The following is a 136,762-nucleotide window of genomic DNA, read 5'->3' as shown; positions in this document are numbered from 1 at the left end:
TGGTTTGCTCTTATTTGCCCAAGACTAAGGAAGCATGACTATAATGTGTGTGTTAACCATTTGTTTTGTGGGTGAAGAGGGAAAGGGTGAGGAAAGAAAGTGGATTCGGATTCAAACATGAAGTTCAAGCTGGTCAAAGTTCAGTGTAACCTCCAGAAAGAGGTGCCAAAGTTTGGAAATTCAGATCTGGAGGTGATCCAACTTCGGCTGGAGCAGGAGGAGAGAACGGATTTAACAGAATTCGTTTGGTTCCCTCGTCTCTCACCTGTTCACTCGTGGTTTTTTGAGGAGAAAGGAGGTCACTGTGAACACACATGCCAGGATGTAAACAGCTAGATGTTCTTGCCTACCAGCTTTATACCCAGGCACAACCCCGGGGCAGAAGATGCTTTCATGCCGGTTTCCAGTGTGGCTTCTAGGTTCTCTGTCCCGAGGGCAGCTCTCTCAGGAACTGGGAAATAAGCGTCCTGATTTATGCTCTGTAGTCCCTCACACCTTAAAAGGAGCTCCAAATCGTATCTGAAGGTGGCTTAGCAGGTTGCAACGACAATTTGTTTGAACTTCCCACTGGTTTACTTTTTCAGCCTTATGAAAGATTTCAGAGAACAACGCGACCTCTCTCAGAGTAACTTCGAGACGTTTCCTGCCTTTGCAACGAACACTTTTACGCAAGACTACGTGCTGCAAACCGAGCTACGCTGCCCTGCGCGGGCCTGACAGCCGAAGGCTGCGATGAGGGGCTGTCAGGCAGCAACACGAGGAAGCGGAGGGAGGAAGGGAGAGCTGCTTTCGCGACGTGGAAGAGCCAGGGCCGTTTCTGAAGGCCGCTGCAGCCCCTCAGCCGGGGCGCAGCCGAGGGCTGGGTGTCCCGGGCCTGCGAGGAGAGGGCCCCGGAGCAGGAGAGGCGGCGGGGCCCGGCGTGCGGGGCGAGGGGAGGCCGGCGGGAGGGGGACACGGAGCGCCGGGGAGTGCCTCGCACCTGTCCCGAGACAAATACACGCAGGGGGAACGCTGTCACACGAGTCCGGGGGCGCGCGGGAGGCCGTGACAGCCCCGCAACCACCGCCAAGGAGGGATGAGGGGGGCAAAACGGAGTTAAAAAAAGCCCTTCGCGGTGGGGGTGCTGCCCGGGGGGAGGGAGGTGCCGCCCCTCGAGCGGCCCGGCGAGGGGTGGGGAGAGCCGGGGGAGGGCGGGCGAGGTGCCGCCGGCTCTGAGTCAGCCCGGCCCGCGCGATGCGCGCCCGGGGCAGTGCCGGGCACGGCGCCGCCGAGGAGCCGCTGCCCTGCCCGTCCCTTCCCCACCGCCCTCCCGCGCCTCCCGGGGCCCGGGGATCCCCCTCCCGCCGCGTCGGGGGGCGGCTGCGCTCCGGACTCGGGCAGGGCTGCTCCGCCCTCCTCCTCCTCCTGCTGCTCCCGCGGTCCCGGGGCGGCCGGCGGGCCGGGGGGTGGCCGCGCTGCCAGCCCGGGGCCGGCTCCATCATGTGAGGCGGCGGCTCTGCCCCCCCCCCCCGTCCCAAGCCGCCCTCTCCCGCACCATGAGGGAAGGGGATGCGGGGCGGCACCCACGCCGGAGACAGGTAGAGCCCGGACGGCTCCTCCGCCTCCTCTCCTGCGCGATCCTGCTCTGCGGCGCCGAGGTCGCGGCGCTCGCCGACTTCTCAGGTACGGGGCGGCGGGAGGGCCGGGGCCGACTGAGGGTCACCCGGGACGCGGGGCCGAGGGGGGGGCTCGGCGGCGGACCCCGGCACCCCCGGGCAGGCGCGGGCGGGAGGTAGCGGGGAGCGCCGGAGGCGGGCAGCCCCGGCGCGGTGGCGGACCCCGCCCGCAGCAGCTCGGGAAGCTCCGTGTTGACCGGCGAGCTGCGGGCGACGTCGCGTCCCGGGGCCAGGCGGGCGGTTCGGATGTGCCGTAGCTGCGGCGCCGTGTGCGGGAGGGGAGGAAGGAGGAGAGAGGGGGGAGAGGTCGGCGGGGCTTGGGCTGTCGGTTTCTCCTCGGCTGGAAGGAAAAAAACGGCCGGGGCCTGACCCGAAGTGCGTGGAAGTCCCTGGAAGGATTCCCACGTTCTCCTGGAGGCTTGGAGTCGGGCCCGGAGCGAGCCCTCCTCAGCGCCGGCAGCGAACAGGCGCTGCCCAGAGGCCGCCCAGAGGCTGCCCGGAGGCTGCCCGGAGGCTGCCCAGGCTCCTCCGTGCCGGGGGAGCGTTTGGCCTCGCAGCGCCGGGACGGGGAGAGCCGCTCCGAAGCGGGCAGAGGCACCCGCCGCCCCCCAGCAACCACATGCGCGGTCACCAGCGCGAAGTGACACGGCTGTGGGAGCTGGAAGGGTGTCCCCGTTTCCACCAGAACGAAGAAGCAGTCTGTCTCTCCCGTCGGAGGGAACTGCGCGGTTGCAGCTTCCCTGGTGCTCCAGGACATCTCGCCGCCGTTAGAACGCGATTGAGACCCGCGGTCTCTCTCCTTGCTGCCCTTCGCAGTAAGCGCAGCGTATTCCTGGCGGCTGCGAGCTTAAGGAACCGCCTCCAGGGCAAAAAGCAAACCTTATTCCCGTAATGAGCAGAGCAGAACTTTCGGAAGCCACTCGAGTGCACCGGAACAAAGTTAGTATGTAATTAATAGCCCAAATGTGGAGTTACGCATATTGATATAGCTCGTGTTAATACAGTTCAAAATGCTGGGGATGGTTCTGCAGAGACTGTTTTCTCAGCAATAGGAAAATATAGGTTGTGATTTTACTGTTGTGCCCGGCTCCGTAAGCCTGAACGTTTCTAAGCAAGCAACCACCAAATATAAAGACCAGAACTGTATACTTGGATGAACTACGTTTCTCCTGTTAGATTTTTTTTTTTCCCACATGTAAAAAGCTTGCTGTCTCATTCTTTGGTGTTTTTTTGGCTTAACTCCTGGCTTGTAGATGTTAGTTTTGGAATCGCGTGGTAGTTCTCCACAAGAAAATAAAGAGATGTTCAAATTTTCCCTTTCAAACAGCCGCTGAGTTAAAAAATATCCCTCCAGTTTATCTAGGAAAGTTCTTCTCACAAAAGTCCATTCACATTTCAAATGAAGTTATTTAGATAAGGTTATCCAAGATACATTTCAGAAGTGCAGCTGTATTCAGTATTTCATTGTGTACTGAACTTTCCAAATGGGTAGAATGACCAAAGAAAAATCTCTGTCTCACCCCAGAGATCAGCATTAAAATGTCATGCAGACGATTCAGTAAATAAGAAGCAGAAAAGAAAATCAGATTCCAAAATTCTTGCCAGACTGGGAAGTTTCCAGGCCTGAGCAAATTCTGCTCACATTTTCTTTTTACTTTTTAACATGGAGATGTAATCCAGAATGAAAGAGAAGACAAAAATGTGACTGGAGCCTTTTTTTTTTTATTTAAAAAAAAAAAAGTATCCAGAGCACACAGGGAAGTTTTTGGCTACGTCAGAGGTAGGTGCTGTGGGCCAGGAACTGTCAGACATGAGATGATGCCCTGCAGTGCCACCCCCAGTTTGTTTAATACCTGTTGAAGAACTACAGCAAGCTCCGTAGCAGCAGCTTCCAGCTGAGCTTCTGAAGTTGCTGAATTTCCTTATTTGCTCCCTCCCTCAGCAGGAACAGCGACTGGATTTTCATAAGCTCTGTTGAATTTACATGAAAACAGGTCTGCCCCGTTTAAAGGGGCAGCTCCCTGCAGCTGCCAAGGTGCCGGCAGCTCCTGGGGGATTATCCTGAGGGATGGGGAGCGAGGAGCTGTCTCCCCCTGCTTCACCCACTGCCTGCACTTTCACTCTTTTGCAGAGGGTCAGGTCCCTTCTGCCCTTCCAAGGGTAAAGCTTCCAGGCAGCAGGTTATATAGGTTTCCACGCGCAGCCCATGTCATAGCAAAAGGAACTGAGATCTGCACCTTCAGCATGTCCTGCACGATTTGACCTGGCACTGGGAGTCGAGTAGTTACTTAAACTTTTCCTCCTTTTCACGGATTTCAGGTTTTTATACCCAGATTATCAGGTGTGTGCTTTTTTTGGGTCATTGCCTTTTCCGCTCTGTGTGTTTCCAGCAGCCCAAACTCTGCTCTTCTCGTCCCTCCCCCATCCTGGCAGCTTTCTATGATCACTTCCCAGACTGCTGTCAGACTGCAATAACTGCACGTGTAATGTTTGTTATTCTCTATAGGTATGTATTAAATTGTGCTAGCAATTCTAAGCTGCCCAGGGTCCATTTGTTAATCACGAGACCTAGCTGCTTGCTTGTGACAACACAAAGGTGACCCCTCTTGGGATTTGTTTGGTGTTTGGGAAAGGGGAGCGGGGAACGATGCATGTGGATAGTGAAGGGTTATTCTCTCTTTTTTTTTTTTTATGTTTGACTTGCATTTATTTCCCCATTTAGAAAACTGTGGTCATTTTTCATGGATCACTTCACAGAACAGCAGCAGTGAAACTAGTACAGTGTTTATCCCTCCCTTTTCATAAGAGAGGTTGGCAGCTCTGGCAGCAAGTAGAATCTCTTTGTTTGTTTGTTGCAGGTCAGCTGCCGTTGTGGTCTTGTTACTACTCTTGTCCTTACAGGATGTAGATCTGCAGGTTCTTGTTCTCATATGTTTCTCAGTCCAGCTTTTAACTATGAAAAAATAATTTTATTTGTGGTTTGGTTTTTTTTTTTTGAGTGAATTTGTTCACTGTGCAATAACATTTTATGGGTTGGTATGTGAATTGATATTTTCTAGGGAGAAAAATGTTCTGAAACAGGACTCCAGCAGCAGAGTTCTAAATCAAGTTCTGTGTGGAGGACTCAGTGTCAGTAAGCAAAATACATCTTTTAATAGCAGGAGATATTTGAGGTAAAGGAGTGTTGATACACATAATACTTAAAGATCTGCATAATCTATTCTCTAGCAGTTTGGTGGCAACAGAGAACATATTTATTAAGTGCATTGGTTTATTTATTAAGTGCATTGGTTTATTTATTAAGTGCATTGGTTATTGGAAGTGGAGGTTTGCAGTCCTCAATGAGATTAATTTTTTTAAGTGGAATCCAAGCACGTATGCCCAAATTTGAAACTGAAAGCTGAAGGTTTGGAAGAAGAGATCGGACTTAATCCACAGTTTTTTCCTTAGATCTTCATGCATATTGGTTTGATCCTACGACTGGAGAATTTTCTTCCCCTCATGCCCACTCTTCAAAAGGCATCTAAAATCCTTTTTCATCAAAATACTTTATCGTGTCCACAGTTTCATTCCTACTTGACAAAGCTCTGTCCTTATGTATTTTTTTCTGAGTGATCACTTGCAGCTTTCACATTTCAGATCAGGTCCCAGTTCAGGAGCCTGAAGACTGCTGTGAATTTTGCTAGTTCTCCAGTCTCTGGAAGCCAAAATCCCAAATACTCAGGGCTCCCAGGAGACTGTTAGAAGTGAAGAAGGACACATTTTTTAATGAAATCAAGGCCACATGACAGCCATTTCCTCACAGCTCCTCTCTGTTCAAGGGCTGGTTCCCAAAGCAGGCAAAATAAGGAGCTGGCAAACCCAGCAAACTTATATACTATACTTAACTTGTATACTATGCTTAACTTATATACCTATACTGGTGCTATGGAAAGCCTGACTGTTTGCTGCCACTGCTGCTGAGGGAGGGTTGGTCTTGCTGGGGATGGTGGCAGTTGCTCAGGAGCGTGTAGCTTCCCAGCAGCAGGAGTCACTGTTCCCGCAGCTCAACCCCCCCGCCCTCCTCGCTGGCGACCGGTAAAGTGCTGGGCTCTCCCCTTTGCTCTCTGTGCTGGCCCTGCTCCTTCTCCCACCTTTTCCCCGTCTGTGGCAGGAGTGAACTGTCCTTTTATCCTGCTGGAAACAAATTCCTTTTCACATGTTACTCTGAGGAACATCCATTAATCTTTTTTTGTATTTACTTGTGGGTATTTTGCATTCTTTCTTTGACTGCTTCCTCTTTTTTCAATGATACTTGGAGCTTAGGGCTTCTGCTTGAACTGGCTTCCTTTGCTCATTTCATCATTCAGTCTCCATTTCTTTACCTTAGTCCCAGCCAGGTTTTCTGGGCAGCTTTCAAGAAACGTGGCTGTAACCGAAGATCAAAAATGAAGTAGCTGTGCGATTGCATAACTGGGCTGAAGAATGACTTTCTGGATGTGAACAGAAAAAGCAGCCACTGCTTAGGTAGAACCTTTTAATCTTTGTCCGCTGGTGCCAACTTTTCTTTCTTTTTTCAGAACAGTTCAGACAGAACTAGGCATTGCTTTAACTCCATAGACTTGATCTTCAGACCCAACAATAGAAAACAAATGACTCTAATGAAAAAGCAAACCAGTTCATCCAAGAAATATAATCTGATTTTATGGCCTTTCTGCATTAAAAGTTTCTGTTGAGCTCTGTGGCATTCACTCATCCCAGATTCCCCCGGGCAAAAGGAAAGCAAACAAATGCTTCAAGCAAATGCTTTGTTGATAATAACGTGGCAGGATCAGTCCTGACCAACCACAGTGATGCGGAGGTTTTTTTGTTGGTTTTGTGTTGATCAGATAAAGTCCGTATAAATTTTCTTCAGTCGGTTCTGTTGACTCACTGTGGCAAGAGGAGCTTGTCCTACGACCAGGATATTTAAAGAGGTGCTAAAAGGAGTGATGTCAATGATGCAACTTCTTGATACTGCCTTGTAAATGTCAGATGCAAATTTTAGTTGCTTTGTTTAAAGAAAAACGTTTCATTTTAGAAACACGTTTCATTTCAGTAATATGGGAGTTAAACCTCAAAGTCTGGTTTAAAGTTTCTCAAAGTGGAGTGGCTTTGGAACTGGGATTTGTTCTGTGGAACAAAGAGGTGTGTGTCAGAAGTGAGATTTTAGTTTAGACCATGGTGCTGAGATCCAAGGTTTTGTTTCAGGCTTGTCTCTGCAGTTCTCGCTGCTTTCCTGAGGAAATGTAGCTTATGAAATCCTGTTTTAGATGTGGATTTTGCCTAATACTTTTTGTTAAGTTCACCGATCAGATTTAATCATCCTTGTTAGAGAAGTAAAAGCTTTGGTCCTGTTAAGTTGCTACACATTCTGTGAGCATAAGCAGCTAGGCCCTACTGGCATGCCCAAGAAAGGATGCTGCTCAAAAATCTTTCTTGAAGCATGTTGAAGTGTAGCGTGATGCTCCTACCCCTACAACAGATGTTGGGAAATTCAGGCATGAGGCACAAACCTATAGGAAACCTGACTTCCTGAGCTTCCCTGCTCGAGACCAACATGTTTGAGTCTGTCTTTCAGATTCTTGCACCTTTGGGGCAGGAACTGTCTTTGTTCTCGCGGTGCAGATTGCTGGCACCTGACACGTCGTATGTTATTTTTATTCAAAATAAATAACAGAAATTGGCTCACCCCTGCCTTCCTATTCCATCTGTTGCTGATACCCTTCTTAGTAAGAGAGAGCTTCCAGACAGTCTCGGCTTTATTAGAGAAAGGGGTTACAGACCTCTTCCAAATAAATACTCATATTTTGATGGAAGTGTCCGCAGACAGAGAGAGCACTGTCTGACCAGTCACCAGTTATCAGAATTCTGTCATCTGCCAACCATAATCTACAATTAAAATTGAAGTATTTTGATATATTACCAAACACAGAGAAAATAGTGTCTTAAAGGGCGCTGAAGAGCAGAAGGAGGCGTGGTTGCACCTTATTTGTTCAGCATTGGTGAGTCATTTCATCTGAATTTCTACGCGTTTTAAGAGTTTTGTTTCAAAGGTCTATTGTGTGGCTTCTGGCAACAAATTAAATACCAGTGATGTTTGGCTCTTAATTTAGAATTAATTTTAAAACATCACTCATAAGACCCAGTTGAAAGCCTGTGGAGGTCACTGGAAGGATTCCCCAGGATTTCACTGGGCTTTGGATGAGGGTCTCGACCCACAAACATCTGGTTTTTTTTCTTCATTGTATTTATTCTTGATGGGAAGACAAGCATTAATTTTTCAGAATGATTTTGCAGTTTTGGAATTTTCATTTCTTGAGGCTAAAACTCAGTTGGGGATGGTGAAATATTGTTGTAAAGAAAATCATCAGGCTATGAGGGTAAGGTGTTTTTTGTTTGGTTTTTTTTTGCTTTTCTGGCTTGGGCTCACAAGACTATAAGCCATCATAACACTGCAGATCTGTGAGCTGCCAGAGCATGGACTTAGTGATTCAATGGGCAAATTCCCTGCTCTCTAGCGTATCTGATTTTTTGAGTGTCAAGCATAAACAGGAATACAAAAAATACCGAGTTTGAGCAGGAGTTCTTTTTGCAAAATGGTATCTGTGTTTTGTTTCCTGAGGAGCTGGCAATGAACACCCCCTCCCCCTCGAGACTGCATGGAGATTCACATTCATAAATCCAAATTTTCAAAGAAATACTTTCCTCTGGTCCCTGGGGTTCTCCTACTTGCAGTCTTTGGGAGGATCACAACTTTGCTGTCTCTTGGGCATAACGATTCACTCATTCTGTCTCCAGAAGCAGTTGCCGCCTGCTGAGCTTTTCTCTTGTTTTTTTCTTTTTAATGGCACTAGAAGAGGCTACACTGTCTCCAATCAAAAGAAGGATTTTTGGCAAGGGCAGAGAAGAGCTTAACAGTCTTGTACTTCTTGTCAGCATCTTAGCATAGGAGAGAGAAAATCTTCCTTTTCTACTGTAGTAGTTCCATATTAAGTCCCAGGACAAGTGTTTGCCCCTATGGCTTCATGGAATAGCTGAGAGAAGTATAACTGACCATAGCACAAAGTTCATTACAGACCAAAACCTTTGGGGATCAGTAGTAGTTTACCTCTTGCTAACACAAGAAAGGAAGAAGGCATAGAAAAAAAAGTGAGAAAAGGGAAGTTCATAGAGATCTCTCAGATTTCCTCGGAAAGCCATTGGGATACAATGAAAATAAGCATCACTCCTAGAAGACAACACAAGGGAATACGGAACTGTAGATCTGAAGGAAGCAGAGAACAGCTGTGGGAGGATATGAGACAGCAAATAGGCATCTGGTCTGTGAGTGCAGGACTCATGGATTTTCCCTCTCTGTAAAAACTGGATACATGTAACTGCAAGTCTGAGCTGAGTGGCATGGGTATGAAGAGGTTATGTGGTTCCTGGAGAAACAATGCTCATTTAATGTAACCAAAAAGGAGGTCTATACTTTCTTCATGATGTCTTGGTTTTGTGTTTCTAAAAAGAGGTCATGGCTTGGCTTCTTGCATGTGCTGCGACTCACTGAATAAACTCTGTTCACATACTAGAGTTTGAATGTGTTTTTACACTGAATTATATGCTGGTTACCTGGGTCCTTTCTCTGGACTAAGTGGAACCAAGCTCTTGCTCAATTTGACCCTCAGATTTAGCAGACAGTGAGAGTTAGGTTCAATAAGACGGTTGTGATCCAAGTTATGAGATATGACTATGAGGGAAATATTTAAACAAGACAATTCCTTAGGAAAGCACAGATGTTGATAAAGCAGTTAATGGAAAACCTGACTGAGGTCTTCATCACTGATGCCTGCTTTGATTGCCATGCTATCCCAAAAACATTTTCACTTTTAACTTAAGCATTTTCTTACTGAAGGCTTAATCCTTCATATGTTGTTAAGGCCAAAGAAAACAAATTGCTCCATTAGCAGCAGGCTGATTAGCTCTCCAGTATAGGTATGCTGTCTCTTCAGCAGCCAGTTTACTTTTAGCGTTAGTAAGGGATGGAGTTGGAAGTGACGGTTCTTATTTTGACCTGTCAACTCAGGGTTCAATTTTCATGAAACTTCTAGAACTTTTATTTCTTTGAATACTGTACCCCTTAGGTTTGAAACTAGACATTGAGCTTAAAAGTTGTTGAGTTGAGTAAGGGAATGGCAGATGGACAGAGATCATGATCTCACAAACGTCCTCTCCTGTAGAAATGGTCAACTGAAAATTCTCAAGGTTTGGTTCTAAGAAAAGCAACAGCTTTGAATGCTCCAAAACCAAACTAGTCATTTGGAAATTTGAGGAACTACATTTCTGGACATTTGAGGAACTACTGGAAGGAGTCCAGCGGAGGACTACAAGGATGATGAGGGGACCGGAGCATCTCTCCTACGAGGAGAGGCTGAGGAAGCTGGACTTGTTTAGCTTGGAGAAGAGAAGGCTGAGAGGGATCTTATAAATGCTTATAAATATCTTAAGGGTGGGTGTCAGGAGAATGGGGCCAGATTCTTTTCAGTGGTGCCCGGTGACAGGACAAAGGGCAATGGGCACAAACTGAAGCACAGGAAGTTCCGTCTGAACATGAGGATGAACTTCTTCCCTCTGAGGGTGACGGAGCACTGAAACAGGCTGCCCAGAGAGGTTGTGGAGTCTCCTTCTCTGGAGATATTCAAGACCCGCCTGGACAAAGTCCTGTGCAGCCTGCTGTAGGTGACCCTGCTTCGGCAGGGGGATTGGGCTAGGTGATCCCCAGAGGTCCCTTCCAACCCTGACCATTTTGTGATTTGGTGAAAAAAGCATATATTAAGCAAGTATGGATTTTTAGGTGTATCTGCTGAGTGAAGCTCTTATGCTCATTTCTGAACAGCAAGTAGAATAAACAGTGCTTCTGCCTAAGAGTGTCTTTTATTGAGAAAAGACTGTAAGACTGAGTCTCGTTAAAATGACTCAAACAGTATGCTTACAAGGCACTTGGATGAAAAAGAATAAAATGATGGGGTGAGAAACATAGTGTTGTGAATTTTAGAAATGGTGTCTTTACTTGGATAACGTTTTGCCCTCTGTCACGATTACTAATTCTGAAAAAGAGCTGCCACAGAAGGAACTTGCAGACGGCTGAGGTAAGAGACTGACGAGAATTACAAGAGGCAGATTCTGGCTTCTGTGAACAGAGCCAAATAAGCACACACGCAGCCCGGCTCTGAAAGCAGTGCTTATGCAGTAGCCCTGAACAGCATAGTCTGTGGCGTAGCTGCCTCTAGAGACCAGTGGAGGGGATGGCAGAGGGGATGGAGGAAGAAACTTGGGGGGGTTAATTTCTCTTCAATGCTTCCATCACAAACCAAGGGAGAAAATACTGCTGGAGAAGGACTGCAGCTGGATCCCAAATGTCAATAAATATCAGATTGATGCTGCTAAAGGTGTTTGTAGTAGAGTTTATCAACAATTCTGTTATCACCGCATGAGATCTCTTCCTTCAGACTTGCCAGTCTTGCTTGTGTATTTTTAATGCCTGTTGGCACAATTTCTTCAGAAGACTGTGGGAGCTGATGTAGATTTACCGAATGTATTATCCTTCTGGGACTCCCACAACAGTAAGTGTGCTATCTCAATCTATGTTGATCTAAAATTTATTTGTATGTTTTTAAAACAAGCTAGCTAATTGCTGTGCTAATTAAGCTAGATTGAATGATGCACAGGAAATAATACTACTAAATCCATATATGAAGGCCCGACTCTCAGAATCCTCGTAGGCTGCGTGCTACTCGGCTTCAGGCTCTAAAAATATTGCATTGCAAAGCTGCTCTCTTGCCAAAAAGACGTTACATCAGTCAGTGCTGAGATTGCATTTAATAGGTGTTAGGCATTAGACTCACAGCTTGAAATGCTGTTCTTCTTGCTGCTTCCATATGGTGAGGTTTATGCCAGTGTAGTGAGGCTGGACAGAATATACACATTTCTGCAGTCTGATGCTGACAACTGAAAAAGGACCTTATGGCCTTGTGCTCGCGTTCTCCACCATGAGGGATGAATCCAGCGAATTTGAATACCCGCCGCTGTCTTGTGCCATATGTGGGTGACATAACACGTCTCTTCGCTGACCACTTCCAGGTTTTTGGCAGTCATACCTTTTTAAACTGAAACTTCCTACGTTCTCAAGTTTTCAATGTTTTTGAAAGAAAAAAAAAAATTTCTGTCTGGGTTTTCATACCTTTAGGTTCGTAACAATTACAATGCTAGGAACAGATGCTGAGTATATGAACTAGAGCATTTTAAGAGCTCTCTTTCAGACAAAGAGGCATCTATTTACAACCTTTACTCTCTTAAGCCAGTTATTTTTGTCTGTCATTGTTATTACAGTTTATTGGTCCTCCTTTGCAACAAGAAGTGATCAGTAAGGCTTAAAGCTTTGTTCAGCTGCTCAGCCTCAGTGTTTTGTGTATTCTTCTGGTGCTGTGTTTTTTTAGCTGAAGCTCTTTCTCTACTCAGTGGATGCTGTGACTAATTTGGCTAATTCTGGAAGAAAGGATTACGCTTGGATTCTGCATTGCTGTTTTGAGTCTCAGCAAAAAAATTACAATGAGTGAGTAGTCTGGGTTATGCAGACAGTTGGGTGGGATGATACCTTCTGGCCTTCAAATCAATGGGATCTATTTATTGCCGGACGATTCAGGCTTAACTTCTGAGCCAGTCTGTAACGTCTTGTAGATGATTTTGTATGCAGGGCACCCCATACATTGCTTATGGATGTGTGTCTTGGATAAATGGGAAAGCTCCTAGTGAGGCTTTCACACAGAGGCATGGAGATATTATCGGGACACTTGGCAGTATGGCCAAGTTTTTCTGATTTAGACCGTTCTCCCAATAGTTGACTTTTTTTTAAAAAGTTTTGTATTGTTCTAAAGAAGATTCACATTTATTAATTTGGGGAAAGAGGAAATCCGTAGTCCTCCTCAGTGCAGAGTAACAGTTGAAAAAGTGATTGCAATAGCTAAACATCAACCCCTTTCCATCACCAAACAGCCCAGAAAACAAAGAGGAAAAAAACAACATTAGCTTGAAAACCTTTAAAACCTTGAAGACCTTAAAGGTCTTTTTTAGGGTCTGCTTAAGATTCTGTATGCTCAGGGTACAAAACCCCGTAACTCACCAGTCTTTTGGTTTCTCAGTCCAGGCGCACGCACAGCCGTGACCTGACTCCATCCACGCTAGGGCAAGCCATGGCTATGCTCCAGCCCTCCCTGTGCCCTGCTTCCAGGGGGAGGGAATCTCCTCATGTGCTGGCCCCAGAGGAGCTAGCAAGTACCTCCCTAGCAAGCAGGGGACCAGGACTAAGAGGTGTGCTGTAGTCCAGGCACAGCCTCTAGCTCCCATATTAGATATTAAAAAAAAAAAAAATTCTCAGATTTCGCAACTAACATACTGGTTAATTAAACAAACACAAGCCAAGAGGTTCTGAACAACAAATAGTGCCCTGAAGTGCCTGTAGCCCAGGCGATGTGCTGGGCCGGTGCCTGCAAGTGACACAGTCCTGCTGTCTGACTTGGACGGTGACACAACCCCGCTGTCTATTTTGGATGACCTGATTTAATTGCGCCAGTCGAGAGAAATGCAGAAAAGGAAGCGTGCCTCAGAAAGAGTGACAGACCCATTCAACCGTTACAATGCCCTCTCTCCTGGTAATCACGGCTGTTATTAATCGTAGAGATAAGAACATATTTTTGCCCTAACCTTACATTGTTGTTCAGCGAAATTTACTGCCTCGAGGGAAGTGCGTTTCTGTACAGAATTGGGTAAACAATGTGGGGATACTCATGGTCTCAAGAAGATGAAGCTTTCTACCAGAGTGACTGCAAGGCCACGCTGCCCAGGAAAGGTGGGAAAGCAACGGGAAGCTGCTCCCTCCTGCGCAAGCACCGCTCCCGGACCGACGCGAGAGGCGGCAGCCGCTGGGGAAACTTTATTGCCTTGCCGAGCGCAGGGCAGGCAGCGGGTCTGTGCGTGAGGAGGGCCATCACGAGGAGAGGAAAGACGCTGGAGTTTTTCAGGGAAGAAGCAAGAGGAAATTGTGACTTTTGGCATGGGAATCCCTTTTTGGCGTGGGCTCTGAGCTGGCCGGCTGGCACCTGCTCTCCGCAAAGGGCTGACCGCTCCACCTGTGTCTGCGCAGTCTGTGTGTGGTAACAAAAAATGCAGGTTGACGTGGCCTGCCGCGTGAGATGAGCGATTCAGAAGTGGTACGTCACCACTTCTCTTACCGGGGAACATTAGGTTTCAGCCAGTTTCCATTACTATTTTTATCTTTCATTGCATGCAAATACACAGGGATTTCAATAACAGCAGAGTCACTTTAAATGCTGCTTGGAAGCCAGGAAAGCACAATGTCTTATTTCACCAGTCCATCTAACACCATTTTTACAAGTGAACCATATTGCTTGTACAGAATCGGAGCAAGTTTTTTATAAAGGCATTTTTTTAAAGGATTGAATAGTTGCAGTTGTTGGAGGAAGGTGCTTAGATACTGGACTAGGAATTTTCAGGATCAAAGTAGCAGTTAAGATGCCAGGGAACTCATCCAAATCACAACATAGCTGATATTCTTTAGGGAATACTGGGCTGTTTTGTATACAGCTCTCTTGGCTGCAAGTAATTTAAAACCTGAAGAACTGAAATGATTACAAATATCGGGCTAAATCTTTCAAGGTGTTGAGTGCCCACAACTCACGTCGGGCTGAGCACTCTTTATACACTGTGGCCCTTTATGCAGTGATGGCAATGTCAAAGGCATTCAGCGGCAGTAAATGCTGCTGGAGGCCCCTGCACAGCGTCGGACCGTAGCAGAGTCGCTTGGGCACAGTTGGGCATTCGGCCCATTTTCCTGGCAATATTCAGCACCTTTCAGGAGCACGCTGACAGAGGAGTGGCTCTGGCAGGAAAGCTCAGTTATTTGTGATCTCAATTACACAGAAAATGTAGAGGATGGATTTGTTGTTGTTGTTTGTTTGTTTGTTTGTTTTTAACCTGTGAGAATTCGCAGGGATTTCTGCTGGGCTGGTCTCCTTCAGGTCTAGACTGCAAATACAGGGCAAGAAATTCTCTCCATCTTGGCGTTAGTGCCAGTGCTTAGACAGAGTTTAATGGAATGAGGAACTCACCTACATGTTTGCTACACTGGAAGGGGCATGTAGCTGACCCCTGTCCTCTCTTGGGCGGTAGATGAGGAACAGCAAAGACAGTAGTGGAGCAGGCTTCTCCTTTCTCCAGACTTAGTAACTGGCAAGGGAGCTGATTTTTCCTATCTAGTTGCGCAACTGGAGCTGGAAAAGATGTCAGAGAACTGAAATATTTTGTTTTCATATCATTTACTTGGAATACTTAAATTTCTATTTTAAAACATTTTTAATTGCTTGTCTTTGGTTAAAGTTTTAAAAAAGACAAAAAGCGTGAAAATTAAATGACATGAGCAAACTCTCAATATTTTCTTTGACAAAACTAATTTTTGTTTTAATTTTACAAAAAAATTGTCATTCTAGTTCTGATTCAGCCACCAAAGCACAAAAATGTGGTTTTGTTTGGGGTTTTTTTCCCCCATAATACTTAACAGAGATAATGTTGCTGTCACCGCAGTGGGGTGAGCAAGACTTCTGAGAAGAAGATACTAGCTTTTGTCTTTAATTAGACAAATTATATGTTTGGAAAAGAGGCGAAGATAGGAAAATTATAATTTTGGAAATTAGAAAGATTCATGTGCAATCATAGTGTCAGTTTTAAAACTTCTAAAAATCTTCTCTCAAATCAGTGGAAGCTTTTAGTTCTTTCTCATTACTTAATATGTTGAATTTGGAGAATTCTGTTGGGGTTTTTTTACTGAAATGTGGATGAACTTGGTGTTCTAGAAGTTGACATTTGATTTTAGAGAGAATTACACAGAATGTAATGCCGGTATAAGAATAAGGAAACTATTCAAATATGGTTATTGTATCCACATTAATAAAAAGGTTGGCTCATTGTGGAAGAACTAAGAAACAGATTTGCTTTGACTGTAGTATGTCGGGTTGTCATAAAACTCATGGGAGGAAAAAAAGTGGGTTTGGGTCTAATTTCCATCTGATTATGGATGAGGGATGAGGAAGGATATTGCTTCATCTGTAGACTGGTATTTTGTATCCTTTATCTCTCCTGTCCCTCACACCTCTTCTTCCCCTTCACCCACAAACCTTCTCTGCTTAAAGGTAGATTTCAATCAAGTGTGACGGAGTGGTAGAGATACCAAAGATGCATAAGTATAGGTGAGGGAAGTCTTTGAATTAAATTACCCCTAATAGTTTCCCATCACAATGGCTGATGTGCAGTGGTCAAAGGTAGCAGCCTGCATGTTTCTATTAAAGTATTCTGCAGAACAGAGGGGAGGACAGTAGGAGATTAAATTTATAAATATTTGTGATGATAACAAAAATCTTGGCTAAAGAGGCAACACATGGTGAAATACAAATCAGAAACCCAGCTGTCATTAGCTCTGCTATTCATGGACTTAGTAGAAGATGCAAACGGGTGGTACAGGCGGACAGCTGCATACAGATCCTACCTCTCGCTCTCCTGGTAATACCGACAAACTCTGTAGCAAATACAAAATTCTATGTATCTTACTTCTGGGTTCCTGACCAGCACCTACAGTGTCCAGCACTTATGGACGACCTTTCCTCTGCTATCCTAGCATCTGATTCAGTGATACAGAGTGAATCACTTTTATTATCACTTGGGGGAAACACAACTGCCTAGGAGCCCAGAAGTGCAAAGCATCAGTTTAAGACGAGGTGTAAGGAGTACTTTAGCCAGCTGGAATGCAAGAGTCTAGACCAAAAACCCAAGTAATAGCCCTTGCGACTTCTGCAAACACACCCTGGGGTTCTTAACCGCCACGACTGGCAAGGGCCTGAGGACATTTATTGTCTGTGAAATGACATCTCCAACACAGTGCCGCTGCTGGAGTGCTGGTAGGGCTCTGACTCACTGCCACGCGACCTCTTGTTTTCCAGACCTGAGTGTTACTAGCACATAAAGGTTGACCCATTCACAGAACCATGTGGTATGGCAGCGGGCCATACATATAACCTTGACTGCAGTGCCCTTTCCAGAGACTGGTTGTGTTTTTTTTCTTATTATCTAACAAGCTTGTAATTTCCTGTGCTAGTTGTAACAGAGCTGAATATTTTCTAGGTTACCTAACCAAACTTCTGCAAAATCATACTGCCTATGCCTGCGATGGGGAACATTTGAGTCTGCACTGTCCTCGGCATTCAACAATAAGTGTTCAGTCAGCATTTTATGGGCAAGACTACCACATGTGTAGTACTCGGGAGCCTGAAACCGGGATGAGAGAACCCATAAACTGTGTGGCACCCACCTCTTTGCAGGTATCGCACGTTATAAAGGTACTTACACACAGAATGTTTTTGACCATTTCCATGTGGTGAGCTATGCTGTGTGAAAATGGCAAGTGTTGACAATGTTGAATGAAATGACGTCGTGTCCATGTCAGTTTACCATGAAAAGTAATACAACTGAAAGAATTTGTCTGGCCAACAGGATATTGCTGTAGCATTGTGAAAGCTTTGTAGATTGCCTTCTAGTTTGTTAAGCCTTGCTTTGGAAACTCCATTCTCAAAGCTCCCTGAAATAATCAATTGTCTTCTAATCAAGGGCTGGTCATGACTGAGCAGACCAGTCTTAATCCATCACACAGGCCCTCCTTGTCCACAGGAGAGGATACAAACATTTGACAGAGCTGGGTTACAAATCCACTGAATAAGATGTCATTCTGGTTGGTGTTTGGCTTGTTCTATGCCTGTCTTCGCTCACTGAACAGGCACCATGACAGCTAAACAGCAGATCCTAAGCGCTTCTGCAGATACCTGCATTTCCATGAATACGTGAGTTGTATCAGTAATATCCTATGGTTTGTTTGCTGGGCCTGCTTAGGTGTAGCTTAAAATGATCTATACTTCATAAATTATTACTTTCTGCTGTGGAGACTTTTGTAACACGGCTTAGAAGGTCTGACTTATGCTGCTGTCAAAGGCTTGTTTCGTCATAGTGAAGATGCCCAGTGTTGTACCAAATTCAGTAAATCATTGCAAAAATGAGTAGTCAGTGGAATCTGAACATGTTATGTTGGTGAAGATGTTGTAAATGCTCTATAGAAGCTTTGATGAAGCTTGGAACATTTGTGCTTGCAGCTGACACATTGCATCTTGACAACAGGGAATGTCTGTTCCCACTGCGAACGACTTGAAGAGTTTTACAGAGTGGTTTGGCGGTAATATCCTCACTTCAGAAACAAGATGAGGGCAGTTTTATAACTGTGGCTTGCCCATGCTGTACTGCAACTTCTAAAGACGTTCCAGACATGACCTATGGGCCATGTGAAAGTACAGCTCTCCACCAAAAACAGTAATCCAGATGCATCCTTGATGTCATTTTACTGACTGCAGCAAAGTGACACCAAGGATTATTTTGGGCTTGTGAGTGCCTTTGTGAGGTCTCCATGGGCAGTTTTTTCCCTTGAATGTAATAAGCACAGCATGGGATAACTGTTGTATAAACTATCATCATCATTCAGGCACTGTCACTGATCAAAGGCATGAAAGCATTTTGACGAGGCCACGAACAAGAGATACAAATGCTCTGCATCTCAGGGAATTCCGGTTCTGTCAAGGAGAAGAGACACATCCTGTAAACTGATTTCTTAGAAAAGAGCACCAGTGACCTCATCCCTCCTCCCCTTCTCTTTGGAACTGCATCTGCAGTCTGCATAATCGGGCGTGATGCTACCCTGCAGTCGGGAGGAAGCATAAGAGGCAATTTTTACAGTGCCCTCCTATTAAAAAGATCACTGCAAAGTTTGATCTGTCTCGAGATGTTAACAGCACAGTGCTATCTCATTACGAGTATCGTTGTTTGCTTTTGTGGTTGTGTGTTTTTGCACAGCAGCATGATAGAAAATGCGACTGCCGTTTGCATTAAGTAGGAGAAAATACAAATAGATGCACAGAAGATGATGCAGCTCAGGTGCAAACAGAAGGTGACTCAGCAGGGTACAGCTATCTCCACTTGCTAAAGATGTAACTCTCTTTCACTGGCCTGTTCCAGAACACTCCCAATTAAGAAGGAGTTATTTGTTTGACTTCTAACTCTGTAGAAGAAGAATTGACGGATAAAATTAAGTCTGCTGTGCTTTTCCTTCCCTTTTAAATTCTTTCGAGTGCACTTAATGCTTGAAAAGTGTTGGATACAAGTCCTCTTCTACCAATGCGAACAAAAAGGCAAGAGTGTTACAGGATCACTGCAGTGTGCTGCCAGTGTGTATCATTTCTGCTTGGGAGGGACGGCTTCCAGGGATGGCAGGAGAGATTCAGCTGCTGCCAGCTCTCTCAGCCTGGAAGCAAGAGTGCAGCTTGTGCTATTACAGTGCTAAATTTCTGATTTGGCCTCTGGGTATGACTGAGACCCCTTCTGATGAGAAACAAGGCAAAAATTCCCATAGATTTTACGGGAACACCTAAAACTATCAGAAAATGGTATCTTACAGTTACTCCTGTTAAGAACGGGGTGACCCAGAGATAACACCCTCCTTATCACGGTCTGCTGTGATTTTGAACATCAAGAATCCTCAGCACAATAACACAGACTTTCCAAAAATAGTGTATAGAAAGCCTTCTCTGAACTGGGCTTTGAAGGTGAATAGGAATTTCGTAAGTATACTGCTGCATTTAAACTGGGGGTTTTTTTTAGGTGCTTTGGCTCATGACTGTGTTAAAAACTGGACTCAAACGCATCTTGGGCAATGTCTTTTATTTTCTATAGCCACAGCTCCAAAACCACTGATGAAGTGGGAACACTAATGTGAGCACTAGGAGTGCTCAGTCTTTTCACTGGACTTGGAGAGGGCCCACGTGACCCTTTATGTATAACACTGCCCACCTTTGTATTGTCCTCTGTTGCGACTCCCAGTGAAGCAGCACAGTAAGAACCGTGGTGTATTTCTGGGCTGGAGTAGATATGGCCTTAGAACAGTAGTTAAAAAAAAAAAAAAGGACAAGCAGGCTTAGGATAGACAGGCACATCTGTGCTATCCGATCAAACCAATTCTGCAGTTTGTTCAAGTGGGGAGTCAAGTAAATATCTGATAACTACAAGCAAGAAGGAAGTGCGCCTTAAGCAGGAGGTCCTACATATGTCTTAAAGCTGGGGTTGTGTTGAAGCATCACTAAGAACACCAAGTCATTAGTTAGAACTCTTTCAGGTGAAGGTATTACAGAGCATGATCAGGTAAACTTAAGTAGGTCAAGATGAAATGGTTAAAAAGACATCTTTTTGAGTTACCACGCTTCACCTGGCCATGGCACTCCCATAAATGCTATCAGGAGCGTGTGAGTGCCTCAGGCACATCAGTGAAGAGGCTGGAGGCTGAGCGCATTCTCACTTGCTGTGGGCCCTTCGGGGAGTCCCAGGCACCACCAGATCTGGCCCACCCACTGGGGACAGAGGGAAAAGTGACAAACAGCAGCAAATTGGTAACATCCTAATTTGCCACGGGCATCGCTGAGATGAATGTGTTCCCATAAACTTGGCTGCGACTCAAAGTCCAGTAGAGATGTGGCTTAAGTTCAGTGATACAGATGTTTCTTACATGTTTATAGAAAAAAAGTTGTGAAGGAATGATTTCTCTCCTGTATAGAATGAAGTACAACTAAGTGTTCTTGTTGCTGTATAGCTTCATACCTTGTTTTCAAGCCTATCCTTTTTGCCCGTTGTTCTAGAAAGTACTGGATGAATGCCAGAACCTGAGATCCTGCCAACTCCTTGTCAATAGTCGGGTTTTTGGACCTGATCTGTGTCCAGGGACCACTAAATTCCTCCTTGTCTCCTTTAAATGCAAACCTAGTAAGTAATCCACATCAGGCAAATGTGTTTTTGTGTGTGTTTTCTTGTTTGTTTTGGTTAAAATGCCACTGCACAAGGCTTTGCATAAATCCATGTGAAGTTTTGAGACTCTTAGATTAATAGCAAATTGTTTTTTTCTGCTTTACCTTAGCTCTCCATTGTGTTTGCAACTTCATTGTGCTTGCTGCCAGTTTAATGACCAGTGTAGTTTGGCAGTCAGATGTCAGGCATCAGACTAGAAAGGAAAAATGTTTTGGAAATTATTTTCAAAGAGGTGGCAATGATAATGTCATATTAGAAAGATAGAGCTGAACAGCAAAAACAGATGCTTGGGCTAAGGATCCAAATGATGAAGAAGATATCATAATGAGGAACACTCTGTTACAACCTCCCATTTAGAGAATAATGGTCAGAGAATACACGTGCGTGGCTAACTTTTATTACAGAATTTCATTGCAGAATCGCCTGTATTCTTTGCAGGTAATTGATGTTGATATGTAAAGAGACAAATCCTGCCTCAAAGAGAATGCACTTTCTAAACATGAGAAAAGTGTAAGAAAGATTAAGACAATCATCATGAGGTTTCATTTACTGTTGTTTCTTAATTGTTTTTCTTGTATATGAGAACAAGCCTCAGTAGCCCGGGGCCTCAGCTTTTTCTGGCAGCTGATCCCCAGTGTGGCTGAAATAGGTCCCAAAGAAAATAGTTGAATGATGATTTATGGGTAGGTTCAGCAGCCAACTCGGGAATACCATCCCACAACTAAAGGAGAAGGCACAAAAGAGATTTTCTTTAATTGGAGCATTAAGATAAATATCACTGGTGGAATAGGAACAGGGGGGGCAAGCAAACTGAAGGGCCAGTTTATGCAGAGTATTGAAGTCAGAGATGCGGGAATGGAGTAGGCAGGTGTTACCTTTGGCAAAGCACCGAAACAAGAACTCCCAGGGAGAATTAATGGGCCAGTCATCAGGGGAAAAAGATGTCTGAAATTTAACATTTTAATAATCTGTTTTATTATATTTTAAAGATTTTTTTTTACATATTACAATTATTGCATTATTAATAGTAGATACATTTGAATACCATAGCTGTGTCTGTGTCATTTGAAGTCTCTTTTTACTAATCAAAAACGGATTGGGATCCTGTTTATTACTTTTATAAGCTGCCTAATATTTTTATTTATAAACTACTTCGAATATATAGTATTCTCTGTAATCTGGATTTTACAAAAGCTAGTGAAAACTGTATTTAATAGCAAGTGCTGCCTTCAGAACTGAGTTTCAGTGCAAATTACGTGATTTCATGTAACAGAAAAATAGATTTGTAGGTAAGATACCAATATTGTTAGGGCTGGCTGTGGAAAACAGCCGTATTCAGGAAATCACTTGAGTATAAATTTTAAGTATATTTTACGATCTCCTTGCCTTTAAGTGGCCTCTTAAGCAGTTGCCTGAATCCCTTAGTTTTTCGTCTATTTAGAAATATTGTATTTTCCTGTATTGCTGCAGAGGTCTCTGTTGTATTCTTACCTTTGTCTTGGACCACTTGCATGTCTTTTTCTGTTGTCTGTACTTCCATAGCCTCTCCAGCAACCATGGAGCACAGCCAGACACAGAGCCCCGATTTAGGCTGTCAGCCCTTGGGTCAGAGCTGCTGTTTTCTTGGCCTGATCCTCATGGGCGTATGGTGTGGTGGGTGCTTCTGCAGAAGTAACAATCTGCAGCAGGTCAAGTATTTTTTAAAATCATTCTTTTTAGACTTCAACTTCTGACTGCTGATGAGCTCAGATGGAAGAAACTGGACTATTACTAAGATCATTAAGTCATTTTTTAATCCGTTCTATTCTAAATTAAACAATAATGTTTTCTTTATTGAATAGATGGGGGGTTCTCTCTTCAGTTCCCCTAGCACCAACACCCACACTCCACTCGCAGGGATACTACTCAGTAACAATAAGGTTTCCCTTTTCTCCTGCTCAGCTCAGGAACCTCCTTTTCCTGTTTTCACATTTTTGAAGGACAAAAAATTGGAGCAGAATAAACTCTTCTCCCTGGCCTTATCTGCAGTAAAAGCTTTGCCACCGTACCTAGACCAGGAAGACTTAGGTGGTAAAATGCTGCAAGCGGAGTGGCTGCTTAGGCCAACAAGAGACCTCCTTGGCCTGATGGCAGATTTTAACCAGTTCCCTGGCAGGGTCAGACCGTGCTGTCTGGAAGACAGTCTCACTGGCTTCCCCACCTCCGTTCTGAGCGCCCTGCCAGTGTGCCTGTGCCAACTGAGAAAGGGAAGGGGTGTATTTTTCTCAGGCTCCTGATTCACGTTGCTGTGTCAGCAAAACTTTCGAATGAGCCCTTGCTGGATAGTCACGCCCCGGGAAACCCGCTGACCTAGGTGGAGCCGTGCAAATATAGCTGAGTGCGCTGTCTGGCTCCTGGTACACAGCCTGTCCCCGTGCCTTTGTGCCTCCCATTCTTCGGCGCTCGCTCAGTGCTGTACGCAGTGGCACTGGGTGATGCCAGCCGTCCCCATGATTGATGAGTGGTTGGAGGCTCTCAGCGCTCAGGCGGGCATCTGAAGTAGGCGTAGAATGCAACATTGTCCCAGCAGAGACAAAAGGAAAGGATGAGGCTTCTCCTACTGAGCGGCGGTGGAAAGCAGGCCAGGAAATCGGGCGGGCAGGGGGGATGCTGTTCCACTGGGAGAGGAGATTGGCAAAAGTTAACTTTGTAATTCTTTTCAAAAAGGAGCTGGAGGCTTTAGATAGTCATACGGGAACAATTCAGTTGGAGGAGACACTCCACTTTGCTGTTGGCTTTGTCTCTGGTTGTAGTAGTGCCACATATCACTCGCAACAGAACATGCAGAAGAGCTGTTTTCTGTCATGCTGCTATTTGCTATTAAGAGTCCAGCTGAGTAAATTGCCTCATCCTACCATATTGTTGTTTGCTTCTGTTTTAGCTGAATACAAAACCAAATCAGCATGTGAAAACCAGGAACTGAAACTCCACTGTCAGGAGTCCAAGTTCCTGATCATCTACTCTGCCACCTATGGCAGATGGGCACACGAAGAGAATGTCTGCTCGACAGAAGTGGAGCACGTCCCCCCCTTTGGTATGTTTTTATGCTGTTGGTAGACCTTCTCCAAGTGGGTGGACAGAGAAGGGGGGAAGCGGATGGGAAGAAAACTTCAGGTGCAGGGGCAATGGCACTTTCGAAGCACCAGCGGATGAAACGTAAGAGAGATTATTTCTGAAGCTCAAACAAATTGCCCAGAACAAGGGAGAAACGTAGAGTAAGAAATGCAGCAGCGTAATAAACCTTGATGTAGTTAATCAGTCCTTAGTATGGTTAACATAAAAAAATCTAGTTCTGTTGGCTGTCTTGAACTTAGGTGGTGTATACCAAATATCAGCTGTTTGCCTCTCTTCTTCCTCCAACTTCTGACAATGATTAGGCAATGCAAGTGTCATGACACCTTGTCTTACCTTCTAGTCTGACCTCTGTTTCTGCTGGCTCTTCCTTGCCTGAAATGCAGACTGTAAAGATAAGGTCCATAGGTCAGGGGCCATTGCTTCAGGTGCTGTTGTATGACCAGACTCCAAGACTATAGTAGTGTATTAGTAAACCAGATGTATCTGGGACTTCTCTGTGGCACAGATTCCAGCAGGCAGGAACAGCCTATGTATGTAGTACTCAACGCTTACCCTCCAAAGCAGGATGACTGCATGCAGACTGCTTCTTGGGGCTGTGCCCTGGCCTACACGAGCTCCTCAGCTGTGATGGGGAGTTGTTGGGAGGATGCTGTTGGCATCAGAAGAGTGCAAGGACTGTACTTACCAGAGTGGAGCACTGTTGCAGTGTCAGAAACATCCCGTCTCACTGCTCATTTATTAATACAGGTGCATCCCAATATGTATATCAATATATAATATTAATGTCACTATATTAGTAATTAATATGTAATCAATATATTAACGTTGATATAATATTAACGTTACTTTGATCACAGACTGTGAACATTTCCACACACAGGCCGTTCCCTTTCGAATAGGAAAAAGAACCCAAAACATCGTAAGTAGTTGTATGGTCTGCATCAATAACCAGTCATTGACTTCAACGTATAGTCTGAGCTGGTGATAATGGTGATAATGACTGACTGACGACTCCCTTGTTGCTGCTATAAATTTAGACATTTCGCAATGTGTGCTTGTGAGGGTGCTTGGTGCTTGTATGAATAATATGATCAGTGGTTGACATTGAAGGCATGAAAGTTAATTCCCATGACGTGGAGAAGGTCAGCACAAGATAGATGTGCTGTCCACATCCCTTAATACCACCCAGGGAAGGCCTTGTTTGACTGATGCCAGCCCTCTGCAAAGGCTGAGCTTTACTCCTAAGAAACACGGTACAAGTGAAATCTATAAGAAGCATCTCTGCACATCAAGAAGAGATCAATAATTAGTCTTAAAAGCCATTTGTCTGCAAGCCAGTGTTTCTATTTAGTTGCATAGATATTAAAAATATATTGGCTGAAAATTTTAATGTGTCCTTAGACAAGAATCTCTTTAAAATTGCCAGGTCTATGTTTCGCACTGGCTGTCTTGTGTGGTCCTTCACACAGACTTTAGCTATGCACATCTGTTCTGTAGAGGAAACATTTTAGCAGGATTCTGACAGACCCGTACATCTTTCATGATGATGGCCTTGGTGTGTGACTCAAAGCAGAGCAATGATAGCTCAGATGATTGAGAAGGGCTGCCACCATACTTATTTCTTGCACTTCATTCACCTCTGGAAGTCGCTTGCTTGCCTATAATATCAGTACTTACAGTTCACAGATCAAAATACTGCAAACCCTTCTCACTGGATAAAGTTTCCCAGTATAAATAGAGAAAGAGTTTGCAACAGCAACCAACTCTCTGCTGTGGACCCCTGCATAGGAGCAGCTCTTGAGCCACACCCTGGCTGTTGCTGCTCTTGTGTTCTGTAAAGCAACCTAAAACTGTGGTAATAGGAGTGGGCACAAAACCTGAGACAAACACAGGGTAGATCCATAGAGGGTAGATCCTCATATAGATTTCCCATTACTTAATGAAAGTGCATGGCCTCTTCCTCCATGGTGCCAGTAACCCTCTGCAGTGAGTATAATTTTCAAAAGCACCTGTGTGGCTTGGGAATACACATTCAGTTATCACAAAAGACTTAGCACTTAGGAGCCAAATCCAGCTGACTCTAGATCTATCCATCTCAAGCTTGAATCTTATTTATATGGTTATTTAAGCACAGACAGATGTGGGTGGGTGCATGATTAGACTTTTTAAATGCCTGTGTACCTTTCTCTCAGAGAAGGCATCAGTAATTTGAATGTCAACGTTATTTTAATGATTTGAGGCAATTTAGGAAACTTACTCCAGCTGCTATGCATTCCTGAATCAGAGTCCAGATACGTGTATATATTTGCACCAAAAGCTAAGTCTGCTCCAGCACACATCTGGTTGTTGTTTCTACCCACATTTGTGCCTCTCAGCCGAAAGTCAGTGCTTGAGCCTTTCCGTTGCTTTCACTGCATCACAGGGAAACTGTGAGGTGTTTCTTAGTACTATGCAGAAGCGAAGTCATCTGTAGGTCCTAATGGTATGTGTAGGAAGTCTCTGTTGAGCTAAAGAGTTTTACATCTATCCATACTGGATATGGCCCTGCTGGGAGTACTGGGTTTTGAATTAATTACATACTTCTCTAGTTTTTGGTGACCTCGTGTTACATGTAATATAGCTGACCAGCACTTAATGACAAACAGCACCTCTGGACTGAGACAGATGTGTTCTGAATTACTGCTTTTCTGTGAACAGTCTATCAGATCAGCTGACAGATTTTCAGAGCTTTGCTGCAAAGGGAACACGGGAAGACATAGAATTTCTGTAGCGTAAAGGCACTTCTCCACATAGGAAATAGAGTATATAAATCCATCTCTGGTATTGGTGATATCTGTGTGGCCTTGGAGCACTTGCAGAAACCTGAGCCTCAGCTCAACATTTAGCATGACTAATTCCTGTTGGAACTAGTTTTCTGAGCCAGTTTAATAAAGTAACTTAAGTAACTTAGGTGCCATTTTCAATAAGAGGAGGCAGAAGAGCAATGGCATCATGGTGTCGTCCCTGCTAGATAAAGCCTTTACAGTAGAGTTGTCCTCTGGTCTAGTGAAGTCTTGCTTACACTAGGTGGTGGAACAACTTTAGCATGAGACAATGCCAACCAAAAAGCCCACGCAGGACGGGTTATGGGAAACATATGTTCAAGTCCCTGCTCCGATTTGGATAAAGAGAAGATTTGAATCTGGGTAAGGGTTTGAACTACTGAATATAAGAAACTCTTTACTGTGGTACACAGTTGATAGGACAGCACTGCTTCATTCCCAAGACTGATACATAATTATATGTGTAATGTGCATCCTTCATTCCCAAAGCTCTCGCTTTTGTTAAAAATGACCAGAAATAAAAAGCTGCACTTAGAACAACTTATCTTGTTCAGTGCATTTTGGGGCAGGGGGAGGATTTGTCAGTGAATGTGAAATTTCCTATAAAACATTTTTCCAGTTTTTTATCACTTTCACCATTAAACTGAAATACGGTATTTTTACATGTCTCTGATCTTGCTCTCTGACTTGTTGTCAGGGCCATTTGTTCCAATGAGCGGCCACCATTGCACACTTTAAAGGACAGTGCATAAAATTTGTCTCCAAGCATTTTAAGAAATTTTTGCCTTCAGGAAAAACTTTATTCTGCAAAGTAAGCTCCTACTATGAGTAGCAGGGTTCATTGAAGCACAGGGGAATTATTTCTGTTGTAAGATTTCTGGATCTTTGCAGGAAAATAAAAAATGCCAAGCAGTGTCCTGCTTCTGCAGCTGTTCAAATGACTGGCACTGTTGAGACTGTACAGAATTTACAGAAAGTAATTTCCCTATTTTACTGAGATTATCAAAATCGTCACAAGAACATGAAAAAATTTTTGGGTGCAGTTTTGTAGCAGATGGTTCTGCTTAGAGGAATCTATTGTGCCCAGCACCAAAGCAGGAAACCGCAGCAGTTTGTTCTCGTATGAGTTGTTGCCTTTTCTGACATATTATCTCTTTTATATTTGTACTAACATGTGCATGAGGAAAGAGAAAATTTATTGGCCGAAGTAAGCTGAAGAGTTGTGCCAGAACAGGTAACCATAGAGAGTACAAGGAAGATTCGGGTCAACAAACACTTCTCAAATCATAAATTACTCTTGTTAATACATGAAAGTACTTGGTAGTGGGTCGGCTCTAGCTGCAGCTTGCAAGCTAGAACGCTAAAATGTCCTCCCCAGAACTTTCACCTGGATGTGCACTGGCTGGCCAGATGTGAGCTTCCTCGAGCAGTAATGATGGGCAGAGCCCTGAAGTGCATATCTTCGTTGCTGGAAGGCAGGGCCCTTTCCAGCGCAGCCCTCTCTTTACCTGTTCCCACTTTTGGGGAGGTGGAGAATTCAGGCTCATTCTCATCACAGTTTGCACAGCAGCGTGATGTACCCTGGGGCTGGGTTTTGTCCTAATCCCCTCTTCCCGGTGAAGTGGCATTCAGCTAAGAAGGGGTGTTAGCAAGGCAAGAAGGAGAGATTTCCAAAATCCCATGGGTTCCTTCCAGCCCAAGAAGGCGTCATGATTTTGTTATACAACAGTATTTTGTGAGACTGTGATTCCTTTTGTTTCTTTTTTCTTTTTTTTTTTTTTAACAGTATTGTGGACAATTCAAAGGGCCCACAGCTCTTATTTGCTAACAGTGATTGAAAAGCTTTTGGTTTCTTCCTCTTACTAAGAGATACATACTCCTCCTAGGGTGAGCCGGTCCTTTGTATAAGACTCTTGAGAGCAGATGTGAATGAAGTCAAGGTACAAACAGCTCTAGGCAGATCCAGAAATGCTTATACACTTGAAGTTATTAGGGTCATGCTAGCTATAGGCTTCTAGGTGCCATAAAACACAAGCCATCTAAGCTGGCCAAAACTTAGGAAGTGCTGAATATTGAAGTACACTTCAAAGAGCACTTAGTCAATTCACAGAAACGCTGAGCCCAGTCCTCTGCTGGGGGAAGGGGCAAGAACTTGTAGCTCAGAGCTGCTAAAGAGAAGGTGACAAAGTCCTTTCTAGACTGCAAGTATCGCTAGTTCAAGGCCTGGGTATGCCATTCTGTTCCTGAGCGTGATCTGCTTAGCATGTATTTACTAGCTAACTGTGGAACCAATCTCAAACACAAGCCCTGTGGGCAGTTGTGCAAATGGCAGGCTCCTGAATGGAAGAAGCCTGAGGCTGTGGAGCAGTTATTTCAGTAACACAGCGTAGAACCTCTTACTGGGATACCATGAAAGAGCAGGTGTGCTCCAGCTGTGAAGGCAGAGGGATGGTGTGAGTGGGGTGGATGCAGAGGTGCTGCTCTGTAGCAGGACCAGGGCTTAGGAATGTGGGGTACGTTCACATCTCCCTGTGCAGCTTCTGCCACTAGTGCCTTGCCACTGTGGGTGTGGGGGGCAACATTCAACTGAATTTTGTGGGTGCAAAAGTAAGGATAAAATTGTTCAATTTTGCTTCTAACACAAAAATCCTTAATTCAGCTCATTCTGTGTGCAAACATCAGATACAAAAAGCTCCTTGTCCATGTCAGCCTGAGCAAACTGGGAAGCTTAGGAGGTGTTTTGGTCCCCCAGAGGTGCCAGTAGGAGCCATTGCACCCCTTGGCCCCAAACACTCTTGTCAAGACAAAGGTCCCCAAAGAGAGACGGTGTTCAAAGCAGTGGCAGGATGAGAAGCGATTGCTTGAAGGGAAGAAGAGAGCAGTAACCATTTTTAGAGTCCGGTTAACTTTCTGCTGAGATGAACAGGGAAGGTCATGTTTTGCTGAGCAGCTGTTTGAAGTTGCTTGAAGCATGCTCAAACACTCATCACTTCATCCATTAATGTTTTCTTTACCAGCAATTCAGGGGTTTTCTTGTGTATAGTTTAAACTTTCTAGTTTAGATTTTTGAACTGTTTGGGAAAGTACAGTTGGCACTTGAGTCTAAACTAACCCAGGGAACTCCTGCCTGTGTACATGCAGACCCCAATGGTGCGAAACAACTCGACGAGCGTTTGAGCAGAGGAAGTCTGGTTCCTGCTGCCACCAGTGAGCGTGGGGCTCCGCTTGTCTCTTGCCCTCAGTGTTTGTCCCGGCAGATGGATCCCCCTCTCTGTGTATATGCATGTGCAAGAAGGAGAGAAAGACCAGTTGTGGTTCTTTTTTCCTGCAAAATACTTACAGACTGAATTCTGAACTCAGAGCCGCTTGTAAGTAACACCAAGCAATGGGCTAATCTCATGCAGGCTTACAAGGGCCTCACGACAGGCACTGCAGTGAGAGGGAGAGAGAGGGTGCAGCTTTTCAGAAAGCCTCGGTGCTGTACTCGCTTCTAAGGAACGGCCTGTGCTGGCAGTGAGTAGTGTTTTTAGTGTATCGTACTTTCTTATTTACTGACAGTACTTGGACCTGGAATCTAAAGGTGTCAGCAACACTTTTCCTCAGTGCTGTTGATGATATTGTGTAGTTTTGCTAGAATCAGTGGTGCAGATGGTCCTTTTCTGATGCATAGGCAGGACCCTGTGTGCCATGCTCTTGCATAAATTACCATATTATTATGGTAACTTTCTTTACGAGTCTGCAGCCATAGCTTGCTCCAAACTCCATAGTTTCCCCTTGTCATTTCGCATCCCCAGAACTGATACTTGGGCTCCACAAAGCACAAGCCACCTCAATTTGGTAGTGTGAAATCTTTGCTTTCAGTTGATTTTAAAAGCGAGCTCCTTATTCTTCTGCGGGTGGGCACAGCCCAGAAAGCACAAAGCACCGCAAGCCAGCAGTTTGGGATGAAAGCAAGAAGCGGCTGCGCCCCAGTGACAAACTGTGGAGGGATTCCTCTTTTGAGTGCCCTGGTCCTTCACCAGTACATTGCTTTTCGTGCCATGTGGATCTACGTTTGAGGCACATCTCCTACCCACCACGTCTTGAGGCTCACCCTGTGCATAATGATGTGGGAGAAGACAGCAATTAGTAATGTTTGGACAGGGTATGACAGGACTCTGTTGCCAGAGCTTGGCACAAGATGCTCAGGCCAGCTCTGGCGGCTCCATCACCTGCAGGTCTTGTGTGGCAGGGTGGAAAGAAAGGGAGAAGTCTGCATTGAGAGAAGCCTTAAGAAATCAGAAGACAAATTGCTTCTCATTAAAGCTTGCATGATTTATGGTGTGTCATTTGCATGCCAAAACTTTCCTAAACAAAGCTAATGAGGGAGCTGAAAGAGCCTTTCGTCCAGAAACAAGGCTTTCTACTCTAACTGTTAAATAGCTGCAGTCAGATTTGATAGTTTGTTACTGCGTTAAGAACCTCTTCTTGACACCCGTATCTCCATACCATCCATACAAGTGTCTGCGTTCAAAAGATCCACCAACAGTCTTGGTGTGCAGCAGGCAACTTTGGGAGAAAAGTGTGAAGAACGGAGTGTTTTCTCAGCCACACATTGCTGCCTTTTCTGCCACTGCTGGTGGACGCCACCAGCCTTCTAGCACGCTGGGAAAGTGCCTTTCAAGAGGCAGTTTATTTTAAACATACAGTGCCAAATTAGCAAGCCCCATAAACATATGTGTAGCTCACTTAGATATTCAGAAAAAAGATACGTTGCATTTTTATGTTCATCTCCTGATTTGTGATTTCTTCATGACCGCTCAGTGGGGCCATTCACTCATTTACTCAAAGCACAGCACTGACTGAATCCTCTCATTCAGACACCGCAATAAGGTGCTTGACGAGGAGGAAGGACAAGTTCTTCCTAGCATGAGCTCTGTGTTGCTGCAGCTGGATTGCTGTGAGACCCCAAGCAAGTGTGGCTGAAACTAGCTTGGACGTCCCTTCAGCACACACTGATTCCTCTGACTTCGGCACAGATGCACTTCTCTAATGTCTGCTTGTGGGAGATTGTACAGATGAAGCTGCAAGATGTTGAAAAAGTGGCCTTCGGTACTGAGTACACAGAATTCCTCCGAGCTGAACTCATTGCTCAGCTAGCATCGTAGCTGCCGGGAGAGCTAGTGGGGAGATAGGAAGGACACACATAAACCAGAGAGAAAAAAATTGAGCACTTTTTGACTGAATCAATAAAAGCCAAATCTTGGTAGACCATAGGAAGCTGTTAAATAAGGACTTTTTTGTTATAGATCTTTCCTGTTAACTTCTGTGCTGTCCTGCAGAAGCAAGCCAGCCTTGCATTTACTCACCTGTGACACCAGGCAAGCCTTGGGAAGATATCCAAAAACTGGCCTGCCAAGAGCCTGCAGGCATATGACGACTGGGTCCTCAGGTAGGGGAGCCAAATCCAACATGAATATAGATGATAAGGAGCTATTAACTCCGACAGAAACATGAGGAAACATCTACCAAAGGCAGAATGAAACAGGTTACTCACTGTATCACTGAATTTGTAGAAAACCATCAGCACAACAGCCTCCTGTTTTTTAAGACACTGTGAGTTGCTCCCAGGGCAGGAAATTTTGTGGAAAACATGATTCAGTTTGCCAGATTGCTGCTGTGCTCCCAAGCCATTCGTTTATGAATCATCAGATAATTCCTCCTGATATTCTTCAGTTGTTTTCATACTTGCCAAAATAAGCTACTTGGCTGCCTAAAATGTCCACCCAAATATATCCTTACTCCTCTAAAATCGCCAGGGAGTAAACTAAAACAGCTAAGTTACTTAATCAGAACTACTGAATATTTTAGGTCAGCCTTCCCTGCCTGCCCAGCAGCCTCCCAGGACACACGGACATTAGGATTTCAGGTCTCTGAAAAGACAAAGGAAGAGTTGCTCTCCCAAAAATCCGTGTCCAAAGGTAACCTGCAAACCCTTTGCCAAAGAAACAGATCAGCCCAGTATCTCCTGATGGCTCCGCTCCAGTATGTGACTGACTTCATGCTGGTGTCAGGAAATTGGCTCTAAGAAACACAAATCTGCCCCATTTTCACATATTGAATGCCACTTGTCTTTGTCAACAACTCTAGTCTCAAACCTCCTCTTTCTTTTCAAACCAGACTGATTTGGGGAACCTTTGGAGTGTCTTTGCAAACACTGTTTCTCCTTCCCCTAAAGAGGCACAAAGGAGCTTCAGCAGTTGGAAGGTGACAAGATGCCATCCTTGTCTGAGTTTTATTATCGGAAGAAGGACTGTTTTAGTGCCCAGAGGAACATGTTCGTAGTCCTTGAGAGTGTCCTTGCCTCAGAAGACTAGAGTGAGAAATGTCCATCATCCACAGAAAGTCACCAAATGTGTGAGGTAACACTGACTGGAAGCAGACGGCTTCAGAAGAGTAGAACTTACCCCAGACTTGTCATTTCTGCATACGTTGTTTAGAAACCAAAACTAAGCAGTGTTTTTGCTTTGTGGTTTGGAGTTTAGCACATGTGGATACTGGGAATTTAATCACAGAGACATTCTTTCTTTTTTTAAAGCAGATTTTTTAAGGTTTGTCTGACGCACACACTTTCCCACGCTCAGAATTTCAGCTTCAGTGCAAAATCCTACTAACCAAGTTTTATTCTTTTATAAATTGTGGTAGAAGGCCTAAGTCTTGAATAAAGAAGTCCGAACTCCAAGTGCAGATGTTAGCAAGCCAGGTTTTCACACACGGCAGATGCGTTTTGCTCAGTCCGCAGGGAGAGGTTCAGCGATCTGGACTCTCTTGGTCCGCACAAAGTCAGGGGTAGTTTAGGCTGCTTTGAAAATGGTGTGGGTTACCTCATGTAATTAGGGCATGAAGGCAGTGCAGTGTTGATGCCGTTGAGGTTGCTTTAGGCATGCAAACTTGGCCCTTGGTGGCAGCCTTACTAGAACAGCCTGGAATTTGCTGTGGGAGGAAGAAGCCAGATGTTTCCGTGGTTAAATATTGAGCCCATTTTGACCTCTTTGCCACTGCAGAACGGCTCCTACCAGCGCCAGTCATAATAAATCAAAAGCTACCTTTAATACACCGAGCTTCACTGTAGCCCTGGCTGTTGCAACACACAAAAATTGATCTCACCTGACTTGAACTGAAATGAGGCATCCAGTCAAATCAGTAACCCAGGGACCAAGACAAAGACCTGCAAACAGTGTTGCACCTCCCTTGATTTGCACACTCATCTTGAGATGGAATAGATGGAGAGCTATTTGGATGTGCTTATTTTTTCCAAGTCATCATGAAGGGAACATAGAGATCTTATACTGGGCATCTCGTTTGGAGCTTGGCATGAATTTACTGCAACTGTAGTACGCACCTGGAAGTCAGCATGAGGTAGCTAGCTTGCTGCAAGTTCACGTTTTCATTGCAGCTGACTTCCTTGCACTGACAAATCTTAATATTTAATTCTGAAATCCTGCTTAGGCAAACGTGTGCCTGAAATCAATAGCAGATTTGTATCTCTAGTCACGCATGTAGCAGCTATCACTTCTGATAACACCAGTGTTGTGTATTTATTGTATGTATTTTTCTTTCAGACTGTTTGTCTTACTCTGCGCTGGAAGTTTTATCAAAAAGGTGTTATGGGAAACAGAGATGCAAAATCGTTGTCACTAGCCGGGATTTTGGAAGTCCGTGCCTACCTGGAGTGACAAAATACCTTAACGTCAGCTATGCATGTGGTAAGAGCAAATGCATCATCATTTTAAAGCCCCCGTTCTGCTTGCGAAGCAAAACAATGCCACGTGGTGCACGCATATGGACACACACACACGTGCACGCAGAGGCTTCCTAAATCTCCCTTTCCATTTAACATAGGAAGTTTGTGACATAGCCATACAAGAACAACCAAAATGTGTAAACAACACCATGGGCAGAGCTGCACCTAATGTAAACTGTGGCGTTAAGAGGTTTTTTTTTTTTCCCATAAAAATGCAATTAACAATAAAATACTAAGTATGTGTTTTAGTATTTTGAGAAATACTATGAAAATAAGAGTCTGTTCCACAGAACAGACCTGCAACAAAGCTAGGAAAACCTGGCATTGCCTGCCATCAGTGCAGGTAAAGCAGTCCAGCATAATTGAAGCACTGTTTACAAGCCCAGTCCTGAAATCTGATTCACGTGAGCACACCTACAGCCTTCAGCCTTGCACAGGGATTTCCTTTCTCATGGGCAAAGTCTCACTAAAAGTAAAGGTTTGAGTTTACACGTCCCTTGCAGGACCGAAGCCTGCTTCAGCTCATTCCTCAGGCAAGAGGAAACAGTTTTCCATGTTCTTTACCAGAGAGTAATATGTTTACATCAGGGGAAAGCAGAATTCCCTACGATCCTTTTTCTCAAAAGGCAAGGCTGTGGGACAGCAAGGTGTAATATCAATAAACGTGAGAGAAAAGTGGTTGCCAAACTTCAGTGTAGCTCCTTATTTTGGTATTGCACATTTTTAGAATGGCTGCACGTTCGTTAAGCCTCGCACAGGCTCTGCTTTGTGCTGCTGGCTAGCTGAGGGGTAGAAGTGTGAGGGTCGGGCGTGACTGTCTCTCACAAGCCTCTGCTTCAACCAGAGGATGCGTAAAAGCTTTTTCGCCAAGTTACCGCTCTGCTTACTGTGCACCGCTTGGAAAGCTGCCAGCCCTGCTCCTTTCTGGCTCTTCCTGGTCTGCGGGAGGTCGCAGCAGTGGCTCCGCGGGGGCACGTCACAGAGTCCTTTCGCTGCAGCTCTAGTGAGCAGTGGCCAAAGGGCACAGGTTATCCGAGACGTGCTTTTGGGAACAGCAGTGTAGGATTGATTACCAGATCACCGTGTACCTGAAGATCAGAGGAAAATGAGCCCTGGCTGCTTCCTTGCTGGCATGAGAGATTTTCTTTTTGACTCTTCCCGTGAGTTTGTTGTCAGGTGAGAGGCATTGCAGTAATTCAGCTTCGTGTTGTTGAAGAGAGCTGGAGATCTGCCTTTGCACTAAGACGTTGTATTATTGTGCAGTTGCCTTCTTGTTGTAGTAACTTTCTGAATGAGTTAATGGAATTCTCTTTAATTAGAGTAAGGATAATTAGATTGTTGTTTCTTGCACATCTGCGTACTGGAAAACCAGTGTATGTTTGTTTGCAGTGAGGTTATGCATTCTGTTACTTAGTGAAGTGGTTTTGCAAAAACACGTGGGTAATAAATAGTGTTCTTGTGCGTTGCTGGCACATATTGAAGACTTTTTCTTCTGCCAAATCCTACTGAGCTTGCAATCTGAAGCATTAGCCAATGATTTGCAGGTCCAATTATTTTACAGATCATCTAGTGAACATGGGAAGAGTTTGGGCATCTTCCAGAATGACATTTTGCTTTCTTCCCCCTCCCTTCTAACCTGATGCTTCCCAAGCTGAGGTAAACAGGCCTCCCCCTGAAGCGACAGGAGCATGAAAGAGCAGACCATGTTCTCCGAGGGCTGTGCCACACTTGAAAGTATTTCCATCATGGTCAGGAACGTGCAAAAAAATCATACTCCCCACCTCAGTAGTCAGCAACCATTTAGGGCTAGTGTGTCTGGCTGTGATTTTATTTTTGCAGTTAATTCCTGCTAGTAAAAACTTAGCAGGAGCCAGGAGGTGCTGGTGTCACGCAGTCTCAGTGTCCCCGATGACCTGCCCAGCATCATCTCGTGTCTGCACGGGGTGACGCCTCGCAGTTCTTGCTGAGGCTGGACTGCAGGAGCCTCCCTGAGGAAACACAGCTCCCGACACCCCGGGTTGTATCTGCACTCCCTGGATGCCATTCAAAATCTATCTGTGGGCTGCCTTTGGCAGCTTGTGGTAGGTGACTGACTCCAACTCTACTTGACAAAGTAGCGCTGGCACAAGTTGTAGTATAGATGTGATTATCTTGATAAAAATTCCTCGTGCTAGTACCAGTTACTCCGTTCAGCGACCTGATGCAGCCTATCCTACTTAAAGTCCTCGTGTCTGAAGTGAAGCCATAACAAAAATTAACAATGCAAGCAGTCAGGAGCCTTTTTTGTCCCTGCCATTTTGAATCAAGCATCCCTCTACAACAGATATTTGAAAGGCATATTAAATAGCTATTCAAACGCGATGGGAAGCCATGGGGAAAGGATTCGGTCCTGTAGCAAGCAAAGCCCTGGGAGGGGAGCCGGAGGAGCATCTGCGCAGGTGAAGGAGGCCCTGCCTGAGCACCAGGCTGTGCGATAGGAGCTTCAGGTCACCCGAAGGCGCTGGGGACGGTGCGTCCTCCCAGGACGTCGGTCATAACACGCACGCATTGTTCGTAACAGCCAGGTCTACAAGTTCGGAGTGCAGTCAGAACAAACCAACCTGTTCGCTGCCTGCCTCATGCACCAACAAAAGTATTCTGCCGCTGGAAAACAGTTCAGAATTACGATGAGGTATAAACCAAAATAGAAATGAGCTCATTCTCCCCTATCTCTGTTGGCCTTCTATTGCAAACAGGAGCTCAGAGTCCCAAAAAATTCCTTCATCGGGAATGGAAACAGCTATGACTTTGAGCCCACACACAAAGACAAGTTCTGCTCAGAAAGAAGTGCTATTTTTAGTTGTTTTTCAAATGAAAACTATGCTAAGCCCCAAACCTCAGTCTCCTCTGTTCCATTTAACTTTCCTTAATGCTATTTACTGGCAAATGTATTCTATGGGGCATAGAGGTGAGCTTCATACTTGAAATTTCTTCCTCTTTCCCCTCCTTCACATCAGTCTGAAGATCAGTCAGTCTGCCGTCACACAGTGGAGGGAGCGGGTGCCAAGATCTGGGTATCTGAAGGGCCCATTCATCTGATACAGAGTATGTGAGCTCTCAGTGTCAGCATGACGCACCTGCTTTTAGCTCTTTGAGTTATTTTAAGAAGAGTGTGAAAATTTATCAAGGGAAAAAAATAATTAAATGAGCAGTGGCCCACTCCTGTCCCGTGCGCCTCTTCCTATCCTCAGAACCTCCCTCCTTGGCAACCATTTGTCTCAGAGGCTTTGCAGAGGATGGCACACAAGACTATAAACATTTCCCTGGGAATTACAGTGAATTATCCTCACTGAAAAACAGTATCTAGATGCAGTTTAGCACCCTTCTGTAGCCCAGTCCAGAATTTGCAGGCCAAATTTGTCTCTTACCCACTGGCTGGCACACGCCTTGCGGGCTAGAAGACAAGGGGACAGGTCCCCGCACTGTGTGCAGCTGCACTCATGTTCCTCGAGCTCCACGTGGGCTGGCCTGTGGATCCAGTCACAGGGCCAGAGCTGCTCTAACTCATCCCTTGTCAGAAACCACAGGGTTGTCTGTCCCCTTTGGTGCTTCGCTGATCCTTAGGTGAAAATCATCAGCTCTCTACCTGTGCATCCCAGCCCTCAGGCTCGCTCTGCCTGCTGCGCTTGCCCTTTCACTAGGTTAGCAGAAGTCCAGGCAAGGCAGCGGCAGCAGCCCCGGCCAGGGGTGGTACGGTGGGGATAAGCAGCGCAGCTCTGCCTGGGGCTGCACCCCTGCCAGCGCTCCCGGCCTTTGGGTGCGAGCGAGCATCTCTGGGCCACTGAGGAAGCGCAGGCTGGCTGCAGCGCCGGGGACCGGCTTGCACACCAGCAGGGCTGGCACTCGCCTGCGCTGGCTCCAGACACGGCCGCCTGCTCCGATCCCTTCGGTACCACCCTCGGAAACCCAGTTAATAAGGCCAGGCTTAGCAGTGGGATTGGTAATTACCTGGGGGTCTGGTTCCTAAAACTAACAGGACACAATTTGTCTTTCGTCTTTTCAGTTCCTAAATTTATCCTCACAGCTGTCAACCCCCTGGTAACCAACAGCAAGTCTTCCGTCAAACAGAACGACAGTACGTACCATCAAAAAAAGACGGTTTGCTGCTCTCCTTCGTCTTTGGTTGAAACAGGACGTTTCCCCACTGCAGAGCTTGGTCTGAGGGAGGTGGGACGAGGTAATGGGAACCCTGCGGAAGCAGCTGCTCTGTGCCTCGGAGAGCAGCGTGGCGGGCTGGGAGCTGGACGGGACCTGCGCGAGCACGGTCCTGCTCTCACAGCGCTGCTGCGGAACGAGTGACCCGTCCAGACCTGCCCAGAACCAGCGTGCTGTCTTCTATCTTTGAATCGTGGGAAGAGTAAACGTGAAACTGTGGTTGTTTCAGGGTGAACAGTCTCTTAGGAGTTGTGCCAACACCCGCTCTTCTTAGAAGCGACTCGAGCGATGTGGCTAACACACAGTTGCTGCCACCAGTAACGGGAGTGTACTGCGGTGGCTGGGCTGGGAGGTCCACTTGAGAGCTGCGAAGCTTAATGGAAATAAACTATTTCAGAAGGCTTAATGGGAATAGGCAAGGGATTTCAGTTGGTAATAGATTCTTTTAAATAATTTTGCCATTTTTGAGATAATCAATATTTTCAATACTTTGTTATTTATACTTTTGTTTTTTTCTAATTTATCAAACATTCTTTGGTCCAACGTTCTGCAAGTTTCCTACAGCACGGCGCTGGCCTGCCTGTGTTTTAGACAGACTTGTTAGTTCAGAAGTTACTGGATGAGTATCAGCTTAGTAGCTTCATCGTCTGTGATATGATTGAATTTGCTTTCCCTCCTCATGTCGCAGGTGTCGACCTTGACCCAAAGGAATCAAGACTTCCAAAGAAAGATGGCATTATTGTTAGCAACTCCTTGGCTACATTTGCATACATCAGAGGTAGGAAAATGAGGCTGAGATTGTTTGCTTCATTGATGGTGGCATTTCAGGAAAAGGGATGATCGCCTCAGAAGGTCACAACTGGTAATCCCGTGTTTATAGTAACAGTATTATTACAATATAATCACAGCCCTCTGGATGGCACGATTGCAGCAGAATTGATATTTATAGAATATTTTCCATCTTCAAGGATCCAAACTCTTTCAGAGACTGCAGCCAAGATATTTTTTTAATGAATATTTTCAGTGGGGACGGTCGGATACTCAGTATTTTTGAAAACCTGGTCCTGATCTGGGAGCAGCGCCGGAGACCTCCATTTTTGGAAATGCTGGTTTGAACACATATAAGGATCGTCGAGGAGCAGTGAAAAAAAACCAACCACCCAAACACAGCCATCTCTGGTGTGGGACGTTGCAGGTTTTGTGACTTAGCAACAGTAAGGCAAATTTTGTTTAGGCAAATAAATTTGTGATCACCAGATCTGTAATGCCACAGGAAAAGTCATGAATTTCAAAAGCGAGCAAAGGTTGATGTCGAGAAGCAGTTCTGGAGCAAAGATTGCTGCTCTTCTAGAAAATGGCAAGAACCACGTAGCTGTTGAGCATCGTCCCATGGCCTTTGCAAGGGCTTCCCCGCCAGCACGAAGGGCGGCCGCAGCCTGCCGGCATGGCGAGACAGACTGTCCCTGCCGCGAAACCCAGCTGCCCCTGGCAGCTCTCCCCACACCCCCAGAGCCCAGCACCCTCCCAGCAACATCCCAAGCAGCCAGGGTTGGGTTTCACAGCCCCGAGAGAAAGGGCATTTCCACACTGTCTCGCTCGTCGCCGTACTGAGAAGTGATCTCAGGCTGCATCAAGGAAGAAAAACGCTCCCTGCCCAGCCTGGCCTGGAGATGCTGCTGTGGCTCCATGGAGCCCAGCACTGCTCTTCGCGTGCCCCCTCTTCACGAGGGTAAGGCCCGTTTTGGCAGGATGGCTGGGGGAAAAAAAAAAGGGTATACTTCTGGTAGCTGGTTGAGAATCCTAGTACACTGCTAATAAAAAGACGGGATAATGTTGATATTTTGTAATGTTATTAAGAGGCTGGGGTTTTTGCACAGCAGTTTGAAGAGGCAGAGACAGCAGCGTTCAGACTGCAAGTGCAGAGTGGTTTTGGTCCATGGCAGAAAAAGCCTCCCCACGCCCCCAAGCACCCTCACCGTCACGGCTACGTAATGGCAGCTGATTTTTTTTGTGGCTAGGCTTTACCAGAGTTTGTGAAGTGTTTAAGCACTGGCTTTCTGATTTCAGATCACCCTGAAAGAGCCGCTCTCCTATTTATGTCCAGTGTTTGTGTGGGATTAATCTTCACGCTGTGTGCTTTGGTGATCCGCGTGTCATGCTCGAATGACTTCCAGAAATTGCACAGAAAGAAGGATCACTTGGTGCCAGAAAGTGCCAGAGTGTACGAGAACAGTGAAAGTGAGGAGGAGGAGGAGGAAGAGGAGGAGGAGGACTCCTCGGATTCGGATGCCCAGGATGAGATAGCAGGACTTTACAGACCTTCTTACTCAGGTTATAATTCAGCAGAGGCGGCGGAACTGGCGGAAAGGATAGAGCGCAGGGAGCAGATCATACAAGAAATTTGGATGAACAGTGGTTTGGACATGACACTTCCTAGAAATATGAATACATTTTATATTAACGAACAATAAATTACTTATTTTGGATGATGCCCTAGCCCTTTTTTTTAAAAAAAGAAATGTACCTTCTGTGAAGGAACATTTGTATCAGTGCGTATAATTATTTGTAAAGTAAAAAGAAATATATGCAATAAAAGGAGAGTTTCAAACCCTTGACTGAGTATAAATCATTCTGTGAAAAACACTTTTTCAAGCTTTCATAGTTTTAAGTTATGTTATGGATTACTTCTCACTGTAATTTGGGATCAACTGCCATATGCTGGTTAAGGAATATTAAAAAAGGAGAAAGCTATTTAAGCAGCACAACGTGGAGAAACACCTTCTGTGTGAGGATGCGGCACTTGCAGCCAGTTTGTTGCAGCTCATAAATTACATGGGAACGTGCCCTGTTGATGAGAAATAAGAGTATTATTAATAGCATGAGCAGGGCAAAGCAAAATTAAACGCAGGTTCTTGAAGCTTTTCTGCAGTTTCCTTAACCCAACCTTTCCCTAATAAATCCTGTTCCTCCAGTAACAGCGATCCTGGTCATAAGGGGGTTAAGTTCTGCTCGCTTGAGTCCACTCGATGCAATGACTTGGAAGAGAAACGTAAAGAAGGGCCTCTCTCTCTCTGGGCTGGGAGGTCTGGAGACCAACCTGCAAAGGAGCGCCCGGTACTTTGGTGAAAATTTTCATGGTTTGAGAACTGGATTTCCTGAGTAGCAGTCCTCTTGATTGTGATGCAACAGCACCTGAAGGCAGGCGTGCTTCGGCGCGGAGAGTCTTCACAGCGCCTCTCCAAGTCTACCCCTTCTTTTTCAAAGCAGTAGGCCCCCAGATAAGGCTGGGCCTAGGGAGAAAAGCGCTGCTGGAGCATGATGTAAGGGCAAAAATCAATCTGCGTTCAAGACCTTCAGTGCCCTGTTGTTAAGGACACAGTCGCCATTCAACCAGCAGAAGATACCTGCCCGAGATGTAATTCTGCTGCTACCCATGCTGCCAAATTCATGAAGCCCGAGCTTGAAGATGGCTGCTTTCATAAAAGACTCTCAAAGCTGACACATGCTAAGAACACTTACTGCCAAAGTGAAATGCTGTGTTAATTTTTCTGATATTAAAGCATGGTTTAGAGCCAGCACTTGTTTGAAGGCTGTATTCTGAGACTTTTTTTAGAAGTTCACAATCTTCACTTGAAAATTGTCCCAACTAGTCAGATTTGGTTTCAGTCAGACAGAAAAGTAAATCAGAAATGTATCTAAGTTGAAAACACAACCTTCCTGTCTTTAAATAAAATGTCTCCAATATTTTAACTGCAGTCCGTAGGGAATTTACTGAACAAAAGGAGGAAAAATGTCACTTCCTATTGGTAATACTTCATGAGTTCATTGTGCTTTCCCGCTCAGCCGCTGTGCCTCTAGGTAGAGTGAAGTAGCATGGAACACTTGGAAAGAAAAAAAGTGACATGACTTGTCATTTCCTACTGACACAAAGTCAAACTAAGCATGGGAAAACTTTAAAGGGAGGAAGGGGGCTTGCTCAAATGACTAAGGTGCAACCCTGTGCTCAGCTGGAAACATCTCAGCAGCGATCAGCGTCCTGTCAGCGGAAGGGAGAGAGGCTGAAGGGACGGAGGGAGGGCTGAGGTCACCCGTGGCACCGGGAAATGGCACAGACCGCTCGGTGCAGCCCAGGAGCCTGGCCCGCTCCCGCTTTCCGACAGAAAGTCATCGTAGCCTGTGCCACTGCAGGGTACTGATTGAGTAGGTTTTGGTCTGGAAAACCCCCGTGGCTTTGTCCTGAGGGTGGAAGAAGGCAGGTTTTCCTTTCGCCAGCCCTGCGGGAAGGCGTGGGACAGCTCTGGTCAGGAGCTGGCTCCTTCCTCCTGACTCACTTCAGAAAGAAAGGGGGCTGATCTCCGTCCCAACAATTCCCCGCGCTGACAGACCGCACTGGTAAAACAAAGGATCCTCTTCCTCTTACTGACCCTCCGAAGAGACCGTCGTTCGACTGCAGAGCAGGCTGGGCTCCAGCGCGTGGTGGCTGAGGGCAGGGGCTCCCAGGGGCTGTCCCTGCCCCAGCCATCACCCTAAAACACTGAGCCCCAGTGGGGCTCCCTCCTGAAGAGCCTGGGGCCCACAGGCCAGCTGATAGCCAGCTGAGCCATTTTGGGAAGTTTTCTGTCTGGCAGTTAATGTTTATACTCACTATAATTTCTGTATTTTCTTTCCTCATTCTTTATCTGTAAGCCCCTGTGAAGTTTTAGTCCTGAAGGTGACATCATAACAAAACCCAGGAGTTAGCCTCTCCACCAGATTTTCACTTTTCTCAAGCCTAGGTACAATTGGCACGTCTTAGGGCTGGCCACAGAATCGCAGGAGGGTGAAGGTTGACAGACATCTCTGGAGGTCATCTGGTCCAACCGCCTGCTCAAGCAGGGCCACCCAGAGCCACGTGCCCAGCACTGTGTCCAGATGGTTTTTGAGTGTCCCCAAGGATGGAGACTCCACAGCCTCTCTGGGCAACCTGTGCTCAGTTACCCTCACAATAAAACAGTGTTCCTGATGTTCAGGGAGAACCTCCTGTGTTTCAGTCTGTGCCCATTGCCTCTGGTCCTGCCACTGGGCACCACAGGTCTTCTCCCTGTTGTTTTGTTCACTTCATCCATGCACATCTTCCTTTTGATGGTCCTGCTTCGGGGTTCCCAGCCAAAGACAGGGGTGTTCATTCCAGGTGATGAAGCAACCAAAGCGGCAGCAGACCAGCAGAAAGCAGTTTGTAACTTAGAGGTTAGTCCCTTCCTTGGAGCAAAACTGCAAAACACTCCACTTTTCCCAACTTCTACAACCCTGGAGGAAAAAAATTCTTTGTATTCAAGTGAAGATTAGCAACCTTAACAGAGCTGATTCCCTCCCTGCCTGCCACCACAGGCTCAGGCGGGTAGCGAAAGATTTCCATGGGTGCCAGAGAAGTATGGAGCATTTCACAGCCTCTGGCAACATATTTTGAGAAAAAAAAATGTGCTTAATAACGCATGCCTGTTTAAATGTATCCTCAGACACGGTGGCAAAGCCACATGGTGAGCCCCATCACCAGGAGTAACTCAGCAGAGCAGGGGAAGCAGCTTTTGCTCCAGACCAGGAGGCTGAGCTTCACTCAGGAGCTGTTCCCCTGACTGAGTTGTTTATTTTATTCCTTTTGTATAAACTGTCCTAGTCTAACTGGGGAAAGCTATCAATTAGTGGTTCACCTCATTGCCAAATGTTCGCCGTTCACAGTGGTCTGAAAGTTGGAGTGAAAGCAAGCAGAAACCTAAGAAACAGACACTGAATTATTTTGATCTTTCTGAAATGACACCCTCTGCAGAAAAAGTATCCAGCATAGAAAACAGCAAATAATAGGGAACACAATTACCTGACCCAAGGCCACACAAACCACAGTTTAACGGGAAAATGCAGCGGCTGCCCATTAAACTGGGGGTGCGGTGAGCCAGGCTCGTTCCATTCGCAGGTCTGCTTTCCTGGAACAGGAGCAACGGCAAGAAGCAACTGGATTGGGCTGGTTATTAGTGGGATGTGTAGACTGAAAAAACAAGCAGCAGAAACACCATAGCCAGTATCTACTCCATTTCCAGGCTGAGGGCAGAAACAGCATCGAAGAGGGTGCCACAGGGCGGCACCAATGCTACAGGGAGGGCATTTTGGGGTGAGCAGCAGGATGAAGTTTCAGCAGTAAAATCCCTGCGACTGCCCAGCAGAGCAGCCCAAGAAGAAAATGTTACAAAGGAGAGCTTACAAGTTGTTTGGCCGTAATGATTAGGTTCGTGCTACGCGCACAGCCAGGGCAGTGACGTGCATCCGAAAAATGATGTGACCCAGCATTAACACCTAAACCTGCTGGAAGGCAACGTGCAATGCCAGTGCGGCTGTTGCAACTCCCCGCTCCTGCCTTTAACACAGCCCGGGGTTTACCGCCAGGAATCCCGGGGTGAGGGTGCAGGAAGCAGTAAATAAATCCTTCCGAAACTCGCACCTTTTATCGGCAGCCGCTCAGGCGTGGCGTGCCGAATGCTTCTGTGATGCCACGGCCAAAAACGCCCGGCGTCACCCCAGCGATTTTGCGGGAGGCCCCTGTGATCGGCGAGGCGGCGCGCTGTGGAGGGACGGGGTGCAGGGCTGGGGGCCAGCTGGGACCGGGGCAGAACCTGGGGCAACCTGGGAAAGGAAAACCTGGGAAAGGAAAGCAAAACAGTACGCATGTGAGCAAGGAGCAAAGGACCAAAAGCAGGCGTGGAAACCATCCAGGTGACTTAATATGCATGCTGGGAAGCCTGAAGGATAAATCATAGAATCATTAAGGTTGGAAAAGATCTCTAAGATCATCAAGTCCAACCGTCAACCCAACACCACCATGCCTGCTAAACCATGTCCCAAAGTGCCACATCTACATGTTTTTTGAACACCTCCACGGATGGTGACTCCACCACGTCCCTGGGCAGCCTGTTCCAGTGCCTGACAGCTCTTTCAGTAAAGAAATTTTTCCTAATATCCAAACTGAACCTCCCCTGGCGCAACTTGAGGCCACAAATAAATGACCACAAACATACTTTTTTGCAAGGTGCATGGCTGAGCAATGAAGAATTCAAGTGTGGACCAGGGCAGGGCATTTCATGTGGTCTGCGGTGGGTTTTTCAGGCTCCCAGAGCCCACCCAGACCCTGTGAAGCAAACGGGGGTCACTCTCCGGTGAGCTTTGGAGCGAGCCCTGCAAAGCACCACCGAGGTGGCAGCCCTGTTGTCCTCAGAGCAGACGTGGGTTCAGGCGCCAGAGAGCCGCATTCCAGCTCAGCAGCATGAAAGCAAGAGGAGAGACCCTGCCAAGGAGCCCTGCGACAGCACGCCGTACTGCCTGGGCCCATGCCCAAGAGGCCCTGTCTGCTGGTGTGCCTCACCCCACGGTTTCAGCAGTGCTGAGGGTGCTCCCCAATCTGCTGCCAAGCATCGCCTTTAGAGATGAAGAGACAGCGGGGCTCCTGCCAGCCCCCGAGCACTGCCGCCCTGACAGAGCCCTGGGTGGCTGCCCCACAGTCGGCACCCTTGGTCCAGGCGCTCTGAGATCCCCCAAGGCCTCCAGGGATCTCCTTCAGCATTAGGGGACTGATTTGCTTTCTCATGTTCTCATTTCTGGAAGAAAAAAACCCACCCAGCCCCAACATGTAGTTGACCCAGTACTGTAGCAAAAAACTCCCTTTTCCAGCACTGCAGAAAACGGCAGGACTTGTGACTTCTCATGGAGTAAGAGACAAATCCCAGCCTGATGTTACCAGCAGTCGTGATGACACCCTGGGTGGGCATCAGACGCCAGAAATGTGCCTTCAGATGCAGAGGGTGTCTGAGAAACGCATCTCGGGGAGGGTGGGGGGCGACTGTCCATCAGCAATCCCTGCTGCAGAGTAACTACAGCTGTGGGGGACCCCCGGCGTGCCAGCTGCAGGGTGAGCACTGACACTGCCAGCACAGCTCCCCAGACAACTGCACAACTCCCCAACTCTTTCTTAAGACCATGCGTTTTTAAGACCCGAAGACATGATGGTAATGTGCAGTCGCTCTTCTGCTGGGGTAGTGAGAGCTGGAAAGCGTCAGCTGGAGCTCACACCTTCTTCATGCACTAGAGTCGGCCAGCCAGGAGGTCAAAATCACTATAAACCGTGGCAGGTCCAGTCCCAACGGAGCTGCCTGTTGTTTGGGGTTGTTTTGAAAAATCAGGACCCTGAGCAACAAGACCGAGTTTTGAAGCTGGATCTAGCACAGAACCAGGCCCTGCTGCGAGTGCCCGGTGGGACCAGCACCCCTCAGGAGGTCCTGCCAAAGTAAAAGATTTTATGAGCCTGTGACCAGTGGTAACCACCCCTGGCAGCCAGCCTGCAGCGCGGCACCAACTCCGCTCTCCAGCCTTCTGGTCGCGTTGCAGCTCCACCACCTTGCCAGTCCACCCACAGCAAACATTTAACAGGGGGTTTCCAAACGAATCCCTGACCAGGAAAGAGGCGACGGGTCCTTTCCTGAACGAGCCGCAGGATGCTGCCGAGGGAGGGAGAGGTGGGAAGAGACAGAGCTACCAACTCGGACTGACCACTGCGCTGGGGACAACCATGGGTTGAACCCCTAAACCGCAGGAGCTGGTGTGGGGGTGAGGGACGAAGCAGAGGTGGTGTGAAATACCCCACTGCCTACACAGCGGTGCCCGCAGAACCGCACACAGTAACGCGTGGCAGCTCTGTGCTGATCACCAGGGCAAAAAAAAACCTCCCACACAACAATTTTTAACTGCAACATTGTAAGTACTCGGCTGTATTACTCAGCCTTTGCTGAGAGCCACTCTCACAAAGGTAACCCTTGGAATGAAACAATAATTACCTTTTGTTTCCCTTAAGGAAGTCTGAGATTTCCTATTTTTGCTACAAACTTCCTCATTCTCAACACAAGCCCGCTGTCACTGCTGTACGTCCCGTACTCGCCGGAGCACGGGCCAGGGCCACGCACAGCCCTCGGCACGGGCGGGCAGGTGGGTCTGGATGAGCTCAGTCGTGTCCCCAGCACAGGCAGGCAGCTGGGGCCGGGGGGCAAGGAGGGGACAGCCCGCAGGCACCCCGGCCACTGCCGCCCCGTCTCCCCGTGCCCTGAGGTGGTGGGCAAGCACGGGGACAGCCGGAGGAGCAAGTGCCACTGATGACAACCGGGCAGGCAACCCATCGCATCTTCCTCCAGGATGGGTGTGCCTGAGCAGACAGGCACGGGAGCCCACTGGCCGCCGGGAAATCCTCCTGTCTGCCGGCACGGAGACCTTGGCGATGAGTGTCCTCCGCTTTCCCTGTCCTTTGCAGACTCCCGGCTCCCACAGCTGTCGGTGCTGAGCAGGAACAAGAGCTGTGCCCCGCGCCTTGCTTCCTCCCATGCTCCTGTCCGAGGAAACCTCAACAGCACGCCAAGGACTGTAACTGCGTTAGCAACACCCACAACACGTAATACGAATTTCCGTTAATCGGGATGGTGATATGGCCACAAAATAAACATTTTAGCAACGTTCTGCTGTGCGTGTCCTTTGGTAGTGAACTGGTTTTCCCTCTAGAAGGGCACAGCTGCTATCAAACTTCAGAAATAAACGGTTTAGAAGAAAGATAAAATGCTTTCACAAATTTGCAAACCTACGTGCGGTGTTCCTATCTCATAACTCTCAAATTCTTTAGATATTCAAATATCCATAGGCTTTGCTTTGTTCCTGTACTCTTTCATCTTTCTCCGTCCGGTAAGTTCATTCAGTTCCAGCCACCTCACAGGAACCCAGCGGATCCACAGACGCTGTTGTGAGAACTGGGGAGAGCGCTGATCCCGTGGGCTGTTTGCTCAGCTACACAAGAAAACTGCTAATTACAGCAGAGAGCAGCAGTCGAAGGTCCGTCGAATAAAATGGAGTTCCTTCTGCGTTAATAACTTCCTATGCCTGATCTTCCCTCGCTTTTAGAGAGGAAATGACAATATTAAAAGCACCGCAATCAAAGGTCTTGTTCAGACGCCCCCCCCTTGGAATCCTCCACGTAATGGTAATTTAGTTAAGTCTCTTTTTCACTGAAACAATAACTCTCAACAAGTCTGGGAAATACAATAAAGCTTCCCGGGCTTCTCTGACACGTACACCAGCTGCAGAGAGAACCCTGTGGGGGGGAAGGTGCGGGCAGCGTGTGGCAGTTGTCATGGAAAGCTGGTTGTTTGCTGTTGTGGACGTGCAGTGGGGTTTCACGAGCGAGGTCTGGGGAGTATGGATACTTTACTGCTCATGTTATTTTCATTTTGCCTCCTCTGCTATTGAATACTTTCCTGGTATCAAGGATATTAAATCAAATGGCCAAAAGCCAACGGTGACTTCAGTTATTTACAGGACTGGGAGCCCACAGAACAAACTCCTTGGAATAAGACTAATCTAAGATGAAAGCTCTATTTGTAAGAGGGATTCAGTTGGATATTTTCAAGCATTCATTATAACTGATCCAAAACATCTGGGAAGCTTCCTGCCAAGGCCACTAATCTCAATGCAGTTATGACAAAGTAACTAAAACAAGCTACTTTCAAACAACGGGGAGTCGGCAGCTAAGTACTGGGGTGCATAAATGCCCATAAACAAATACAGCCAGGTAAGGTCACGTTGCAACCTCTGGTGCCCGAGTGGATCTCCAGAGCGGGTAGCTCATGGCCAGTCCGTCTTTCGGGAATCTCCCTGCCAGGTCGGCAGGACAAAACCCACGAGGTGCAGCTGGCCGTCCCAGTGGCCTGGTAAACAGAAAAGACAAGATTTTGAGGAGGGGGAAGTGTTGTCATAAGCACCATGAGAAACAAAGTGATCCCCGGGGGAATCAAGTTTGGGAACTGCCAGGTTGTAACTCCTCCCTGGATACAAAATGTGCCAGGCTGCCACACAACCCGCTTCACGAGGCTATACACAAGGCTACATTTTTTTCTGGCTACAAAAAGGATGTAAATATTTTAGAACATTGCGGGAAAAGAGGAAAACAAGTGTGCAACAACCCTAAGTCATTGATCTATAAATACTACTTTGATTTTTTGGAAGGATATACATAATTGCCCCAACAAAATAAATACTCTCCTGAACCCGTTTTGAAATTTGGGCCCTCAGACAGCATTCGTACACATCCCTGTGAAACCTACTAAGAGCAGGGGAGAGGAGGGAGAGGTTTTGTATCTGTAGAAGCCCCCGTAAAAGCCACAGCAACACCTCTGGCAACCTGGGCCTCTTACAACCAGCAGGACTCATCAGGAGCTGGAGCTAAGCGACTAACAGCTTGTACAAGAAATCAATGAATTTTATGCTTTTCTAACGATTTCACTTGGTGCTGCCAAACCCCATTTATGCATTGAGAAGATTCATCATATCTCTGTGGGTTACAATGATGCCAGTGATATTAAGTAACTAAGTATTTCCAGATTTTCTTCACTCCACCCTTTGATGATGGCAAAGCAGCACACTAGAAAAAAAGCCTTCAGCTACAGAAACGGTTAAAAATCTCCAAAGAACTGTGCAGGGGACTGACTTTCATCTGACAGCATGGCAGAACAAGGTGTTCTTTTAAATCCTGCTCCATTTTCTTAACACATTAAAATAATTCCAAGTAGTTTTGAAATATGAAATATTCGAAGTTTTGCCACTTAGAGAAGTCCCACATACAGATTCTTTTTTGTAAAAAACATGTTACTGTAAAGTTGATATTCCAGAAAATTACCAGACACAAAACACTCCTAACAGAATCAGTGATTGAAGTAAAACCACCACCAACAGTTCACTGAATGCCATTAATTCTCTTTTCTGTACTCAATCTTCCAGCTGCAAAGACTTCAGTTTAACTTGACCAGTGTTTCTTCAACCACACTTACAGAAAATGATGATCTTTTCATCATAAAAAAACGACTAGCAAAACACTTTCTCTTTGTTATTTTACAATGACTCAAACAAGGAGCGAGATTTAAGCCAGAATTATTGAGATCCAGGGATCTGGAGAGGGACAGGTATTTTTAAGGGACAGTCAATGACCACAGCATTTACTTCCATCTTGTTGCACTGGCAAGTTTGGCAAGGCAGGAAGCTTCTGGTTGATAATTTCTCTGACGTTTGTGTTTGCCAACGTCTCTGCCACTAAGTCCCCCTGACATAAAGATTAGGGCATGAATAAGAGAAAAAAAACTATCAATGAAAAATGTCAAGTGCGGGTGTAAGTTCAGACAGCAAACGTAACCCATTTGACTTCCAGAGTTGCTGAGCAGCCCTAGCACCACAGTGCCGTTACGTGGCACCTGCAAAAATTATTTCACACTAAAATTTGATGTAAACTATGTGCTGATGAGCAACTGCCTGTTCTTAAGACTGACATAGTTTGCAAACATGATGTAGTTTGGCTCAGGCGGACGCGTGCAGGGGCAACTTGGTGTCCTGAAGTCTACTGCAAACTACAAACCCAGCGTCCTCAGCTGGCTTGCCTTTCTGCACTGCAAAACTGAGGTGGTGGTCCTTCTCAGCCCCCTGCTGCCCTGGGGACTACTGCTTCGGGGTGTGAACGAAGACAGCATTTCAGTTGTTGGATGTGAGTGCCCACATTGGTTCACCTCTTCTTAAAACACACAACTGATCCTCACGCAGAAGGTTCAGGGCACCCTGGCTTTCCAGGCTCAGCAACCTCATGAGGATGCACATCTGCCTCCATAGAAAAGCATCTCCTTTAATGCACACAGCAGTCTAAACATGCAAAACCTGAGTAACTTGTTTCTAAACATTATCTATTTAGGTAATTCTAGAGATCTAATTATCCACTAGTCATACAGTATCCCAAATCAGAATCCTCCCTTCAGAAAGATGTATTTGCTTCAAGTCTGCCAGCATTTCCTTCCTAAGTCTTGAACCCAGAACTGACTGACAACACATTTCAGAAACAGTAACAGGATTGTCATCACCAAGCATATAGTGGAAACATTCTCCGATAAATTTAACAATTTCTCATTTTAAAATGCTGCTTTGTTAGAAGCAAAACGCTGCCAGTCCAGTGACAATCGTAGAAGCACTTCCATGTTAAAGATCTTGCCCTTTTATTGCATCTAATCTACTTGCAAGAGATGCTTACTTTTGTAAACAGATTTGTGTCAATCTCTCTACAAAAGCATCACAGCTAACAGCTTGTTAAACTGAATGAGAATGGCCTCCAATGTCAAAGAAAACTAAATCAAAAGAATGAAAATGAAGCATTCCCAAATGATTTTCATGTTATTTGTGTTTATACAAAAATACTTACTTTAAACAATTGTCAAGAGGTCAACTCATTTAAAAATGATAGTTTGAAATTAGCTATGCTGAAATGCAAACAAGCACACAACTAATTTCTTACAAAATAAATTACCTTCTACAGACTGTACCATCGAAAAGAAACACAAGAATCAGGAAGAAAGTATAAAGACCACTCAAAACAATACCAAACATTCTAGTGCATATTTACTAGACATATTATCTATGAAATAGTTTAATATCTCAATATTCAAATTACAAGTTTCTAAGAAAATAACAAACTTCAACAAGATTGATTCTGTTCTTTGCAGAGACAAGTGCTGCAACAGTTACACAGAAATACAAACATTTACTGAAAACCTAAGGCTGAAACAGGCATCTGCTACAGAAGTGACAGTTTCAGCTTTTGTCAGAAGAACCTACTGCACACAACACAACTCCTCATTGCAAACAAGTGTATTGACTGAACACCTTAAAGAGGCAAAAAGGTGTTTGCAGAGCTTCATCTTGGCCCCCATTTGATGTCTTTTACACCATGAAATTGCCTTTTCAAAGCATGGTTGTCTGCCCACTCAGCATTTAGAAATGAGTCGTCATCATCCTCTTCCAGTTTCTGTAAACAGAACCGACAGGTTAAGCAGGCAGTAACCAACGTAACCCGTGGGTAGGGCCTACAACAGCACAGCTCACATGCATTAAAAAGACACCGTTACCTTAAGTTCCTCCTGCTTCCTGTAGTAATACAGCATCATCTGTTTTTGCTCTTCATGACTAATCGGAGGTTCACGCCCTGGAGCTCCTTGTCCTTTCTGAAAGGGAAATCGTAAATTCTATTTATGATGCATCTGCAATACAGAAGAAAAGCCGCTATGCAAAGATAGCAAAGATCTTCAGACAGCAGGATTTCTCAAACTTAATCAGGACAGGAAAATAAATGTTGAGAAACTTCTGCTGCATTCAAGTGAGAATTATTTTTTCATCTCAGCATCTGAATCATGCTGTCAATTTTGTGAACATCAACGGCAGCTGCAAGCAGGACTGAGTCTATTTTACTTACACTTCCGCTCTAAAAGACATAATAAATCTCTCTGCTTTAAGGCCATTCTAGATGTCTCACAATCCATCTTTAGCTCCCCTGCTAATACAGACTCAAGATGGCATACGACTTAGTAAAGCAGGGAAGGAAGGCAGTTACAAAACACTACAAATAAAGATTTTTTATTTCCTTCCAGGCAACTGTCCTCATGGAAGAAATAATGCACACAGCAGAAAATAGCTGGTGACTGCTATTGTCAACAATAGCAAACAGAACAGTCTGAATGGAGACGGTGAATCCTCTCTAGAAGAAAAAGGATCCACGGTGGTTTAAATTATCTCTCCAACCCAAGAATGCAGGCATCCCTTGTCAGACAGAAAACCACCTTTCTACTTCACATTCCCTGAAGAGGTCCATCAGCTAATTAAACAGTAAGACAACTTTGCTGGGAGCCTACACTTCAACGGCTGTTATCACACAATTTTTCAGTCCTTCTGATAGGAAAAAGAAAGCAATTGTGGTCTTCCAAGCGACAAATACATCACTTGACTTATCTTTGAGGAATTCTATTGCAGACACCTGCAGATAACAATCTCTGCCACAACATTAATGCTTTCTGTAGCAGAGAAGCTCCCTTTAGACAAGGAAGTGAAATGCAGCTCCAGAATAACTCTGAGCTATGGATAAGTACTCTGAGACATCTGACATTCACCAAAGCACCCTCTGAATATGATTTTACATACATATATATATATATATATATATATACACACACACGAACAGGGTGAGTATCTTCTAACAAAGTTCTGAAAGTGAATGGAAACACCAAACATTCTTCCCTTGAGTATGGCATTTTCACCTGAGATGAGCACAACTGCACAGTTAGTACAAATAATTTTGTCCATAAAAATAATGAACAGTCCCAGTAGCTTGGTACCAATTCTGATATTGCAAGAACATGATCATTGTGTCAGACACCAACCTACACTTAATGACTGGCTTTTGCTGAAGCATCACATCTATAAAACTGAGCAGCAGCGGGAGATCTTTGCCTCATTTTAGCTCATTACTCCAGAGGGTGACTCAGACCTGTGTTCACAATTAATACAGAAGGTCTCATCTGCTTCACCATCTCTAACAACTGGAAAGTCTCATTTCTTCAAAAAAATTTCAGGTGGGAGCTTTAGGCAAGCTAGAGCCGACAGCATAGCATAACTGGGTGGTGCAGGCCCAGCAGCTTGTTCTTTCTGACAGCATTCAGTGAGTTCTCACTGAACGCTTTGGGAGAGCGTAACATCAGGCTCTTCCACAACCCGCGCCCTCTCAGAGAAGATGCATGTCCACATTTCCAAGGCAACCGAGACAGTCTGAGGATCTGCGATCAGGAAGCTGAGGACATCACAGGCAGGAAATTACTGTTTTACAGACACTGTCTTTAAGACACGGAACAGACTGAAATGGGGATGAAATACATGCAGAGAACACTAAAACTGTTTTTCAAAGGCCAGAACACGGAGAGAAAAACATTCACAAGTACAATCAGAAAAACTGGGCAGCCTGAACGACTGCGTCTGTTAAGTGCTCTGCACTGAGATGGAACTGAGAGCTTGCTGAGGTTAGTTAAACGTTTCAGTTTGTATTTCATCTATTTTTAAATACCTCAGCTGTACTTCAGAAAAGTGCTCTGGAGTAGTAGCAACTACAGTATTTAACTAACAGGCAAAGGAATTACTAAAGAAAAACTTAGAATATAACAAATTAAAACCTTAAAATACCTGTACAGTTTTAAGACACTTAAGATGGAACTAATATAATCCCTTTTATACACCCACTGACAATTCTCTTCCACAGAGAATCAGACAGCCAAAGGTGTAAGGAAATCTTCCAGCAATGCTTACTTTCTGTATCTTGACGATGATCGTTGTTTTCTCATTTTTGCCTACGTAGTCAGACAGCAACTTTGTTTCTTTCAACTCCTTTCCTGCCCACCATAGTTGTGCTTCTGATTCTTCTATAACTTCAAGTCCAGCCTGTGACAAATAAAGAAACAAGGTGAAGTGTTTGGGGGGTGAGGGGGTGTTGGTTTTTGCTTTTTTCAAAACCAGAAAAATTTTCCCAGAAAATCTTTTTGGAATTCTTAACAGAAAGACCAATGTAATTCACCTGATTTTACACTACACTTCTGCTATATTTTTCTCCCCATACTGATCTACAGAATTTTAATTCATATTCCATTCAATCTTCATCTAACACAAACACTTTGGGCAATAAATTGTCAATACTGGCATTAGAAAGAAACGACATGTAAAATGGGCCCAAGACTTACCTGAACTCTACTTTGTATGTAGTATTTGAAATAAACTTCATTCATCTTATTTCTAGTTAAGCAACTGGTGTGCTTTTACATACACTATCAGACAAAAATATTAAACAAAATTTGTCACGTAAATGAAAACAACCTCCACTGATAAAATGGAGAACGGCATAGCACACATTTAACCCAGGCACTACATACAATCCAAATACTTTACTGCATACATGAGTTCCCGACAAGTCTTCTTTATCTTCAAACTCCATCCTAACCGGATCATGTGGAGGCAATCCCATCGGATACACAATCATCACAGCCCCTCGGAGCTGGTCCAGTGCATCTTTCACCATCTCCATGGTAACACACACATTGGCCTGAACTTGTTTCTGAAATATAGGTAGGGATCACTGGTCATTTAAGAAAATATGAAGTAAGACCTTGCTTTGTAATCAGTTCAAAGGTTCCACAGTGGGATATTTGAGCAAAGCTAACTGGCTGCACAAAGTTACTAGGAGCACAAATATTCTCTTTAGAACACTGACTTCTGAATACATCACTACTCTTTTGCCCCCTCCATTTAGCTTGCTTACACTGCGTGTGTGTGTGAGATACCTTCACCAAACTGTCCAGGAGGCATTTAGTAACAAAAGTCTGTGGGATACAGCTGTTCAAGTAGGTACGCATGTGACCACAGAAACTGGGAGTCTTTTGTTCCAAATACTTGGGATTCATGAACAATATTCAAAAAACAGCAGAATGAATTCAAGTGAGAGCTACAGAAGGGGCCGAAAGCTTCAGGAAAAATAGAGCACATGTGAGCAGAAGAGTAAAGCTTGGCATATTGCACAGCTTAGGCAGAGATCTGTAAGATCAAATACTTGAGACCACTCCAAACCCTACTGCTCTGGATAGAGGAAAAACAAGGCACATCTGGAAGAGAAGAAAAGGTTTTTGCTTATGGATTTAACAGTTCCAATGTTTTAAGTAGCAAGGTTTATAAAAAAGAGAGTACGAGAATGTTGCCTCCTTGTGGACATTCTTCAGCTACTTAACTGGCAAGTACAACCAATCTCAGATGACCAAGCTTCTTTTATTTTTTTTTTTTAATACACAGGCATATTTCTTCACTTTCATCATTATGAAGTGATGAATCTAACAAATCATGTCATAAAACTATTCTTAAGTTCATTCACCAGTGAATGGCGGTAATTTCTGGAGTAAGTCAGCATGCAGCATGGCAATTCTGCAATTTTTTATTGTAAATGACAATATGGTATACAGTTGGAAGTTTCACCCAGGAAGACTTGCAAAGTGGAGACCAGATCTTCAAGTATTTTCAACTCAAGAAGTAAACCTACACATCATTAATTTCCTCCTTTTTTAGAAATACAGTTGATGAGATGCAATCCAACAGAAAAAAAAGACCACCTTCTTATAAAGAAAATCTTTATATTCCAGAAGATTTAATCTGAAACCTCTCTCACTTTGCATAGATTTTGCTACAACTCAGAACAGTTTGGTTGAAATCTTGCCTCAATTCAGGAAAGGTTTGCTGCAACTCCGCGCACTGGAAGTGCTGCCAGCCAACAGGGCAGCTCCTCTGCTTGCCTCCATGAGGCCTCTGCAAACATTGAGCTGCTCACTCTGAATCACGTATACGACAGTCATCCGCAACAAAACAGCCAAGAAGGCCAATTTAAGCACACAGGAAACACTAAAAATTCAGTAACATTATCTATTTGCATAACTGGTATAAAGCTGTTGCAGAAGTTCCACACATACTAATTCCCAGAATTGTAGGGGTGAGGAGAAGAAAAATACTTGCAGCTGTTTACAAAAAAAACCCAATCCGATAATAAATATTATTGAATTTGTGTTTCAAAGTCATATGAAAGCTGAGACACAATAAAGAGCATCTACAGATTTGGTAAGGTGAAGCTGAATAATTAAAACCATAGTCTCATCAGGGCACACCCTCACGCTTATCTTTAAACTTAAAAACTCATCGGGTCTGAGCACAAGTCCAAGTGCTTGTAAAATCAAGGACTAATCTAAGAGATTGGAACACATTTTTCAATTAATTATTCATAAAACTCAAAAGACTGTGTTAACGAGCAAAAGGTATTTTATTCCAGGAACATCACAGAATGCAGTTAACTTTTCACCAGAAAACACGACAAGCATTTGCCTAAAGAATGCATCAATAGCAAATTAAGAGTGTGTGGACAAAATTAAATGTGTTTAATCATTCAACGTGGTCTCAGCTGCCAGCGTTCACTTGCAGTTTAATATCTGATTCCTTAACTTGTTGAACCAGCTTGCCAAAAGCCATTAAGAAAATCATTGACAGAAATGTCAGCTTTTACTAGACTATTCACATCACTTCATGATATTATTCAAAAAAAACCCCTTGCGCTGAAAGAAGTCTATTTTTTCCTTAAGCTGCCCAGCTACATAGCCCCTGTTAAGAAAGTCCCACATACCACATGCTACTTCAGGATACTTACCCTAGAGATTAATGCCTTGGCTTCCTCTATTGTCTTCTTTATAACTTGCTGCATTTTTTCATTCGGAGCTAAAAAGAAGAGACACGTATTTAATGGTCTACACTTACTACAAAGAAACCAAAATGACTTGTCCAGGTTATTCTCTGCTGTAAGGATATGAAACTGCTACATCACAAAGCAAGAGAGGCACTATTAAGTTGCAGTCTATCTACCACTTTGACAGTTCATTGCCATATTTCTTACGACCTTAAGAAACAAACGAGTATTTCTCGTGGGAGAGTCAAACTTACTTCTCCACAAACACATGTAATTGGTATCTGGAACTTCATCTGGGACAAAAATACTGAGTAGAATGCCACAGCCATGATCTCATACCCACCCCAACCAAAACCAAAACTCTTTCCTATGCTGTACTTACAACTATTATGGGCTGTGCTGGCAGATGTGCATAACAGGGGACAAAAGCTTTGAGTTTTCTGACTTTCCCAATTAAAATTTCGGTCTAACAGCAAACATAGCTTTGCGAATACAACGTGCATTTCATATTATAGTTACCTGTTTTAATTGTTACAGAAAGCCTCTCCTCAGAAACAAAAATCCAATTAACTCATACTGATTCACTGCTGAACACTTAAATGCATCATTTGATGGCAATTAGTTTAGCCCACATTTACATGCTGTTCAATATTATAACTGTTAATATTACAAAGCTGTCCTCCCACTAACAAATAAATGCCTGAGTACAACTACAAGTGGTACTGTCCTTACGTTAACATTGCTTGCAAATTTTTGCTGTAAGGCCTGACACTGCTCACAATCATGCCAAACAAGACAGGCTTTGTCTGCACGCCTACACACGAGACACTCGGCTATTTCCGAGAACACAGTTAGGACAGAAAAAAATTTAGCTATAATATAAGCTCTCAGTCAAGTTCAGCAAAGGCTTAAATTTGATCAGGCAAAATGTTGCGTTAGAAGAATTACTTTCTGCAAAATGAGACACTTGGAGTAACCTGTTTGCATATGACAAGCTAAGACTAAGTTATTCAAAGACTCTGCCTTAATTGAGCTGCTTTGCAATCAACGTCTAAAGGGCTCCTGACCCGACAAGGGCTGTTGTGGTGTTGGGAGTAGAGAAACAGACAGCAAGAAGACAACTGCGGTCTCTTCTGTGCAATCAGCCCTCATGCTCTCGACTGTAAAGTGGTGCTCAATACGCACCCCAAGTGCTAAGGCAAAATCACTTGGCTGAAGTCGCAGAAGGAAAAGGTGACAGGAGTGAGTTCAGTAGGTCTGAGTAAACAGTGAATGAGAAAAAAGAGAAATATTAGAAAAACAACCTATTAATGTATCTTGGAGTCTCTGGAGAAAAACAGCACACAAGTACGCATTTACAAATAGGGAGAATAAATTTAAGTGAAACAGTAAAATTTGCTTCTGATAATTGTTTAGTTGTCTTGGGAGTTTACTTCCAAGTACTACAGTTGCAAAGTTAAACAACATATGTGCTGAAGAGATATACTACCGCTTAGGCTTTTAAATCATCACTGCATCAGGCCCTAACCTGAGACAGAAGACTTATGTATGTGACTGATATTTCAGCTGATCTATTGTGAAAGCTGGCTCCTGAAATAGGTACTACTTAATAAACCTATGACTACCTTTAATATAGTTTATTTATAGGACTACGTTTATAATTAGCAAATAAACATGAGCCAGCTAACATGCTGACCTGAAATACATATACTTAGTATCTACTAATTCTTTTTCGTCTTCCAGGACAGTGAGGTAAAAATGAAAGATCCAGAATTAACGGTTTTCATGTTCCTCATTATATTATAGATTACCTATATCTGCAGGGAAAGCAACAAATATTTATGATTGATTTACCATGCCCATTTCTTCGCCCAATTTCGTCCTTCTTGAAGACACTTCCGCCAGTTGGTACACACTTCTCTGCCCATTCATCCTTTAACTTCAGTTCTTCGATTTGCTCATCTGTCAGTCCTTGCATGTTATAAGGCAGGGAAACACCATGCTCTGCCAGCTCCTCCATCTCTTCAAAGCGTTCAGAGTACAAGATTAAAAAATTTATGTTATTGACAACATATAATTTACAAAAGCCTTTCACATTATGTGCACGCAGACAAAACTTGCTCCTAGCCTTCCGTATCTAAAGAGCTAAGTATATGAAATACATAATAAGGTATACATACACACACAAATTATAGCTATATTGCTGCAATTACATTATACTTCACATATTTCACACACATATGAACCAATGTAACAGATGACACAGTGTGGGTATGCAAACCTAGACAATACTTGCTGGCCACAAACTTTTTCTTTTTGGTATTTCCTTAGTCAGCTTTAGCTGACTGCATATTCCTTTTTCTAAGTACTTCTTGGAAAGCAACTTTTTTTCAAAATGGAAAAACATTGTATCATTACACAGTAATTAATTTCTTTGCAGTTGAGAAAATATGTGACCGGGCTACCTATAGCTTTGTCCATACCACATCTGACCCAAAGCATCAAATTCACACCCTGTATGAAATAAAAAATAAACAAAAGTCTCTGTAGTAGTTTAAGTCTAATCAAGAAGCAGCGGCCCAGGGCAGTTCTAGCTGAGACGAGAGGTGTAACTGCTGGTTACTGATGCACAGCCTCACGCAGTGAGAACAGACAGCACGTGGATGCAGTTTCCCAACCCTGTCACCTAGCCTACAGCATCTGATGCAGGGCCTGCACGCTACGCTCACTACCTTCCCCCGGAACAACTCGTCCGGCTGTCAGCCCACTTCATGGCATCCTTTTCTTGTAGGCCCTCCAGCCTCTTTACCATCACCATATTAATTAAAGCGCATCCATCTTGCAACAGACACAGCAGAAATACCCCAAGTCCCAAGAAATGGGAATTCTGTTCCCGTGGCTGGGAATAACAGGCACCCACATGAGAACATAAAGGCTAAGAGTCTATTAGCGAGTATTGTGAAGCAACGGTTGCGTCAGGGGAGGTTCAGATTGGATACTGGGAAAATTTTCTTCACTGAAAGAGCAGTCAGGCATTGGAACAGGCTGCCCAGGGAGGTGGTGGAGTTAAAAAACGTGTAGATGTGGCACTTCGGGACACGGTTTAGCAGGCATGGTGGTGTTGGGGTGACGGTTGGACTCGATGATCTTGGAGGTCCTTTCCAACCGTAACGATTCTATGATCTGTATAAAGAAAGGGCGCTGAAAGCACGGTAACCACGGTGCCCACGTTTTGGAACCCTTTTTATTCCAGACCAGCCTCAGCACGGCCCCACACACCACACCACACCCGGTACTCGCGGCCGGGCCGCACCCTCGGGGTCGGCCCCGCCTGAAGGGACCCCCAGTTCCGGGGCTGACCCCCGCCCGGCCGGCGGGGACGCAGGCAGCGGACCGGGGACCGAGCCCTCCCTCCGGGGGACGCCGCGCCGGTACCTGAGCAGAGGCGCTGCACCTTCAGCCTCCCGTTGTAGACGCGGGCGACGCGGGGGGCCAGCTCGGCCAGGCGCGCGCCGCCGGCCGTCTCCAGCAGGAACTGGCTCTCGTCGCCGCGCTTCACGTGCAGCCGCACCATGGCGGGGCCGGGGCCGCTCGGCGCAGGGGGAGGCGGCGGCCGTTGGCGGCCGTTAACGCCCTCGCGGCCGTGGCCCCTCCACCCACAGCAACCGGCCCGCGTCCCTGGATACCGGAGGGGGCGGAGGGAGCGCGCGGAGAGAGGCTCCGCCCCGGCGCCCACCAGAGCCGCCGCACCCACGCCTCCCCTCTCACGGCGCCGGCCCCGCCCTCCGGCCCGCGGGCGCTTCCGCTTCCGGCTCTCCCGCTGCCGTCACCCGAGGCGCTTAAAGGGCCCGCGCCCCGCCTCGTCGCGATAATCGTGACAGAGAGTGTGCCCGAGAAGCACCCGAGCCACCGAAGGAGACAGAGCTGGGGTTCCTGCCGGGCACCCGAGCGCGCCCCCGCCTCCCGCGGCGCAGCCGGTGGCGCGGGAAGGCCACAGACGTCGCGTCAGGTCGGTCATGTCGCGCGGAGCAACTTACCGCGCGGGGCACAGAACTCAGGGAAAGGCGCCGAGCGTTTCTAATTTTAATTCTTAGTATTTGCAGAACTTCTGCGAGTAATTATTCCCATTAATACACGTTACAGCGGGCAGCTATAGGCATACACACGCGCCATTTGTTTCTGTTTTTGAGCATTTCTCGCGACCTCCGCACTTTTTTTCACTATCGGTCTCCGCCATCCTGTAAAGTGGAGAGGTGCTGTACGCCAGGTACATTTCAGACAGCAGCTTTTAATCACTGTAATTAAATACTCGACAAAGAACATATTTTGTCACGTGACTCCCACTAGCAGGAGGTGTCCCCCCAGAACTGCTCCGCTAAGGTACGAACACACCAACACACCAATCACACAGATGTTGACAGCAACAGCTCAGAACAAGGTAACCCACACACCGAAGCACAAAGCGTACCGTACCACTGCTGCTTTAAATGTACAGCCGCTGTTTAATTGGCCTGAACGGGGAAAAAAGCACAATATAAAAGTCACTGTCGGCGCTCCTCCGTCCAGTCTCAGCTCGTGGCTAACTATGTACTGTTTAAAGGAAGAGGGGATTATTTCATAAATAATGTTTTGATAGCTTCTGAGAATTCTTTTTTAAAAAAGTACTGTTGCCATGTATTTTGATACTATAAACATAACACCAGCACATTGTGTTCCAGTGCCTGGTTTGTTCGCAGATGAGCCAACGCGCGCAGGCGTGCGTTTGCGGTCCCCCAAGAGATGACGACACTGTGACACGCTCAGCGTTGGGTGAAAGTCCGCAGCGGTGCACGCGAGTCACATCCTAAGACACTGCGAAATGTAAGGAGAACGGCAGGGTTTTACAGCACAGGTACACAGAGCTACGGAAATCGGTTATTCTGAACTGCCTCGAGATGACAACATACCGTATTTTATGTAATCTCACGTGAGCTTCAGAAAATCGTAAAAGCACAAAGAGCTGCATTTTTATAGCGCAATATGCAGAGCTGTGACTTTGCCTTCACCAGCCTCAGAGCAGCACCACAGAGGATGGTCCCCGTCCCTGGGCGAGGAAGAGCCACTCGTTTAGTTTTAACTGCAAAAGTGACAGAACGGTATCGTTCAGCTCAGAGAATGACTGTTCCCCTTGACTGTTCCCCTGTTTTCTTGGAAAGCAAGAATTTGAAAATGCAGCAATAAGTCCAGCAGATGGGGAGGTCGCTGAGCAGACAGCCCAGTCACGTAGGGATGACCTTCTCCTCAGATGCTGTAACACGGCTGCCGATTCCCTCACTCGGGTCTTTCTACAGGACAAGAAAGCCCTTCTAACGAGCAAAAGAGGAGAGCGGGACAGGCCAGCTCCAGCATCTGGTCTGCAACTGGTACAGACTGCTTTGTATCACAGAACCCAAGGGGAATTTGCTTCCAGACCTTGAGGGAAAAATGTGTTGCGGCAGTTGTTTCCAATTTGTGGAAAAAAGCATCTTTAAAATAGTAAGGAATAAATGGATGATACGGAACAATTGTTCTGAAGTAATGCTAGTGAGTATATGTCACAATAAGATTTAACAGCTGAAATGTCCTGACACAAAAAATTAAAGTCAAGTATTGAATATATTAATATGCAAAGTTTTGTTTGTATTTTGAAATTAAACTATTTTTGTTGTGCCTCAAATTCAAATATAAGCCTTACAATTATCCATAGCCTCTGTTATAAATTAAACAACTTCTAAACAATACTTGTCAACATTCAAATCTCAATAAACTTTGGCAGCTCTTTGGTAAATACTTATAAATATCAATTAACAAAACAGTAAAAAGGGAGTGGGGGAGGCTACTAGCAGGGACGCTCTTTTTTTCCGAAATTCCACAAAGGGGAACAGAAATGGGAGAGCTCCCTAAACAAAAACTACTTCCAAGAGTGGTGTATTTTAATGAGATTAGTAGCTCATCCTTCTTTTCTCTGTCTATTCAAATACTATTATATTGGGATTTTAATACGTTTCAGACAATTTCTTGTGCTCTACCATATATACATATTCAAAATTTATACATAAACAATAGTGGCTGTTTACGAGTAGAGTTAAGTTTCAGTGCATTTGACAATTAATTATTGCACACAGAATAATCTCAAATGCCCAATTATTCTACTGGATAAATGTAGCAACAAATATAACCTCTTCTACTTTTGAACATCTATCTTTCTGTAAAATCATGCGTTGGCGACACCTTAGGTGCCAAAGAAGTGAAAGGATCTGCAGGGGATGTGTTGCTGGTTATTCTTGACGGTATAGGAGGTGCAGGTGGTCGTCTCGCTGGCATCGTATAGAAGCAATCAGTAGAACTTCTATTCCAGTCTGAACCAAGAAAAGTATTTTGTTCAGTGCCCGGAAAATCTGGAGATCCAGCTGACTTCCTGGAACTGATTCGCTTAAAATCAGAAACACTTTTAGATGGCTTTAGCTTTACATTGAAATTCTCCTCCTCCTCCTCAAACGTTACCCATCCTTTTGGCTGTACGTTTTTCACCATGAGAGATCTACTTCGCACGCAAAAAGTGTTTTCAGATGCATCAGCAGAAAATACAGGCTTGCTTGTATTACAGCTGGGGGGATTCAGAGAAGGGAAAGGATTGCAAGCAGCACGTCCTTCTAGTAAATGTGAAGTTATTTCAGACTCTTGCGTTTCCGTTCTAAATGGGTTTCCAGCATTAAGAGTTCTCTCAGTGAATGGATTTGTGCAGTTCAGTCCAGTAATAAATGGATTTGGAGAGCTGCGCTTATGTTCCTGGGATGCGTTAAAGGTTGGAATAGGAGGCATTGCTGGCATGCAATTTACAGTATTTAAAATATCAGCATTTCTTTGTGTTGCTGAAGGCAACTGTATCAACTCCTTTTGGTTTAAAGTTGGAACAGGTGACGTTCGAACAGATGTCTGCATCTTTGACACAAGCAGCTCAAATGACAAATCTTCAAAAGGGTCACTGTTTAATTGTGTTTCAAGCTTAGTGCCGTATGTTCCATTTGTTTTAATCTGGAAAGAAAACAAGGTGCTTAGTAATCACGTGGCTGTGTTTTATGATTCTTACTGACTCCCCATTTCTCACTCTTCTATGAGAAGACAAGAAGCTCTTAGGGCTAAACGGAAACCTCAATACAGTTTGGCTGTAACTTGCACAATGCACATGGAGTAGAATGATTGCTTCTTTTCTGGAAAACAATAACCCTTAACCCCTCCTCTGAAGAAAAGCCTACTAGTTGTTAAACGCAATTTCCCCCCCCCTCCCCCCATGTTGGTTGATGCAACTTGAATCTATTTCATGCAAGTCAGAAGCCTAGCTAAAAGCACTAGTGGAAACTGGAGCAGAAATTCTTTAAAGAACTTAGGAAATTACGCTGTATTCTAAACAAGTGATAACCCATCACAGACAGGAAATAAAACCTCGAGGTCTCCTTGTTTGAGAGTTTATAACACTGATGTTACAAGCAATATTTAAGCATCACAATGAAAGGAAAAATTAGTGTTATTAGTATATGCACTTTAGACATTTCTATGTAGACATATGCATCTGTAGGCATCTCCGGTGCTTCCTGACATGTGAAGCTACAATCATCAGTTTGTAATATTTTGAAATGGCAAGTTATCATTGTTTAGAATAATACCAAATGGAGAAGACAGAGTTTTCTCCACAAAACTTCCTCATCTTTTAAAAACAAAATATTCCTGTTTTTATCAACTTCTTCAAACAGCAATGCAACTTTTGTACCTTATAACAACTGTCCAAAAAAGGTAGAATATCTACAATTTGTTTGGGTCATCACACTGACAGAACAGAGTTTGGAGCTTCCCTTTATTAAAGCAAAGAATTAAGTTAAAATAGCTTCTAAGAATTCAAATTTCACAAACAAATTTGTCATTTTAACACATCAACTTAATACACCCAAGTAAGTTGGGTATTAGGCATGAAAATTCTGTTAACTAATGTTTTGTTGAACTAGGATGTTAGCTAAAGCTGTCAACTAAAATATGATGGTATTATAGCCTAGCCTCAGTCTTTAAACTTCTTGGTGTTACTGCATTTATTGAGAATAGTTTGAAGCATGTCTCCACATATCCACTTTAAGCAGCTACGCAAAATTAGTTATATGCTTTAGAGACTCTCAGGAATAATAAGAATACCATAAGCTTTTCCCAATGTATCCATCATAGTCATTTGTTTTAAAAAAACTGCAGTTGTATCTGGAATTGGTTGGTAGGAGAGAAGGAGTACGCTGGCAGCAACGCATTTGCTCTAGTGATTTTGTTGAAACAGCAATGTCTGTTCTATGCATCTCTGGTCCTGCTACGTCAGAGTGTTTCCAAAATAGATGAGGCTTAATGTTACCAAACCATAGAGTAGTTCAATATTGGTATTTTTATATGTAAATAGTAAGTGCTTTTGAAAATAATATTAAAACAAAGGCATCAAGTAACTGAGGGGGGAAATATAAAAAATTGAACTGTATAAAGATTGTAAATCAAAGCCAGCTGGTGCCAAGCCGCATAAGGCCTGTGTTCATTAACCAAGTGATCAAAAGTACAAGATCCCAAAGAAATTATGAATCCCAATTGCTCTTTATTGTAAGTAAAAACTCTGTCCAAGTAATTCTGGAACCAAATGCTTTTAAATTGTAACAAACAGTATATTTTACTTCGGGTAACAGTAAGTTTTCTGTTCTTTGAGAAATGTGAAATATGGGGTTTATTTTGAAAAAACTTTGGGAGTGGAATTGTATCAGGATTCATTTGTATTCAAAAGAACTGTTAACTCCAACACCTACTCGTTTTTTACCCATCAGCTGAGACCAGGAGATTCAGCAGTGATTCAGCAACATATGTGAGGTTCAAATTGTTTCATAAAAGATGATGAAGCAAAATATTTGCCATGGCACTAATAAATACAGTTAACAGTATCAATTTTAATTGCATTATGAAAGGAAAAAGCAAACTATGGTATGACAGTCAATTCATTAATGTGGACAGGTGATTTAATGTGGATGAGACTGCAGATGTATGAAAACAAGATTCATACATCTCTTCTGCTTGAATAGATGGAGACCACATACAAGATTGGTAAATAGTCAGATACCTGTTACCCTGATGGTTGCTCCTGCTTGTGAAAGAGAAACAGACATCAAAGGAAAGAAAATTAGGAAGAAAATCCAAGTAACAAAACAACCTCATTTTAAAAATACTTCACAAAGCCTTTTTTTTTTTTAGATATGAATAACCAAAATTTTCTTTTTTTTTTTTCCACACTATACTAAATTTTAAATTTCTGTTGGATTCTATTGAAGAATTATAAGCTCTACCATTAAGAGTAAAAAAATTAACCAGCTCAAGCTAATTCTAATGTTGTTTCCACAAGACAGTCATTGTGCAGCTGATTGAACTATTTTTGAAGACTGATTATAAGAATTTGACTACTGATGGTCTAATTCTAGCCATCTATTAACACGAAAAGCACTGTGGCCCTCATTCTGGGAACTGTGTTGGTACAATCACTCATCTATAGTAATAGTTTTTCACGCTGAAAAACACCCGTAAGACGTCTCATTCAATCTAAACCCCAAATCTCCTTAATTTACAATAAATAAAATTTATTTACAATCGCTACTTTTCTATTTTGATGTATTGCTTGGTATTCTGTATTATTTTTATAAGGAGATATTTAGGTTCTTAAATATCACGATCGAGCTTTGAATCAAAGGATGGACTTTTATCCACTACCCCTCAAAAGACTTTGTATTTATTTAAAGACCTTTTCTCAGAAAACTTCATATTTACAAATGATCATCAGTAAATGAAAGAAACGTCATTTAACTAAACTGGGAGAAAGGAAAAGGGAGAAAGGAAAAGGGAAATAAAAAAACTTAAGCTGGAGACAACAAATGCAGCTCAAACTGAGCCTTCCTTGTGATTGAACAGCCTGTATTAATTGAAGAAATCTAATTGCAGAGAAAATCATAGCTCCATGAACTAGTCTTAAACGTCTGGTTTGGATATTGCTAGCAATACAGCCACAGCATTACACTGCTCAAAAACCTTTTTATGGTGTTCTTAAGCGTATTTTTGATTGCTGTGCATACACCAGACAAACGTAATTTTCATAATAATTTTTAAAGAACTGCTTGCACCTCTTTCACAAAACAATCAGTGGTAGAACTACACTTAGAAGGCGTAACGCTTTCAAAAGTGACACAATGCAATCTCTTTCTCTTCACAAAATTGGTATATTCTCAAGTACCTTATGCCTCCATATACATTCTCTGCTGGCAACACTTCATACTTTCTAACAAACTACTACAAGAAGTCCTGATATTCTACCTGTATATTCAAAAATATCCTCCGTTTTTTGGCCTAAGGTTCCAAAATGAAAAAAGTTAACAGGCAGAGAGAAAGGTACAGCAGAAAGGAAGAGAAATTAAAGATTTTTCAATCAGAATTCAAAATCAACTCAGAGGACTGAATTTGTCTGCTTCATTGTGGTACAAAATAGGTATTAATTAACTGCCTTAGTGAAAGTGGGTTTCAGACGTACAGATAAGGTAAAATCTAAAATACTGATGCAAACTTCCATAGTCATAAACATCCACAACTGAGTTAATGTTTTAAAAAACCCGAACACCAGAAAACAAAACCACAAAACTGCTCTTGGTAAGAAGTGGGCACAAATCCATCAGCTTCAATAAATTTGTGCTTTTATTCAAGTAGTATATTATCTGGCCTAGAACCTGATACTGTAAAAACTAACAACACTGGTCTTTACTGAAGAAGTTTAGCCTTATGTATATATAAACAACACTGAAAACCTAGTTCTGCATTTTTTAAACAGGAGTAAGAAACTATGGATTTTCCTACAAAAAGGCACTTTTAAAAAAATAACACTCTAAATGGTCCCACAGAACAAAATATTAATGTTACTGTATTACATTCTCAGATTATTTTGATATGTTTCTATATTTTAATTGACACTAGGGAGTGGGAAAGTATCTATTAAGTATATATCAGTATTGTCTTCCTGCAATAAATTATCACCAAAGTACCACATCATGTGATCTATAAAGCTTACTTTATAAACATAACCTGTGTTAGCTAGTTACTATGCAGTTTAAGTCATGCATGTGTCTTTATAAAATTAAATTTCTTAGACTGAATATTTTTCCATACAAAATTGCCAAGTGACAACATAATTTTAAGAACAAGTTGTCCATAAGTTCTAAGTCTGTCATAAGAAATCTTAAGTTAAATGTTTAGTATTTAAGATGTTAGTTATTCACAGACAACACATAAGCAATTAAGTATTATCCCACTAGATCCTGATGATCTTTGAATCCAATCTTTTAACCTTTATTTTCGTTTGTTTGCTTTAGGAGTTTCTTACAAATTTACAGTACTCAGTACAAGCTGTGTTAATTTGCCTAATGAAAAAACATACATACAAGTTTGTTTCACTTACTTGCTGCTGTGAAGGAGCAGATTCAGAAGGCAAACTGTGAGATGATCGGCTACGAGGGGGCGGTTGTGGGGGTTCCAGACTTTGTGGGGCACTTGTCTGAGCGGGATGCGATGCCACAGGTATCAGAGGCTCCTGCATCCTTAGTGCAGGTGGTGGCGGAGTGGTGGGCTGAGCAGGTCCAGCAGCCTGAGGCTTTAGTGGTTCGGGAAGCAAAGGCGAGCCTGCAAGTACATTTCCAGTGTTTCTCATTGTAAAGAACTGTAATAGAAATCTTAAGAATGGCATGAATGAGAACATGTGGCTGTGGAAGCACCCAACAGAACTGCAGAAGAAGGGGCTGTAAGGCCAGCAGGTAATCATTGCAACTAGAACAGAAGTCATCAAAAGCTCAGCATATCTCCATTAAAAATTACTATAGATACAAAATAGAGAACCAGAAACCATGTCATTCTTAAGTGTACTTCAGTTATATTTAGAAGTATTTTGGAAGTCACTATTATAAAATGCATATTTTGATCTTAATACAATTTTTAAAAACCCTTTATCTTTAGATTTAGGAAGTGGCTTTGAGAGTCAAACATAAACACTATTCCAAATATTACGATTACAGAGCAACCAGTGCAGAGAATGGTCCAATGATCAACACACATGATAGGACACACCAATGTGCTCAGACCAAAATACAGCAATCTGATCAAAGTTTCTCTTCATAGCATGAAATCTATGGGTCTAGACCTCATTTGACTGCTGCCTGTTATCTGGTAAGGGTTCAATACTCGTCGATGTTTAACAGAAACTGCCAAATGTTACTACATTCGAGAATCTTAATTTCTAGTGAAAAATGAGGACATCTGTTGAAAACAAAGAATTCAAACCAGAGATAGTATCTCTTGACTGAACAGTGACATTTATATTTAGATTCTAAAGTAAACTTACCCCTTGGTGGTTCAGCTGGTTTGGTCTGAGTTTCAGGTGCTGGTCTTCCCCCAGAGGGACGGGCATGGCTTTGTGGTGCACTAATAACTCCTGCTCGAGGTGGAATGGTCTGGCATAGTAATTGGTAAAAAGAAAGTATTTTAGTTCTGCTTTGGATCTGCAGTCATCTACTGCTAAATGATTGAGTATAATTAGGACTCTGTGAAAAATAAATTCTTTGATAAACAGTTGCTGAACTATTTTTGTATGCACATATAAAACCAAAGAACATATTCTTAAAACAATATGATGGTTCAATTCAAAGCAAAGCACTTTTACAACTGTCTTCAACATTATATAAATATTTACCTGTGCAACAATGTTAGAAATACTTATTATTTTGTTAGTATTAAAAAGTTAATTTTACCCAAGTCTGTGAATTATTGTAAGCCACAAAACCAGCAACAGCAACTACTTTATTTGGAGATCTCATAAGGACACATTGACAACCCACTGTCAATGCAGACTGCAGACACCATCTACCTTTCAGGCTACAATTATAGCCTGCCATTTGCAAACAGCAGCTACAGTCAATTTTATATAGTGCAAGTCCAAGATATGCATAAAAGACCATAGTTAGTTCTTTTCTCCGAAACTCAGGTTTGCTAATTGTAAGGCAGTTACTCCTGTTCCTCAGCAAGAAAGATCATTGAAACATAAATTCTGTCTCATCTGAAGGCTGGAGTCTTCCCAAACTTGTTGGAACAGAAGTTAATATGCTGGGAATGGAATTGCTCTCATAAAACAAAATTAAAAGCCTACATCAATATTTAAAGAGAAATATGAAACTATTCCAGATTACAACTGAAGACGAGTGAATTACAAACACAACACCTGATAGCTGAATGTAAAGTGTTAGAATAAAAATTCTAGATTTCAGGGGGGAAAAAAAAGATCCTGAGGCAAGATAGTCTGTAAGATTTGTTTCCTCTAAAATTTTGTGTATGTGGTATATTCTTACAAAAATCTTAGTAACAGTGGATGTTCTAGACATAGTTTTCAGAGTAAACTCTATTACACAACTCTCCACACAAAAATGATTTAAGGAACTTCACCACCACAAAACAAGCATCATCCTTGATCTTACTTTTACTAGATCTATGTACGCTACTTCAAAGACTTTGTATAACATCTGCTCCATTATGCTTGGCCAAGTCCACTTCCCAAATTTCTAAATGCTTTAAAACCACTTAACCTCTGAAATACGGGTCTTCCTTTTAATTGCCAAGACCCATTTTGTCATTTCTTTGAATATTCTGAAAGTGGGCATAAGGATGGTTGGATTAAATGCCAAGATGCGTTAAAAAAGAAAGAAAAGACACACATCAAAAAGGAACAGAGCAGGAACGGAAAGGAACTCTATGACGACGGTGGGGAGGCTCGGTGGGACGCGGCGCCCGCCGCGGCGGCTGTCCGTGGTGCTGAAGCCCTCGGGACGGAACGCTGCCCCAGCCCCGCTCCACACGAGGGAAGGGGCAACGCCAGGCAGGAAGCCCCAGCGGCGGCTCAGCTCAGGCTCGAAAAGCCCAGCAGATCCAAGGAGGTGTTTTTTCAGACCTTTTATAACACCTGGTTGTCGGTTTGTTGAGGGGTTTGGTGTCTGGTTTTCTGTTTTGTGCATTTTAAAAGACAATCTCAACATCTGCGAAGGAAGAGACGCCGTCAGCTTTGTCCTATCAAATTCTGCTGGCAATTGCAGCACCGTGGCTCTTCCTGGACACTGGCAAGCAGCTCTAACTGTAGTCCAGCCTGGGTGTTGAGAAGCATAGAACAAGAGAACAGTACTACTTTTGTTCGTATGAACAAAAATTCTCGCACTTAGGCCAATTCCAAGACGCTGATGGAGTCTCTTCTGTACGCCAAATTTTTTTATTGAATTATTTTGATTTAGAAATGGCAAATCCTGTGCTGGCTCCAGATTACAAGGAAAAAAAAAAAAAGTGAGGCACATGGTGATAAATGAATAGATTCTTTCCTGTGTATTCCAGGTTTTCTCTATCCAAATTTTAGAAAAGGGCATTTTACATTTCTGGGAAAATAACAAAAAAAGTGCAAAGATCAAGAACTGCTCACTGTGAGAATCAATCTCTGAGAATAATGAATCAGCAAAATGTGATTTCAATGGTGGCTTTCAACAGTAGTTTTCAGTGGTTTCAATACTGTACAGGAGTACAATAGAAATGGCAATAGCAGCACGGTGCAACTCCTTTAAGCTTTACAAGAACTCTGGTTCTCTGGACAGCTGGCAGCGTTCTTTTGCTTCTTGCTCATTTAAAAGGTGGAAAAGGACTCTACAACCTTTTATAAAACAAATTTATATGGATTTAACCTAAACTCTTGTGGTTAGCTGCATCTTTATTTTAATGGCTTCTTCACACTCACTCTCTCCCTCTCTCATCTGCAACAACTGGTCTATCACTTTACCTGAAAGAAAGATACGAAATGAAAGAAGAGACACCGTATTTGTGCGCAAGTCAAAAACCTCATCAGTATCTATCCCACTGGCATTTATGCAAGCAGAATGCTTTGTAGCCTTACCAAAGACTGATATCCGTGCTCTCCATCCTGCCAGTGTCATTGTGAACATTACTCCAAAGAGAAGAGCGAAATGCCTTAGAGAAGGAAAACAAAGTTCTCTAATGACCAAGAAACTGATAAGAAAGAGCCAGCTTCTGCTGCTTTTTAGTGTATAAAAAGCCCAGGTATAAAGAGGTATGATCTAAGTCTGGAACTGCCACAACAGAGGGAACAAAGTAAACACAAATACTGTGGTTGATGTAGATACAGAAAGAAAAGCCAAGCCCTTCATGCTGCTGCAAAAAATGTCTCTGAAATAACGCTGCAAAGTTTAGAGAATTATCAACAAACAACACAATTTCTTAGTAATTTTTTAGGGAGACCTATAGCTATGAAACCACTTCCTCCTTCCCTAACACAAGGCTCCTGCTTGTTGCTGTTAAGAGAAATAAGGCAGATGTCTTCCATTTCTTGATTTCTTGCTTGTAGTGAAGCATTCAAGCACCCACAAATCCTTCACTCAGTTCCTTCAGTTCAGCTCCACAAATAAAGAATGAAATGCAGAACTAATGTTTGTTGACCATTTTGTTGAAATAGTTGAATGTTTCACTTTCACATGAAGACTCTTGTGAAATTTAATTTTTAAAGGTACAAGGTACAAAATTCCATTACACATCAAGTAATCAGCAATGTAACACATCACCTACCTATATAATACATTAACTGCTTGCAAGCAATTAACTACTATCAGGATATACATTTGAACACAGAAGATAACACATTTTATCATAGCCAATCAGCAATGCAGTCAACAGAAATATATAATATCAAGAATAACTTTGCACTTTGCAGTTACTTAAAAGTGGACATAAAATGTGATATTATTTGGAAGCCTATGAAGTGACTGCATAAAGTGCAAAACAATACAGTCATGTCCAGTGTATATATGCTAAAGTATTTTTAGTCAATACACAAGAAATGTTAAGGGAATTAACTCATATAAGCTGTAAAATGACTAGTCAGTTTTGCAATTTTCTTACATCTGTTATGACTTACAAAAGCCCACTGCCAGCATAATACACTGCAGAAACTTTGGAGGAAAATGATTTTAAGACAGAATACCTACCGGTCTGGTTGTACCATATCCAGCAGTTCCTGCACTTGAAATTCCAGTTGAAGGTGGAGGCTGATTACGAACTGGAACAGATATTAGAGATCACTGACTTAGAACGTATTTCAAAATCAACTTCTTTCTGTATTATAATTAGTACAAAGCATGTATCTGTATTACCTAAGTTATCTTTTCTTTGTGTTCCAGGACTTTTTTGTGCTTTGAAGCATGGAAAGAAAATTAGATTATCTTTGTTAGATAAGCTACCAACGGGTATTATACAGCAATAGTACATTATCACTAATGGAAATGGGAGCAAAAAAAACATTAGTGATTTTTAAAAAGTTGTTACATATTAAAGTCTATCCATCAGCTAAGCTGTTACTCTAGCACACTCTTATCCCATGGCACACGTGGAGTAATTTGACCCTTCTAATTACAAATTAAGTCAAATCACCTCCTATTTATTGCAAGCTAAAGATGCCCACTTGTACAGGTACCCTGTGTTCTCAATCGTGCTAGAAGTTGTTGTTTTCCTTTGTAGTATATTCTGCAGATATTTTAACAGCAGTCTTTAAAACAAAGAGAACTTATGTAACAAGTTGACTCAAAAAATCGCGCAATCAGAAGAGTACATCTGTAATTATTCATGGTTCAGCAATCTACAGGGTCTACACCAAAGTTCTTGAACCTACTGTCTTTGTTTATGGGATAAATATATTAAAGCACCAACCTCAACACTTACATGCTGATGCTAATGACAACCTTGTATGCAACATTCAAGTTGTGAAGTGCAAAATATGAAAAAAAATTACCATTACCTCAGAAAAGGGCACAATTTCTAACAGGCAAAGAAGTTTACAATTCTGGCTTGTGTTTCTGTTGCCTATTTCCCAGGAAGGTAAAATCACCATGTCAGTTACAGGAGCTGGAAGGAACACTCTGTGGTACATAAGAGACTTAGTTTATCAAATTGGCTTCCATTTGTCAGACAATGCTGCTTTCTTGGAACCGCTTAGGATGGATTTCTGGGTACAGTTCCCAGTAAGGCAACTTGTATCCTGAGCAACCTGGCACCAGTTTAACCTGCTCTGAGCAAGGGGCTGGAATAGGTAACCACCAGGGGTCCCTTCCAACCTGAACTATTCTATTCATATAGTGATTTTGCCGATTTAGAAAAATGAACCAGCAATATAGCCAAAATTAACTATAGTATACAGGAGGACATCTTGATCGTGACTATATTAGAACTTCCACTGCCATGTCTATATTTGCTACAAAGAGTCACATTCCTGAGGGAATAAGAAGAAACACAAAACCATGACTCTGCTGGCATGGCTAAAACAGGACCCATTCAGCACTACACGCACATAGTCCAACTAGAATAATGCAAGAGAGATGCTTCTCATAAATGTATATCACAGAATGAAAACAGATACAGTGTATTTTGTGCATACAACTCTTTAGGAAGTGATAAAAATACTGAATCATAGGCAAAATTATTTAAATGGAATTTCTCTCTCCAAAATATATGAACTTATAAACTTATATAGCTCTTTACAAAAAAATATGGCTTCCTAGATTTCTGATTTAGTTACAGGTATAGTATTTATTCTAGCAATCAGTCAGCTACAACTTCTTCTAAAAGTCAGTATTCAAAGTATTCTTCCTGATTAGTGCAGTCTAATCACTTCGTTTTTCATAAATGAAGACTGCCTTCTATAACAATTCACACCATCACTGAAAATCACCGAGCAACTTGCCTGTCTGAAGACTATGTTAAACACAAGAAAAAAGATCCTAAACAATACCTTCATGAAATCACCTTTACTATCACAAGGACAATAATATTACTCAGCTATTAAATTAGAAATCTGTTTCTAGAATACAAAAATTATGTTACCTTCTACTTCTCTCCTAGCTACCCCAGGACTGGGAGGAGCTCCAAGACCTTTTCAGAGAAAGAAGAGAAGCTGTATATTGCATAAGAAAAGCAGTAGATTGAGAAAGTAAAACCAGAAAGAACACTGCCACAAGACAGCTTTACATATTTAAAAATGGCCTAGCTAGATTGTAGTTACTTGTAGGAGATAACAGTTTGCAGCAGCATGGGAAAGCCAGACTGATACAAATTAGAGATCAGCAAGTATGACCATGTTTAGAAACATGCTATTATTTCAGTTTTATATACAGTTAAAAGATAATTTGATTTCTTCAGTATTCACTCTCCACAAACTTTTGTAAATTCAGAATGATGATAAAATTCAGTCTTGAAACTTTTCTAAAGCAGAGCACATATCTATACTCCAACACTTGAAAATAAACAGCTACATCAGTTATACCCTGTAACATGAAGTCTGCTTCCTGTAATTCAGGAGAATACTATGTAGTGTGTTTCTGCCAAGACTACATATGAATAAGCAAGTTTATGGAATAAGTTTCACATTTTATATAATGTATTGTATCCTACAGAACTGTATCATTAAGTTATCTCCAAGCAGCAGTCTGTACTTGGGAAAGCTGTATCAACTGGTGTGCAGTAGATGTTACAGTTCAGATTGAGAGAAAGAAGATTTTCAATTATGCATAACCATGCTGGATTACTTTATTTCTGCAATATGATCAAGCATATACTGGGTGCACAAAATTGTATGGTAAAATCACAGCAAGACATAGATAACACTAGACAGTATGCAAGGAGAAATCCTTCACGCATGAGCAGAGGAGTAACAGTATTATCTGGCAACTCTGGAGTGGCTCAAATATAAAGGAGGAAAGGGAGCCAGTGTTCAAGAAGCCTACCTTAAAAGCAACTTTTGCCTTAGCGATGACACAGCCTCACGCTTTCTCATCATGTGCGTATGTGTGGTATCTGCTCAGGAGCTCTCTAAGATCTGGAAAGAGTGCTGTCAATTTTGTCAGATATGGGTGGAGGTGTTACTCAGAGTAGGAAGAGCGAAGGCTGCAGATGAGGCTGGTATGTGATTATCTCCAGAGATGTCAAATCTCTGGTTTTGCTGAACATCTGGTTTAAAGATGTTAAATACTAGCATATGTTCTATATTCGGGCCGAGTTCCAGGCTCTGCCAATTAGCCTTAGATTTCCATTGCAAAAGTTTCTGACAGTGAACTTCTCTGCTAGAGAAACAACACTAAGAAGGGATGAACACAGAGTGTTTCTAAGGAGGGGGGGCACAGGAGGAGAGCACTGCCTGAGAACATTTCATTGCTTTCAGGTACTAGCTCTGCCCTTCTCCCATGAGACCCAGAGGAACCCTGGGGGAGAAAAGAAAGCAGTAACACATGGGCTATGAGAAGCCTACCTGCTAACTGCAGGAAAATAAAGGGAGGTGGAGAGCAACCCAGCAGAGTACAGGATACACTCCTCGGAACCCTCTGTGGTTACAGAGGTGTAAAGCTAACTGCTCATCTCAGAGTATTAATGGGAATGGACACAATAAAACTCTCTCCAAGAGCAGGCAGCTAGGCTCATTTCACAGATCTTCTGCACTTTCCCCTCCCAAGGCTCAACTCAGCCCATGTTTTGAATAGGTATTTTCAGGATGCTATTGTTAAGCAAATCTTGGTTTATGCAAGACGATTAGTAAGTCAACTCTTTTCAGGAGAAGGAAGGTAGAGTGACCATAGCACATAGACATGTTCTTATGCTGGTGCACCATACAGAGGAAGACTTCTGTGAATGAGGATTTTGAAAAGGTTTTGTAAATTTAAAAATATTCATTATATGGGAGACAAATGGCATAAAGATCAAATACCCAAAATTTCACTTAGTAATAACGCTCTCCAGCAGTGATAAAGCAAAATTATGATGCTGTGATAATGCTATCACAATTGGCATTATATTAAGATTTTAATCTAAGGACAGTGAAAAATGTACATTTGAGCCCAAAACACACTTTTGGATATAATTTTAAACTGTTACTGTAGTCTGTATATAGCTTGAAATCTCTATGGAAGTTTGAAACAATATTTTGCAAGTAAAGATACCACATGCTTTTTTTAAATAATATTTTAAGGAAAGGGGTTGGATTTATACAGAAACCACCCATAACTTATGCCCTGACATCTTTTAGACAGAACTGCATGTTTTGCAAAGATTACATTTACACATTAGCTTAAGGGAAAATAAAGCAACCTGAACGTCTCATGACTGCCATATCCTAATACACACAAACAATCTGAACTCTGCTCTACAAAATGAAACAAACAAACAAAAAGAAGCAGCTACAGGGGAAAAATAAAGATGTTGAATCATTCTTGTAAGGCTAAGTTTGAAGTGTGACTATAAATATCAGTGTACACTAGTAAGTACTTGCCGCTTGGGTGCATGTGTTTTCATAGCTGAACATACTCGCACTGCTTTTAATGTCAACTTTATTACTGTATTTTCTAGGCTTGTTTTCTTTATTTGGAGGATAATCAAAATGAAAATGTAATGCATTTTACCCAAATTATTGCATATACTGAAAATACTGTGCATTCTCTCAATCTTAATGCCATTTTAACAGCTTAAATCAGTGATAAAATACAACTATAAGCCTTTCCTGTATTCATCAGGAAAGTCTAATATATTTAAAGGGGAAAAAAACCCAAACCAAAGATTATTTTTTAACTTCAAGTAATTGACAATTAGCAGCCTTTGTAATTTTTAATGTTCCCTAGGAATTTACTCTGTAATGCATTAAAAAAAAATATTGGGTAAACAGACTGCAACATTTTAATTTTTAACTATAAACAACTGAGAGCTTATAAAACCCTCAGTGGAAATCTTTTGCATTAGTAGGCAACAAGTCTACACTTTGCAAACCCCTGCAATGAGCATGCAGCCCTGTTTCCTTGAATTCTGAGTTATTCCTGATATAAAATATGACCAAACTTTAATAAAACCTTAGATGTCCAAATCCTACTCCCATCTTCAAAGCATATTGAGCCATTAGAAGAAATGCTATGGGCACTGAAGAGAGTGAAACACTCAGAAAAAAAAGGTTAAAACACATAGGAAAAAAAAAAGTAACATTTAAACTGCACATTTTAAAGACATGATCAGTGTCACTTTGCGTGTGCTACGGAAGACTAAAAACTAAGTTTAATACACTTTTACAGTACACAGGGATATTTTCACAGTGTTTTAGGAGCCTTCGTTCTAGGTAAGGGAAACAGATGCCATTTCCAGATGCACAGATGCACAGTGCACAGTAGCACACTATGACATTTATACTGCTTCCAGTCCTGTGCTAGCTTACTCAGAGCTGAGCTCAGGTACCACTGAAAAGCAAAGCATTATGCCTTATAAATATACGCCACGAGTGGAAAATGAAGAGGACAGAAAAAGTGGGATGAACTTTAGGTCAGAATAATAAATGAAAAAATATACTACAATCTCTTTTAAAAGATTGCATAAAAAGCAAGTTTTATGCAAGCTACAAATCTTTATGGAAAGCTATGTTGGGAAAGAGGGTAAAAAAAGTTAGTCTTTGCACAATTGAGACAAACTAGGCAAACAGGATTGTATCAGTGCACACAAAACTATATAGGACCGAAGCAGTACAATGAATTAAATGCCACACATGTTGTGTTATGTATAAACTGTCTATTTTCTAAAACTTAAGCATTTTAACTAATTCAAAATATTATGCCTTTGGCATAATAACCTCATTCCCTCACCTGTTTCTAAGAGCCATGCACATATCCGCCTGACATCAGAATAAATTAGCTGATATTTATATGCTACGTAAAATAGTTTACTTGTTTTCTGAGATTGCTCAAAACTTTTGAATTATTTTCTCAAAAACCCCTCTTTACTACTGAGTGGCAACATCTGAAAAGCCATTAAGAAAGTATTTCAAAGGCACTAACTATTCTCACTCTATCCCATGCTTTAATGAGCTGATTTAAGTCCAAGCATGACAGCTCAGCTATGAAGCATGTGACAAAGAAGGACAAAGATAAGTTTCAAGAAGCAGCACTTTTGAGAACACCTGAGTCATTATTACATGCAAAACCAGATCAAGCTGGAAAAAAACAAAACTAGCCTGAAGGGTTGGTGAGGCCATCAGGATTATCAAAAGGGAAGGAATTCAGGAAGAATTATTTCAGGATTTTGTTATTTTATAAAGACCTTTAGCTCTCGAGTGCCTTCAAAGTAACTGAATAAACTTTTTTGTGAAGTTTGTGTTTCTGAATTACCCGCTAGCTCGAAGAACTATGGAGGAAGTTTCATGTCTCTATGAAGGGCTTAGGAGCACATTTCAGACTTGGAAACAGAAAATAAACTACCCACATACTAGTGTTCAGCTTAGAGACAAATATAGCTCAGTGATTTGAAGTGCTCTGTTAATTGGTCATCATCTGGGGGAAACTGGGACAGACCAGCAGTAGTTTCAACTTGAACAACTAATTAATGGATAATCACTGCAAGTAGCTACAATTACAATCCATTTTACAATGCTCCTTGTCATGGACTGTGAGGAAAATAGCTAGCCTTTTCACAACTAAAGACAAGTTTCCGCTTTCACAAAAAAGTTAGCTGGGTATACTTTGACCAGGACAAAGTAATAAAAACCTGGAACAATTTTATTCCATCTGACTATAATGTACCAACTTCTGGATAAATATTTTTTCTTGGAAAAGTCAAACCCTGAGATCTTTCAGAATTACTGATTTTTATACCTTTGGACATCATCATATCAAGTATTGTCACAACAGACCACCACAGTAGTTTTGCTAACTAGTCACACTGAAAACAATTAAAATCATTACCTCCAAATTCTTTTCTAGCAGGTGCAGGACTCCTACCGCCTTACAGTATTTAAGAAATGAATGCAGCAATAATGAAAAATATCAGTACAGTAAGAGGGAAGAAAAAGAATGAGAAATTTAAAAATGACAAGGGTCAGTTTGTTAGCAACTATGTCGTCCACATGCTTCTGAACATCCAGTTTCTTAGCGCTCAATTGTTTACATTTTCAGATGATCCAGATGAACTCTACATTAAAAACTTGGACATGATAAAATGCATACATACTGATGTCAAAATGAAAGGAAATCAATGAATGCACATGATTAATTATCTTTTATTTTAAGAATGAAGATGCTATAAAAACTAAAATGTTGAATAAACACTGCTGTAAGGAAGTCCACATTTTTAAACTGTGAAAATAAGTTTATAAAGATTTTAAAACTTATTCACTAGGCAAAGACAATATTTAAACGGTACTGAAAAATGCTGTTATTTCCTATGCTGTTACTACTATTACATATATCAACTAAACATTTTACTGAAAAACTGGTATGTTTCATTGAGCCCCAAACCAACAATATAATGTGTAGTTTGGGCATGGAACTTTAAAATTCATCTCAGACTTGAAACAAAATATTTCTGACCTCATGATATACATCACCGCATTACCTGATGGTGGAGGTGGCCTCTGTGGTGGAGCAGGGCGTGCAGGAGGAGCAACGGGGCGAGGTGGTGGAGGACGCTTAGGCTCTAAGCTCTGAGAAGACTCTTTCTGCTGGGTACCAAGTTGAAATTCAGCTGGAGAACATGACAGAAAACAATGCAAAAATTAATCACTTGTACATTCTAATCACGTAAAGCTTTTGTAGTCACAAGTTATTTTCACAGAGAGGACAGTCAGTTCCCAGCTCTGGAAACAATGACAAAGAACTTTCTGAGAGAGGGAAAACAAGCAGAATAAACCAATGGTGAAAACAAGCAGATTTCCTAAACCAAGATTTTTATCTCATATGCTTTAATCAGAATATGCTTTTCATAGAATCCTAAACATTCTTAAAAATTGCAGACTTCCAAATTTTTATGCTAATCTGTGAACTGAGTGCTCTGGAAAAAAACATTACAAGGGAAATTCTGGAGGCACTTTAGCAGTCTTTGTACAGTTACTCCAAATTGCACTGAAACAAACTGTCCTAGAAGCCATTCCAAATACTGTAATTCTAAATGTCCACTTCGTCACTAAACTAAAGTTGTGTTTAAACAGAAACTTTCACATTATACACCCAATTTACAAATGTGTTGATTACAATTTACATATCACAGTTGATAGGAGCATTAATTGAAGTGGGCTGTATTTGAAGAGTATGACTAAAGTGAACTAGGGTTACACTGACATTGCAACAGAATTATTGAATAAAGGTTTTGAACTAATTAACTTAGAAAGCCTATTAATCACATAATTTTTTGAGATGTCTTGTTCATGTTGAAATGTTAAAGAATTAGTGTAAGTTAGGTAGTTTGTAGCGGCACAGATCAGTGGACAGTGTACTAAATACAACTCAGGAAACAAAGCTCTTCCACTGTCCATTAGGAAAACTGAGACACAAAGAATGAGGTGATTTGCCTAAGGCCAGGTATGCGCAAAATGCTAGGTAACAACAAGAATAGCCTTTTACATTAATCTAAAGCAAAAATAATCTGTAAGGTACTATTCTATCACTGGGCCATACAGCTGCTAGATGGTATAGTAGTAACAGAGGCAGCTGAACAATGTAATACGCACTGTGTGTGGAAACAGGTGGTCCAGGAGTTTTTGTTGGTGCTCGGCTCGGTCTCACCGGGAGCGTAGGTGCCTCTGGCAGCGTAGGGGATTGACAGGGACTGGAACGTGGTGAAGAGCTTGGAGAGGTTCCAAGACCAGAGCTTGAAGTTGGCTGTAGATGCTGAGGAAGGATTTCTTCTACTTCAGCACTGTAGTCATCAATGTCTCCTAAGCAACAAACCCCATCCCAAAAAAGAAAAAGCATGTAAAATAAAGGGAACAATAATTGCTTTTTTTAAAAAGTGGGGAAATTAGAAACTGATTCTGGGTATGGGATTTTCTGCAAAAAGCCCTCAAGTGCTAAGGAATTATCTCAACAACCAAAGTACGATCCTTGCATCATAAAATTATACATGAAGAGCGCACATGTATTCAAAATACTCCAAATGCATAATATATATTATAGATACATATGATAGGTAATTATAATTGTGTGGCAATGGTAATGTTGCTTAATCTAAGAAACAATTAGCTTTACAAAGAAGATCTTTGCAAAAAATTATTTCCCTGGTTTGCAATAGATTGCAAGCTTCCTTAATTCTTTGGCAGGCTGGGTAGGGGATTTCAAAATATCTGCTACCTGTAATACCTCCTGTTTTAGCAGGTGGAATGATGTTTTGAAAAAAGTTCAACATGGACATGCCTTTGAAAAGTAACCTGTCAATTTAGAAAAATTTTTATGTTAATACTCAAAATGCCTAAAATAGACAATTATCCCATCACACTCCAATAAGACCACAGTAATTCTTTCTTCCATAACTTCTAGGCTTCTCTCTCTTCAAATACATGAATGAAACACACTGTTCTACACAAGTTCCAGCTTCAACTCTGCACTGCTCGGCAGTAACAGACTAACCAGGCTGCTAATTAGATATTAGCTCTTGATTTAAGAGTCTTGTGAGATTTGAGATGTCACATTTTAAGGGAATCATACTATTTCACGTAGGACTATTAATCATACAGGCACCTAAACTGTTAAAGTCTTGTTTCCTACCTGATTTGGAAAACGGATGAAGTATGCTATCACACTGAGACTAACACAAATTTAACCTTTTCATACAGGTTCCCCATACCTGTACCCTTACCAAAACATTCTCTTCCTTTATGAAATACCTGTACAAAAAACCCTTAGTCTACTCTTTCCAGAATACATAGCTGCCATCTCTTTTCTTGAAACTTTTGCAACACAATGTTTGCCACTAAGGAGCTTGGATGGAATTTCAAAGCAAATGAGCGACTCGGAATAAATCAATATAGACACAATGACTACATTTAGAAAGTATATATATTCAAGAAATGAGAAAAAAGTGACCCTGTAATATACATATGGAAATGCACTACATACAGGAAGCGTCAGCAGGTAAGATATGTGGGGTTTTTTTGCTGCTGTTCGAAAACCTGATAGTTTACTTGCCAAGGATATAAGAAGAATATATTTTAATGTAGAGAAGAGAGTGAAGCAGAGCTTTCATAAAAATTAATAGATCAAAAACTAAGCTGTGACAAAGTGCATAGATTAGAAACATGCAAGTAAAGAAAAGCAAAAATGCAGAGGCACAACTGCTGCAACAGTGATATTCAGCAGCTTGAGGATTCCGCTCAAAAAGTATGAAGTGAAAAGATACAAAAATCCTTCAAGGGAGAAACCAAAACCAACAGAAACCAGGGAACCAGAAAACAGCAACTCATCAATGCCAAATATCGGCCTGTTCCAAGGAGTACCAGAAGTTGAAGGTTTCCTTGCCCAACCCATATTTGGCTGCCTGTCAAAGGCTCATCAGGTCTTCCTGGGGGTGGTAGGCATTTGTCATATTAATCTATTCTGTGTACTGGCAAAAAAATGATTGCTTTGCACTCTGAAGGTGTGTATATCCTGCTTACAGGGCATCTCCATGAATAGTAAAAGTTGCTGGAATGAAGTGACCTGAGAGGGTAGGTCACAGGATAAAGCAAGAAGAGTAAACAGAATGTCAGCAAATTAGTAAAATCTAAGACACAGTGCAAATTGACACTGCTCAACAAGTTGTCAAGATACTGTTGGAAACAATGGGATGTCTAATTTATCTGTTTTAGATGGGCATAAACTTGTTAAAGTATTGATATATGCATTAAACTAACCACATTATTTAGGACTGTAAGCTTTTCAAAATGAGGAATACTTTATTTGAACAAACCTTCCATATCATAGTCTGCAGTAACTTCTGCATCTTCACAAAGCAAAGTGGAGCTTGTTGATGAAGGCAGCCCAATATTAATCTTCTCTAGATTCATTTCATCTTCCAAACTTCTGATCCAATCTGGATTTTTCAAGCTTATGTTTATAATCCTTCCTAGTAGCTGAATTGCCAAAAAGGTATGCACAAACCAGAAATTGTTAAAAGCAGGTACATGAAAAATCAGCCTTCTAGGCTGAAAAAAAAAATTACTGAAAACATCACAAATAAGGTTATCAGAATTTCTGAGGCTAAACAACACATCACAAAAATAATTATGCTTCTCACCTCATTTCGGTAATCAAGTACATTTATTTAGTTTAAACTGTTAATTACAACTATTCAATATTTTTCTAAAGAAAAATTAACAACTTGTCTCCTAAGATTTTTCTTTTCAGTTAATAGGAAAGCTTCTGTTTTCCTTATTCCAACAGAAATGCTACTCTTTGCAAAGAAAAATGGATGCTTATAAACTACATTATTAAAGTAATTTTTAGAGACTGATAAAAGAGCAGGCCTTCATTCTGCAAACTGACACATGACAATGAGCCCCTTATCCTGCATAGGCTGTCAGTGAAACTCAGCAGATGCAAGGATCCATCTGCAAACATCACATTACAGAATCTAAGTCTTAATAGGAACATAGATCAGTAAAAATTGGAACATGAAAATGACAATATTTACAAAGATTAAATACTGGCCCTACAGGAGTCAATGAGAGCTGAAATTTTGACATTATAAATTGACTGCAGTACATGAGTGCTGAATTCTAAATACTTGCAGGCTATAAATATGATAAACTGGTCCATACTACAAACTCAAGGTAAAAATTCTGCTTTTTAAATCATTTATATAAATAAATAGAAAATCCCTCATTTGATGAAGATGCCCCCCAATATGGGCTCTCAAGTTCTCTAGCAGTCCTCCTCCTAACAATAAATTAACTTTGGTATTTCTTTCAGATGGCTTTTGATAACATAATGATGACATAATGCTATACGGCTATCAAAAGCAAAAAAAACAAAAAAAAATTAAATGCAACAGTCTAGTATGGAACATGAAAAACTTAAAAGAATTAAAAAACAAACAAAACCCCCAACCCATTCAAGTACTCTTTAAGAAGTTGGATTTTCTCTTGCTATACAGAAGTTCAGTAATTTTTACATTACCTCAGTACCATTTAAATTCATAACATTCAAAGCAGAGCTTCCTTCCAAAAATGTTACCCACATCTTGTCCTCAACGAACCTGCATTTGAAACAATAATTAAAATAAAAATACCTTATACTATCTACTAACTTCTGAAGCATCTTATCTTAAAGGGTTTTCAGTGTTTCACTCGATGAAGAATTTTTTTTTGTAGTTCATTAAATATATATAATTAGCTAATAAGCTCTAACTAAATGTATTCTTACAACAACAAAAAAATAAAGCAAAAGGAACCAGGTAAATATCACACAGCAAAAGCACTGTCCTCTTAAAAATTATGTGACTACAGTTACACATTCAATATTAATTGTGTGGCTACAGATCAGATATTAGTATTAGGTGTTCCACATTACATCACACTATGGACTTCGGACTATGCTCCTAGTCTTCTGAAAAAAAACCGAAACAACCCCCCAAGAAACCCAAAGAAAATATCACAACAGTTATAGTTCAATTAACAGCTTAGTGAAAATGCAACATTCACAAGGATCCTCTCATCTTCAGTTCATTCAAGACTACTAACCTAATTTTAGAATGCAAAATTTGTATAAAATTACATAAATGACAGATTTTAACTCTGATTTCTGACAAAGTCAGTATGATATTCTATATCAAAACCAAACAGTATCTGGAAAAATTAAGCCTGAAAACTGAGACACATACAGGTATGTAAAACTAATTTCCAGCTGTAAAGACATTAAAGTTGGAAACTAAATGTTAAAAATGAAGCAGATCATAACTGAAATGCTTGCTAAGAAAGCAACTTTATTCAGGAAATAGGTGGGAACAATGAAGAGGAATAGAGATTAAAAGTAAAAAGTCTTTTTAACCTTATAAGTATAACTTCACCATAGCTTGCAAATTTTTGAAGAAGATCATCAATCAAGTTATCATCAAAATAGTTTTCTTCTGCTGAAGAACTTCTGATGGAGACCATTACAGTACCATCAGGTGGTCCTTGCACTGCAATCACCTCTTTATAAATTTTTTGTCTCTCTTCCGCTTCAATTTCAAATATGTCAATGTCAATCAATGCAACCACAGGCCTTGGAAAAAAACACACGAGAAAAAACCATAAGCAGAGCATCTGAACAACAAAATATATAACATGAATATGAAATCTTCCATGATTAGGAAGTAATGTATAAAATAAAACTGAAACCTATGATCAGATGTTTTCAGCTCTGCTCTTCCATAGTGCAACAAAGTACCAGGATTCCACGTATAAGGGACATTGCTGTCATCGTGAAAACTAGCATTCAGAAGATCCAGGTCTTCCGCTACATTCAGTATTAATGAAAACAAAAGGGGAAAAACACAGTGATTGCAAGAATATGCTTTAAAAAATAAGCTATTCGTAAAAAGAGATAAAAGAAAGTAAACCAAAACCAAGTGTTTTACAGAAAAAAACAGAAGATCCTTTTGAACTACTGAAATATCAGTAACTGGTATCTGATTCTTGATCCTCCTGTTCAGTGTCACTGTATTTATTGCAGGTACTATTATAAGCTTCCTGTCTCATACAAAGTCAGGGACAGAAGCTCAGAATCACTGGTGCTCTGAATGCCACTAAGTGGATTCTATAAGCCAGCTAATAGAATATTTTAAACTATTTAAGGAAGCACTCAAACCTGATCGGTCAAAAGGCCACTTTCTTCTTCTCCAAAGAATACGATCTGTCCATGCCGGTGTGCGACATTTTTCACTGGTGTCATAGTCATCAGAAAATAGATCATATTTGTATGTAGGAGCAAAATTTATTTTCCCTTCCAAAAATCCCCTAAAAATCTGTAAGAAACAAAGCAGTTATGTGTCATGCCAGAAGACAGAAACAGATGGGAAACAGCTTGAAACTAATCAGAATTCTCTCTTCTAACAGTGAAAACCTGTATACGCATCTAAAATAAAATTAAAAAAAATTGATAATATGAACCCTGCTCCAAATTTTATCTACTGAAAACATTCTACGTTTGCCACTAAGACTCAATAGTGACCCAGACAGATCATCATTAAACAGAAGTATGTCAACACTTATCTTTAAACCCAGGCTCATGAGCAACCTACTGTTCCTCCAATATCGTTCAGAACTTGAGGTCATCCAGAACACAGATGCTGTCCACAGCACTTTCACTGGTCGATCAGTTGCTCATGTATCAGCAAATTTGGGAATTAAGGTTTATATTTTATGTACCTATCTGAACATGCAAAGCATTCCCCCAAATTGACAGAAGATGCCCCACCAATACACTGGAGTTAAGGGGGGGGGAAAAAAAGAAAAATACAGAATTCTTAATACATTCAATATGAACTGAAAGATTAAACAGATAATATCACTGTTTCTTCTCAAGAAAACAGGAAAACAGAATCGAAAGAGATATTGTGTGAAATTATCTGCCAAGAATACGTATGGTATTCAGAGATACAGAGTCAGTTGAAAGGAATAAAAAAATCCGTTAGGTACTTTGCAACATAAACAGATTCAGCCAGCTGACACAAGACCCTAGAAGGCCAGGAGATTTGCTCGTTCCTTAAGTGTTTAAATTAGACATAAGTGAAAACCCTTTAGTTAACCAGCTCCAGTCTGGAGTTTAATTTCGTATAGGCAGTTTTACTTCACATCAGAGATCTGTAAAATGTAACTGTAACTTAGATCTTATAGTCAAATGTAACTTAGATCTTATAATCAAGTCTGCATCAAATGACAGGATACTCTGCTTTTCTTGCTAGGAATATAAATTGAAATCCAGTCAATTTAAAAATCAATGTCAAGCATCAGAAGATCCACAACTTCTGAGACAATCCATCAATTTCTTTGCCTTTGGTAATTATTTGTTAACCTACTTTTATGAAGAAAGTTGTTATGTAAACACCTTTCCTGAACAGCAGATACACCAGTTAAGAGCCACATGCAACAACTGTGCAGCTACTCTCGCTAGCCAGCTGATACCCCCTGCTGCCCAGTCAGCCACTTCCAAATAATGGAATATTACTCCAACTGTGCAACACTACCCCTTCTTCTCCCCAGCCAGAAGGCTGTTTTGAATCTTTTTCATATTCCGGTAGTTTCCGTAGATGTTTATAACTGCTGTAAGTGTCCCCAGACCTCAACACCTCTTTTGTTTTGGTCGAATTAACAGACAATCATGCTGTTTGCCCATTTGAACGTACGTCTCTTTCTCTAGGAACTGGGTTAAAAAAAAAAGAATTAAAAATTATCAAGTGTTTTTTCTCCTGTTCTCATGCACAAGACATCAGCAGAAACGGAAGAGAACTCCACTTCAGAAAAAGCACTGCTTAGTATCAAAGTGCTGGAAGGAGACAAAACTGACAACAGAGGACTGTCTCTCATTTTACCATCTACAGCCTTCCAACATAAAGCTGGAAAGAAAGAATAGACACATGCACACAAAATTTGATTAATTACAAATATTCCTTTACTTGCTACATGCTGCCTCCCAAGAAACCCTAAAAATATAAAAACTGAAGCTTTCTTCAGACTTTGTTATTCCATGCTCCTCCTCTTTGTAAGTAAAAAGACTATTGTCTGGGCTATTTCTTTTTCCAACAGAACAACAGAATGACAGTAACAGCATTAGACCTACTGCTGCAGCAACTTAAATAGCAACATTACCAAAAGAACTTCTACTAATATTTTTTAAACAGTTGCACCTGATGAAAAGAAAAATATTATAGTTAGTAAACTCCAACAAGAAGTTCTACAAAGATGAGTCTCCTTTTATTTCCAGCAGAGAAAGAAAAACCTCACTCTCACCAGCTGGGCACTATACTTATATCACTGCCTCTTCAGGTCAGTTATTACGAATAAATTACTAAGTGTTGCTATGTCCCACCCTTCCATACCACTACCTGGACAAAAGTGATAAGTAAAACATGCTGAGGATATAGATTTACAGAAGCACCACAGAAAATCACCAAAGCCAAAAACAAAAATAAAGTATTTTTAAGTGCGGTAACATTTTTAAGATACCTGTCCAGAATTTTTCTGATTGATAAGTTGGTCTCCTGCTATAAGAGGTTCCCAGTTCTGTTGTCGTATTAGGTCCTTAACCTCCTCATTTGGAATATCTATTCGATAATTAAAGTCACCACACCAAAAGATATAGTCATGGGAAAAGAGCATCCTTCCCTGTAAAACAGAAGCACACAATGAAGTCAAAAACAACGAAGTGAGAAATTTACTACTTCCAGGTGCAGAATTTCAGTTTTTAACTGTAAAATAGGTATAATTTCTAGCTGATGAGGATAACTGAAATTCATGTTAGTATTTAGTGTTCATACGCTTAGAACAACATAGCCAGGGTATGGTATTCACACATATAGAATATGAACAAAGAAGTAACATTTCTTATACAGTTTGCATTTCTAAAGAAACATAAAACATTCTAAAATCCTTCATCTTTCTACTCCTGTTCTAGAAGTCTGCTCTAAGATGACAACTGGTACCTGTGTCACACAGGAGAACAAAACACTACCCTGGGATCTTTTGGCACAATATCCTGACAGACTGCAGGGCTTTATTATTCAGATTTAATCAAAGACTTTTCAGTTACATACAATTTTCAAAGCTAGGGTGAGACAGAAGGGCTCTGTTAGTTTAAATAAAGCCTACGGTTTAAAGTGAGAACTTTTACTTCCCTCTTTGTTTTGATTTTTCCATTGTCCTTAAGTTAATCAAAGCAGATACACTGGCAGATTAAAACAGCAGCACGACAGCATTTAGGAAACTGTCTCTGGGGACCATAAGAATATAGTAGTTTCAAGAAAAACAGAAACATGACCATGAGGACAAATTTACAAATTAAAAAAACCTGTAAAATAAGATGTCAGACTCCTGCACAGTGCCACAGAAACTAACTGTCCTGCTTTCAGATGGGACAGAGTTAATTTTATTCCTAGTAGCTGCTGTGTTTTGGATTTCGTATGAGAATAATGTTGATAACACATATTATTTTTAGTTGTTGCTAGATAATAATTATATTAAGTCAAGGACTTCTTTTCTTTTTTCAGCTTCCTACAGAAGCTGAAAGGGAGCATAGACAGGACAAGCTGGCCAAAGGAATATTCCATACCACAGATGTCATGTTCAGTACACAAATGGGGGCTGGTCGGTGTGGGGGCAGGAATCCATGATCACTGCCTGGGACGGCAATCAATCAATGGGTGGTTAGAAACTGTCTTGTGTATTACTTGTTTTGTATATTTGTTACTATTATTATTATCGTTATTCTCTCTTCCTTTTGCTGTCCTATTAAACTGCCTTTATTTCAATCCACAAGTTTTACTTTTTGTCCATTCTCCTCCCCACCCCACTGCGGGAGAGGGAGAGGAGTGAGTAAGTGGCTGCATGCTCCTACTTGCTGGCTGGGGCTAAACCACGACACTAACAAAGGATACTGACTACAAAACTTAAGACAGCTTTAAGTCCCAAGGAAGCATTTTGTTACACTGATAAAATTATCAAGTATTTACTTGGTGTTTGATAATCCTTTATGAGAACATGGTACAGAACTGTACAATCCAGCTTGTCAAAAATAAGCAAACAAGAAGTTAAATTAAGTCGGCAAAAATCATTCTTGTGTACTGAAAATAGTGCTGTTTCCCATGGATTTTTTTCCTATAGTTGACTGTCTCTGATGCCTACAAAAGTTCTACTGCACGTGAGGAATCTGTAAGGTCTCTTTCCTGTGCCAAATTCTTGATGCCTAAATGCAAGTGAATTCATGCTTCACCATCTCTATCAGTCATTGCACTGGAAAGGTCTATTCATTCTGCAGTCATCTATTTTAATATAACTTGTGGGAATTTAATTATCTCTGGATGTCTAACCCAAGGAAATTTGATTTCCACAGGAATCTGGGGAGGGGAAAAAAATAAACAGAGGTTTTGGATGACCGTTCTGGAGCTCAAAGGGTTTAACTTATTCATTATGGAATTCAAACACTGTTCCTTACCATTGGAAAACTGAGCTTGCGAGCTATTTCTACGAAGTCTTCGTTTCTCTCCTTAACTTGTGATTGCCCTGCAGCAAAATGACTGCAGACAAAGCAAAGGCTGGACGTATGAAACAACATCCGAATTGCTACTGCGCCTTTATTACCAGTGGCTCCTCCCATGCCGGTCTTTACAGTATCAACAGCAACATCCCTAAAAGAGTTAAACAACTATTAAACCTTCAAATACAATGGTAGAAAAGTCAACAGTTTTAAGTATCTCCGAGTATAGCATTACGTTGGTAAGAGAACATTTTCACATTCTTTCAGCAGTAAGGCCACTGGGCTATTTAAAAAAAAAAATGGCAACAGCTACTGAGCCGGTAACAACAGAACACTTCAACTTTTCAAGCTTTCTTGGCAACTGATGAGGCATTTAAAAACTAAGAGAAAAATTTAAGCAAGTAGCTCCCCAGAAGATGGAACAGGTCTTATAGAGCCCCATCTGCTTCTCAGTACACTTGTACGTTAGCTTGCAATACAAAGCAAACGGAAGGTGACCCAACTTGGGCACAGCTGTGCGTTCACTGACCTGATAAAAGGAGCGTGCTGGGGCCTGATGAACACAAAAAGGCAGACGCCCACCAACTGCTCAGAAGCCAGCAGCACGTACTTGTAATCTCTTGATATAGTCTTCTGCAGTTCAGCAGCCCAGAGCTTCTGATTGGTTGTGCTAGCAGTGAGATTAAAAATGCCAGTTTTACATTAAATCTAATTAAGCAGGTTAACAGGCAGAACTGTTGATCTAGTTGAATAAACTTCGTATGATAACCTTAACTTAAGCTTGGCACGGTAAGCCAAAGCCAAGTCGTGAATGGTGCTCAAATGCCTCCTAGCACAGACACAGGCTACAGACTGTCATGACACCATCATTTCAAATTCAGCCTCATAAAATGTTGCCTCACTTTTCTCAACACCACAGACAATGTTAGGAGCCAGGGCTATCTTTCCTCTATGTCTGAGGCTAGACTAGAGCAAAACCTAATTTTTCTAGGGATTTACTTCCTAGCCTAGAGCTCAGTCAGTACTGGAAAACAGAGACGTCTGTGGTCTTAGATCAAGCAGAAACTTCCCTGGAGACCTAACAGACTATGGTTTTCAGAGCTAGCATTGGAAACAAATGAAAAATATCAGACCTGGGAACAGCATTAACTAGACATAGCATAAAATTAGGGGATGACAAACCGCCACTTTGTCCTCAAGACAAAAGCCTGTGCACAGGCTAACAGTGTTACAGGCTTTAGATGCTTTCTCCAGCGAGTTACAGCTTGCAGAAAACACGCAAAATTGGCAGAAAAAACAATGGGCAAAGTGCATATGATCCTAGGACTACACATAAAGACTTCACCACTGGTATCACCCACCACTGGTAAAAATATATTTTCATAACGTGTTCCGCTAGAGGTGAAAAATCCGAACTCTATGATAATATATACACATAATATGTAGAATGACAGCAAAACTGGCAGCATGGAAGGAAGCACTTGCTTTATACAGATCAAAACTTGATGTAAGACACTACATAAAGGCATACGAACAATACATGCTTTTGGAAGCAATTTCACAGGACTTGCTGTTCCCAGCAGTAGGAAGGCACAGAGACTGCAGAACACGGAACATTGGAGGTAAATTCCTTCACAGTGTTAAATGAAGGAAAAAGTTCAGGGGCTGCTCAAGGTGCAATCCAAAATATGGTCAAGCAATGGCAGTTTGGATCCTTGAGATTACATTATACATGATGTAAGTGATCACAGCTTTGCTAGGGAAAATTGCAATGAAGTCTGCAATCCTGGCACAGAAACTGGTAGAAAGAACTGGAACACAGTCAAAAATTAATCCAGACTAATCTCAACCATTACAAAACAGGAGGAAAAAACCATTAAATAACATTTTATTCAAAAAATGTGATTATCAACTAAACTAGTACCGTATAGATTGTATCACCTACCTGGCATTCACAATGTTTCCTGCATTTAACTCCACCATTTCTTCAAATCCAATGGCAAATATGTCTACAGGCTTGCTTTTGCGATCTGCATTAAATATTTTAAAAGTTATTTGTCGTTTATAACCAACTTAAGAACCAAGACCTCATACATCTATTTTAATGTTTGTGATCTAATTATGAAAATCAGAGTTCTCAAGAACAAATTGACAGAATACAAATCCTACCTTGGAATTCATGAATACCAGCTAACTTTGGTGCATCTAGAAGCCAGTCAGTGAGCGTCTGATTTCTAAAGGCAATGCTTCGAAATTGCTTCCCCCCATTGACATTCCATGTCCCAACGCAGACTCTAATTTTTTTCGGTTTTGCATACTTATAAAAGTTTTCACACATACTCTTTAGCACTTTTACAGATGCTGCAAAAACATTTGAAAAGACATTATTTTTATATAGAATGTTTCTTCAGAAAACTTGGCAATGAGATCTTTCCCTTAAAAAAATGGCAACAAATCTGTGCACAGACATACAGAAAGACAAACTGTGAAAACAAGATGAATGCAGCTTTTCACAAGGGAAAGTACATTTGCAGACATATTACTTGTCTGGGTAGGATACCGACTGAATGAAAGACAGTAGCTATTTGTTCGAAGTAATATGAATAAAAATAATACATAAAGGAAACATAATTTCTATGTTTTATAAATATCTGCCATTCTTTCACCCTATCTGTGTTTCTCTATGGAAACCATTATTTTTTCACACATACCACCACAGATAGCTACCTCATTTTCACAGATTACATTTATGAAATTCAATCTCCATTACAAAAACAACTTACATATATGTTAATTTGTAGAAGTGTAAAGATGACTGATATACTGCATTTAGTAAAATAGATATTTTACTAAAATAGATCATTTTATTATATTAGACTATGCCTACTTAAGCCACAAATCTGAATTAGTTTTTAGGTCAGCTGAATTCCTAAAATTCTGCTTTAGTGAGGAAAGTAGGCTAGGATTCAAAACAATTAAACTCATTTCTCTATCACACCAGCCTTTCTCTGTGCCATGTTTCTAGCTGCCAGATGGGAGAGAAAGTAATGACCCATCTGTAAAGGGCATTGTAAGAAAGAAGCAAACAAGATTATTCAATGGTCAGATGCTAGAGTTATAGAGATTCTAAAAGCCCCTTCATAAATCAGCTGCACAAAATACTCACACAGATACATTTCTTCATGCAGACAAACAGATCTGAATATTTTTTTCAATTATGCTCCTTTTTTTCTTTAATCTCAGTGGAATAAAAATTGCATCAGATATGAACAGTATTGTTTGCATTGCACTTTACCTAAGTGAATATTTTGAACACTCTTATGGTTATGAGATTCTGTGAGAACTGTATAAACAATATTAGATGGAATTCTTCTCTTCACAGTGTGCTGCCTTGCAAAATGGTCAGCTACTGGACATAATATTTTCATCCAGATACCCAAAACAGGATGATTAGTGAGCTGTTGTTGTCTTTTTAGTTATATTTTTAAAGTTTACCACCTTTAAAATTGCTACAGAATCTTGGATACCCAATTAAAATAAAAATCAGGGATTCTGTAGCCCTCATGGTTTTGAAACAAACTGGAAACAACAGACGAAAATAATACATTGTATTTGTTTTTCATTAACTCTTTCACTGCTGAACAAATCCTATGTCTGTATATGGGCTAATCACACATAAAAGACAACGAGCTGACTGGTGTCTCCTCGGGGTACTACAAGCGGATCGCGCTTTCCTTATCATAATCCAGGTAAATTAAGTCAAGAAAACAGCAAGGAGCCAACAGAATACTTTACACCTTGAGGTGAGAGCCAAATAACCAGTCTACTTCAGAATGTATCTACACACTAGGTAACAGTCAAGAAGTCCACAAATGCCAGAAAAGCCTCTGAGGATCAAGGACAGAAGCTACCCAAGCACCTGACCACTGAGGAGAAACTAATCCAAGAAACGTAGCCACAATACATACAAGTGCCCAAATAATCCAAAGGATTAGCTGAACCCAAGGAACCCAAAATAGCATCACAGACAGCTTTGAAGATCTGCACAGATTAGCCTTCGTAGTACTCTGAGCAAGTTTAAAAGCAGAAGTTTGGACTTTCATTCTCTGCACTTCAGTTCCTCCTTCTTCTTTTGCAAATTCAGCAATTTTCAGCTTAATGTTAAATAGTTACTCCAAATAATTCATATTTGCTACCAAGCAGCTCTTAAGAAAACCTGCAAAATTGAATTATTGCCTATTTAACTTCTGACATTGTCATGAACCCCTAATGTGAAAAATCTTACCAGGATAGAATCTAACTTTAGAATTGAACTGACAACATGCTTCTTACAAACCTGAAATTCATACCTTTAAACTAGCAAGCTTTCTAAACTGTAGAATGACTTTTTCTAAATTAGAATAAAAAAAAATAGAGATGAGATTTGCATCTATTTTTCAAAATACTGAGTGAGCCTCCTGCATTCATTGTTTTCCTACTCTTTTCTAGCTATTTATCTTTTCAACAAAATCGTATCTCACTCTACAACATTAAAAATCCAGTCAACTACATTTTCTGTTATTTTGCAGCAATAACACTTTAACTGCTGTTCATACTAGGCAGGCAGACACTTGGAAATCGGTTCTACAAAGGTAATACTAGTTTAAAATTGTTGGTGGAATATTCTGTGCAACTGAGTTTGATTGAACTATTTTACTACAACATCCAAATTACTGTAGATATGTTTCAATATATGCAATTTGTATCCAGATGAAACCACAGTGAAATGTTCCATCAGGAAGTTAAAACATAGTTGATGTGTATGACTCTTCATGAGATATAAGCTAGGCTGATATAGCCTAGATGGTAACACCACAGATGACAATGTGACTGTTTATTGCAATAAACAGTTTTTAACACTGGTAAAATGCAGGTAAATCAGTTAATTTCAGGTGTGTACTACCTGTGACTCAGATTTTATTATTTAAGTATTCAGTAAGAGTTAAGTAGATACAGGAAAACACTAATAGAAAAAGCAAAGCTGAGACAAACGTAAAGTGAAAATATTTAAAGCTCAAAAATACAGATCACAGTTGAACTGGTTTTCGGGGGGTGGGGGGGGAGCTTTAAACACTTCATATGTATTTGAACAACAATCTAGCCAACAACAAATCCTCATGCTTTCCTCCAAGGATCCTCCCCTGTCAATATTCAGTATCCAGGGCTAGGGGCCACTACCTGAGCACACAGGTCCAGGGGATACTGTGCACACCTTCGCTGTTCTCTTAAAATGGGAGACTCATCTGAACAATTATTAAGAGCTTCCTTGTTTCTTTCCCTCCTCCTCTCTCTTCGTCTTCCCAGGAATTAAGAATGGACTTTTTTGCTCTCACCCAGAAACTACGCATCTGATTTGGTTTCACTGAACCTACTTCCAAGAGGTAGCACAATGAACCCTATAAAGGCAATAGCTCAGAAATAGCCATTGAATTCTTCTCTACACATAGTAAAATCTGAACATATGAGCATTAGGAATATTTTATTTTAAATAGTGGTTTCTGGGAACAAGAAGATGATGAAGTGTTGCACAGCTGACAAGTACTCGCAGCTCTCCCTTAAAAATACGGAATATGTATGTATCACAGCTCCCCAAATAGAGCAGCTTCATGTAAACAGCTTAAGTTACAACAAAACGGAGAATTTCCACTAAGACTTAGAAAATTTTGAAAACAAAGTTCAAGGCATTATGTTGCTAACTAACAGCAATAATAACTTAAGTTTTGGGAAGCTTCTTAAACTGAAGAGATCTTCCATGTCATTTTCCTCTATCTGGTTCATCCCTACGCATTCTTATTATTACATATCACTTCTTCATGTTCACAACATTGCTGAATCCTCCAAAGCCAACCTCTCGTATTTTAAGTCCAACACCACAGACAATGCTCACATATTACTGCACTGTCTTAAAGTAGAAGATGGGGAATTAACTATTAAGTTCCTTCTTCAGGCCTTCTCTTCACCGAGAGTTTTACCTAAACAGATGCTCTTAATGCTTTCATTTTGTGCCACGTGCAAAGGTAACTATCTTAGCGGTTCTGACTGCACTTTTGCTCCACAAAACACAAGTGTCAGCACATTATTTCAGATCATTCCAGTACAATGTTAACCTTTGCTTGGAGTTATCACAAAATCAGTCCACTTCATGCAAGAACACAGGCAAGTGGAGCCTTCTAACAGCAAATACCATGAAGTTACAAATTGTACTGAAGAATTTTACCTCTTATACTAAACAAATCATTTAGACAAAACAAAAATACAGAAGCTCCCAAATCAGATTAAAAAGCTAATTCCTCTACAGCTAGAATAAAGCACTTGTAAAAATAAAACCTAAAGAATTGGTTGCCTCTTTTCGTAACTCACACTCATGCACACCTGCAACATTTTTCACCCCTTATACTTTCACTTTTCTTGTATTAAAGAGCATTTCTTGGATTAAGGGATTTTGGGGCACAGGAATGTCAGATCCAAACACCACTAGGAAAATGTGAGCCCACAACCAAATATTATGCAAATAGGCACAAGAAAAAAGCCAAATAAGAACAACAGCTGCTCAGATATTTACAGCTTAATTTACTATACTATACCTGATTGTAATGATTGCTCTGAAACTACGGATGCAGTAAGAAGGAAACAAGAACAAAATTAGTCAATTAAGTAACAGTTTGTAAAATTTTCCAGCAATATGTGAGAGAACATGCTGTAATATCCTATTTATTAGACATAACCATTTGCATCAGTTAAAGCACATCTTTTATGCTGCAATATCTAAAAAGTTCCACAACAGTATTAACAAATTATCTTTTCTTGCTTCATTAATAATGGATTTACATATGATGAAGTATCTCTCTAGTTAATTCACCACCTAGCACACAATGCAAAGACATTATGTTCATTCAGTGAAGAAAGATGAATGTTCCTCAGCTGACAGGAGCTGCAAATATTGACAGGACAGCTTGCATTCTCAAAGAAAGTGAAAAGAAATGAAAATGACTTTCAACTAATTTTGAGGTGAGGCCAATTTAGCAGCCTTCAGATACAGGAAAAATTACACTAATGTGAAACCTTGTGGTAAAAAAAAATGAGAGGAAAACAGTCTTTCAGGTTCCACACAGGTCCTACAAAAATGCCCACAAGATGAAGACTACAATCGGGCAAGTATTTATTTTTGTTCCACAGATTTGTATGGAAGCTTTGACACATTTTTATCATTCTAGGTTGAGAAGTGTCCAGCAGAAAGGAGGGAACAAAAAAAAAAAAAAAGAGAGAGAGAGAGAAGGAAAAATTAAGAATGTTATTAATCCCTAAAACCAATAACCCACCATTCAGGACACTCTTACCTGGGATTCTGTAAAGAAGACTCAAATTTAAGTTCCCTCTTTGCTCCTCTGTGTTTTTCATCCCAGGAGAGGACTCTAAACACAGCCCTACACCTGGTCCACTTACTGTTTCCCTGCCCATCAGATCTGCAGAAGGACGGGACATGACTGCATTCCTGGGGACCATCGTTTGAGGATGCAGGATGCTGTGGTTCAGCCCCCTGTTCTGATGAGGTGAACCAGCTGCCTGTCACCAGACCTCTCAAGTCCCACACAGCTACTCTGCCTAAGCAGAGTTTCTTATTGAAATCCCTCTGATTCTGATGTAGAATTTCACCCAAAGCCTGACAAGCTTTTGTGGTGCACACACTCCTGGGAAAGACGACTTCTCACAAAAGAACATTTTGTGATGGAAAATTATTCATCAGGAATTTTCTGATAGCTCTTGTTACCTTAAATTTTCTTCCATTACCAAAACTCCTTTTGTTTCTCAGTACTTTCGAAATCAAAATGAAGATAAGTACCAGCATTCTTAAGCTTGAGAAAAGAAGAAATGCCTTCTATCTAGTTTAACACCATGGTGAGAATTTCTCCACTGACAGGACAGATCAAATTAAGGAAGACATTTGGCAAGCAACAAAAATCCCTACTAATCTTCTAATAAATCAGGATTCCCCCCCCCTCAATTCAGCATGTAATTGTCTTGATTAACACTTGCTATAAACGGATTTGAAGAACTAAACAGAACATATCTAACATGCATCTACCATAAAGTTCTGACAAAAATGCTCCACAAATATTTACCTATTGCACCGCCAGTCATCAACAAAATATAAACAGTAAAGAAATTACTTCAGCATGTTAGTTTGGTAATATTAGTAAAGCAGAAGTAACTTCTAATAAGCCAAAAGAATATAAACTAGCATTTATATTTTCCAATATTGCTTTGAAAACAGACTCCATACAGCTTTCTTACACCAAATAGTTATCAGACAAATTAAAATCCTGAAAGACACATACCGCGTAAACTGCTGGTGGTTAAGAGAGCCCGTGCTTTATCTGCTAAATCACTATTTAGGGTATTTCCCAATAACAAAACATCAATGGCCTCCTGCTTGGAGCTATCAAAAAAGTTATTTTGAATCGTTCTGGTCACAGAACGAGCACCATCCTTCAGCTTTCCAGCCTGTTAGGGAGGAACATGTATAAAATATTTTATGTTGGACATTGCTCACAAAAACATTGCTAATATTCAGTAACATATTTGTAAACTGCATTAATGATTTTAAAATCTAAGGCAATTTCCTTGCTTAAGCATTAAGTAAAGTCTTCTGAGCCTACTGTAATATGTGTGCTCTTTTTCCAAATGCTAAACAACACAGCAATACCTTCAAGGCATATCTAACAATCAGATTACTCCAGTTTAAATTATTAAATCAAACAAACTACTGCAGGAAGGGGAATAATTTTTGTTTTCCCTAAACCCTTGGTCTTCCAAAATTAAACTGACGTAATTCCATGTTTAGACCATGACACGGGATTTTGGGCTTTTCCCCAAATAGTGAGAGATGAGCAAGCACTCGAGTCCAAATGTCATGATACATAAGTATGTATGTATATGCACTTATGAGCATATTAGTTCAGAATTCACGTTCTGAAACATCCACGTTAAAAAAAGGGATAGCTTCAACTTATTAAGACTCCTTTACTTTTTAAAATAACATGCAAGTCTCATGCAGTATCCCAGAAGGAACATATACACTCCTCTATAGCTACATACATCTGAAGACGCTGTCATTGCACACACTGCACATGAGTGGTACAACTGAACGGTGCTCCCAAAGAACAGTGTCTGACCACCTGAAGTAAACAAGAATCTCCAAGAGATGTACTGCTACTACCGATATTCTCTGTGGGTCAGACACCTAGAGGATAATGTAATTAACATGTCATGCGGTCTCATACTTGATTCAAAAACCAGCAGTATTAATCTGTGTGCCCACCACTGACAATGATTTCACAGGCACAAAGACATTTTCTTCATTTCAGGGTTTATAGTGTCTTATGCACATATGCGTATTTTCCCTGTGAGGTGTATATAAACACATGCTATTACATTCATATGAAATATAGACTGTAATCCATCAGGGATGCTGCATGGTATTACATTACTATAAAAAAATACTAGAGGTTTACAGCTTGCACTGTTCATGAAGGTCTCTTAAATGCACCAGGACAAAAGACACACGCTTAAGAAAACTACAAAACCACCCCATCACTTAGTTCTATGAATTGTACTAGGTAACAAGGAAGAAGCTACTTTTTTGTCAAGAATAAGTAGTAGTAAATTGGCATCGTGTTTTTTTGAAGACAATGTGGATGAGGTGTTGGCGAGCATAGAGCATACTACTGCAATGGGATTTTAACAGGATGTTGCTCCCTTTCTGTCAGACAATGTGTAACTTATGACATGATTCAAAAAACACACTCACCATTCACATATCAGGCAATTAATTGAAAGGAACCCAGAGAAAGCAAAAGAAAGAGTAGGTAAGGAGTTAGATATAATGAGTATGATAATATTTCTAAAAGGATTAGTTTTCAGTTTAGAAATGTACATTAACACATTTAAGGCTAAAATATTTTTTCTCCTATCATAAATTTCCATATTTCTACTTCTAAGTACTCTTGGACTTTGAAGAATCAAACTGACAAGCAAGAAATGGCAGAATTTCAAACATGAAACTTTTCATTTGAAAAATGAGAATACAACTAACAACTTGAAAACTACATTTTAAAATATATCATCAGAGTACTCAAGAAGATACTAAGTAGTGACCTGGTCGGGTTTCATCAACACAACGGCAAGTATTGCATGGCTTTGGAAGTATTAAAGATCCTCTTTGAATAGATGGACTTCTGTCAGGGACGCTGTGTTTGATTTGTAAGATGTGGTACTCATTAATAGTTGTACCAGGGCAGGGATCCCTAGGACAATGATTGACTAGTCTGTATGATTACAAAGACAGCACAGTAAATGTACTCTGCATTTTAAACATTAAGTATGGAAGTGTAAATACCATAAATGCATTTTACAAAGTAAAAAATTTAAGTACCCAAATGAATAGCAGAAAACTATTAATTTAGGAAAAGAAAGAAGTAAGGCTGAGTGAGAAGGTCAGGAGAAGGGGACACATCCCGTAAAATACTTACTGTAGTTTTCCTGACGGTCTGGGTGACATTTTTGTAAGAAAATAAAACTAAACATCTTTAACTGAATTCCATTCTATACTAAAATACAAGCAAGTCCCAAATGAAGAAGTCTTGTATGCACCAATTAAGGGCAGAATAAGCAACAAGCCTATTTTACTTGTATTTTTATGTAGCTTACTGCAATGTCTTGTACACTTGCAGAGAAGGACTCTGACATGGTTTGCATGAACAAGTGATGGAAAAGTGAAACAATCAACTATGAATACGTAGTATATAACATGGAATGAGAATAAAACGAGGGGTACGAAAAGAAATTTTTCAAGGAACTAAGGGCAAAAATTGCTATGGTTCAACATTCATTTGTCTTGACAGGTATCACATGATAAGAGAGAGAATTATGGAAACAAAAAAGCAACACTGTTAGAAGAAAAATAAAAGACAGTATTAGAAAACCTGAACAACTCAGGCATGAATGAAGACAAAACAAGTTGAAGAGACACACAGCATTACGCTGCCATGTAGTACAGAATTGTTATCACATTAGAAAGCAAGGTAGAAACAGAAATTGGGTTTTTCTCAGTAACTGCAAGACTAAAAAGAAACAGCTGAAGGAACACGCAAACAAAAAATACTCAGCTGCAACCTGTTGAATTTTGACATTGTTAATAAACAGTAAGAGCATGAACAGCATCCAGTGAAACACATTTTAAAAGAAAGGAGATACAATGAATGAAACTGAAACAATACTAAGCAGTGTCACAGTCAGAAAAATGATGATATTCAAAGAAACTAAAGCTGATTCGCATATACATTTTTCTGAGCTATGATCTAAAGAAATCAAAGATTTGAGCCTCATCGTTTCCTACAGAATATTACTGTCTGGGAAGCACGGGCATGGCTGAGAAAGGATGTACTGAAACGAGAGCTGGTTATCAACATAACCAGTCTTTTTATGTTAATGTTTTGTTCGGTTGGTTTTTTTAGGATTATAACAAAAGGACATTTTTTAAAGAAAATTTCATAGTTGTTATATTAATAACAGAATGTTTAAAAACCCACATTGAATACTGTTAGTTTTTTTAAAAATGTATTTTACCTTAGCTTTTCCTTCGAGGGCTCCAGTCCCAGCATAAATTTTACTGACAGAATCACCATTCACAGACCACATGGATCGGAAAACTTCCTGAAAGCGAGTAACCAGCTGAGGCTTCTCAGCTAATCCCAATACCTCCAGTTGTTTTATTAGCATCTGCAACAGTTGAAGACAACATTTGCAAAAGAAAAACCTTTAAATGTATTTATTAAAAGGCATATCACATTTTTTCAGTATATATGAACAAAAAAACCCAACCCCTGCAGTTTCTATGTACCGTTCTGAACATACTGACACCACGTCATGTGAAAAGTTGCATCATACATGTCACTTTAGCACCAGCATTTCATTTTCTTTTAAAATAGGTAGTAATCTAAGAAAAAATTTATACAGTTGATTTACAAATATTTTCATCTAAAAATTCACTAGCTACAAATCAAGCTATTTCTGGTTCTCAAGTCTTCCTACTTAGATAATTTGGAATTAGAGCAATTCATGTTCTTCCCAGAAAAGTATAACACTAAACACAGACTTCTATTATCATGATGCAGCAGGAACAAAGCTCTGTGATCAGTGAAACAGCAATGGCTTCTGCCATTCACTCTTTTTCCTTGTGTAACACACTGCAACCTTTACCCTTCCAATCAATACACTGGAACTAATTTTCCACGATGCACAGTCTACATTAAAAGTGTTTAAATTGTATACATACAATACATATAAATGTTATTATTTTACACTTAAATACATCACTTAAATGTAGCACTATGCTCACGGATGTAGAATGGGACATTGTACCTTGTTTGAAATCCTGGTTTATGGAATCATGATTATTTTAAAAAAGTCAAGCAAGTTTCTAGTACTTGTGGCTACCAACGTAATACTGAAAATAAATACCAAAAATTAAAACTACATAAAAAGGCTATTTTCAAGAACTTAAGATCTTTAAAACCTTGAGGTGTCTCAACGGCAAGAAGGAGTCATCTAAAACGATGAACATAAAATGACATAAAGGCAAAACGCTGAAGGTTGGGCAGCAATTAACAAAAGTTACAAAAGGAAACTTGCAGACAACATTAAGTAGAAAAAAACAAGAAAAGAAGCTTCAGAAATTGGGTGCTTCATCTTGTAATTTTAGGTATACGTAATAATAATAATAATAATAATAATAATCCTTTTACTTAGTTTGATGTTACAGCATACATAATTTTTTCATTTTTAAACATGCCACGGATTTTATCTTCAGGAGTCAAACAGTTTAAGATGAGCAGTGCTGTCAAAAATTTTTCAGAGCTACTCCTTTAGCCCAGTCAGTACTATTTTACTCCATCAATTCTGTCATGGTTGAATCCCACAGTTGATTTCCAACTACTCAAACTGAGTGTGACCAAAGTCTCAACCTCTTTACCATCCCATGAAGAATTCACAGCACAGTGCTGTGAAAATACGAACACACAGCACTGGCAGATGGTAAGAACAGTAATCCTATATGCTGAAGAACTGCATCTAATAGAGTCACTGTGAATGCAAGCATTTTTGTGAAGGACTACAACACTACTACCGCTCCTAGACTTGCAAGCCTGAACCTTAGAAGACATAAGAAACTGACACCTAAAAAAGAACGAACATTTTTTCATTATGCCGCATGACTACTGTGTAATTACAACTACCACACAACTACAGCTTCTGTAACTACTAAGATGTGGTTGCCCCAGAACAAGAAAAGTATCATTCTATAAAGCAAACTGCCACCTAAAAACCATTTTAATTCATCTTTCATATGGAAAAGTAATGCTACTTTTACAGCCTAATTGCTACAGAAGCATCAGGAGCAGCTGTGAATCTGGACACCGTTTTTCCTACCTCTAAGCCAAAGAAAGCCTGCACGCTGTTTGTTCTATCCAGACAGTCCAAGCAGTTTGTTCTGACAGTGCCGCTTTGAGATCTGTGCCAAGGACAACGAGAGACAGAGAGAAAACACCAGAAATAACTCATTTAACACATATATCATCAAGAAAGGCAGGGACATTGAGATCTGAACCAGAATAGTAAATCAGGGTATTGTCAGTGCAATGTTACTGTCATCGCAAGTATGCTTATAAATGCATCAGCAATAGAGGGTTAGCTCCAACAACAGCAGAGAATTTTGCAGCAGTGTTCACTACACAAAACTGATTTACTTTCTCCAAACAGCATAAGCTTTTCTTCTTCAGCTTTTCTCAATTCTCCTTGCTTGCTTGGTTAAAGTGTTACGCAGGATTAAGTCTTCTTTACAAACACACACTTCCCAAGAATCTCAGAAGGAAATAATAACTCTTTAGTTAAAACAGAAATTAAAAAAAAAAAAAAAGGAGAGTTCTTGGATTTAACTAAAGTAACAAAAATTTGTGATAAAACTAAAGCCAATTTCAAACCCTTATTACTTTTTTTTTTTTCCTCCCCAAATAAAAATAAAAAATAAGCCTCTCCCCCTTAGCTTGTCACATGCTTGAGACCCTCAGGAACTCTGAACAGCTCCTCTTTCCTTGAGAAGACCATTAACTCATGCTAGAAAGCTCTCAGAAGGATCGTATCGGGCAACATCCATGTTGTTCTTGCCTAGCTATGACTACAAAACTCTGATGGCTCTCTCAATGATACACACTTACTCCTTGCTTTTGTCATTCCCACTAGACACTTTGTCCAATTCAGTCACTAAGACTTCATCACATTTACTTGGGAGATGTAAGCATAAAATTGTAGAAACTTCTGAAGAACTTTCTCCAAGATTTCTTTTTAATTACTATCTCTGTATTTGATTTGAAATATAAAGCAACTCACTATCTGAATTATGAAAAACCTTGACTTTCTCCAAAAGAGGTGTTCCATGAACATACAAAAATCATCACTGTATCTTTTATTAATGCAATTCTTCAAGCTATCACAAGTCACAGCCTATTTTGCTTTCTTTCTGTTTTCAACCTTTTTGATGGGTGATATTATTTGAATTTCCATCAAGACCAAATGGTGTTCTCCCAACACAAAGTGTCACACCACTTTTAAAGCTTTTTGGAGAATGGTCAGTGATGTTTTGAGGTAGGGATGGGACCTAAGCACCCTCCCACTAAATCTAATCTTATTCAGGCCTACTAAAACCTGCCCCTGGGGGATTTAATCCCACAGCCAGGTTAGAGCACAGAGTGGCACTGCAACCCTCTTCTCTCCCACTGCACTAAAAGATAAAACCCCAGTGCATGTGGCACAATCCACTCAATCAACAATTCTCTTTCTCATGGAGAACCTCACCCAGCACTTTGCTCTGGTATTAATTAAAAGGTGGAAGGGTATGGAAGGGACAAGAGCAGGAACGTTGCCTATTTCTAGCCCTGCTTCCCTTTTCCTGCTGAGATAAGCACAGCCTTTGCTCTAGGAAGAGGGGTGGGGAAATAGGGACAGAAGTACAAGTACAGCAGGACCGGGAAGTACAGAGCAGGGCAGAAAACATGCATCCCATTCACACTTTACGGGGAACCGAATTGCTCAAATGGGGGATCCAGATGCAAACAGATTTAGAAAAAGACTGTGCTGAACACCAGCATTTACAACAAACAGAAAACAGTATGCCCCATTGCTGAGGAAAATATGAACATCATCATACAGGAAGATGGAAAAATATTCATTCTTTAATCCCATGGGCGTGCACCCAAGAAAAAGGACAATTGCCCATTTCCTCAAAATCACGAGGTCAGAGGCCTGAAATTGTCATGCCCCATCAATATCTCAGAGATATTTTCCATTAAGATTTTTAGAGCATATTCAGAACAAGACAAAATTTTAATAGGGTAAAATAAGTGACTCATATTTCAGTTGTTGAGCATCATCTTGGATACAATAAAAACAAAGTAACAGAAGCAGCATTTTTTCTCCTGTCTTCTTGCTAAGGGGTGAAAGGCATACCAGAACCATAATATAATTTGAAGAAATTTACAGAAGTTATACATACAAACCTTTTAACTTCCTTTCCATCAAAATAAAAAAATCCACACTCTAAGAACTTCTGGACTTGAGGTTTAAGCACACTGTGTAGTTTTTCTGCCTTCCCACCTTTAACCATTTGATGATAGTCAAAGTTCACCATTTTGATATCAGCTGAATGTTCAGATGCTTTCAAATGGCTCTGACATTGTAAAAAGAGAAGAAAAAATAATAAATATACCAGTATGAGAACATATAGTAGTATAAAACAAATAAGAGCCTACAAATATTTTAAAGCTATCTTGTTTTATTAGCTATCTTGTTTATTACATACTTTCTCTTAGGTAAAATAAAACCATTTTTATCACTGTTGTTCAACACATCACTCAGAACTGATCAGTATGTCACCTGTGTTTTTAATTTTTCTTGTCACAGTCAAAGTCAGGTGTTTTTTTTCCTTACTATACCAGGGGTCACCAAGGCAGTCTACAGTCTCTTCTACTGTTAAAATGCTCCAGTCCCTTTCACAGTCACCATTTTAGACATAGCTGCCAGCAACGAGGCCTGAGTAAATACTCCATAAACTACTACTGGATAAAACAGACAAATTATTTAGGTTGCTGAGGAGGGTGGCTTGAGCAAAACTTTCCCTAACATTCCCCGAAAAATCTTGAAGTGCTCATGCAATCTTTGTTGGCAAAGCTATGACCTGCACTGGGCACTGATACGCATCTGGGAGGGCTAATGTCTCCTACCAGGACAGCTGGATACAGAAAAGCTACTAGTGAACAGCCAAGATATTCAACCATTATAATACAAAGGGTAAAAGAAAAAGGGAAAGGGAAATAACAGATGGCTATTGACATGTTCTCTGGCTTCAGACAGAACTTCTCAAATTGTCAGTATTTATGGACTACAATGTGACAGTTATTTTTAACTTACCCAGTAGGAAATCATGAAAATGGCCACTTATAGTTAACATCATCTGAACGAACATTTCTATTTAATCATGAAGCAGCTTTTACATTTAAATGGATAAATTAAATAGTGGGGTTTTTTTTAAATATTAAGGAATATATCCAGGAATTCCAATGGAAATATTTTTAAAAGAAACATCACAGTATTAAATACCATAAAGTATCATTTATTTATTCACCTATTTCATCGTGAAAAAAATACTATTTTTTAAATAAGCCACTAATAAGCATGAAATATGCAAATAAAAATTCTTCAACATTGTCTATGTTGCTGTTATAATTTTACAGTAAAGTAACCAACATAATCAAACGCTAATTGTATATAAAGCTTTCAAATTTAATTTTGCATTATATATCTTAAGCAGGGCTTTTATGATAAATACAATTTTAACCACAAGTGGTAGTTGCTCCAGAGCATAGCATACTTGTTTCATTTTTGAAGGCTATATAAAAGCCTCATTGCTAACAGGCAAATTCCAAGGACATGCACAGTGAGAGAATTGTCACACTCACCTGAAAAGCTTTGCTGAGCATGTGCTCCCCTTCTTTTGCCCCAAGTAAATTTACAATAATTTGCTTGCCATATAAATTTTTAAGAGTTTGGAAATGCCTGTTAACAGAAGAAAAATTCCATGTTCATCTTCTGGCATGCAGAAAATTAACACAAACACCTGCAACACTGACTGATGCACTGTAGAAATGCACTGGTTACTCTAAACTGCCACAAACCTTTTATTATGTCACGTCCAAACAGATCAATATAACTCAGTAATGGCATACAACCATTGACTGCTATTTAATTAGGATAATAGCACCAATTTAACAACATACATATAGTTAAAACCATAAGGCTGTGAAGCTGAAGTGTCATGGCAGGAATAAAATCAAAATATAAATTTTAATGTCATACAGCACCTAACCAATATGGATTATTCAATGTAAACATGCTATAATTTTTGTTTTCAATTCCACAAAGTATTTAATTATTTTAAATTTTCTTCAAACTTCTCAACAAAACACTCGAACGCACAAGCAATCCTGCAGAAGTTTGAAAAAGCTGCCCAGGCAGTTCGCTGCTTTGCTGAATCACACATTCGTATAGACAAAGCCTCTCATTTGGAATAACATATCCCATCCCTCTGATGCATCACTTATCAGAAGTTTGTAGTGCATTAACAAAAATTTAAAACATTGTTTCACCTGTCAAAAGCTGGTGCATTCGCCTCAAAACCTCTTGACATTCTGACACGATGGGATCCCACCTATGATACGAAGATTACATTATTTGTCTTTACACATTTGATTCATCTTTCTTCAAAGACCTCTTTTGACCCTAATTACGGCCTAAAAAAATCATTTCACTTTCTAAATGAAATCTCCAAAATTTATTCTGCTTGCTATGGTGTGCATTCTTTTTACAGGATTTTCTTAAATTCCTCTTCTTTTTTCTAAAAAACACTTTTTTTGATTTAATATACTTAGTTCTATAATCTAATTACTTATGCTGTGTAAATGGCATGTAAATGTTTCAGCAGTTCTACTGCAGAATGCTTATACGTCTAGTTTAATGAACCTAGAGTCACTGTGAGGCATGAACCTTTTTCAACCTTCCCTGTAAAAATTGTATCACAGTAGTAGCTGCTGAAACAATCCCTCTTTCAAGAAAACTGGGATGAAACTGTATTACAGTAACTCTTGATCCCTATTGACTTCTTGAAAAGAGTTATCCTCAAGAACAATTCAGAAGAAAACAGTCTCTTTGGGTGCCCTTACATAACCAATTTTAAAATAAAAATTTAAATTAAACTAGAAAAACTCAGAACTTCAAAAAGAAAACATCTAAAAAGCAATGGACATTCAAATCTTGTGCAAAACAGCATTCAGAGACTCGAGAGTAGCAGGCTTGGTGAATTAAATAATAGCACCAACTTGCCCTCAAAGGATAACCTCATCCTGACAGGTAACTGTGCAGAAAAGCCTAAATGCTACTGTAAGATGTTTAAAAAGACATGAATAAGAATTATCAGTATAATTAAATCTATTTCCCGCTTACCTGCAGGCCTGGCTGTTCCCAAAATAATGGAACAGATCCTCGAATCTGTATGAAAGATGACACAGAGTCATCTAAAAATATCACCTGTTAAGAACAAAAAAAAGCACAGTATTAATAGGTATTACAGAGTGTAAAGTTTCTTAGCCTTAGCTAAACATAGAGTCAATAAATATATTTACATATTACATATTCCATACTACAAGCTACAATATTAATTGTGTTCTAGACCTTTGACTTTATGCCTTCTGAACAATTCATGAAACAAGTTCTGGCACTCTCATGCTTCCTTTGCAGAATCATGATTCACAACGTTTAAGAAAATACAGCAAGCTTTTATTATTTGGGCCTGAATGACTTCTGTCCTAAGAGTAACTTATTTTAAAAAACTTGGTAAGACCTTCCTGTAGAAACAGTTAAAATGTACACCAATGCACAGAAAATAACAATGCAGCCTACTCAGAATACCTGCACAGATTTCGTGCATCGGAATCTAAAATTCAACGGTCTATTAAATATACAGGAAAGGAAACTTTAAGTGGAACATTATGCCACAGTCATCTAGTGACATTAGCCTGCCAGGAAACTGGACAGAGAAACTGTGTTCTGACTGAACTCCTGAAATTGGATGTGTACAAGCAGAGCCCTTCTTGGATAAAATCCTGCTGAAGTCACCTAGGCTTTGCAACAAGTCAGTGAGCGAAAGATATCTACTCACACGAATACAGCTGCAGGAACAACATCTTGGTAACTAGGTTATTGTAAGAGGTGAGCAAAGAAAGGCTAGCACACAATGATTTAACAGCTTCTTCCATTTCTGTGTAAGGGCAAAGATATGCAATCAAATGCAGTGGAATTACAGTGGCTTTAAAACTACCTTTCAGGGGAGCTGTGTTAAGTAACCATAGGAATGCTTTTATCTTTCCTGAACCACAAGGTACCACATATTTGCCAAAAAATCTCTTTTGTTTGTTTTCTAATGCCTTCTCCTTTACCTTTTGGCTCAGGCCAAAAGAAGTACACACTCACCTACAGCTCAGGAGGCTAAAAGGAAGTACAGCCACCTACAGCAGTTCAGCTGACAGGTAACAGCTTCTTAAGCTACTGAAACTCAGACCCATGCATGCTCTTACCCTAAGCTACACTAAAAACCAAGATCATCAAATTATGTAACCTACTTAGAGTCCTTATTTAGCTGCAAAGGAACTATTCCAATATCTGTTGGTTACAGACTTGATTTGTGATCTGTCGATTTAGGGCAAAAAACTATCCACACACACGCTTATCTCGAGTTCATCAGCCAAGCAATGTGCACTGTAGTGTAACATACCTGCTCTGTTTCAACAAAATTAGCAACGTGACCATCATCATTTGTTCCCCGCACATTAAATCTGGTGCCAGCCCGTTCACAGCTTAGTCGTGAAATGAGACAAGCCTTTGCCTGCTTGTGAGCTGCATAAATTGTCCTTATCTCCACTCCTCCACACATGAGACGTAACAACCAGTCATCACAGTTCACACCATAGTGCTTCAGATGTAAATGCAGTGACTGGTTCCTATCAGGAAAAGAAAGAAAAAATAACTGGAAGGAAATAAAACTGTTAAGCCAGCTACTGACTTCTTGTATTTTACGCCCACCATACAAACAAGAAAAGGAAAATACGCATGCTATAGTTTTATGATATAACTCTTATTTAAACATACTTTTAATAGCAAAGTTTACCAGAGAACAGCTTAAACATTTGCACAATAAGAACATGGGGTGAAACCATGAATTTTAATGACCTTAAAAAAATAACGCTTATAGCTTCTGCTCTTCACCCAGCAAAAAACAGCACTCCAAGCTTGTTTATATTTCTCCACTCAGCCTTGCTTTCAGAAGCCAAAGATTACAGACTCTGGGAAGAGTAAGCCAGAATTCCAGTTATGGGGTTACTTTTTGTGATGGGTAAAGCACCATTCAATTTTACACCACCACAAAATAAAGCTAGAAAAAAATTATTGTCAACATACATTGACTATTTCTATTATATATCACTGTAAGGCATCACTTGCCTAGACAAGCTTCCAGAAATACATTCATAGACAACTGATTTTCAAATTTCTGTAGATATCAATTTCAGGGTTAAGTGCTGGTACATTATATACTGCATATGCTGTTCTCTCATACCAATTTCTGCTCAAATGAAAGAAAGATCCACAGTTTGGATATACCTATGTTAAGTAGTACCGACCAACACTGTAGTAAATAAGTAAGAGTAAAGTTTGGAGTTTGTGAGTTTTTTTGTTTCACCTCACTCTAGTGGGGCTTGGCTTTTGATCTTCTTTGGAAACATTCACTTGTATAAAAAGGAAGTAAAGTTTTCTGCATAGCAAAGAAAAGTAAACTCTACTAAGACAGCTGGTTTTTCACCACCCAGAAAATTCTACCGTAATTGCAAATGACATATTTGGTATACAGGTTGAAGATATTCACTTTAATTTTAGCCTTTTCATTCTAAACTTCCAGTTTCACAAATAAAAATCTGCAACTTATCAAACACTTTAGTTCAATCATTAATGAAGATTCAAACCCTGTGAATCAAGTATGCATTCACTTCACAGGAAAGTATACGATGCATTACAATAGGAGACTGAGAAAGCAAACAATATTCTCTCCCTGGGCAATCTGATACTGGAACTTTTGAACAAAAAAAGGCCAAGAAAGCTTACTGAAGTGCTTAAGCAGAATACTTTGTGTTATTGACTTCTAGTGTTTACTTTTCCAGATCTTGGAATCTGGGACATTCCATCTACCTCCTGCGAGGACTGGTTCTTACTGCAAAAAAAGCCAGGCAACTGAAGAAGTTTTACAACAGGGGTCAAAATCAGCCAAGCTGATTAGGACAGGGTCAACAGGCATCACCATTTTGCAAGCCTCGAAATACTGACTTATCAACAGAGTCCTGTCTTTTTCCAGATGCAGAGAGAGACAAACAGCTAGGTTCCTGTAACTCCTGTAAACCTACACCAAGGTAGATGTGTTTCTGAAAACTAGAGCTTATTTTCTGTCTTAATACACATATTTTGTCTTATACAGCAATTCGATCATACTTCTCTATCTGACTAAAATAGTGGCAAAGAGTAGAGTAGCACTGGCACATGTGCCAGAGCTGGTTTGGTGTCTCATATATTGGACAGAAGAGGTGGGAAGATGTAGCTTTTCATCTGTTTTAACAGCGTACTGCCAAGTCTGCAGGACCCTTCCAAGGTTCATGGACACATATATCATTTTAACAAAGGCTGAAAATATGGGGGCAGAATTTCTTACATGACAGTATGCATCACTGGCATTATTTAAGCTGCTTATTGGCAGCAACAGCAGTTATTCCTTTTACCAAGAATTCTCTGTGTGAAAACCTATACTTTATTCAAAAATATTCTGTGAAAAGATAGCGAGTTTAGCAGCCAAGCAATGTGCACTGTAGCATAACATACCTGCTCCATTTCAATAACATCAGCAACGTGACAATCATCTGTCTAATAAAATTTTTAAAGCCCTTTCACATGTTGGAAACCCACTTGGAAGCTATATTTAAACAGCACACCATTTTAGAATCCAGGATGAACCAAAGCTGAAACATCACAACAACTGTTCAGATCAAAGTATAATATCATAAGCAGTGAAAATCTGTGTCTTCCAATTAAGAAACCCCAAGTGGCCATGGAAACGTTGTATCATTAATTACATACTTATGACCTTAGTGTTAAAATAATGCTATTCTATCTTATCAACATTTGTGGGACAAAGGTGTATGTTTAAGAGCCAGTAAAGACAAGGAAAAAACTTGCCACAGATTAGTTTGTACAGGCATGCATTATTCTATATAATGTCTGATAAAACATACTATAAACTCACCAGAAAAACCTATTGTCAGTGGTGTGCTCCTGCATGCTGCGGTGAGCATTGAGACTAAGATCTAAACTGACACCAGTTGCAGACCACGCAAAATAAAAGTTTCCCGAGTTCAAAACTTTGCGCACTTCTGAAATACGGTCCTCATCTGTTGAATCACTTCGTAATGATACAAATTCAGTGGAAGTAACTCGAAAAACTTCGGAGTCTTGAATCTTTCCCACAGACATGCATCCTGTTACTAGAACCAGATAATGTAACAATGTGTCCCCTGTAAAACAAGAAAAGGCACAGGTAACAGAATGAACCTTAGCAGAGTGTGATGTTATGTTGATGTATTTATAAGCTTAAAAGCACACAGTCTGACCCCAGTTTGCCTTTAAAAAGCACAAAAAGAACTAACAGCAAGAACTCACTCTCAAGTTCTACAGAAAAGGAAATGCAAACAGTAGAAACTATGCTGCCAGGGACTGTAAAAACGGAAGTTATTTTTGTCCACTCCCTCATTTCTGGGAGTGCTCCAAATTTGCAAGTTACTCTACAAAGACAAAAAAAAAAAAAAAAAAAAAGCCCAGTTCCTGTTGCAAAAATCCCATGCCATGCAGTTTGAGAGAAGCGGCACAATTTTCCCTCCCAAATAAAAAATTAAGGTTTTAGGTATTTTACTCACCAAGATTTAATCTTAATACACCCAAGAGCCCATATGCATCCATTACTTTAGAGTAGGTGTTCTTGATTGTGTCTTTTTCTGCAGAAGCTATGGATAGAAAACATAAGGTTTTATGATGTAAAAGGCTGTACATTATGGCAAGGAGAGACTGTCGACTCTAAACTGAAAATCCAAGATATTATAGCAGTAGAGCTCACATGAAACTCCTGGAAAGAAATCAAAATGTATGAGCATATGGCATTTTTAATCGAAAATGAGTATTTGATTTTGTGACACAGTATGATCACGCTATGTTTTTAGGCAACAAAAAAAGGACTTGCAAAAACTCCAGGTGAGATTAAAGGAGAATGTTGGCATTTTTATCATCATCGTCACCTCCTAATATAAAAAGCATCTAAAACACAGGCAAACAAGTTCCATGAGAATGTTCTCCTGTAATTAGTTAGAGTAGTGCTAAAATGCTGCATTTTTCTCCTGAAAAAATTAATCCGTTTTCTCCAAGAATAAAACTGTGATGTGGCAGTATTATTTCCAGAGAAGTAAACAAGATTATCACAAGTGCATTTTATTTTTGGTATCTTCCAAGCAAATCAAAACTGTTGCAGGTCCACAAGATAACGGGATTTAAAAGCCATGTCTTAGATTAGGAAAACACAATTTTCATAGGCATTTAAAAAAAAAAAAAATTGTAATATTTTAGAAGAATTTAAAGTATATCTACCATTATTCACCCAGGATTTAATGTTAATGTTGGTGTACACTTTAGAACTTTAATCAGCACATGAAAAAACAGGCCCACAAGCCTGACTGGAGAGCCAGGTGACAGAGACGCTGCAGAGCAGAAACCAGATCCCACCTATCCTGAGCTTTTGCTCATGACTCAGACTGCACCTGAAGTGCAAAGACCGACAATTCCAGAAGTGCCACTGGATCCACAGGGATCAAGATTTCTAGGTCACCAAGGACCAGCACCTTATCCCTCCTCAGAAATGATCTGCTAATTAGTTTTCACTTTGACACTAAAAAAAAAAAAAAAAAAAAATCAGAATTTGACATAAAGAATGGCATAAATTGAAACTCGTATTGCCCTGGCATTCTGCTGTGCTCTCTCTCACATTACATCTATTTTCTTTAGAATTGCTATTGTGAATCTTTCTAATGAGTATTCCCTAAGCTTAGCATAGCCCTGCCCGTGCACTAGCCTATCCCTTCTGTTCCAAACGTCCACCAGGTCTATTATTGAAGTGAATCAGAATTTCCTATATAGGTGAAACAATTATTTAACCTCAGCCTGAAATCTAAGCTCATTCAATGCTTTATTAAGTGCATTTAAAAAGAATTAAACTATTTGCACTGGTACGCTGTATTCCTGTAATCCAGATGCTAAAGATACGGGTGTTACAGCAGCATGATTATTTCCAAAGTCCTCATCCATAATAAGTGTTAAGACTCACAGCCAACCTAAACGCCTTGTTTACAGATCGTGATTCTGTCAGAATCACCAAACCATGCTTTTCTTAACCGGATCACCATCAGGCTGGAAAGCACTACTTCTAAACTTCGAAACCTGGTTCTTCCAATCCATTTTTCCAGTAAGCATTTAACACCATCAACATACTCTTCTAAATTCAGCTTTCAGTAACCAGAGGAATGCTATGTTCTTCTTTCACATTTCAAACTATTAATGCAAGATGAGGCTTATTTTCAAACTTTTTGCAAGATTTTTCTTATAGATGCTTGTCAGCATTTACATTTCAGAACAATGGCTTTTCTGTCTTCTACAGATTTATTCTCTTTTTCCACTGCACAGAACACTTGTTATCCTTGCTAAGCCTTAATAAATAAATGCCCAAAGTAAATTAAGTAACACGGGCTTTGCAAATTCAGATCAACAAAGGCTACCACTAATAATGCATCAAAGGATTGTGAAAACAACAACAAAAAAAATTGAAATATAAAAACTTACTGTGCCTAGTCAACTATTTTCTTAACAGAGCACCCAAGCACCAATCGAAAGCATTTCATGACATGTTTTTCAGTTGCATTAGGTCTAATACAGTGTAGCCTCTGAGCAAAGTTTTTCCACCACAAGCATGTAAGTATTTCTGTCTTGCACTGCCTGCACTTTTCCCATCGTTTATTAAGTCCAAAATTCACATGAGAAAATGGCAAACATCGCACACCTCAGAAGGTCCACTTCATCCACCCTGCCCTGTTCCATCCTCACCTACCCCCAGGTTTCAGCCACCGCCTCTGCAGAACCCCAGTCTAGGCACAAGGTACATGTAAACAGGCCCCACGGCAGGCAGCAAGGATGCAGAAGAGCTTACTTACGACACACTCCTACCACCCTCCCATAAGGCACATCATGCCCACTATGAGTTACAACTCGATAACACATATTCATAAGGCAGATTCCCCTTCATTGACGGCACCTGTCTGAACCTCTAGCCATCCACACTGATGAAACCTGAAAGAATTATAAGATTTGGTGATGACTGACATCAGCCTATACAGAGTGATAAGTTATCACATAAACCTCATTTTCCTTAAGAAGACGAGCTAAAAAGCAAGCAGTCACAAACGCAGCATCGATAGCAGAGAAGGGAGCCACTCCGCGGCACCGCACCGCTGCCTCTTCCACACCACAGCAGCATTGGCCCACACTACGCAGGGCGGTTTTGGGCCACTGCAGCAGCGCTCAGGCTGCTCTCGGGGTAATGCACAACACGGGGCTGCCCACGATCATCAGTGCTGCAGTGTTAAGGAAAGGCACTTCAGTTTTCTGTAAACCAAGATGAAACCAGGAACAAGACACAGCTACACCACACTCCTTTCCATTTCCTTCCATCTGAACTGCTGGCAATGCCGTGGGGACCAGCAGCTCCCTGGGGGCTGGGGCACTGGTAGCCATGGGGGCTCCCCAGGGAGGCAGGGCCGGCTGGGGGCAGCCCCAGCCCCAGACGTCAGGCACCTCCATGGGGACAGGCCAAGGCCAGGCCAGGATCTCGGCCTGTGGGCAAGGCTCAGGCCTGGCAAGGGCAACCGGGGCCAGATACAGCCCCAGGACAGCCAGGCAGGCCATGGGGACAGGGAGAGGCCAAGGCACAGGCTTGGCAGGGCCCATGTCCGGGCTGGGCAGGGCTGTGGGGAGCTGGAGACCAGCACCTCGCTGCGGCACCGCTGGGGCAGGAACCGACAGCCCTGAGGGGACCACGATGGGGTCCTGGGCTGCGGGCAGGGTTGGGGAGCCCCGGCGGGGCCAGGCAGGGACAGTCAGGGCTAGTGGTGTCCTCAGGGCCTGGACATGAACACACAGTAATGCCACAGAAACAAGCAAACGGTTGTACAGCTGGTTTAGACCAGAAGTCCATTTCGCCTCCCAGCATTTACAAGAGTTTCCTGAACCAGCACCTCCACCAGCACCAGCCACAACAATGCCTTTCATTTAGGGATCCTAAAAAAAAAAAAGACCGAAACACCCAGGCCAGAGTAATCTACTACTGACTGCCACTGCACATGGTGTTTCCCACTTCTGAAGATACCAAAACTAAAATTGCAGGTTTTCATATCACTCCATACCAAACGGTCTGACTAACAACTTGAGTGCTTTGGAACCATCCAGATCCTCCCTGTAAGTATCACATTTAAAGCTTCCTTCTTCACCAAAGCAGTAAGCTTCACAAAGATTGATGTTCTCTCACTTCATTCAGCATGCAAAGACATCGGATACAGCTGGATATGCAAGAGTCACTGAAGTTACAAAAATACCTGGCTAAGACCCCATCACTATAGTATCTTATATTCAGCGTATGCAAAGCCAACTTTCAGTTTCCTCTATGAATAGCTGAAATTACCAACTGGTGAACTGCAGCTTAGAAGTCAAACCGCTTGAAGGCTAAGGTAGTCCCTGACAGAAGGAGAGAGCATTTCCAAAAGCATTTCCTCGTTTCCTGTGTAACATTCTTAATGAATGAGAACATCTCTTCCCAAAATGGCAGGTTGGCCTCTAGCCACAAGAACCCTTTCAACTTTGATTTATGAGCTCCATATCTTGAAAAAAAATGCAGCTAATATAAATACGTAATCAGAAAAACAGAAAGTCTTACAAACTACTGGACCTACTTCTCCTTGAGAAATTGACTTTTCTATTTATTCATTTTTAAACAGCTGAAAGTAAACAAACACAATTAAGGCTGTCTGGAAAAATATAAAATGCTGTCACTCGCGAGGAAGAATGCATTAAGATATGCAACTTCTGAGGACAAACTGCCAGCTGAAATGACAACATTCATCCATAATACTGGACTTAACAGATCTTAAATTATACTGTGGAGGAGCACTAAACAGTAGACAATGCAAGCATACATATGTCTGCATATGAAGATGGACACAAAACATTACAAGGCAGTATTTCTTCTGTTATTTTATGTCAGTTGAAATGTGAAGCAGAAAGGAAATTAAAAGCAGGTAAGCAGCTTCTGCTTAACCCACTGCGTTAATTAGATTTGAGCTGATTAATTTCCAAAACAGAAATAATGACTCGCTATTTAGCAGTACAAAAAAAAAACCGAAAAAAACCACACCACACCACACAACACTTTTAATGTGGTTTTCAGGTCAAGTTATATGGCATTCTTGTAAAAAAATCAGCAAGCCTCATTTGCAGCATCAAGAAAAAAAGAACAAAATTATTTTATGTCAATCTTTATTAAAAATTAATAGGTCATAGTATTTTTAAATGTTAATGTCTCATTTGTTCCAAGTTAAATCACAAGTGTACATCTGTAACAATCATACCTTATCAATCACAGACTCACTTAAAGGTGACTGACTATTTTAAAGGGATTATGTCAGCCCTCCTATTTTTATGCTGAAGGAACCCCATTAAAAATCCTGTCTTCAGGACAACTTGGTTCAACATGTATTCTGCTTAATTCCAGATCAGAAATTAGTTTTACAATTTTAACAGTTATAAAGCTAAGATCACGTTAAAAGTTATCATTTAGGCTTCCTACAGTTATGTTCTCTTCTTGGTGGGTTTACAAGGTGCCACAAGGACACACCGTGAGTTAGTGGCTACAATTCCCAACAAGAACATGGGACACTGAGCTTGGAACAAAGACACTCTTGAAATTCTGTGCAGTTCCTTCAGAAACAAGACTTCTCATTTAAGTTAGATGAGAAAAAGCTCATGCTACTGTCACTTTAAAAAGTTTAAAATCTGAAAATCTATGAACTATTCTTACACAGTTTGTTTTTAAGCTTTTAAGATTGAGGTTTTCAAGCTTTTTGTAAAATTAAGATAGTTAAACTTCTGGTATTTAAATTAAAGCTAACATTTTAATATTACCACATAGGTGACATTAAAATCAGAGTGGAGTCACCACTTTCATTTATAAATCAACCAACCGAAGAACCATTTTGATACTTTGCTGACATGAATAGATGCACATAAAATTGGATGACAGCTGATATTTAAATCTGCCATAATTCATATGATATTTGTATTGAGTTAGTAGGCCAATTTTTTTTCTTCACTCTGTTTGTTAGTTCAATTTATGAAGTACCATTATTCACCCCACAATGACATTTATATGTTACCATAATCAACACGTATCTTAAGACTATGGGAAGGAACCCCCAAAATAACAAATCACCTCTACCCAGCAATGAAAAAAACCCAGACATCTCTATATATCAGCAATTATATTTAAATACTACATACCAGAAAACAGCCCAGTTCGGAACAACAACAACAAAATGGTAACAGATGAGCAGGTAAGGCTTGGTTGCTTTAATACTATTTTTCAACACTATGCAAATTTACTTCACAAAATGCATCTTTTAGCTAACACCACTGAGGAGGGGATAAAAAGACAAGCTGAGAAATGAAAGTGTGAAAACAAAGCTGACCTATGCAACCATCTACAAGTCCTTCCCTTCCATCAGATTTGGGCTTTCAGACCCAGTTACATGTTCTCCATTGAAAACAAAACTTTATAGCATCCATAGTCTACAAAGATTCTCTTCTAATACTCAATGCTTTGATTAAAATATAGTTATTTCACATGAATGTTCACTGTTGCAATTTTTGTCTGTACAATTCAATTCACAAAATTACAAAATCTTCAATTTAAATATGTGCTAGCATGCAAAAAAAATCTACCAAATTATCTGAAGTGTAGAAATGCTAAGTAATTTTTCCAAATTATGTCTGAGTAACTCCAGAAGTATGCAAACTAGACTTCTTAACCGACATTTAATTAGCAAGAGCTATCATTCACTGGATGTCCAGTAGGGGAAAACCAAGACCTCTACTATCATGTGTGCTACATATGAAAATTCACTGAATTGAAAAGGGAAAGTTCATAAATAGAATTATTTGTTGCCGGTGAAACCCCTTGTTAAAATCATGCAAAGGTCCATGGTACACCTACAGAATAGCCTTTACTGTTGCTGTAAAGCTAGTCTACCTTAAGAAGCTAAAAACTTTCAGATTCCATTGCAGGTAACTTCTTTTTAACATTTCCAGAACCACGGACCAAACTCTTACAGATGCATTACACCATTCCAAGAGGTCATAGTCCTCCCAGGCAAGAGTTACTGCCTCCACCTACCTCCTGAGAAGATTCTTACTGTACTTCTTGTACTTTTCAAAGCGTGCTAGGCTAGCATACGTGGCCTTTGTTAAACCATGTGATTTTGTTGGAAATGCCTGGAAAGCAATGAGCAGAACATCTTCCCAGTAGATTTGAAAGGAGAGTGAATTCTGGCAGAATCCTAGAAAAGGCACCAGATGACAGGAGGACAGATTACAGCCTCCTCCACCAGTATGGCTGCCCTTGGCATCCATTGTAGCTGTTGCTTCCCTGCAGCTTCTTAAGTGTTTTAATATACTGTTTAATGAGAAGGTGCAGTGCGAAGATGACAGTCAAAGCAGTAATAAAGACAGGAAGGTGAAATTGCTCTTTGCCATTGCATTCTAGTCCCTTCAGATTGGTCCCTTCAAATTGGCTTCAGATGAATATAATATGACATCGCTACACATTCAAAATTATTTCTACCACAGCGTGTATTTGACCTTTCCTCTCTAACATGAAGACACTCTTTCCAGAGGATAAATAGCTGCCTGAAGAGTTTCAATTCTTCTTATTATCATACCTTTATATATTTATATAAAACAGGAAAATATATCTATTAACCTTATTTTATAGGATCTCATCATGAAAACCAGAATGTTTTACTTCTTTTGAAACACTTTCCTTCCCTAGTTAAGGGGATGTGGTTCCACTCAAAATTCTGTATAAACATTATCAGGGGAGTGTGGAGAATCATACAGCGGCAGTTTATTACCAGTGGCAGCAAACACCATAGAGAAAAAACTATGGTTGTGAGCATACAGAATGTTACCCTCCTTAATAATTATGTACACATAGCAAGCACTCATCAAATGTATCTGTCAGTATACTTCTTTTCTGGGCCTCTAAGTTTCCTCAAGCATCATATCAACTTAAAGTCTCTTGCAAAATGATTATATCCCATCTGCTACTGCGGATAGATAATAGCATATCTGCTTCCCCCCTGTCTCTTCCCCCAAGAATGCAGTGTGGAAGAAATATCTTTTTAAAAAGAAGTGGAATGTGAATGGGTGATAGAACAGTATTGCTAAACATGACTATGAATACCAGGATGCCTGCTGCACACAGGTTATCACTGCTCTTACTTTCCCTAGCCCTATGGACAGCTCAGGGTGGGCATAGTGCCGCTTCCTGTTCGCACCTGCTCTCTTCTCAGCTTTACCATAAGATTGAAGTCAGAAGACGTGCACGAAGCTCCCGTTCTCTCCTCTCAGGGCTCAGTATTTTCCCAGACGACAGAACATTCTCCTTTACTCATCACAGGCGACAGGAGTAAAGACAGCTTCCCACTCGTTTTGTTATGACTCACCAGAGAGGAACAGGGAGAGAGAACACGCTCCTGCTCAGTCAATGAAATCCTTACAGGTAAGGTGTCTCATTAAAGAATCCTATTTCACAGAATAAATATACTGTCTATTTTATACGTCAAATAAGAACAAATAGATCTATGACATCCTCCCATTAAATTCTAAACAAATCAGCAGTGAAGCTGCTGACATTTAAAACTAAATGCTCTTACAAAGCCTTGAGAAGCAAGCCAGCAGGATCCACTCAGACTCCAGTATCTTGGGCTAACCCCGATGAAAGAGGTATTACATATACAAAGGCAAGCAAACTCAGCTGTTTTGGTCACAGTAACATTAGCTAATCCACGCTACAAGCAGTACATAGAACAATTCCAGCAGAAGCATGGCTTGGGCTGCTTCCACGTTAAGGCTGAATGATTATGCAACAACCACCTCTCTGAACTATTATCCCTTCGACCCTCTTCCTTTCTTCCATCTTCTTTTGTTGACTTGAATAACAGATTCAGTGCACATACAACATGCACTGAAATCACACAACAAAGGAGCCGTATAGCATTTCATCCAGAGGCCTAACTAAGCCCTCTGAATCATCTTGCAATGCTTTGTTGAATATAAAGGGGATGAAGGTTAATACCGTTATCCTTCCCTCAGCAAAATGACGTATGTACTTCCTTTAAGATGACATTTGAAGTATCAGTAAGCTTTCGCTCCTTTCTCTTAGCCCGTTTCAAATCCAAATATCTATTTGTGGATACCCCAGAAGATGCAGTTCACTAAGGCTCTCAGAACTGAACCACATGAATCACTTTAATGGTAAAGTGTATTTCTCTGTGTTGTGCCTATATTACACACTCTACATATAGGTAAGAACTACGATCAGGTATTAGGCTGAACACCTTGTTTTATCTTCAGTATTTATTAAAATCTTATAGAGTCTAAATTAAAGTGTTAGCACCATCAGCAAAAAAATATGAGTTTTTAACAGTTTGAAGTGATGCTGCTCTGGATTTAAACTGAAACATATGTGATCTTTTCTATCTATTCATATAGATTTACAAACATCTGGGGAATCTTCCCAATGGCCAGCCTTTCATTAACTTTGGCTTTTAGATTTGTACCAATATCCAGAAGTTTGTAAGGCTACAGACTAGAATCTTCTGACTGGTTTCTGTGGCATGACTAGAGCAATGTAGAAGTAGTACTTCACAAATCTTCCCCGAGCACTAATAACTGTACACCTTTAAATATGTATTGATAAGAACAGATACCAGAAGTGAACAGCAAACAGAAAAACAGGAAAAAAAAGTCCTGAGCTAGGGAACTCCAGTGCTTTTTCTGCTGTCCGTTCAAGGATATGATTGTAGTCTTTCAACCATTAACAAAAGAATCATGTTTCAATACCTATAGAGTTTAGGTGGAAAGAAGGAATTAAAGCAAATTGTCACAACTAAGTATGCATCAGGAAAAGATACCAGATGTAAAAAGAGTAAGCAGTTCACTGGTTAGGGTTACTGAAAACAATATTCAGAGTAACTACTTGTAGCTACGTATGATCGTTTCCTACATTGTAACCTACCAATTAGAATACCAAGGATGAACACTTAGAGATTAATAACATGCTATTTCTAAGTACAGAGAGAGACTTTCAAACTTCCTTCAGGTTCTACTTCCTCTGTTTGGTAACAACGTGAGGCATAGGACAGGGCAGGAACTTTGATACAGTTTTTAATTTTTAGAGAAGAAAGTTTATCCAGATGCCTGCAATGTATCACAGCATAAACAGCAACTAACTTACTGTCATTTTTGAGCATAACTTTCAAGAATAAATTTGTTTTAATTTATTGCTCCTTAGGTAGCTTAAGTATGTTCAGTAATTACTAAATACATGCTAAAATAAAGTTTTCCATAAATCTTCGAAGCAGTTTTCCCCATTTTACAGATTTCACTAAACCTGTTCACTAGCTTTACGACTGGGCACTTATTCCCAACACAATCCACACTACACAATGCCTCTCAAATACTGCTGGCAAAGTCAATGAGATTACTTCAATACACAGTAACAAAAAACTGTACCAGAAAAAAAACAATTCTCAAAAATAGGAGAAAAGCACTCACTGTTTTTCACCTGGATCATCAATTACAGCTATAACATTAATCATGCTGGCATGTCCCATTGCTAAGCCTCTAACAGTTCACAGCAGCTTGTTCTAATCGCTTATTAAGTATGCGGATTATGCATCTATGCTAGAAAGCTGTTGTTCATACAGCCTGTCCAGTACAGACGAATCTATGGCCTAGCTTCCAAGCATCTTACAGAGGACATTGGGACAGTCGGGTGCCTCAGAAAGAGACCATGCTACTGCCAAGGAGCACACTCACATACAGGAGCGGTAAAAACAAAGAAAGGAAACGTATTACAAGCCCCACACTTCCTTGGAAATTACATTTGTATCTCTGAGTCTTGTTAGAGAACACATTCCCCATTCAGCCTACTCCACAGTCTCAAAGCCAGAGCATCCTCCTGAGAGGTAGCCTTTGAGTCTTCTCAGGCTTCAGGCAGTCACTCAAATCTCCCATTTTCTGATCAGGTGCTCAGAATAGCTAGGTCACAAAACCACAAACAGGGATCAGATGAATTAATCAAAAAGTTATTGATTTAAAAAAAGAAAAAAACCCAACAAACTTCCACAATACAAAAGCTTTCGATCAAGTCAAAACAGAAGCTTAGAAACCCTCTGCAACCAGATGCTCAGACTTTCTGAAGAATACAAACCAAACTACATTTTAAAACCCTATCTATAGGCTTCACAGATCTCATCTGCACGTCTCACTTTAGCGTCCTCCTTCAACTATGACTGGGGGGGGGGTGCAAAGAATTTATGGGAAACATATAATGTATTAATCACTGAAAACATGTAAAAATAACTTTGCAATGCAAGACACCTTGCTCCAAATATTACTCATTTTATTACAAGACAAATCGATACAAAGTCTCAAGATAGGTTAAAAATACAGGGACAACATCAAGCTAAAAACCAAAAAGCCATCAAAAATCATGAAACAAAATGATATAAAAAAAAAATTAAGATGATGTACCATGTAAGAATGTAGAATTTTTTATTATGAAACATAACATAGAGAATTAGCTTTTCAATGAGTTATCATGTATTCAAAAGGAGAAGGTTGTTCAGAACCAAATAAGCAGATGTTGTTGGAAGCTATGACAAGAAGAAAATTTAGTACACAGGAAAATATACATGCATGATGAAATGTAATTAAATGTGTAAAATTCAAAGATTCGAAAATGTCTTTTTTTTTCCTTATTTAAATCAGAAGCCTCTCCATTAGCCAATAAGAAAACAGAACAGTTGCTTCTTTCTATTCCATAAATAAACAGCTTACACACTGTCAAGTCCGCCAATTTTTCACATTGTAGTTATCAAAACATATCGACTTACAGAGGACAGCCACAGCTCCGGATTCAAACATAAGACATTCTTCTCTGTTTCTGGTTTCTACTATCACACTGAATGGAAGCGGATCCAGCTTGTGATAGACACGGTATCCTTTACTGAAAGCCATTTTGCCTTTATCACAGGCAGTCCTGTCCAACACAAGACGATGTTAGTGAAACCTTCTTGCACTTCCAGATACCTTCTGCAAAGCAGGTCTGACTTGCATCCTTTCCTAGGGATTTCACACTTTTAACAAAACCAAACAGTAAAAAAAGACCTGCTCGCTCCTTCTACCTCGTGAGACTTGTTTTATCTCATGTTCCAACATGGGGACTATCTAAAGACAACATAACATTTCAAATACACAAATACCCAGAGAAACATCTTTCAAAATAAAAGATTTATTTTAAAAGCTTCTCAGAGACAAGAATTTCTTTCACAATGCTTCATAAATAGGATTACTTTGTAGAAAAAAAAAGAATGAAAATAAGGTTCTCCAGCCACCACGTATATGTAAGAGTGGCCACTATCTTAATCATAAACTGATGCCAAACGCAGAGGACAAGAAGCCAGGGCAGGCTTCAATTTTTAGATCTATTTTACTGCTTCTGACCTTGTACAAGAGGACGGTACATTTTTAACACCAAAGCCGTTAAGACCTTTTAAACGACCATGCAAAAACCTTCACCTATTTCGCCTTTCTTTTTTAAACGAAAGCAGGGTTGTGTCTGGATTTAAACCGTCCCCTGCAGCGGCTGCCGACCGAAACATCGCAGTACTGTACCAGGGAAGCTGCATGCGAGCCACAGCGGTAAGATCTTCCTTTACAACAACAACCCCCCCCTAAACAACAAGCAACTACGGACAAACGCCCCAGCAGCCACACTTCACGGGCTGAGGAAGCACGCAGCGAGGGAAGATCCTTCCTGAAAAGCCACGGGCAGGGTTTTCCGCCCGCTCCCTTCCCCCCGGCTCCGCGTCCGTCGCCTCTCGGGCGGGCACACGGACCCGACGCCGCCGGCCGGGCACACGGCGGCCCCCGCCCCGCAGCGCAGCCCCGGCGGGCGCGGCGCCGCTCCGGCCCTGCACCCCTCTCCCTCGCCGGGCGGGAGGGAGGGGAGCGGCCACCAAACAGCCCGCCGGAGCCGGCGCCGGGCCAGCAGACCCCCCCGCCGCCCTGCCGGTACCCGCGACGCTGAAGGAGCCTCCATCTTGTCTGGCGCCAGCGGCGCCCCCGCAACGGCGGCAGCCGGGCCGGCTCCGCCGCGCGCTGACAGCCGCCGAGCGCCCTCCCTCTCCCCCCCCCCCCCCAGCGCCCCGGCCGCGGCGGCACCGCCGCCTCCCTCACCGGCCGCGCCTCCCTCACCGGCCGCGCCGCCTGCCGCCAGCGGCCGCCCGCTCCGCTACCGTGCTGCGGGAGCCGGCGGAACCTCGCTTCCGCTCCGGCCCCGCCGTCCCTTCCGCATTGCGCCTCCCGCCGCCGGAAGTCGGCGGAGAGCGTGAGGGGGCGGCAGGAGGTAGGGGAGGAGAGGGGCGGCAGGCGCTGTTCGTGCGGGCCCGGGCAGGGGCAGGGGCAGGGGCAGGGGCAGGGGTGCGGCGAGGCGGAGCTGCCAGGGCGGAGTCCCGCCCGCCTGAGGGCGGCGGGGCCCTGAGGGGCGGGTGAGGAGAGAGGCCTCGAGAGGAGCTCCGCTTGCGCCGTGCCCTGCGGCAGCGCTGGGTTGCGGGCTGCAGGGTTGGAAAACGCGCTGTGGACGCGCAGGGAGGGTGGGTGGAAACCCGGTCGGTCCCAGTCCCGGTTGCGTGTGGAGTGCAGGTGCGGCAGGGAGGAAAGCCTGAGGGGTGGGCCCGCGGATGGCGGTGCGGACTGGACAACCTCGCTGCGCCAAGCGTGCGTGGGCGTAGAAGCTGTGGGTTCAGATGCCCACCGAGTGCCTCGGGTCGGGTGGGAGCACTGAAGCCCGGGCTAAAGCCCGGCTGTCCTGGACGAGGTCCTGTGCAGCCTGCTCCGGGTGACCCTGCTTCGGCAGGGGGGTTGGACTAGATGACCCACAGAGGGCCCTTCCAACCCCGACCATTCTGTGGTTCTGTAAAGCCTGCCTGCTCCCAGCGGCCTTCAGAAGTTTTAGAGCCAGACCCTAAGCATCTCTCTGGAAATCTCCGTGCAGGCTGTAAGTGGAGGAGGGGTACGGCTTCACAGGAGCTTTACTGTATGGTATTGGCGATACACCACAAGCTGCTGAGGAGACTGCAGAAGGCAGGCTTGGGAGCTGCATGCCAAAAATCAAGAGAGAAGTGGGATTTGCTGCACGCTGGGGCCAGCACCGTAGTTTGAGGGGAGAGCTGAAGGAGAAAAAACAAAATCTGAAAAACTGTAGAGAAACTCTCTTCACCGACACTGTAATTTGAACTAAAGAGTATGGGTAAGGGCAAGTGTAAGAAGTATAGCTACCTTTGAGACAAGAGCGGGGCCATCTTTGATTTTAGGTTGTACCATTTCTTCCCTCTACCTTCTCATCCAAGACCAATTCACTTTGTAAAGGGTGAAAAAAACCCCTAAAGACCTTTCTCGTTTCTCATAAACTTTGTATTGAAACACAAAAAGTGGCGTTTGATATACATTCCCTGAATAGCTCTGGTCTATTCTAAAGAAATAGTAGATTGTATATGTAATCTTTTGATATTTAAATATGGTTTTATCCCGCATACCAGCCATAGGCTAAGTACCAGCTGAGTGGATTACATGGGTGGGAGAGAACACAGAGCAAATATTTGTGATGTAAAATACAGCGCAAGTAATCTCAGTGTATATTTTGCTGGCCAGCTTCCTACACACATTATGATGACCCCAGTGGAAACGTTCTATAGAGAAAGAAAAGTATGATATTTTAAAAGAATATTTAAAGATAAATTTAATGGGTTTTGAAATTCCTAGAATGCATAATTGCTAACAGCGTATCACAGCTTATGCTCATGGTAGATGCTGACATGAAACTTGACTGTCTCTAGCACAGCATCAGAGACAAGCTCATGAAACTTTTTTACTACTGAGAATGTAAATATAAAAAAATTATGTGGCTGCCTTGAAAGCAAGTGTGTTGTGATTTTATCTGTGCATAAAGATCACTAACAGGGACAGCAATTTAAGGGTTGTTTTACAAGATACATCCAAGGCTAAAATTATATATACTTGTAGTGTAAAACAATTGATGTATCAAGCTTATTAATTTTTTTGATTTTCATCGGATAAAATAGATTCAGGTGGCATATGTGGTTGTTTTCTTATGGACAGGTATATTTTGCCTGAGGGTAATACAGTTTTTTTCCAATAGCTCATCATTGTGCATTCGAAAATGGACTGCTCCATTATTTGCTTAGTGACTATTGAAAACATCAGTGAAGTGCATCTGTTGAAAATACAGAATCATCAAATCATGGAAAGGTTTGGGTTTGAAGGGACCTTACAGATCATCTCATTCCAACCCCCTTGCCATGACCAGGGACACCTTCCACCGGACCAGGTTGCTCAGAGCCCCATCCAACCTGGCCTTGAACACTTCCAGGGAGGGGGCAGCCACACCTTCTCTGGGCAACCTGTGCCAGTGCCTCAACACCCTCAGAGTAAAGAATTTCTGTCTTAGATGTAGTCTAACACTATCCTCTCTTAGTTTTAAGCCATCCCCTCCTGTCCTATCACTGCATGCCCTTGTAAAAAGTCCTGCTTCAGCTTGCTCATAATCCCCCTTTAAGTACTGGAGGGCTGCTGTGAGGTCTCGCTGCAGCCTTCTCTTCTCCAGGCTGTAGAGCACCAGCTCTCTCAGCCTGTCCTCACAGGAGAGGTGCTCCAGCCCTCCGATCATATTTGTGGCCCTCCCCTGGACCCACGCCAACAGCTCCATGTCATTCTTGTGCAGGGGGTCTCCAGAGCTGGGCACAGGACTCCAGGTGGGGTCTCACCAGAGCAGAGGGGCAGAATCACCTCCCTCGCCCTGCTGGCCACGCTGCTTTTGATGCAGCCCAGGATACGGTTGGCTTTCTGGGCTGTGAGTGCACACTGGTGGCTCATGTCCAGCTTTTCATCCACCAGATTCAGTTTACATCAGCTGAGAATGAAAAAATGTATTGCTATCCAATAGTGGGAGCTTTGATAAAGCTATTATTAACTTCAGAAAATACTTCTGTTTGTAAGTTAATGGAAAATGAGGATATTTGATTCTAACTAGTTGCCAATGTAATATACTGGATAATATAGCAAAGCATATTACAAAAGAAGTTTAGTTTTTGTGTTAGGAGTTTTGTGTAATAAAAGTTTTGTGTAATAAAAGGTTTTGGTAATTTTTCCCACCTGCCACGTGAATTTCAGAATCTGACCAACCTTAAATATATGCAAATGTTGAGACATACCTCTGTACTTGGAGCTCAGGGAGCAGGGAGGAGGTAGAGGAGTTGGGAATGAAGAAGTGAAGTTGAGCCTGGGATAAAGGGGAGGTGGGGGGAAATATGTTGTGTTAATTGTCTTTGTTTCTCAGTATCCAAATCTGTTTTAACTGGCAATAAAGGAAATTAATTCCCCAAGTCAAATCTCTTTCCCATGATGGCATTTGTTAAGTGATCTCCCCATCTTCATCTTGACCCATGAGCTTTTTCATCCTGTTTCCTCACTCTGTCCTGTTGAGGAGGGGAGTGAGAGAGCGCCTGGGTGGTGTGCTGGTTTTGGCTGGGGTGGAGTTAATTTTCTTCGTAGTAGCTCGTATGGTGCTGTGTTTGGGATTTGTGCTGGGAACAGCGTTGGTAACACAGGGGTGGTTTAGCTATTGCTGAGCAGCGCTTGCACAGAGCCAAGGCCTTTCCTGCTCCTCACCCCCATCCACCAGCGAGTGGGCTGGGGGTGCACAAGGAGCTGGGAGGGGACACAGCGGGGACAGCTGACCCCAGGGATATCCCACACTGTATGGCGACGTCATGCTCAACAATAAAAGCTGGGGGAAAGAGAAGGAAGGGGGGGATGTTCGGAGTGACAGCGTTTGTCTTCCCAAGTCACCCTGAGGCGTGATGGAGCCCTGCTGTCCTGGGGATGGCTGAACACCCGCCTGCTGATGGGAAGTGGTGAATTAATTCCTTCTTTTGTGTTGCCTGCGTGTGCAGCTTTTGCCTTACCTATTAAACTGTCTTTACCTCAACTCAGAAGTTCTCTCACTTCTACCCTTTCAATTCTCTCCCCCATCCCACCAGGGGGGAGTGCGCGAGTGGGTGCGTGGTGCTGAGATGCTGACGGGGGTTAAGCCACGTGGGCGTCTGCCTGCAGTCTGAGGGCAACCCACCACGACCTCACTGGGCTTCAGAGCAGAGCCTGTTTAAAACTTCATTGCTGTCTGAAAGCAGAGTTGGCTCAAGGCTTCTCGGCAACCTAGGCAACATTTACCTTTGGTATCAAACAGGTGAGGAAGCGTAGGGCCATGCTGTGTCTGCCACGGGGCAGACAGATAGAAAGGCAGAATTAGGACCCCTGGAAGGGGAAGAGGAAGGTTTCTGGGCCTGCAGATCCTGCTGCAAAATTGAGGGGAGGAGAGCAAAAAACAGCAATGGCAAAAGACGGGGAGAGAGCGAGGCTCAGCCTCAGCAGAATCAGCAGCGTCACGCACCCATCTCTCCCTGCAGCAGCAGCTGCAGCAGCCCAGGGCTGCCGGGCTCTGGCACGTGCACCGCGGGCAGCGAGGCCACGGACCATTTTACCCATCCCACCCAGTGTTCACCATTATCTCAGGGACACCTGTGGTGCTGTAGTTCACTAAATCGGCACATCAACAGCAAATAAACTAAAGTTTTGGAATTATATTTACTTTGCATACCCTTCCTAGCACTTATCACAGGCCTTACTCCTGCAAACTCCTACCGCTCATTACATCTTTAAAGCTGAGTTTGCTCTGTCCACCACCAGTTTGCAGATGTTCCCTCAACTGTTAGCTCCTTGAGGTGTTCACCATGTGTGTACGTTGTAATTTTAGTATCCTTAGTTGAATGAAAGTCCTATCCTGACTGGAGCTTTTGGGTAAAATGGCAATACATAATTTAAGTGCAATACAATGATTTTAAGCCATGTGTCCCCAGGGTGCATGAGGCCCATAGTCACGCAGCCTGCATCCCCCTTAATGTTTCCTGTTAGCTAGGTGTCGCAAGAGTCTTAAGACAGTAAATAAACAGTACTCAAGAACTTGTATAAAATATGGGCTATGAAAATTTGGGCTTAGGCACGTAAGAAAAATACTGCAGCGAATCTTGGAGATACATCTGTGCTTCACTCCAGGTCTCTGCTCTATGGAAACATTTAGCTATGCACATAAAGCACACAAGTAATGTAAGTGGAGTCAATGGGACAGTTCAGATATTTGAACAAAACCGTATGCTTAAGTCATTGTTTTGAGCGGAGCCTTAAATTGCAGGGCCTTGTCTTATAAAGTTTATCTCCATGCAATTATTTTATCCTCCTTCATTTATTTCTGCATATTCAGGGCAAGAGTTTTAGTTATATACAGTAATTAAGTACTCTTGGAGAAAAAATCCTACATTATTTCACGGTACAGACAGACTAATTCCACAAGGAATTGTAAGGCTACCAAAGTTTTATGTTTGGATTACCACATGCAGGACAAAACCGCTCAACCCTGATTCATCCTGGTGGTTGCGTGCGAGGAGTTTCTCCAGAAAACCACAACCGTCCTCCATCCTTGCAACAACCATTTTTGAAGCCTCCTCAGAGTTCTCTTCCCTGTACACGCCACCGCTAACTTCTGCAGGAGTGGTTTGCTGGTGACTTCACAGGTAAAGCCTAATGGTCAGATCACAAGTGTTGTTAGTTCTTTTTAGAGCACTGATCACACGACATTTGATTTTCACTGGGCAACTAATAAACCCAAGATGGCAAGGATACTGCTTTTAAGCACCCCCATGCGTGAGAGGACAGTTCCGCCTGTTAGAATACACCTCCCCAAGTCGTTCTACCAAAGCTGTACGCCTCTTCAAAACCGCAGGTGCATGTCCCCTCCCTCAGCAGATATATTTTGGGTTCTTTCTAAGAAAATGCCATTTTAGTAGAGTAACTGAGGGAGAACTGAAAGCAGAACCACCAGTTAGCAAACTTTTGCAGAAAATGAGATGTATCTGAAAGGAGGAGAAAGAGGAATCTCATGGCTCCCTGTGTCTACACAATTTTTCCTCAAACTTCTCCATTTCACATTTCAGATTGCGTTTTATTTTGCTTTAAGGAAAGCAAAGGACAAGGTTCGTCCTTCGCTATTGGTGACCTTTAGGATAAAGGTAATTCTGTAATAACTGTAATCATACATAACTCTATAATAAAATAATTAGAATAACTTGTTACATGTTATCCTGTTCATAAAAATGTCAATGACTGACAATTTTACATGCAATTTTTTTCTTACATGTTCTACATCTTTCCTTTTCCTAAACAACACTGACTACTGAAGAGGTTATTAGGCTTTCTCAAGAGTCCCTGTAGAGTTCTGAGGAGAAGTAAGATTGCCGTGTCATTTAATGTGTTAGTACCTTCTCACATGGGATTCCATCATCGTCTAGGACGTCAGCCTCTTAACGTGTTATAATTATTTTTTGATTTTGATAGTGAACAGTGATAGCTGACCCACGGTCAACTGTGGGAGAATAATGTTAAAGCCACTGTCCTCGGATTATACTTCAACCAAGCAGCAGTTGTGTAACAGTTGTAAATCATTGCATAAAGTATGACCATTTTGCTACTAGCATTTATTTGCATCGATAACTGAGATACAGGTGAAGTGGTAGAAGTGAAAGTGGTTATTTTGTTTATAAATAAAATTGGGCAACATTATTTACATAAAGTCTTTGAGTGGCTATACAATCCTAACCATTTATACATAGGAAAGTCACCACATTGCCCAGAATGAGAAGTTAGAGTACTTACCACCCGCAAGTATACTTTGCTGCAAGTTTCTTCATGTCATTGTTCTCCAAACGTGACGTTGTATGGCAATAGGAAGGAGAAAGTCCTCAAGCGTGCAAGGGCTTAAGACACCATAACCACACGGAGTCATTGCAGTAGAGGGAGGAGGGGCTAAGTGTAACACAAATAGCTGGTCTTCCCTGGCAGTTAATTAGGAAAATAACTACAGGCTATCTTGAAAAAAGATTCTCTGTAGCTATGATTTACAATGAGGTTACAGGGAAGATACTCTTCCTGCCTCCCTTAGAGTCCTAGTCACAATCTGAAGTGGAGCACAATGCCTGTAGATAAATAGTAATGCCTTGAGCTTGGCTGCTCCACCAAGTCTAGAGCAACGTCAGTAGCGTGCACACCTAGGGAAACTGCAGTTACAAACCTGTGTTTAAGTTCTGTAGTGTTATATATATATATACACACTATTAGAATAAAAGCGAAGTCTGACATGATCGGTGATGGCTTAAACCTATAGCTTTTCTCCTCCATGAACCACAGCCTGGAGAGAGAGCGAGGGCATGACTCACGACAAGTGTTCTTCCCAGAGAGGCAGTAGAGAGCGTCAATAAACGGTTTCCGAAACAAACCCAGTTACCGCTGTCTTATTAGCGCAGCCCAGCACACCACCCCGACCCCCGGGAGATGGGGTGGGCAGCACGGCGAGGCTGGAGAGGGCTTTCAGAGCAGATGGATTACTGTTGACCGCCTTCTGTGAACGGGCCACCACTTTCGACAGAGGCACCTTGCACTGAAAGAGAACAGTTGACTCCAACCCTCTTTTCTAGTTTTAATACCCCCAGTGTTTGAAAAATTTCGGAACTGAAAATCCAGACTCCGGCACCTCCTGGTCAAATACTTTCCTTATTTCTCGGTGTTGAAATGTTTGAATCTGCCACCTTGCAGCTTCAGTATTAGATGCCAGTCAAAATTCTGGATGTAGAAAAAACAGTAAAAAGCTTTAGCAGGAGGTTGTCAGTGATTCTGAAGGAATTTGACAGTACACGGTGCGCACTTATGTTACTATATTCAGAGAGGACAGGCTTCTGCATTTTTGCAACTGTTTCAGTAATTTCAGTTGAAGGAATTCCATTGCCTAAAATATCCACATAAAGTACATTTTCATCCGTGCAGTAATATTAGTAGTTTACATTCATTTGCAAACAGTAACGCTGAGTGCCCAGATGGACAACCAACCTAACTTACCAGCGCTTAGCAGGTCTTGAGCATATCCTGTTCTGTCCACAGGACATACCTGCCCTGCAGACACAGACACGTAATCACAGCTGTAAGGGCAGCAGCTATTCTGAACACCGAGAGCAGTTTTGGTGTACCATAAAAGCCTGCGCTAAAGACTTTATCCTAGAGCTGGGAAGTTAACCTCCACGGAGCTTTACACTGCGGTGGCTGGACTAGAACGAGTAGCCAAACTCAACTGTGCGAAATGGGTCTGAACCACGCATCCTTGCCCCTGGAGATCCCGTGACTAGAAGGCAGGCGTGCGTTAAGGTGCGGAAAAGTCACAGAATCACAGAATCACAGAATGGTAGGGGTTGGAAGGGACCTCTGTGGGTCATCTAGTCCAACCCCCCTGCCGAAGCAGGGTCACTTACAGCAGGCTGCACAGGACCTTGTCCAGGCGGGTCTTGAATATCTCCAGAGAAGGAGACTCCACCACCTCCCTGGGCAGCCTGTTCCAGTGCTCCATCACCCTCGGAGTGAAGTTCTTCCTCATGTTCAGACGGAACTTCCTCTGCTTCAGTTTGTGCCCGTTGCCCCTTGTCCTGTTGCTGGGCACCACTGAAAAGAGTCTGGCCCCATCCTCCTGACACCCACCCTGGAGATATTTGTAAGTATATATTAGGTCCCCTTGCAGCCTTCTCTTCTTCAGGCTGAACAAGCCCAGCTCGCTCAGCCTCTCCTTGTAGGAGAGATGCTCCAGTCCCCTCATCATCCTCGTAGCCCTCTGCTGGACCCTCTCCAGCAGCTCGTCATCTTTCTTGAAGTGGGGAGGCCAGAACTGGACAGGGTACTCCAGATGGGGCCTCACCAGGGCAGTGTAGAGGGGAAGGAGAACCTCCCTTGTCCTGCTGGCCACACTCTTCTTGATGCACCCCAGGATCCCATTGGCTTTCTTGGCAGCCAGGGCACACTGCTGGCTCATGGTCAACCTGTCGTCCACCAGGACACCCAGGTCCCTCTCCACAGAGCTGCTCTCCAGCAGGTCCACCCCAAGCCTGTACTGGTGCATGAGGTTGTTCCTCCCCAGGTGCAGGACCCTGCAC

General features: G+C 41.7%; 3 protein-coding genes across 16 annotated transcripts; 1 reads left to right on the top strand and 2 right to left on the bottom strand.

The window, feature by feature from the left end:
• Nucleotides 1–1,280: 1,280 nt before the first annotated feature.
• On the top strand, nucleotides 1,281–42,071 carry EVA1C (eva-1 homolog C). Of its 4 annotated transcripts, none has more exons than XM_075432897.1 (8): nucleotides 1,281–1,662; nucleotides 16,902–17,116; nucleotides 20,504–20,627; nucleotides 23,590–23,742; nucleotides 34,207–34,350; nucleotides 38,431–38,604; nucleotides 39,271–39,360; nucleotides 40,650–42,071. In XM_075432897.1, the coding sequence occupies exons 1-8, from the start codon at nucleotides 1,536–1,538 to the stop codon at nucleotides 41,051–41,053; spliced, it is 1,431 nt and encodes a 476-aa protein (XP_075289012.1). In that variant the 5' UTR covers nucleotides 1,281–1,535; the 3' UTR covers nucleotides 41,054–42,071. The 4 variants fall into 4 exon arrangements, with proteins under 4 accessions (XP_075289012.1, XP_075289014.1, XP_075289023.1 ...); XM_075432899.1 differs by having other exon boundaries at nucleotides 1,282–1,662; nucleotides 16,902–17,098; XM_075432908.1 differs by having other exon boundaries at nucleotides 1,283–1,662; nucleotides 38,431–38,502.
• Nucleotides 42,072–52,046: 9,975 nt separating this feature from the next.
• Nucleotides 52,047–61,547, bottom strand: CFAP298 (cilia and flagella associated protein 298). The gene is made up of 7 exons (XM_075432885.1): nucleotides 61,183–61,547; nucleotides 59,602–59,769; nucleotides 57,712–57,779; nucleotides 55,432–55,590; nucleotides 54,792–54,923; nucleotides 52,571–52,666; nucleotides 52,047–52,470 (listed from the first exon to the last, which is right to left on the bottom strand). The coding sequence occupies exons 1-7, from the start codon at nucleotides 61,319–61,321 to the stop codon at nucleotides 52,360–52,362; spliced, it is 873 nt and encodes a 290-aa protein (XP_075289000.1). The 5' UTR covers nucleotides 61,322–61,547; the 3' UTR covers nucleotides 52,047–52,359.
• Nucleotides 61,548–61,821: 274 nt separating this feature from the next.
• On the bottom strand, nucleotides 61,822–128,015 carry SYNJ1 (synaptojanin 1). Of its 11 annotated transcripts, none has more exons than XM_075432842.1 (33): nucleotides 127,860–127,942; nucleotides 126,497–126,642; nucleotides 115,091–115,177; nucleotides 114,424–114,691; nucleotides 111,856–112,081; nucleotides 110,529–110,612; nucleotides 109,676–109,737; nucleotides 108,989–109,085; nucleotides 107,531–107,700; nucleotides 105,408–105,489; nucleotides 103,548–103,700; nucleotides 100,259–100,424; nucleotides 98,507–98,530; nucleotides 94,053–94,244; nucleotides 93,829–93,913; nucleotides 92,413–92,553; nucleotides 91,842–92,034; nucleotides 89,858–90,016; nucleotides 87,501–87,657; nucleotides 87,032–87,149; nucleotides 86,700–86,915; nucleotides 85,830–85,908; nucleotides 84,622–84,784; nucleotides 82,409–82,615; nucleotides 81,298–81,426; nucleotides 80,649–80,687; nucleotides 75,772–75,819; nucleotides 74,049–74,087; nucleotides 73,884–73,954; nucleotides 70,202–70,310; nucleotides 69,266–69,486; nucleotides 66,896–66,916; nucleotides 64,718–64,800 (listed from the first exon to the last, which is right to left on the bottom strand). In XM_075432842.1, exons 2-32 carry the CDS (start codon nucleotides 126,618–126,620, stop codon nucleotides 66,899–66,901), a joined length of 3,927 nt encoding a protein of 1,308 aa, XP_075288957.1. In that variant the 5' UTR covers nucleotides 126,621–126,642; nucleotides 127,860–127,942; the 3' UTR covers nucleotides 64,718–64,800; nucleotides 66,896–66,898. The 11 variants fall into 11 exon arrangements, with proteins under 11 accessions (XP_075288967.1, XP_075288899.1, XP_075288914.1 ...); XM_075432835.1 differs by having other exon boundaries at nucleotides 64,722–64,800; nucleotides 66,896–66,919; XM_075432873.1 differs by having other exon boundaries at nucleotides 64,722–64,800; nucleotides 66,896–66,919; nucleotides 100,259–100,415.
• Between the last annotated feature and the right edge of the window lie 8,747 nt (nucleotides 128,016–136,762).

The sequence above is a fragment of the Opisthocomus hoazin genome, chromosome 1 (assembly GCF_030867145.1).
Source record: "Opisthocomus hoazin isolate bOpiHoa1 chromosome 1, bOpiHoa1.hap1, whole genome shotgun sequence".
NCBI lineage: Eukaryota > Metazoa > Chordata > Aves > Opisthocomiformes > Opisthocomidae > Opisthocomus > Opisthocomus hoazin.
Note: the sequence above shows the minus strand (reverse complement) of the source record. Positions and strands in the feature narration are given on the sequence as shown.

Bases quoted from the DNA above. Each gene is read 5' to 3' on its own strand.
- EVA1C (XM_075432897.1), top strand. From the start codon at position 1,536: ATGAGGGAAGGGGATGCGGGGCGGCACCCACGCCGGAGACAGGTAGAG. The intron at 20,628-23,589 runs GTAAGTAATCCA...CTTCTGTTTTAG, and splicing joins CTCCTTTAAATGCAAACCTA to CTGAATACAAAACCAAATCA. The intron at 39,361-40,649 runs GTAGGAAAATGA...TTCTGATTTCAG, and splicing joins TACATTTGCATACATCAGAG to ATCACCCTGAAAGAGCCGCT.
- CFAP298 (XM_075432885.1), bottom strand. From the start codon at position 61,321: ATGGTGCGGCTGCACGTGAAGCGCGGCGACGAGAGCCAGTTCCTGCTG. The intron at 57,780-59,601 runs GTAAATCAATCA...TCTTCTTTTTAG, and splicing joins TGGGCGAAGAAATGGGCATG to CTCCGAATGAAAAAATGCAG. The intron at 52,471-52,570 runs GTAACGGTGTCT...TTCTGTTTACAG, and splicing joins GGAAGCAGGAGGAACTTAAG to AAACTGGAAGAGGATGATGA.
- SYNJ1 (XM_075432784.1), bottom strand. From the start codon at position 126,620: ATGGCTTTCAGTAAAGGATACCGTGTCTATCACAAGCTGGATCCGCTT. The intron at 115,178-126,496 runs GTAAGTCGATAT...TTCTATCCATAG, and splicing joins CGGAGCTGTGGCTGTCCTCT to CTTCTGCAGAAAAAGACACA. The intron at 93,914-94,052 runs GTAGGATTTGTA...TATTTAATGCAG, and splicing joins TGGTATTCATGAATTCCAAG to ATCGCAAAAGCAAGCCTGTA.